This window comes from Carcharodon carcharias, chromosome 14 (assembly GCF_017639515.1).
Source record: "Carcharodon carcharias isolate sCarCar2 chromosome 14, sCarCar2.pri, whole genome shotgun sequence".
NCBI lineage: Eukaryota > Metazoa > Chordata > Chondrichthyes > Lamniformes > Lamnidae > Carcharodon > Carcharodon carcharias.
In genome coordinates, this window is record NC_054480.1 from 102030620 (window position 1) to 102174798 (window position 144179).

Sequence of the window (144179 nt, forward strand, 5' to 3'; positions counted from 1 at the left end):
TGCTCAGTCCATGGAAGAATATATCATGGATTTTGATAAATGGTATAGGAGACTACAGAGATTTGGACTTGAAATTCCAGAATTGGTATTGACATTTAAAGTCTGTGCTTGCATTTCTCATGTTGATAGTCTTTTAGTAATAACAGGGGTTCAGTTCCAGGGGAAAGAACTTCTCTTAGATCAAATGGCTGCTGCCCTAAAAACATTTCTGGGGAAACAGTCGTTCCCTGCCTCTTTTTTTTTGCAAATGTGAACAACTATGCTGTAAAACAAAGGATAGAGGATTCATTGGTGACCGAATTTCACTGTTGACCAAATATTAGATGAAGATGGCAATACAGAGATGGGGTTAATGACAAGAGGTCTGAAAATGGCTGTAACCCTAGCCAATTTGAGAATTGGGACAGAAAGTGTATCTGGGATGGTGACCGTAGATGTTTGAACACAAAAAATGCATGGGGAATAGTGAATTGGTGTTTTTGGTGTGATTCCCAGTACCCTTACACAATGAACTGCCTACAGCGAAGGAATCGTGCTTTTGAAGTGACCCATGAGACAGATTCATCTGAAAATGATGATGGTGACTGCCATGATGGAATTGTATTGATAAGAGTTTGAATCTGATGATAAGTATCTTGATGGCAGATTCCTTCAATTGTGCAGTTCTGGACAGTGGTTGCACTTCTACAGTGTGTGGCATGGACTGGCTTGACTGCTATCTGGAGTCTCTTGATGTGGCAGACCAGCAGAAGGCCAAGGAGAATGAAAGCTCTACCTGCTTCAGGTTCGGAGATGAAACTACATTAACATCCTCCAAACGGGTGGTCCTCCTTTGTAAGATCAATCTGTTTATCAGTAATGATGTGGCTTCTAGCAAGATACCACTATTGTTGAGTCGATCTGCGATGAAGAAGACTCTGACGCTGAATATGAAGGATGATGGCGCAGTTGTATTTGAGGGGGAAAAAATGTGGATCTCCATTTTACTTGGTCAGACCATTACTGCTTGCCACTAAGGAAGCCAAAGATTTCTTATCAAAAAGTTCATGAAATTTTCTTAACTGCTAAGAATGAGAATTTGGTGGATGAAAAATAATTTGGAAATTACATAGACAGTGTGCACATCTGGCACTACAGAAACTAAAGACTCTGCTTCGAGATGCGGGAGTGGCTGATAAAGGATATGATGATCTTATTGAACGAATCACTGCTGAGTGTGAAATTTGCCTTAAGTATTGCAAGACACCACTGCAACCTATTGTAAGCTTGCCACTAGCCAGGGGGATTAACGATGCAGTGGCAATGGACTTAAGTTTAGGATAAGGACAGAGGTTTTTATTTTACAACACTTCATAGGTATGGTAACCAGATTTATGTGATACATAGTAAAGACAGAAGGAGCATTGTCGATAAGGTCATGGAGAAATGGGTAGGAACAGGATTAGAAGCACCAACGAAGTTCCTCAGATAATGGTGGGGAATTCGCCAATGAGGAATTTTGAGATATATGTGTGAAAATTTAAACATCTGTTATGCACACTGCAGCTGAGAACCCATTTAGTAATGATCTTTGTGAACGAAACCATGCAGTAATAGATGACATGTTACATAAAACATTAGCTGATCAACCAGGTTGTAAACTGCAAACGGTGCTAGTGTGGGTGGTGCACGCAAAGAGCTCTCTGCAAATGGTTGGGAGGTACCGTCCATATCAGTTGGTGTACGGAAGAAATCCAAAGTTACCTTTGATGTTGTCAGATGCTCCTCCTGCTTTAGAAGGGATTGGCGCTATCTCCACTTTTTCTGCTCGGCTGAACGCTTTGCATGCGGGCAGAAAAACTTTCGTTAAAGCTGAGGTTTCTGAGAAAATTTGGCAGGCCCTACGGCACTGCATAAGACCATCAGGAATACAGTTTAGACAAGGAGACATGGTATATTTTAAAAGGAAGGCCAGAAAGAGTGGAAAGGACCTGGCAAGGTTATTGGGAATGATGGGAAAGTAGTAATTGTGCAACATGGTAATCAAACTGTTAGGGTACATTCTTCATGGTTAATTGGTACTGATTATACCTTTACAGGTTCTGAACAGGGCATAGAACATGAGGAGGCACCATGCACTGTACATACACATACAGTGGGTAGTTATGAGGAACAGATGACGGCAGATACAAAGTTGACTGACTATGAGCAAAGTAATACTGAGGTACAGGACAATGCTATCCGTCCAAAAGGACATTTACCCAAAGTAGGAACAAAGTTAACATACATGCCAGAGGGACCTTTGTGAAGGGACGCCACCATCACAGAGTAGGAAAAGCCACTGGTAAATACAAACATTGGCTAAATGTGTAGGATGAAGGACAGGAGACAAGACCTATTAATTGGCAAAACTAGGTAAAGATGTATAAATCCAGAAAGTGCAATATGAGTTCTGAAAGCGGTCGTGGCCCTAGAGAAAGATCAGACTTGCGAACAGAGTTCTGTTCGCATGGGAGGATGATCAGATAGTAGCAGTCCAGAAAGAGAGAGGGATGTGAGTAGAGAGCATAGCTTAACAAAAGATTAGAGAGCAAGCCAGCGATCTCAATAGAAGTAGAAGTTCTCATGACAGATTCTAGTAGCTGCGAATAAATTGGAAAGTAAGCTGATAAAGGAAGCCAAACAGTTGGAATGTTGGAAGGAATTTGGGGTATATTCTGAAATACCTGAGGAAAGCCAGCTTTATCTCACAGACGGATCTGTACAGAAAAGGTGCTCCTGGATGGTGCACATAAGGCCAAAGCGAGATTAGTAGCCTGAGGCTTTGAAGAGAGACTAGGAGATCTGGATGTCAGAGTGGACTCACCTACTGCAGGGAAAGTGAGTTTGAAGATTTTTAGCTATTTTGGCATCCTATTCCTGGGAGTGCAAATCAATCAATATAAAGGCTGCGTTTTTACAGTATGATATTTTTGAGGTCTGTCTTGTTGAAAATAGGTTGCATTCAGTTAAAGGTAGACCCTGCGATGTTCTACTGGTATCATAAGGAGAAACTAGTTGGGATCTTTATCATGCATGTTGATGATTTCCCGTGGGGAGGATCTGTAAAATTTGAACAATGGGTAATTGAGAAGATAAAGAAGGAATTCCAAGCCGGAAGTCCGGCTTCTGGGGCCTTTAAATACTTCGGTTTAGACATTAAGCAGAGCAAGTTAGGAGTGACATTGAATCAACAATCTTATCTAGAAAATGTTAATTATATCCCAATAACTTGTAATAGATCCTCACAAAGAGGATCCTGCTACCAAGGAAGAAATGGAACAGTTGGGAAGTTTGATTGGGCGGTTGAACTGGTTGTGCACTCAGGCTAGGCCTGACATTAGCTATAATGTGTTGGAGCTGAGCACCATGATGAAATATGCTACAGTTGAGCAAGTTCTGAGAGCAAATAAAATACTTAATTTTTTTTTTAAATTCTCAGATGTGTGCTCAAGTTTCCAGCCTTGGGTGATCCAGAAGATATGAGGTTAGTCATTTTTTGTGATGCTTCACATGCCAATCTTCCAGATGGTGGGAAAGAACAATAAATGTTGCCCGCTGGCTTGGGAGGCCAAGAAAATAAAAAGGGTATTGAAAAGCACTAGCTGCTGAAACGTTAACCTTAGTAGAGGCATTATCTATTGGGGTTTACTTGTCCAATATACTGACAGAAATATTTTATAAGGGTAATGTGGGAAAAGTTTGCCCATAGAGCATTATATTGATCACCGGTCTCTTTGGGACAACGTTCATTCCACAAAAAGTGTCACTGGAAAAAAGGATAAGAATAGACCAAGCCAGCATAAAGGAGATCTCAGAAAGAAAAGAGATCTCTAAGATAACATGGGTTGATGCAAATCGCCAAATATCAGACTGTTTTACAAAAAGTGCCTGCTCTTAAAAAATAATTAACTGTGTTGGAAGAGGGGTGTCTTACAATGATGCAATGAAAACAAATTGTGTATATGTAGTAAAAGAAATTCAGGAATTATAGACATGGAAATACGTGACATTATTTCCTTCAGTTTGCTTTTTTTTAAAAAGTGTTCAAGGTTTTTAAGCTTTAATTTAAAAAAGAAAATGGGGGAAACCTGTTTTAATATGGCAACCATCTTATTAAAGCCAACTGGTAGTTAAACACTAATCCTAGGTCAGTGTGTTGAAGTGTTTTGGGCTGGCCATCCACCTGTGGAGCTCAGGGGTGTTAGTCTAAGTGCCAAAGGGCAATGATGCTAGAACTGGCCAACAGGGTGAGCCCTGGCTGCTTGGACTGAGTGTCTTGCGCCTCAAGGGCCACAACTCAGATCTGCCCAGCAAGGTGCTCCTCAGGTGGGGTTAGCCAGGCTGAAATGGCGCTGTAGGTGGAGTGGACAAATCTATGCTCCTCTCTCTTTTCAGGACAAGACACCCCATAATATTGAGGCAGCAGACTGGCGAAGGACCCCCACACCTCATCCTCTCCAAATATGAGCAGGAGGTCTTGGAGTTTGAGAAGTGCCATGCACCTTGATCAACTGACCTTGGAGAGCCTGGACTGTCAGGCTAAGGTAAGGGTGCAGCGCACAAGTGAGTTTCAGTTGGTGCAAATAAACTTATGCAGTCTCATTGATGGGAGCAATCAGACTGGATTCCTTGTTGATCATTGAAGGATGATCGCACTGATGCAGAACTCCATTGTCTCACCAGGGTGCGTGGCATGCACAGTGACAGTGTGATGACATAAACTAATCACATGTCCTTCTTCCCCCTTGGACCTGCAACCAATGTCAAGACATCCAGGAGCTACTCCTGACCCTGGAGGACCACTAGGCTCCAGAAGTACTTGCATCACACCGTCTCTCTGTACCAGCGACCAGCACCTCAGTGGGCATTAGTTCAGCAACTAGTCTTTCAGTGCACATTGGTGAGGGCACTTCACACTCACTTGAGGTGTAGGTGGAGACAGGATGCCCAGGGCACTGGCAGTCACTATTAGTGACATGTGCTCTGGGGGGTATAATGCTCTTCCTAAATGGTCCAGGCATCAGAAGCTTAAATTGAAGACATATGGTTCTCTCTACCACCGCCCTTGTGGAGGTGTGGCTCCTATTGTAACGCTTCTCTTCCTCTGTTCTTGGGTGGCAGAGAGGTGTCATGAGCCACCTTTTCAAGGAGCAGCTCTTATCACCCAGCAACAGTTCTCCAGCCCAGCTAGATGGATAGAAGACCCACAGCACCTGGGAGTGTCCGACGATGTAGGCATTGTGGGAGCTGCCTGGGTACCTTGCACAGACTTGCAGAATTAGCATCCTGTGATCACACATTATCTGCATGTTCATGGAGTGGAAGCCCTTCCTGTTGACAAAGGCACTGGGCTCAACTGCTGGTGCATTGATGGCCACATGTGTGCAGCCTATTGCGCCCTGGATGTGGGGGAAGCCAGCAATCATGGCAAAGCCTCTGGGTGTCTCAACCTGGATGGCCTTGTCTGTATGGTAATGAGAATTCAGTACCTGCCTGAACAGAGCTTCTGTCACCAGCTTGATGCAACTGTGGACAGCTGATTGGGAGACTCCACACAGACACTCCACAGATCCCTGGAAAGAGCCAGAGGCATGGAAATTCAGGGCCTCTGACCTTCAAATCCACTGGCATGGAGTATCCACCCACACAGTTGGAGCTGATCCTCTGACAAATGGAGGTCACTCTCTCATGAGAGATGGAGCCCCCTTCAGCATTGCATGTCAGACATATTGAGGTAGCTGCATTGTCAACCGTAAACCCTGGCAGCAGGGTAGTGGTGGCATCTGTAGCCCCTTCTGCCTTGGACTACCTGCTGGCCCTCTGTCTCTTGTGTCTGTGCCTGTCCTCCCACAGGTGCCTCCCCTGGAAGCTGCGTTGGGACACCTGGCCTCCTCTCTTCTGCCCCTATCTTCCTCAGGAGGTGCCTCCAGTGGACACCAGGGTGACGGAAGGCTGCCTGATACCTGGAAGGGTCCACATGGTCAGAGTCCTCAGAGCCTTGGAGACAGAGTCCAGAAATGACACATGGAAATGCTAAGAATGAAGACCCAAACAAATGAAGCTGCCAAGTACTGAAGCAACAGCAACAAACTATTTCCAAAACTCTTCACTATTCACATTGGTAATGCTGCTGTGGGGGAGGTGATAGTGTAGTGGTATTATCACTGAACTTATGCTATAGAGGCTCAGCCTAATACTCTGGATCCTGGGTTCAAATCCCATTAAAGCAGATGGTGAGATATGAATTCAAAATAAAAAAAATCAGGAATTAAATGTCTAATTGTTGTATAAACCCACCTGATTCACTAATGTCCCTTTAGGGAAGGAAATCTGCTGTCCTGGCCTAGATATGATTCCAGATTGACTCCTAAATGCCCTGTGAGTAAGACAATAAATGCTGGTAATGCTGCTGACCCTCCTTTTATCCCACCTATGGATGAGGCTTTGCTAATTGTGGCTGCTCGCCTGACCATTTTGCCCATGCGACAAGCCAAAAATCTCACGGGCAATGTTAAATCGCTGGCAATTGAGTTGTCAAGGGCCTTAACTGGCCTCTTTAATGGTGGGTGTGGCTCTGACTCCCACACACACCTACTGCCTGCAATGTTACATGTCACTTTATACTCATTTGGGTCAGGCACACCCACCCAACGAGCAGAAAATTCTGCCCAAGTGTTAGCGCTATTCCTTTTCCTGATTCATGACTGTTAGGGCTGTCTTGTCCATATTCAGTATCAGCCCTGTGTCCTCTTTAGATTCAGGGCTATTTGCACTGTGACATGTCTGGACTCTGGAGAGTTAACGCCTTGCATTATCTGAACTCTGTAATGTTAATGGCATTTTTGAACTATGGGGTTTTTCTGTTGTGCTGCAGTTATCTACCAATAACTGGACCAAATTCTCCCCCTTCTCTGAACTAGCTCCTGTGGTTCATGTGACCATCTACAGTCTGACTAGATTATATTGCATATTCTAGGAGGGCTCCTGGATGAGCATGTTCAATTAAACCTTAGACTTCAACAGTGTCATTACACTCATTAACTATACAGGTATCAGAAAACAGAGCTTAATCCTTAATGTTTTGCACATTATTTTAAGGTACTTATCATTTCAAACTGAAGTTGATCATTCATCAGGAAGAAAAAACACAGCTCCTTTGTTATAAAAAGTCTGATTGCTGAAGCATTTATTATACTGCTCGACATCACCAGTACAATGCAGCCCATTGTCTCTACAGAAGTTGGATGATGTGGTTCCATTCTTTAAATACACAATGGGATTGCTCTATGTGAAGCTATAAAAATGTGTAGAAGCTGTTAATATTCCATGTTTTAAAATTGCAGCAGGAAGTTGAAGCAATGGCGGAGAATGAGTAAGCATCAGCAGAAATGTTTCCATCATTCTTTCAGGGAGAGTTCAATGAAGCTTTAATTTGACACTGGCTGCGTTGCAATAATGGATAGACTGCATAACTGGCAATTCCACAGATATTCCCACTGTCCTTGGCCATTTTGATATAACCTTGATCACCCCAGGATGTCCCCCAACTGGAATTTAAAAAATTGACATTAACATCACAGTTCCGTTCAAGAGACAGGGGTGGAGAACTGAGGCTTTTTATACTGGAAATGTGTAGATTCTGAGGGGATCTGATTGAAATCTTTAAAACAATTGAGGGACTAGATTCTGTCCAAGCACATGGGTTATTTGAGTCAGATCACTTGAGTAGAACCAGACTACAGCAGTACAAGTTGTGAAGCAGGAAGTTAGATGAGGTGACAGGAAGAATTTCATTGTGACCCCTGACATAAGTTGCCAGTCTGTACAGTGAGTGGATTCACCGCAAGCTTCAAAATGGAGTTAAGGGAGAGCCTATGAGTGGAGACATCTACAGCTATAGCAGGTAGGCGGATAGCAGAGACAAGAGAGATCAGTTACTGTGGTCTCCTGGAGATTGCCTGCTTGCCTTATCAGGGGGAATTTTTCAGTTTTTATTGCCTTCATTCTAAGATCACCTCCCACAGGAGATTGGGTGAGTTGATGGTGTGTGTAGTTTGCCCCATGCCTGTCTATTCTTCTACGCACACATCCTGCCCTCCAAGGATAAAACATCCTAACAACTTGCTTCCAAATGTTGCTGCCCCATCCAACCCTTATCCCACCCACCTCACCAAGCTATCCTACCACCCATTAAACCCTGATATTATCTGTTTTTTCTGCTTTCTATTTACACACACACACACACACCCCTTTTCCCCTTTGGGAATAGTGTGGAAGAGTGAGGAGGATTAGCAGGCTGATTATCATGATGCTGTTCAAACAAGTTGAACGCTCCTTCCCCAGCCAACAAAGTCCTAGGGAGGGACTTGAACCCGGAGCTTCTGACTCAGAGGCAGGGGCACCACCTACTGAGCCACAAAACCATCTAATCCAACCATTATACTACCTATTCCAACCCTGATACTCACCTCATCCAACTTAGCCCCCAGCCATCAATTCCCAATACTATCTACGTTTAACTGTTCTACCACCCAGTCCAACCCTGAAAATCCACCTCACTCAATCCTTCACCTCCTCTAACACTGATATCATCCCACCCAACTCTGTCATTAACCCTTCACATCCACAAACATTATTCAGTGTTGGTTACATGGATACATAGACTGCAGCACAGAAACAGGAAATTCAGTCCAACTGGTCTGTGATGGTGTTTCTGCTCCACATGAGCCTCCTCCCATCCCTCTTCATCTAACCCTATCAACAAATCCTTCAATTCCTTTCAGCTTCTCCTTCACTGCATCTGTTTTTTTGCTCAAACACTCCTCGTGGTAACACTTTCCCAATTCCACCTCTCTCTGGGTAGAGAGATTTCTCTTGAATTTTTGATTGGATGTATTAGTAACTATCTTATATTTATGACCCCTAGTTTCAAACACCCCCACAAGTGGAACCATTTTCTCTATACCGACCGTATCAAATCCTTTCACAATATTAAAGACCTCGATCAGGTCAGGTCACCTCTCAACCTTCTCTATTCTGAAGAAAAGAGGTCCAGTCTGTTCAGCTTTCTTTGATAAATCTCTCCTCTCATTCTAGTATCATCCTTATGAATCTTTAATGCTCCTTCTCCAGTGCCTTTGGATAATAATCAGCAGTGGGAATTTTGGTGGATGCTTCCCTCCCTACCCCAGGAACACTGAGGGCAAATCCAGTGCTCCTGTCGTTGCCTCAGCTGTGATCAGTTATTTGGTGTTTTTATAAAGTACGTACCTGTTTTTAACCAGCCAATAGTTCCTTCCACTCTCTCTCCCAAATCCAACCACCAGCACTGCATGGTTTGGTTGTCGTCTGCATCTTCTATCATAGTAGACTCCTGTAAGCAGATGCTTTTATCTTTAATATGATTTAATTGTGAAATGTATAATTATTCCCTTCCTACAGATATTTGCTTTTTGTCATATCTTCCTCTCCAATCCTCTTTACAAAACTTTGCTCCCTGATGTTACTTACTTGTCATTTTTTTAATTCATTTTTCCTAAAGTCCACATCTCTGCCATTCACTGCCCCTTTAGGCTCACCTTCTCTCTCTTGTCCCATTATCACTCCCTTTGGCCCTGCACTACTGCAATGACTTGACAGAGCAGACATGGTTTCAACAAGAAATAGAAACTTTATAACAGAGCTTTCCAAGTACTACATGCTAGATCAGGACTCATCAGGAAGCACCCCTCTCCCCCCAGATTACCCTGCTTAGAGCACATTGGTCAGAGCCTCCCAAAACATCACATTATCTCTGACAGACAGCAGGAAAGGTTATGCCTACATCCTCCCCCTTTTTTACACTTTCTATTTTTAGTTTTTTTACACTTTCTATTTACAGGTTAACATTGAATATCCAACAATATATACAACTTCACCCGTTTTAAAGATCAAGTCTCTGAGGAGCTCTCCTTATACAGCTAGAGCAGCATGGCTCTACCACTTGAGACACTTCATTAGAAAGTGGCAGTTCTGGGTTTGGCAGCTCTACAGAGACATTGGGCATGTCTATTCTAGGTCAATCTGTTATCTCGGGAACTGATGTTTCGATGTTAATCACAGACAGAATAGTTGGTTGTTGAAACGTGTCTCTAACAAGAATCTAATCTCCGTGCTTATGACCAATTCTATCTTCTAATTGTGCTTGAAAAGATAATTGACCAGTCTGAGATAATGGTTCCAGGAATCCAAGGTCCACTCCTGAAATTTTGCATGAATGCTGTTACCAACAGTGTGCAAGCTTTGCTGTGCATATTGTGATTCAATTTTTGATTACTCTGATTCTGCTCTGCCTTCCCCTATAAATTTGGAAACACCAGGCTTAATTGTGTACATTAGTGGTGTTTCATCACTAATTCAGACAGTGTTGAACACATAGTCAAGTGTGACATTGTACAATAACTGAAGAAAGCGGGAAAGTCGAGTTTCTAGAATACTTTTTGATAGCCTTTTCAAACCAGACTTAAAAGTTTTCACTGCTTTCTCGGCTAAACCATTTGCGGGATGGTAAGGGGCTGTTTCAATGTCTGATTCCATTTGTGTTCATGAATTTCTGAAACTGTGCTGGTAAAGGCTGTACCGTTTTCAGAAATCATTGACGATTTGAGGTAGGCCATGGATGCTAAAACAATGATTCAGCTTCTCGATAGTTGCGCTCTATGTTGGTGATTTGACTTTGTATACATCCATCTATTTAGAATGTGCATCTACGATCCACAAAAACATGGTACCTAAGAATGGCCCTATATAGTCTAACCCAAGCTTGACCAGGCCATTCCCACGGATGCAGGGGAGTTGAAATAGACAGTTCCAATGTTGCTGACAATGGACACAGTGCTTGACCATGCTTTCAATGTCACTGTCAATGCCTGGCCATGAGACATAGCTTCGCACAAGCATTTTCATCTTTGATATGCCTGGATGTGCACTGTGAAACTGAGTGGTTCTCTACCTTACAAAGGGACAACAGCTCTTTACCTCCCCCACAATAGGTGCCATACTATAGGAAGGATGTTATCACACTGGAGAGAGTGGAGAAGAGGTTTACAAGAATGGTTCCAGGGATGCGAAACTTGGGTTATGAAGATAGATTGGGACTGTTCTCCTCGGAGAGGAAGGTGCTCAAAATCAAGAGGGGGTCAACTGTCTGGTCTGTTGCACTATTTCCATTCAGCAGAAAGAGTAGTGTCTCTTGAGTTCCAGCACCTGCTCCTTAAGAGGTACAAGTTGGCTTTAAGTTAACCTCACAAAAACTTTGGTCCCTACTGAGGTTTGCAGTCACTCAGCTGCATATCTCTATCAGCTAAATTCATAGTCTTTACGAAGTTTGTGAGTTGCCTGGATCACTACGAATGGTGGGGGTAAATTGTCCATTGCAATTCCTGCCTTCGATTACCAGCTTGATCCAATTTTAACCCCATGGTGTTTGACAGCACTGGAGAGTATGTAGCACGGGGGATGGTAAAATATGAACGAGGTGAAGGGGTACGGTAGTTTCCATTATAAATATTAAAAAAAAATTATTAAAAAGTTGACTAAGTGTGTGGATGTATGATTGTTGGTATATAGAATTGATTAATAGACTGGTGCATACCACCCACAGCTTCTGTTTCTTACCATTACGATAAAGCTGGAAGGACCTTTGACCTGCATCAATAGCAACAGATATTGGTCCAATCATTTGCACTGCTTTTGCTAAATAACGTTCATTTCTTCGCACAAATCTGTACCGTTGGATTCTGGCAGCAATATTTCTTCTCTGAAATTTGCATCTTCCTCTCTAAATGTTAAAGAAAATGCTAAAAGTTAAAATTCGTTAATATCATGTGATGTTTTTCATGATATTTTTCAAAGTTCCTATGATATCTTTACAGGATCTTAAACAGCCCCTTGGATATTAAAAATGATGCAATGTTTCAGATTGTAGACACAACCATTGTTCCCACGTTTAAATGATAAAGGGACAATTACAAATGTGGGAATGATTGCAGAATCTCCTTGTCTATTGGTGGGAAGATCTTGGTCAGTCTGGCCCTCAGTTAACATCTCACCAATGTTGCAGTTAGTGTAGCTTCAGAAACACAGGGCTGGATTTTACCATTGATGAACGGGGGCAGGGCCCACTCCCCATTTAAATTTTCAGGAAGCCAGGGGCGCAGCAAAATCAGCTGTGCACCTGCCGACCTGTCAATGGCCAATTCAGGCCATTGACTGAGTCACTAAAGTAATTAGTGGGGAGCAACATTTAATCAAACCAGATTTTAGCTGGGAATTCCACCTCCACCCCAATTAATTGTGGTAGGAAGGCCTGTAGACAGCCATCCTGCCCCACTGTCAAGTGAGGCCCTTCAATGGGGATTTCATGTACATTTAAGGGTTGGGGTTTGACAGGGGCCTTGGCATGTTGGGGGGGCACATCAAGGATACCCATGCAGAATTACTTGTGGGCTCCTGGGAAGTTGCCTCATTCAAAGACACTCTGCCTGATTGTGGGATCAGGAAGTGGGGGGTCTGCTGAGAGCCACTCCCCTACCCTTGGTCCTGATCCACCTCCCTCCCTCCCAGATGAGCCACACCCTCCCACCAACACTCACCTGTGAACAATTAACCAACAGTACAAGATCATGGTGGGTGTCATGTCAGCAGCAGTCGCTACCTTGATGCTAATGCTGCCACACAGCAGACCTGCTGGCCTCTGATTGGCTGGCAGCTCTCAACATGGGGTGGAGCTAGGTCTGCTACTGATTAAATTGAGTGGCAGTTAACCCAACCAACCATACTGAAAAGTGGCCAATAGGGGCTCTCTCTGCCTCTGCAGCTTGTGGGTGAGACCCCCATTGCCTTCATTAAATACCCCACCTCCCCCCTCTTCCCAGAGTGTGCGTCACTCTGAATCCAATCAACAGATTGTGTGGATTCAGAGCAAAGTGACACACTGTCAACCGATTATTGATACATGCCGTATGTAGAGGGGCGCTGCTTTCATTCAGTTGCTTCTTTCACAGATGAAAGGCTGGGTCTGTGGAGAGCACAGTGCGAGGCAGCACAGTGATCCCAAAGTCTGACTGGCCTGTGGCCTCAGGTTACCTCAGGGAAAATCAAACAGTGTTGAGACAATCCCAATATCATCACAATTCTGCTGGGTGAAAACAGACACGTATGTGTCATCTCCAAGGAGCTCAAACATGAGTGTGTGGAGTAGGTGGGGCAAGGTTTGAAGGATGCACTGAAGAACAAGCTGACGCTGTGTGACATTGATCCAAACAGCTGGGAGGTGCTGCAGGAGGCTGATCAGGATGATATCCAATGTAGAGGGACAATTGTGACATGAAGTGCCATCAACAGTAAGAACAGTGACTGCTAGAGAACATCAGCACAAAATGAATTTACACAAATAGTCACCAAGGAACCGTTTTAAACCAAGTTGCTTCTTAATTCCAGCCCAATTTTCAAAACTTCAGCCTATCAAATTGCAGCTTAAATTGCATTCCTAAAGAGTAAACTCCTCTCTGTCCAAATGATTGTGTTTACACAAAGGTTGGTCTTTCAAATAGTTTACTCACCAACTTTGAGCCTTTCCACCAAACATTAACTGTGAATAGGCCATACCACAAACTAAACTTTTTTAAATTTCAAAATGCAGCTGATATACAAGTAACTGACCAGCCATGTGGAGCTTATGGGGGAACCAGATGGACAAAAATAATCTCTCCCAGTCTTATTTTTCTCAGTCTTGTATGTCATTATGTTGCCATGGTAACTGTTGCACTGGGTGATGTTGTACACTCCACAGAACATATCAAATGATATGTTGATTCAGCCAAGTGACACATCAACATTCTGAGGCTGGGCTTTTCCAGCCCAGTTGTGGGAGATTTGGTGGCCCAGCCAAAAGACCATTGACTTTTGGTGGGACCGGACAATCCCGGCAGTGGGCAGGGCTAGAAATTCCTGCCCTGGGTCACAGAATGACACGTATAAACTTAAACACTCTTAACTCCTCATTTAAATTGCATGATAGCAGGAGGTATTGAGTGGAGATTTGAGAGGGATCATTACAGGGAGAGAAACGAGATGGAGAGCTTGTCCCTTTCTGAAAGTTGTTATTCTCTCACTCTCCCTCATTCTGATTATATGGTGACATTGCTGGAAACCTGAGAGCAGATTCTCAGGGAAGAATTGATCCAAAGTAAGATGTCAGCTTCCATTCTATTTAGACTGGGCTCCACTATCTAATACCCTGAATGCTGTAAACACATTGTACTTGGTGAATTTGAAAACATATTTAAAAGAGATTTACCCGTGCAGTATATGGATAAGTTCTTTCAGATTCGATGCCTCTTCTTCTGATTACATATCGAAAAGCATTTGACATCCATCCACCACGACATCCAAAGTTGCCATTTCCCCAGTCACAATCAACCAAGTTCTGTTCACTCAGAGGAGTCAGTCTTTTACATATCTTAAACCACTGTCCTTCGATGGCACCAACTGCACTGAAAGCCCAGCAAGAACCACATTGCCCCTGGTAATTACAGAAATACAATCACATTAAAAACATTCTGACAAAAATAAAATTGTCTTTACATCTCTTGTCAGGTGGAATACAGGTTTACACTTTAGTGTAAAGTTAGTTAGTTTATCTTCCTTGAGGTTTCTAGGAAACTCATGGGATCAGTGAGTATCAGGTTTGGGAGGGCAGTGCCTGAACTCTTGCTTTTCAGAGATGAGGCACCACTCACTGCAGAATAATTTAATAAGTAAGACTAGGTGCTGGAGTCAGAGGCGCAGTAAATCTGCATGATTCTTGTGACCCAGGTTTAAATCCAGTTCAGACACAGATGTTAACATCCCTGTGCGCTGTAAGAGCTAATTGTGAAATTAAACAGTCTCAATCTACTTCTGAATAGCCTTCAGATCAAAGATGGAAAAAATGGACAAACATTGGTGGGAAATTAACAGTCTCACTCAAATGTAAAGGATATTGTTGTGGGAAATGGAAATGCCACAATAGTGTAGGAGTAGATGTTCACCTGAGAGTGGAGTTAAACTGCAATGTTGGTAAAGAATAAAGGGGGAAACCACAGAGCCACCTGTGTATAGTCAATGGTGCACTGCACCATTGGGCATCCCACTATCCTGGCAAAGTCATGTGCCCTTCCAACCTGCTCTTGCCTCTTGAGGGAGAAGAGCTGAAGTTTTCTTGCCTTATGTTTATGGATTCATCACCTTCAGATTGCTGTGATGACCTTGATGCTATCATACATTTGGGATGTATGAAGCTCGTTCCTTGAAGGATCCTGAGGTGTAAAAGATGAGAGTGACAGTGACCTTTATGACCCTGGGACGGCCATGCCTAGCCTATGGTGTGGGTCCAGGTCAGGCTGAAGGAGGTGACACAGCATTCTAACTAATCACAAGAGAAACCTGAGCCATGTCAGTCATCAGTCCTGGAATATCTGTGATGGACATGGTATTGAATGGAGTGTCCTCTTTCTCCCCCACTCCTTACAAGGCTTCCCTTCTATGCCTTCTTTATTCCATCTCCTGACTATGCTGTAGACCAAGGGGTACTGCAGCAACTCTCTCCATATCCGAATCTAGTGTTCCCCCCACCCCCCCCCCCCCCCCCGAACATAATCACCAACCACCAAATATCATCCCGACCAATATTCCACAGTGCTTCGCCAACAGTGTCTGAGAAAAATAGGTGAAAAACACATACATACATCTTGTTAAGTGGCCCTTTAAATAGGTCCAGTTTAGAACCCTTCTTGCCTTTCTGCATGTGTTTTTTCTTGAATTATGAACACAGATGTGAACAAGTCTAGGAAGGTCCAAGTGCTGAGAGCCTGGCATCAGCTGGTTAGTGAGTTTGTTGTCGGTATAGTGTTAATTCACAGCCTCCTGCTGCATGAAGGAGGCACACTTGTGTGTGCTCTTCTGCATTCATATTGTGCATGCCACTAGGCAAGTGACCAATGGCACAGCCCACACTTTGTAAACAGCCCAAGGCCTCCATATTACCATTACAAGCTACTCTACATGACTCAAATTTATAGCCACCCCTCCTCACCACCCCCCACCCCACCCCCCACCCCCCTGCCATCCTCAATATATGCTGCCTGCTTGTAAGTACGTTGTGAAGAGAACGTAAGGAGGCTACAAAGCAAGGTTAAGTGAGTGGGCAAAGCTCTGGCAAATGGAATATAGTGTGGGAAAATGTGCCAGGCAGAATAAAAAAGAAGCATACTATCTAAATGATCAGAAATTACACAGCTCTGAGATGCAGAGGGATCCAGGTGTCCTAGTGCTTGAAATGCAGAAGATTTGTGTGCAGGTACAGCAAGTAATTAGGGAAGCTAATAGAGTGTGTGACGAAAGTATAATGACTTCCATAATATTTTTCTGGGTTATTGGGAAGTACGCTTATGGGGGTAAGTACAGTTGGGTGCGTCTGTGTGATTTTAATTACATTTGTAGTCAAGTAGACTGCAAGTTTGAAATCATCAAAAGAAGCTAGGTGCTTGACATGCTAATGAGTAAACATGGATGCTGGCTTAGCATGTAAGGTATGAAGGTAATTAGCATTTTTAGATAAACGAAGAGATATTTGTGTTCAAAGTGGTCTATTTACCACTAGTCAGATAAGCAGGGCTAAAGATTGTTTATTTTTCCCAAAGGTTACTGACAATATTGGCAACATGAAAGTTTTTATATTATGAGGAAGATACAGTTTCAAAAGCCTATGGAACGATAGGAATTACATATTAAAAAGGAGAAACATACATAAAGGAGAACAAAAGACTAACAGGAGTGTGTGAAACAGCCTTAAGGAAGCCTCCAAACAGTTGTGCATAAGTCTGCTATGTAACAAAACTGAAGTTGGGAATAAGCCATTTGGAATTCCACTGTCAAGTGGATATTGTGTTAACTTGCTGGTTCTGTTTTAAATCTAAAATCTATTTTGGACTGCTGCCTTAAAGCAGGTATAACTGGGGGCTAAGGTTAATTAGGAATTTTAGGATTTTTTATTGTAATAAGTAATTGTACTCATGTATATGCTTAATCTTTTCTCTTGTTAATAAATATTTTAATTTAATTTTTAAAATCTCTAAAAGGCTTTGGTAGGCTCATTACTTCTGAATTTAGTGCACACATCTCATAATAAGTACAAATTGCAAAACCGTTGTGATAGCACAACTAAGTTTCCCTTTGATTCGGTCCGCCAGGTGCACATCATTTGCCATATCATAACAAATGTTATTGTTCATTGCAAGAGGAATTTAATACAAAAATAGGGAGGTTATGCTTCAGTTACAAAGGGCATTGGGGATACCACATCTGGAGTACTGAGTATCATATTGGTCTCATTATATAAGGAAGGATGCAGATGCATTGGAAGCAGTTCAGAAAACTGGACTAAATTATTAATTTACTAGATCAATACCTGGAATGGGCAGAATGTTCTATAAGGCTTGCATCTGCTGGAGTTTAGAAGAGTAAGAGGCAAGTTGATTGAAACATAAAATCCTGAGGAGTCTTGACAGGGCTGAATTTTGCCCTTGGTGGGGCGGGCAGCTGATCGCCACTGAAACGGGCCCGCCACCATTTTACGTGGGCAGGCCAATTAAGGCCTGCCAGGCGGGAAGTGCTATGCGCTTCCTGTGCGGGCAGGGGAGGATTCCCCAAATGCGAGAGTGCGCTCTATCGCGCAAGCGTGCAAAAGAGCGCACATCTCTCTGAGGCTAAATGCTGCCTCAGGGAGATCGCTGAAAGGTTGTTAAAGTTTAAAAATAGAAAAATAAAAAAATCATTAATATGTCCTCATGTGAAAATGTCACACGAGATGGGACATGTTAATAAAGTGCACAAAAACTTTATTAAACCTTTATTAAAGCTGAAATTAAACCTCATCCCGCCAGTTGATGAGGTGTTTTATAAAATCACTTGTGCGCCTGCCCGTTGGGCCCACGCGCTGAGCTGAAGTTTGCACGGGCTCCTCAAAATCATCATCAATTGCCGACTGAAGGGCTTTAACAAGACCTTTAATCAATGGCCGGCATGTGTTGCGCTGCATAGCGCGCCCGCCAACCTAAACATCGCGCTGACGTCGGGGTGCTCGTGCGACGTTAGCGCACGACATTTTATGTGCTGGCGTGTGGACTCCGCCACCCACACATCAGCCAGAAGATTCAGCCCAGGGTGGATGTGGAGAGGATGTTTCCTCTTGTGAGAATCTAGAACTAGGGGTCACAGTTTTAAAAATAAGGGGTCACCCATTTAAGACAGAGGTAAGGCAATTTTTTTTTTCTCTCTGTTGGAATTCTCTTCCTCAAAAGGCAGTGGAAGCAGAGTCTTTGAATATTTTTTAAGGCATGGTTTTAAATTCTTCAGCTCCCTGAGGCAGCTCTCTGCCTTCAGGGAGCTTTCATTGCCTGCTCCCCCACACCCAAGCTGACATCAGTGCTCACCCTCCCCTCCTCCCCCCCACAACCCCAGCAGTGCTGAGCCTCTCAGCATGCGTTTCACGTTGGCTGTTAATTGGCCAGTTAGTGTGAAATCATGGTTGGGGGCCAATCACGGGCAGCAGCCCGTTTCTAGGCCACTCCCAGGCCTGCCCACCCACCCAAAGACCCGAAAATCCTGTCATTAAATTTTAGAAGTTATTCCAACATCTTAAGAAATCTTTTATAATTAGGTGTAAAAGATCTTATAGTCTCTTTGTGCAAAAGAATGAACATTAACATAGACCCCTCACCATGACTTCATGACGGACCATAACCAAAATGGTAAACAACAGCAACGAGCAAGCAGGAGAGGAATTTTCAGGCAAATATGATCTAAAACTGAAGCTGCATCTTCCTTACCAGTTCCTACAAACTCCTCATAACTTCAACATTTTTCAGAACCTCTCACTTAATAATCATGAGAAGTTCTTCCAATTTTTACCTGGTTTTTCACTGGAGTAACATAGCCTTTACTACGCCAGTCGACAGTTGCACTTCTCAGATCATCATCACTTTCCGTGTCTTCATCAAATTCATTGTCACCTACATCTTCAATAAGTTCATCTCCTTCATCAAAATCTTCAGTCGAGTTATCAGCTTCAACTGGGAGGAATCCATTCATAAGTTCATTAAACTCTTTGGTGCTCTAGAAAGTCAAATTCATGGACATTTGTTAATGAAGTGACTGATTTTTAATGGAAAATGTGCAGGAGGCAGGTAGATAACCTCAAATGGCTACCATTCCCATCCATTCACTGAGCATAGCAAAAAGAGAGCGAGATCAAGGTATCAAGCAGTGCTGACACTCCATACTCATGCCTAATATTTTTCTAAAATGAAGAACTGCAGGAAAGTCCATTTCTTCACACTCCAGTCTAAAGTGGATGGAAAGCCTGAAGGTGATAAAGTATCTCTCTGGTCTATGGTACAACCAACAAAATGGCAGCCGTGATTATACATGTACCTCAGTTTGTGTGAAATGATTTGATAACTTTCTGGTAATTAAAATCTTACAGAGCACTTTCACCAGTGAGGAGAGTGGGTAAAAGTCCTTGGGTTGGCTGAGTCTATTGGTGCTTAACTGAACCATTCTGATCAGGAGGCTCTCAGATTCCATCACCAGCCTGGTCATAATTCCCTGCTCTCAGCAGAGCCTGCAATTGGTCTAGAATTGGCCTCAGGACTCTTGGATTTAGAGATGAAAGTCGGGCAGCTTTCCCATTTCTGATCACACTGGAAAGTAGCTGTTACACAAAGACCAGGTTTGGTTTTGATGCTGCCCATGGGTGAATACCCTGTCCGCATGAAGTTTTGAGGTTCACTCATCAAACCTGAGAAAACTGTGTCAATGGACTGGTTCCCATGATTTGATAACATTCTGGTAATTAAAATCTTACAGAGCCCTTTCTTTTTTGGGGGGTGGGGAAGGTGCCATTTTGAACTGGGATCCAACATTTCACATTTAGATTTTATTATTTCAAATTCACAATACAATTTGTTTCTCATCAGTTTTCCAGTGATTTGAATGAAAAGATATGACATTGGAGACTAAATTGCCCAGTGTTGATCCCAGTATTGGGTTTTAGTCTATTACTGCGGGGAGGTTAGGGACAGGGAGAGATTAATGCAGCTGGTGTGTTGAGCACTGTCAACGTTACCCATCATTTTGAAATTGTCACTTGATTTGGTGCAGGTGAGCCCATCCCATGTTTTGTATCCACAAAGTACAGTTGACTCATGGGCAGTGTTCCAGCCCCTGGTGCAAGAGAAAATAATATGAAATTAAAATGAGAATCTGTTACAGCAGAAACATACATTCGGTAAGGGAGGTTAGATTCTTTGTTAAAATGAGGTGCTGTGATATCACTAACCATTACAACACCTCATTCAGTATGAAAACTTCACATTCTGTTTGAGGGAGAGAAATGTTGGTCTGAAACCAATGCCTTAAAATTAAACAAAGGCAGTTACAAGGGTATGAAAACAGAGTTAGCTAACCTTGACAGGGAAAATAAGTCAAAAGGTAAGGCATTCGAGAAGCTTTGCAACACACTTAAGGAGATAATTCACAACTCTCAACAAAAAACATGTTCCATTGAGAAAGAAAATGTCTGTGAGAAGGATGCGTCAGCCATATCTAACTAAGGAAGTGAAAGATGTATCGAATTGAAAGAAAATGTGTAAAATGCTGTCAAGAATAGTGATAAGAAGTTTAAAAAAATTTTAAAAGGGAGAAATTAGAATGAGAGAAAATTAACTAGAAATACAAATCAGACAGTAAAAACCTCTGCGGTGTTCAAAAAGGAAGTGAGTAGCTAAAGTGAGCATTCGTTCCCCAGGAGATGAGACTGGGGATTTACTAATGGGAAACAAGGAAATAGCAGAAATTTTGAGTATTTTGTATCTGTCTTCACAGCAGACAACATTAAAAAAAGCCCAAAAATATAAAAAAATTAATGCAACACAAAGCTGACAACTCCCCTCAGCCTGCTGGCCTGCATCCTTGGCTCCTGAAAGAAGTGGCTGCAATGATAGTGGATTCATTGGTCCTAAAATTTTCTAGATTTTGGAAAAGCCCCAGCTGACAGAAAAATGCAAATGAAACACCTCTATTCAAAAAAGGAGGGAGGCAGAAAGCAGAAAACTATAACATCTGGCCTAAACATCTGTCATTGGGAAAATGCAAGAAACCATTATTAAACAAGTAGTAGCAGGACATTTAGCAAATAATATAATCAGGCAGAGTCAGCATGGTTTTGTGAAAGGAAGTCATGTTTGACAAATTTGAGACTTCTTTGAGGATGTTATAAGCAGGGCGTCTAAAGTGGAACCAGTAATTGTATTGTAATTTCCAAAAATCATTCAGTTAGGTACTATGTAAAAGAATACAACACAAGATAAGAGCTCATTAGCTTGGATAATTGGCCAAGTATTAGGAAACAGAGGGGATAAATCGGTCATTTACAGATTGGCAAACTGTAGCTAATGGAGTGCCATAGGGATCAGTGCTGAGACCTCAAATGTTTACCATCTGTATTGATGAGTTGGATGAAGGGATCAACTGCATTGTTGCCTAATTTTCTGATGAAGCAAAAATAGGTAGGAAAGCAAATTATGAGGAGGATACAAAGGCTGGAATTTAATGCCATCCCCCAGGCAAATTTGGTGGCAGGAGGAACTAAATCAGGCAGGAGGCCAATTAAGTCTGGAGGGAAGGCTATTGGACAGTCTTCCTGCCCTTTAAGTAATTGACACCCTTAAGTGGGCAATTAAGGCCAATGTAAAGGCCTTATCCCACTGCCTAGGAACTTGCCATGTGGGAAGCCAAAAAGCATCATGTCGCCAAATTTTGGGAAGGCCCATGACATTTAAATGTCCATTAAGCACTTAACTGGGCAGCGTTGGGCCTTCCCTGGGATCAATGACCCTGGGGGATGAAAATCCTCCCCTGAGAGCTGCCAACCAATCAGAGGCTTGCTGCTATACATTGCTCAGCAGCACCACGGGAAAGTAGTGACTGCTGCTGGTAATGCACCAACCTGAGGCCCAGGCTCACTGAGGGACCCAGGCCACAGATGAATTATGGCAGGATGGGTTCACGGGTATCGATGGGGAGGGTGGTCAACAGCAAGGACAGGTGGTGGCAATCAGCAGCCTCTCCACCTTCCCAATAGTTATGAGAACAGGCAGGAAAGTGGAGATAAGGCTACAATCAGATCAGCCATGACCTTACTAAATGATGGACCAGGCTCAAGGGGCCAAATGTTCCACTCCTGCTCCTATTTCCAATTTTATAGTAGCACAACAATAGCAAGTATCTGATGGTCCCCTATACACATCTTTTACACACCAGATCTCCAAACTGGTTCATTCCCACAGTAAATGTGTGTTTCCCCATTGAATGCTCCAGGTTATGTTGTTCGATGTATCTCATATTGTCCTCCCATATCATCCTCCTGTGGGTCTCTTCATCCTGAATAAAGACATTACAATAGTCAGGCTTTGGCATCTTTTATTAGTAAAAACAAAAGCTTTTAAAATCCTTGTGCAAAAGCTGAAATAACAGTTTGCAGTCAGGTTTCTATCCCCTCATTACCCTTCCCATTCACATACAAAGATAAATCGCTCTAAGAGATCGACACAAAGTACAGTTGGAGTAAACAGCTGAACAAGATGAATATCTTTATCCCTGGACAAAATGTTTTGGAGTGAGCAACAGAAAATTGGATAATAGAGGAACAAATATAGCTCATACATATCACAGATTAGATTTTGCCTCCTCTATTCCATTAATTTTGGAGATGTGTTCTAAGTGGTGTGCGCAATGCCAATGTCAATTTATATTAAAAGAATGGTTCTGAAGCTTCTCAAGGTGTATCTATGGTTTCTCCGGTAACTTCAACAGGAATCTAGTGAAATCCCAGTAAACTGAGTTATGCCAAGTCTCTGCTGTTTCACTGAGTTCAGTCAGTCCTCTACTGGAGTTAGATTGGGAGAACTCTCATAGAATTTCAGGAACAATATGTTTAAAATTTCACTTCACATATCCATTCTTTCCCAACAGGGAACTCACCTCTCCCACCTTAACTCCAAGTGAGAATTCTCAATAATTTAGCAAGTGTATGGAATCCCTTCCCCTTTCAGAATGAGCTGAATGTTTGGAATAGGTTCTGTACTAGAATAAGTTCCCCTTTTACCTCAGCGTAGTGCTTCTCATGTTGTGATTTCCAGTTCTTCCAGTCTTCATCCAGTCTTGAATCAAATATGTGGCCTGAGGCTACAACCAGAGTAGACACCAACACACAGGCCAGAAACAGAGAGAGCTTCATGATGGACAACCTAATGGAGCAAAACCAATGGCATTAGACATGGAGTGGACGATATTCACAGATTACTGTGAAAATAGCTGTTTGGTAAAGATATTCTACAAAGAGGAAAATATATACAAATAACATCCTCCTCAATCAATTGCTCTCACCTTTTTGCATTTTAACTCCATTGAACAGAAAAAAAATGTCACAGCCACACTCTGGATTGGAATCTTCCAGTCACTAAATTTATTTAATTAATGTTGCCCAAAATTAAAAGCCAATTGTCAGAAAAAGTAGCTAAAGAAAACATGTGAACTTAATTTAAATTGTACTGATATAATATATGATTCTTAATTTGCTCAGCCACAGCATTCCAGCCTCAGATTTAGTAAGTCAATGGATCAAGGAGAACTATGGTGATGATGTTACTGGGTTCACACTTCAAGTGACCATTGTTTCCTTTAAGGTGAGACTGGGAATTAATAAAGGGAAATAAGGAAATGGTGGAAACATTGAACAGGTATTTTGTGTCTGCCTTCACTGTATAAGATGCAAAAAAATCTCAAGAATGCTTGAAAATGAAGAGGTAAGAGGGAGGAAGGAACTATGGAAAAGGTAATGGAAAAATTATTAGAGCTAAAAGCTGACAAGGTCCCTGGACCTGATGGCCTGCATCCTAAGATCTTAAAAGCAGTGGCTGACGAGATAATAGATGCATTATTTGTGATCTTCCAAAATTCCCTATGTTATGGAAAGCTCCCAAAAGATTGGAAAAGCACAAATGCAACACCACTATTCAGGAAAGGAGGGAGGCAAAAAGTAGGAAAGTATAGGCCAGTTAATCTGTCATTGAGAAAATGTTGGAATTCATTATAAAGCAAGTAACAGCAGCACATTTAGAATATCATAACACAATCAGGCAGAGTCAACATGGTTTTATGAAAGGTAAATTATCTTTGATCAATTAACTTAAGAGTTCTATGAACGTATAACCAGCATAAAGGGGAATCAGTAGATGTGGTGTATTTAGATTTCCAAAAAGTATCCACTAAAGTGCCACATAAAATGCAACTGCACAAGATAAAAGCAATGTTGGTAATTTATTGACATGGATGGTGGATTGGTTAGCCAACAGGAAACAGAGTAGGGATAATTGTGTCATTCTGCATTGGCAAGCTGTAAGTAGTAAAATGCCACAGGGATCAGTACTGGTGCCTCAGTATTTACAATCCAATTACTTGGATGAAGGGACTAAATGTATGGTAACTAAATTTGCTGATGGCACAAAGGTAGGTAGAAAAGGGGACATAAAGTCAGGCGGACATAATGAACCCACAAAAGGATTTAGATAGGTTAAATAAGTGGGCAAGAAATTGGAAGGTGGAGTATGCTTTTAAATTATTTATGGGATGTGAGCATAACTGGCTAGGCCAGCATTTATTGCCTAACCCTAATTGCCCTTGAGATGGTGGTGGTGAACTGCCTTCTTGAACTGCTGCAGTCCACTTCGTATAGGTACACCCACAGTGCTGTTAGGGAGAGGGTTCCAGGATTTTGACCCAGTGGCAGTGAAGAAACAGTGATATATTTCCAAGTCTGAATGGTGAGTGGACTGGAGGAGAACTTCCAGGTGGTGGTGTTCCCATTTATCTGCTGCCCTTGTCCTTCATGATGGTAGCAATCATGGGCTTGGAAGGTGCTGCCTAAGGAGCCTTGGTGAGTTTCTACAGTGCATCTTATAGATGGTACACACTGCTGCCACTGTTCATCTGTGGTGGAGGGAGTGAATGTCTGTGGAAGGGGTGCCAATCAAGCGGGCTGCTTTGTCCTGGATGGTGTCAAGCTTCTTGAGTGTTGTCAGAGCTGCACTCATCCAGGCAAGTGGAGAGTATTCCACCACACTCCTGACTTCTGCTTTGTAGATGGTGGACAGGCTTTGGGGAGTAGGAGGTGAGTTACTCAGGGTGAGGACTTTGAGTCTCTGACCTGCTCTTGCAGCCACAGTATTTATATAGCTAGTCCAGTTCAGTTTCTGGTCAATGGTAACACCCAGGATGTTGATAGTGAGGGATTCAGTAATGGTAATGCCATTGAATGTCAAGGGGCAATGGTTAGATTCTCTCTTGTTGGAGATGGTCATTGCCTGGCACTTGTGTGGCGAGAATGTTACTTGCCACTTGTCAGCCCAAGCCTGGATATTGTCCACGTCTTGCTGCATTTGGACATGGACTACTTCAGTATCTGAAGAGTCACAAATGATGCTGAACATTGTGCAATAATCAGCAAACACTCTACTTCTGACCTTATGATGGAAGGAAGGTCACTGATGAAGCAGCTAAAGATGGTTAGGCCTAGGACACTACCCTGAGGAACTCCTGCAGTGATGTCCAGAGACTAACATGATTGACCTCCAAAAACCACAACCATTTTCCTTTATACTGGGCATGACTCCAACCAGTGGAGAGTTTCCATCCTGATTCACATTTTCCCATTCGCTCCAGTTTTTCTATGGCTCCTTGATGCCAAACCCAGTTAAATGCTGCCTTGATGTCAAGGGCAGACACTCTCACCTCACCTCAGGAGTCCATGTGTGAACCAAGGCTGTAATGAGGTCAGAAGCTGAGTGACCCTGGTGGAACCCAAATTGAATGCCAGTAAGCAGGTTATTGCTAAGTAAGTGCCGTTTAATAGCACTGTTGATGACCCCTTCTATTACTTTACTGATGATCACAAGTAGACTGATGGGACGGTAATTGGCTGGGTTGGATTTGTCATGCTTTTTGTGTATAGGACATACCTGGGCAATTTTCCACATTGCCGGGTAGTTGCCAGCATTGTAGCTGCACTGAAACAGCTTGGCTAGGGGCATGACAAGTTCTGCAGCACAAGTCTTCAGTACTATTACCAGGATATTGTCAGGGCCCCTAGCCTTTGCAGCACCTAGTGCCTTCAGCTGTTTCTTGATATCATGTGGAGTGAATTGAATTGGCTGAAGACTGGCATCTGTGATGCTGGGTACCTCCGGAAGAGGCTGAGATGGATCATCCTCTCGGCACTTCTGGCTGAAGATTGTTGCAAATGTTTCAGCCTTATCTTTTGTACTGATGTGCTGGGCCCCTCAATCATTGAGGATGGGGATATTTGTGGAGCCTCCTACTCCAGTGAGCTGTTTAATTGTCCACCACCATTCATGACTGAATGTGACAGGACTGAAGAGCTTCAATCTGACCCATTGGTTGTGGAATCGCTTAGTCCTGTCTATCACTTGCTTCTTTGCTGTTTGGCATGCAAGTAGTCCTGTGTCGTAGTTTCACTAGGTTGATAACTCATTTTAAGTCATACCTGGTGCTGCTCCTGGCATGCCCTCCTGCACTCTTCATTGAACTTGAGTATAATGTGTGCAAATGTGAACTTACCAACTTTGGCCGGGAGAATAGAAAAGCAGTTTATTATTTAAATTGAGAAAGACTGCTAAGCACTATGGACCAAATGGATCCAGGTACCCTGGTGCATGAATCACAAAAATTTAGCATGCGAGTACAGCAAGTGATTTAGGAAGGCAAATAGAATGTTAGTGTTTATTGCAAAAAGAATCAACATAAAAGTAGGGAAGTGATGAAACTGCTTCTGGAGTACTGTGTACAGTTTTGATCTCCTTGCTTAAAGGATATAATTGCATTAGAAATAGTTCAGAGAAGGGTTGCATGAGTGATTCCTGGGATGAAGGGTTTAGCTTATGAGGAAAGATTGAGCAGGTTGGGCCTATACTCACTGGAGTTTAGAAGAATGAGAGGTGATCCTATTGAAACTTAAGATTCTTGACAAGGTAAATGTTGGCAGGATGTTTCCCTTTCTGGAAGAGTCTAGAACTAGGAGTCATAGTCTCAAGATAAGGAGTCTCCCATTTAACATGGAGTTGAGGAGGAAATTTGTGTCTCAGTGGGTTGTTAATCTTTGGAATTCACTATGCGCAGAGGAGTGTAGGCTAGTTTATTGAATATATTCAAGGTTGAGGTAGACAGATTTTGGATCTACAAGGCAATCATGGGTTATCGGGGACAGACAGGAAGGTGTATTTAAGGCCACAATCAAATCAGTCATGATTATATTGAATAGTGAAGCAGGCTTGACAGGCCAGATGGTCTCCCCCGCTCCTATTTCTTGAGTTCTTTTCTACTCCAAGATTCCTATATTCCCCTACCCCACTTTAACTCCTTCCAAGTAAGAATGCTACCTCACATTTTTCTGTTGGACTTCATTTGCCAATTACTTGTCCATTCTGCAAAGTTTTTTAATGCCCTCTTGTAATTTGTTGCAATCCTCTTCAGTTCATTATTGACTATCTCCCCATTCACAAATGGAGCCATTCACAAATTTCAAAATTGTGCTTTTAATTCCAAAACCCAAGTTGTTTATGTAAATTGTGAACAGCAGGTGGTCCCATCATTTATCCTTGTGGAGCACCATTATTCACTCTGTCACAGTGAGTACCCTTTATCCCACTCTCTGCTTTCTCTCTTGAAGCCAGCTAGCAGTCCATTCCGCTATTTGTCCTCTGGCTCTGCAATTTCTGACCTTATTCATTAGTCTATTATGGGGGGCACCTTATCAAAAGTCTTTTGAAAATCCAGATAATCTACATCTACTACATTAACATTGTCTACTCTCTCTGTTACTCCTTCAAAAAAAAAATCAACAAGTGGTCTAGCAAGATTTTCCCTTTTGCAATTCATGCTGATAGTCCATTTTATGTTTTCCCTTTCTAGATGTTCAATTCTCTCCTTTCGGCTCAGTCATGAGCTGGAGGCTGAGCTGCAGACTCTGTGACACGTTAGGGAGGGGGAAAGTTACCTGGGTGCTTCATACTTGGAGACAGTCACACCACTTAGGGTAGAGTCTTCTGATTTGGTCAGTGGTCAGGGACAGGGAGGTATGACTGCAAGTGAGGCAGGTAAGGGGATTCAGAGGGAAGGAGTGCAGGAGTATGAGCATCTGCAACTGTCCAATAGGTTTGAGGTTCTCTCAGCTTGTTTGGATGAGAGCAGGGGCTGCAAGGTTGGATGAACAAACTGACCATGGCACCGTGGTACAAGAAGCCATCCAAGTGTGTTGAGCAAAAAGGAATGTAGTGATAGGGGACAGCATAATAAGGGGGATTGACACTGTTCTCTGTAGCAAAAAATGAGAATCCAGAAAGCTTTGTTGCCTATCCAATGCCAGGGTTTGGGACATCTGCTCAGGGCTGGTGAGAAACTTGCAGGGGGCGGTGGGGAGGATCCAGTGGTTATGGTCCATGTAGGTACCAACAACGTAGGCAGGATGATGAAGGAGGCTCTGCATAGTCAGTAAGACGAGCTAGATTCCAAATTAAGAAGCAGAACCTCAAAGGTAGTAATTTCTGGATTATTACCTGAGCCAAGTGCAAATTGGCATGGGAAAATAAGATTAGAGGAATGAATGCATGGCTCAAAGACTGGTGTGGGAGAAGTGGGTTCCAGTTTATGGGGCACTGGCACCAGTACTGGGAAAGTGGGTTCTGTACCGTTTGGATGGTCCACATCTGAACTGTGCTGGGGCTGGTGTCTTCACCAGCTGCCTAACTAGGGAAGTAAAGGGGGTTTTAAACTGAATAGTGGAGGCAAGCGATCAAATTTGGGAAGATGTGGTAAACCAAAGAGTGGAGATAAGGCAAGAGAGACAGGTATTAACATGGGAAATGATAAACAGACTGTGACATGAGGAGACAGAGTACAAATCTAAGAATAAATCAGCAGATAAGGCTAGATACCACAAAAATAAAAGGATAAAACTGAAGGCTCTGTATCTAAAGGCATGTAACATTAAAAATAAAAGAGATGAATTGATAGCACAAATAGAAATAAATAAGTACGATCTGATCGCCATTACAGAGACATGGCTACAAGATGACATAGATTGGGACCTGAATATTGAATGGTATGTGACTTTTGGGAAGGACAGCAAGTTAGGAAAAGGTTAATTAATGATGTATTAGCACATTAGAGAGGGATGACCTAAGTTCAGGGAACAAGGATGTGGAAGCAGTTTGGGTTGAGATGAGGAATGATAAAAGCAAGAAGTCACTTGTGGGAGTGGTGTACAAGCCCCCTAATTGTAACTACATTGGTAGGACAGATTATAGGAGAAGAGATAATGGGAGCTTGCCAGAAAGGTATAGCAATAATCATGGATTTTAATTTAAATATAGACTGGAAAAATCAGATGGGCAAAGGTAGGGTAGATGAGGAGTTCCATAGTGTTTTTGGGATAGTTTCTTAGAACAGCATGTTCTAGAGCCAACCAGAAAGCAGGCTATACTAGAGCTTGTATTGAGCAATGAGATAGGATTAATTGATAAACTCCTGATGAAGGCACCCCTAGGCAGCAGCGATCATAATATGATTGAATTTTACATTCATTTTGAGGGAAAAGAATTGCGTCCAAGGCTGGTATTTTAAACTTAAATAAGGGCAATGATGAGGGCATGAAAGCAGCGCTAGCTGAAGTGAACTGGTAAATGAGATTAAGGGATATGTCAATACAAGTTCAGTGGCAGACATTTGAAGGGATATTTCACAATACACGAATAGATACATTCCAATGAGAAAAAAAAATACCAAGGGGAGGGCCCACCATCTGTGGTTAACTAAAAAGTTAAAGAAAATATCAAGCTTAAAGAAAAAGCATATAATTACACAAAGACTGGTGGCAAGTCAGAAGATTGGAAAGAATATAAGAATAGCAAACTAGTTAGTAATATAAAGACGGACAGTAGGAGTTTCTATACATATTTAACTAAGAAAAGAGTTAACAAAGTGTTGGTCCTATAGACAGTGCAACTGGGAATTGATAATGGAAAGTAAGGGGGTGGCAGATGAATTAAAAAGGTATTTTGCTTTGGTCTTCACAAGTACATCCCGGAAATAGCTGTAAACCAGGAAATGGAAGGGATGGAGGAACTCGGGAAAATTACAGTCACCAAGAAATTGGTATTGAGCAAATTGCTGGGGCCATGGGCTGACAAATCCCCAGGTCTGGATGGACTTCACCCTAAGATCTTGAAAGAAGTGGCTAGTGAGATAACTGATGCGCTGGTTTTAATTTTCCAAAGATCCTTAGATTCGGGGAATGTTCCATTAATTGGAAAATAGCAAATATAACTCCTTTATTCAAAAGGGTAGAAGGACAAAAAGCAGGAAACTACAGGCCAATTAGCCTAACATTTTTCATAAGGAAATCAGGCAGAGTCAACATGGTTTTGTGAAAGGGGAATCATGTTTATCCACTTTATTGGAGCTCTTTGAGGAGTCACGTGCTGTGGATAAAAGGGAACCAGTGGATGTACTGTACTTAGATTTCCATTTGTTATAGTGTCACATCAAAAGTTATTGCAGAAAATAAAAGCTCATGGTGTAGGGAGTCACATATTGGCATGGATAGAAGATTGGCTAGCTAACAGGAAGTGGAGAGTTGGCATAAATGGGTCTTTTTCTGGTTGGCAGGATGTGACGAGTGCTTTGCCACAGGGATCAGTGCTGGGGCCTCAAATTTTTACAATTTACATAAATGGCTTGAATGAAGGGGCTTAAAGGATGTTTGCTAAATTTACTAATGACACAAAGATAGGTAGGAAAGTAAATTGTGAAGAGGATATAAGGAAGCTACAAAGTGACATAGATAGGTTAAGTGAATGGACAAAGATCTGGCAAATGGAATATAATGTGGGCAAAAGTGAAATTGTTCATTTTGGCAGGAAGAATAAAAAAGAAGCATATTATCTAAATGGTGAGAGATTGAGGAGCTCTGAGGTTCAGAGGGATCTGGGTGTCCTAGTGCATGAACCACAAAAGATTAGGATGCAGGTACAACAGATAATTAGGAAAGCTAATAGAATGTTATCATATATTTTGAGGGGAATTGAGTACAAAAGTACAGGGCATTGGTGAGTCCACATCTGGAGCACTGAACAGTATTGGTCTCCTTATTTAAAGAGAGATCTAAATATGTTAGAAGCAGTTCAGGGGAGGTTTACTAAACTAGTACCAAGAATGGGTGGATTGTCTTATGCAGAAAGGCTGGACAGGTTAGGTTTGTATCCACTGGAATGTAGAAGAGTAACAGGTGACTTGACTGAAATCTTTAAGATCCTGTGGGATCTCAACAGGGTGGATGTGAAGAGGTTGTTTCCTCTTGTGGGAGAATCTAGAACTAGGGGTCGCTGTTTAAAAATAAGGGGTCACTCATCTAAGATAGAGATGAGGAGAAATGTTTTCTCCTAGAGCCTTTGGGACTCTGTTTCTACTGCCTTTTGAAGAAAAAAAAGTCTTTGAATATTTTTAAGGCAGAACTAGACAGATTCTTTAACAAGGGGGTGAAAGGTTACCGAGGGTAGGCAGGAATGTGGGGTTGAGGTTACGTTCAGATCAGCCATGATCTTATTGAATGGTGGAGCAGGCTCGAGGGGCCGACTGGCCTACTCCTGCTCCTAATTTGTATGTTCGTAAGGATTCCATTATTTTTCCTGCCACCGATGCCAAGTTGACTGGTCTATAATTCCTTGGATATGTTTTATCCCCCTTCTTAAATATTGATGATAATGTGACTATTTGCCAGTCCCCTAGTTCTACACTATTTTCTAACAAATTATTCAATGTGTGCAGTAAAGCCTTTCCTATCTCTTCTGTCGACTCTTTTTAAAACGTGTGAATACATTTCACCCAGACCAGGGGCTTTCCCCTCTTTGTGTTTATTAGTTTATTTAATTCATCATTTTTTTATATTTTAACTGCAGTTATCTCAATACTCACCTCATTATCCAATGTCAAGCCCAACTGTTCGATACCCCTGAAGCAAAACAAGTATTTCACATTTAAGCCATCTCTCCATTGTTAGCTGTGGTATTATCCTGTCTATCCTTTAATGGAAAACAAAAACAGAATTACCTGGAAAAACTCAGCAGGTCCGGCAGCATCGGCGGAGAAGAAAAGAGTTGACGTTTCGAGTCCTCATGACCCTTCGACAGAACTTGAGTTCGAGTCCAGGAAAGAGCTGAAATATAAGCTGGTTTAAGGTGTGTGTGTGGGGGGCGGAGAGATAGAGAGACAGAGAGGTGGAGGGGGTTGGTGTGGTTGTAGCGACAAACAAGCAGTGATAGAAGCAGATCATCAAAAGATGTCAACAACAATACTACAATAGAACACATAGGTGTTAAAGTTAAAGTTGGTGATATTATCTAAACGAATGTGCTAATTAAGAATGGATGGTAGGGCACTCAAGGTATAGCTCTAGTGGGTTTTTTTTTATTTTATATAATGGAAAAAGGTGGGAAAAGGAAAATCTTTATAATTTATTGGGAAAAAAAAAAAAGAAGGGGGAAACAGAAAGGGGGTGGGGATGGGGGAGGGGACTCACGACCTAAAGTTGTTGAATTAAATATTCAGTCCGGAAGGCTGTAAAGTCCCTAGTCGGAAGATGAGGTGTTGTTCCTCCAGTTTGCGTTGGGCTTCACTGGAACAATGCAGCAAGCCAAGGACAGACATGTGGGCAAGAGAGCAGGGTGGAGTGTTAAAATGGCAAGCGACAGGGAGGTTTGGGTCATTCTTGCGGACAGACCGCAGGTGTTCTGCAAAGCGGTCGCCCAGTTTACGTTTGGTCTCTCCAATGTAGACTCTACATTCCAAACGTAAACTGGGCGACCGCTTTGCAGAACACCTGCGGTCTGTCCGCAAGAATGACCCAAACCTCCCTGTCGCTTGCCATTTTAACACTCCACCCTGCTCTCTTGCCCACATGTCTGTCCTTGGCTTGCTGCATTGTTCCAGTGAAGCCCAACGCAAACTGGAGGAACAACACCTCATCTTCCGACTAGGGACTTTACAGCCTTCCGGACTGAATATTGAATTCAACAACTTTAGGTCGTGAGTCCCCTCCCCCATCCCCACCCCCTTTCTGTTTCCCCCTTCTTTTTTTTTTCCCAATAAATTATAAAGATTTTCCTTTTCCCACCTATTTCCATTATATAAAATAAAAAAAAACCCACTAGAGCTATACCTTGAGTGCCCTACCATCCATTCTTAATTAGCACATTCGTTTAGATAATATCACCAACTTTAACTTTAACACCTATGTGTTCTATTGTAGTATTGTTGTTGACATCTTTTGATGATCTGCTTCTATCACTGCTTGTTTGTCGCTACAACCACACCAACCCCCTCCACCTCTCTGTCTCTCTATCTCTCCGCCCCCCACACACACACCTTAAACCAGCTTATATTTCAGCTCTTTCCTGGACTCGAACTCAAGTTCTGTCGAAGGGTCATGAGGACTCGAAACGTCAACTCTTTTCTTCTCCGCCGATGCTGCCGGACCTGCTGAGTTTTTCCAGGTAATTCTGTTTTTGTTTTGGATTTCCAGCATCCGCAGTTTTTTTGTTTTTATCTCTCCTTTAATGGCCCTATTCCCCTCCAAACATTTCTCTTTTGATGTGCCTGTAAAATATTTTGCTATTTTGTTTTATGTTCCTTAATAATTTAATTTCATTGTTCCTCTTTGCCTTCTTATTTTTTTTGACTTGTCTCCTAATCTCTTTGTTTTCACTCTCAGCATGCACTCCATTGCTGTCTTATGTACTTAATGCCTGTCTTTTTCTTTACCCTTAATTGTTCATGTATATCTTTATTCATCCATGGATTCTCATTAGTGTTTTGTTTGTTCTATTCTCAGCTCCTCAAAGTCAGCTTTTCTTGAATCATCATATTTATGTTTTTCTTTATTATGTTATGGTCACTTTTGCCCAGATCTTGCCCTAATTTTACTCCTTTTATCTGTTCTGGCATATTTCCCATTACTAGATCCAATAATGAATCTTCCCTTGTTGGACATTTCTACATACTGGTTTAAAAAGGAGTCCTGTATGTATTGTAGAAACTATATTCCTTTATCCCCTTTACCTACCTTTACTGTCCAATTGATATGAGGGTGATTGAAAACCCCATGATTATTATTTTATGTTTTTTACTTAATTCCCTATTTTTTTTTCTATTTGTACATAGGATGTGTGCATCGTTCCTATCAAGGAACATTGTAACAGGTTGGGGCTCTTTTCTCTGGAAAAGAGAAGACTGACAGATGACTAATAAGAGCATAAGAATGGAAAAGACTGGAGCAGTAGTAGACCATTCAGCCCTTCGAGCCCACTCCACCATTCGATGAGATCTGGATGACCTTCTAGCTCAACACTATTTTCCTGCACCGCAGCCTATATCCCTTGATGTTTTTAATATGTAGACATTTATCGATCTTGGTCTTGGACATACTCAATGACTGAACCTCCACAGCCCTCTGGGGCAGAGAATTACAAAGATTCACCACCCTCTGAGTGAATCTCCTCCTCATATCAGTCCTAAATGGCTTACCTCTTATTCTGAGACTGTGTCCCCTGGTTCTAGACCACACACAACCAAGACAAACATCCTCCCTGCATCTACCCTGTTGAGCCATGGACGAATATTCTATGTTTGAATGAGATCACCTCTCATTCTTCTAAAGGCCCAATCTATTTAATCTTTCCTCATGGGACTATCCCTCCACCCCAGAAGTTTATTTAGTGAACCTTTGTTGCACTCCCTCTATGGCAAGTATATTTTCCCTTAGGTAAGGAGACCAAAACTGTACACAATACTCCAGATGTGGTCTCATCAAGGCCCTGCAGCAAGACATCTTTACTCTTATATAAAAGCAAAATACTGTGGATGCTGGAAATCTAGAACAAAAACAAAAATACCTGGAAAAACTCAGCAGGTCTGACAGCATCTGTGGAGAGGGATACAGTTAATGTTTTGAGTCCGAATGGCTCTTCATCAAAATTTGATGAAGAATCATTCAGACTCGAAACATTAACTGTATCCCTCTCCGCAGATGCTGGCAGACCTGCTGAGATTTTCCAGGTATTTTTATTTTTGATCTTTACTCCTATACTCAAATCCTCTTGTAAAAAAGGCCAACATATCATTTGCCTTCTTAATTGCTTGTTGCACCTACGTGTTAGCTTTCAGTGGTTCACGAACAAGGATACTCAATTCCCTTTAAAATTCAACACTTCCCAACCTCTCACCTTATAAGAAATACTCTGTATTTCTGTTTTTCCTGCCACAGTGAAGAACCTCACATTTCTCCACATTACATTCTAGCTGCCAAATTTTTGACCACTCGCTTAGCCTCTCCAAATCCCCTTGAAGCATCTTTGCATCCTCCTCACTGCTCACACTTCCACCTAGTTTTGTGTCTCATCTGGAAACTTGTAAATATTACATTTAATCCCTGCATTGAAATCATTGATATAGATTGTGAATAGCTGGGGCCCAAGAACTGATCCTTATGGTACCACACTAGTCACAGCCTGGCAACCTGAAAATGACTCACTTATTCCTATTCTGCATGCTTTCATTAGTCATCCCTCAGTCTTTTCTTTTCTAGACAAAAAAGCTCCAACCTGTTTTCTGTCCATTAACTATTTCCTAATCTATGCCAGTGTATTATCCCCAATCCCACATGCTCTAATTTTGTTTAATAATCTTTTGTGTGGGACTTTATCAAAAGCCTTCTGAAAATCCAAATATACCACATCCATCAATTCCCCCTTATCTATTCTGCTAGTTACATCCTCAAAAAACTCCAACAGGTTTATTAAACATGATTTCCCTTTCATAAATCCATGTTGACTCTGCCCAATACTACCATTATTTTCTAAGTGTCTTGTTATGCCCGTTTTCTCTTTCCCTCCTTTCTTAAACAGTGGGGTTACATTTGTCACCTTCCAATCTGCAGGAACCATCCCAGAGTCTATAGAATTTTGAAAGGTAACCGCCAAAGCATCTACCATCCCTGCAGCCACCTATTTCAACACTCTGGGATGTAAATCATCATGTCCAGGGGATTTATCTACTTTAAGCCCTACTAATTTCTCCAGCGTTTTTTTAAACTAAGATTAACATCTTATAATTCCTCATTTAATCAAGTCTCTTGATGCATCATTATTTATGGGAGGTTTTTAGCATTTTCCTCTGTGAAAACAGACACAAAGTATTTGTTCAGTTTCTCTGTCATTTCCTTATTCCCCATTATAAATACTCCTGACTCCATTTGTAATAGACCCACATTTGTTTTTGCTAATCTTTCTCCTTTTAACATAGCCATTGAAGCGTTTACAGCCTGTTTTTATGTTTTTACAAGCTTACTCTTATATTCTATTTTCCCTTTCTTAATCATTTTCTTGGTCCTTCTTTGCAGAGTTCTAAAATGCTCCCAATTCTCAGGCTTACCATTTCTTTTGGCAACTTTATATGCCTCTTCCTTTGATTTAATGCAATCCTTGACTTCTTTTGCTAGCCATGGCTGGAACACTTTCCTTGCTGGGCTTTTGTGGATTAAAGGAATGTATTTTTGTGTGAACTATGCATTAGTTATTTAAATGTTAGCAATTTCCTGTCTACCATCATACCTTTCAAAAAGTTTCCCAATCTACCATAGCCAATTTGCTCCTCATACCTTTGTTTAGGTTCAAGGCCCTAGTATCTGTTGAACTACATCACTTTCAAACTTAAATGTAAAATTCTATCATATTTTTGTCACTCCTTCCTAAAGGTTCCTTTGCAACAAGATTATTAATTAGCATTTTTTGTTGCATAATACTAGAATTAAAGTAACCTGTTCTCTCATTGGTTCCTCAACGTGCTGCTTTGGAAAACCATCTTGCATACTTCCTCCACAACATTAGTACCAATTAGGTTTACCCAGTCTAAATGTAGATTGAAATCCCCATGATTACTGTATTACTCCTGCTCCACACATCTCTAATTTCCTGATTTATACTGTGATTTACATTACCACTGCTTTTTGGCGGCCTATAAACAACTCCCACCAATGTTTTCTGCCCCTTGCTGTTTTTATTTCCACCCAGACTAATTTTACATCTTGATCTTTAGAATTAAATTCATCTCTCACTACAGTACTAATGCCCTCTTTAACTAACAGAGCTCCCCATTACCTTTTCCCAGCTTCTTGTCTTTCCTGAATGTCACATACCCTTGGATATTCAGATCTCAGCTATGGTTTCCTTGTAATAGATTTCTTCAATATTAAATAAGGGTCTGATAGGTTAGACAGAGATATAAACACAAGATTGTCACTAATAATTTGAATAAGGAACTCAGGAGAAAGCTATTTACCCAGAGAGTGTTTAGAGTGTGGAACTCACTACCACAGGAAACAGTTGAGGTGAATAACATCAATGCAATTAAGGGTAAGCTAGATAAGCAGATGAGGGATAAAGGAACAGAATGATAAACTGACGGGGTGAGATAACAAGGGGAGGGAGGAGGTTCATATGGAGCATGCTATGTTCATACTGGCATGAATTTGTTGGGCTGAATGGCCTGTTCTGTGCTGTGAATACATTGTAATACTTCACAAGGTTGGCATTGTCAAGTACCCCTTGATTTAATTTCCCTTTCCTCCTATTTTTTACAAACTTGCCGTTCTGTTTGTTGGGCCTTAACCTTTCACCTTGGTTTCTTAATTGAAAAATAAAACCCTCCTAATGTTCACACTCACCAATTTATAGTGTGCACCATTGGCTAGAAGCTGGACTGGAGCAGCCATATCAACACTATGGCCATACATGCAGGGCAGAGGCTGGTTATTCTGAGACAAGTCCCTCACCGCCTGACCATTCAGAGCCTCTCCAAAATCTATAAGATTCAAGTCAGGAGTGTGATGGAATAATCACCACTCGCCTGCAAGGTGCAGACACAACAACACAACACCATCCAGGACAGAGCATTTCACTCACTTGGTCCTCCTGCTGCTAGACTCAGTTTCAACTGCATCATCTAACACACTACAGCTGTGGTATGTACAATCTACAGGATGTGCACTAGCAAATTACCAAGCTTATTCCTTCCTTTACAACCTCTATTACCAAGAAGGACTAGAGCAGCTGTGTCTTGGGTATAACCCCAGCTCCACATTCCCCTCCAAGTCTCACACCGTCCTGACTTGAACATATATTGCTGCTCTCTTGTCATTGTCACTGTCTTGGGAATTCCTGCCTAAGGCCATTGTGGGAGCCCCTTCACTACAAGGACTGCAGCAGTTTAAATAGAAGGTCCCTCACCACCTTCTCAAGGCAATTAGGGGTGGGTGATAAATGCCGGCATTACCAGATTCGGCCACATCCTGAGAACAAATATTAAAAAATAGCTAAGAAGAGGAGGAGTTCATTAACCTGGTGATTTGAAACAGGTTAAACCACTTTCCCAGAATACTGAAACTGATGAATTTATGCCTTGCTCCATCTGAACATGCACACACAATGTGAACTGAACCCATCCTATTCCACCTGATTAATCAATGAACACTGGAAGGAATGAGACAGAAACCTTACATGAACAAACTTACCTTGAAGTGATACTCTGAGCAGCTCCATCGAATGACAGGTGTACTCCCACATTATATACACACACAGCCTCCCAGGGCCCATCCCTTCAGACCTATGGCAACATCATAGATTGGGAAATGGAAGACAAACGAGTTAAGTGGGATTGTCTCATGTCTTTCAAAATGTTGCTGAAGCATCAAATTCCCCTTTTACAAGGTTACGCAAAAATATTGCTTTGAAATGTAATATTCACATTACCTCCTTTTTATCTACTTTTGGTTAATTTGCTGTTTGTCCTTACCACTGGATGTCCCTAAAGCTGCATTTAGACACTATTATGCTGCGTGGAGTTATTAAGAATTACTGATGCCAGATAACCTGTCCATTGACCTTGCTGTGCTCTGAATGTATTTTGCTGTGTGATGAGATCAGCATGATAAAATGTGAATAAACTGACTGTGTGCTCCAGCTCCGGCCAGCTCACTACACTGCAGGTATGCACGATGCCCAGCTTTACAGGGATACAGATCTAAAATGAATTTTGCATTATCAGCAGAAAGAGTGTCAGCACTGGGGAGGGAAAGGTTTGTGGACAGTTTTCACTCAAGTGCCAGCATCAAACAGATTTGTCATAGGCCAGGTGATGAGCAATCTTCCTCTACCCTGTTTCAACCTCAAAAAAACACCCCCACTAGGAACATAGAAACAAGATTAGGCCATTCCCTTCCAAGTCATTCACCATCCTGACTTGGAAATATATTGCCGTTCCTTCACTGTCACTGGATCAAAATCATGGAACTCCCTCCCTAACAGCACTGTGGGTGTAACTACACCACATGGACTGCAGTGGTTCAAGAAGGCAGCTCATCACCACCTTCTCAAAGGCAATTAGGGATGGGCAATAAATTCTGGCCCAGCCAGCAAAGACCACATCCCTTGAATGATTCTTAAAAGACAAATTCATCCCCTTAAACTTGGTCACCATTAATGAAACCCTATCTGATCTGTGACTTAACAACCTATCCTCACCTTTTCCCCATATCACTTAATATCATTGGATAACAAATATCTATCATTCTCAAGTTTAAAACTAACAATTCATTAAATTCATTTAACAGCTCATTACCATTTGTGATTTTCCTGTCTTCACTCCTTTAAAAGTCTGACTAGGTTATGCCCGAGCCTTAGATTCCCCAAACTTTGGAAATAATTTCTACCCTATTGTTCCCCTCAATATTTTGAAAACTTGAATCAAATCCTGCTTTTAAATTTCAGGCAATTTAACCCTAATTTATGCAATCACATTTCATAATTTACCCTTTAGAGCCCAGCTACTGTCTGATAAACCTACACAGTGCTCCCTCCAAGACTAATATGTCCTTCCTGCAGTGTAGTACCGAGAACTGCTCATGTATTCAAGGTGTGTTCTAACCAGGGTTTTATATAAATGAAGAATGACTTCTTACATCTTGCATTCTTGTCCTGTAGATATAATGGGTGCCATCTCTGTAGACATTTTGATTATTCTCTACATCCATTCATGACATTTTAATGATTTATGTACCTGTACACCCCTAAGTCTCGTTGGGCCTTCACTATTTCTAGGTTTTCACTATTTAGAAAGTGCCCAATTCTATCCTTTTTATGTTCAAAATGGCTGACTTCATATTTGTCTACAATGCAATCCATTTGCCACAGTTTTGCCTATTCACTTAATTTATCAATACCTCTTAGTAACTTTATGCTTCCCTTTATACTACTAACAATGCCATCTTTGTGTCATCAGTATATATGGTTATTATAGCTTTCAGTCCCATTGTCTAAGTCTTAATAAATATGGTGAATAGCTGCGGGGCCAACACAGATCCTTGTGGGATCCCACTCGTCACATCCTGACAATGAGTGTACCTTCCCTTTACCCTTACTGTCTGTCTCTTGCCACTCAGACAATTTTCTAACCAGGTCAGTAATTTTCTTTCAATTGCATGGGCTGAATTTTTCAGTCGGCGAGCTGGGGGCAGGGCCCGCTCGCCAATGTTATCCCGCCCCATTTAAATATTCAGGAAGGTGGGGGCACAGCGAGATCAGCTGTCTGCCTGCTGACCTGTCAGTGGCCAATTGAGGCCACAGACAGGATAATTAAAACAATTAAAGGCCCTGCCCATCCAACCTTAAGGCTGGTGGGCAGGCCAGGAGCCCTGGTGGGCTTCTGAAAAACCATGAAACCTCATCCACCAGCGGGATGAGGTTTCATGTCGGGTTTCAAAAAGTTTATTAAAGTTTCAATGAAATTTATTAACATGTCCCATCTTGTGTGACATTGTCACATAAGAGGGCATGTTAAGGATATTTTTATTTTTCTATTTTTAAAGTTTTTATGCAGATGTCAGCGATCTGATGTGCGCTTCTTCGTGCACATGCGCAAAAGAGCACACTCTCTCTTTTGGGGATTTCCCCTCCCCCCGCCCGCACAGGGAGCGCATAGCATTTCCCAGCGGATGTCACGCTGGGCGGGCTTTAATTGGCCCACCCACTTAAAATGGCGGCAGGGCCCACTTCTCCGGCGGGGATGGCTCCCCACCTGCCGGAGATTGGGTTGGGCCCGCCCGACCAACAGGCAGAAAATTCAGCCCCATGCATTTCACCTATAGCTTCTAGTCTTTTATAAGGGACTTTATCCAATGCCAATCCCGATTCTATTCCAACTTTACAGTTCGCTAAGTGTTTGTGTCTGAGCTGCTGTTTGACGGTGTAAGGTCAAGTGGCGATGCCTCCACAGTACTGATGTTGGGTTACTGCTGCTCGTTGGCCTGGGTCTACTGAGGCTGTCCGGATGGGAGCTGCTGGCTATCTGACAGAATACAAGAAGCAGGGGAGGGTTGGGCTGAGCGAAAGTTTGGCGGGGAGGAAAGCAGGAGTTCCATTATCATATTCATGCTGCCACACCTCGGGATGAGAGTGAGGAGAGAGATGAAAAGGGACATAAGGCAGTTACTTACCATCATCCTGGGCAGCCTCTGCCGTGCTAGATAACACGGGCTGTGTCACCTCTGGATACATGGTGTGAAGCACCGTCTCCTCAAGGGGCTCAGGGAATGCAATCATTCAGGCCCTCTCCTTTCTTCTGGAACATGCTGGTTTTATCCTTCTCCTGTAAGAAAGAGGCCAGACTGCATGATTGCCTGGCAGGGTGCTTGGGTGTGTCTACCATAGCTGAATAGTTGGGCCCCTGTGGAGGCAGTGTGGCAGCATTGGTAGGTCTGTGCTGGTGAAGTACACTACATGAATGAGCCCTGAGTGCTAGGGTGTATTGCTGGGTGAGTGAGAGGGGTGAGGATTATTGGGTAGAGTGAGAGGTGGGTATGACCTGTAGGGCAGAATTTTATGAGCCCCTGCTGGTGGGTTTGTAAATGGGGGGGGCCTTTAAAATTCCCTAGGTGGCTGCCACTGTCTACTCGCACGCACTCAGCCCTTCTCCTATTTTACAGGGGGAGGGTGAGGCCTGAGGTGGCAAAACCCACCTCGCTCCTATTAATTACTTTTAATTGGCCACTTAAAGGCCATTTCCCACTTGGTTGCAGTTTTAGGCCAGTGGGAGGAGGTCAGGAACGGAGTGGGATGCCCAAGCTGTGCCCCCCGACTGGGTGCTCCCTCCCCAGCCCCCAGCATTTCCAACTGATCTCCAGTCCTCTTGTCCCCACCTTGCCTTGGGCCTCCCTTCCACCATGACAGCTGGCTCCTCCCTCTCCCACGGCAAGTTTCTCTTCTACCCAGAGCCGATGTCCCAAACCCTGGCACCAGGCAGTCAACACAGCCTTCTGGACTCTCATTCTCGGCTGCAGAGAACTGTGCCTATTCCCCTGAATATAATGTCCCCTACTATCACTACATTCCTATTAACTTCCCTCACTTGAATGGCTTCCTGTATCATGGCAGCATGGTCAGTTCCATCATCTTCCCTGTAGCCCCTGCTTTTGCCCACACAGGCTGCAAGAACCTCAAGCCTGTTAGACAATTGCAAAGGCTAAGGCTCACCCATTTCTACCTTCTCGATCCCCTTAACTGCCTCACTCATGGTAACACCTCCTTCCCTGACCATGAACCAAATCAGACAACCATATCCTAAGGCTGGGGGAGTGGGAACCGCCGTTCAGGTAAATTCCACCCACCCACCACTAACCCCCCCAGCTGATGTGTTGCACTGTCTGCAGCTCAGTCTCCATCACAATGACTCAGAGCCAAAGTTCCTCCAACCCCAGACACTTGCTGCAGGTGTGTTTGCTTTAGTTTACACTGGTGTATGCAAACCCCCACATTCTGCAGTTACATCACCTGCCCTGCCATTTTATAGCATTTAATTAATTATTTTACTGATTAAATTTTAATTACTGTCTCTAATCCTGCACCTACTTATATTCTTATTATTTTAACTAATGTTTTACTTATCCCGATTGAAATTCCCTAGTTAAGATAAACAGAAAATACTCACTAGCCAATCTAATGTTCTTTACTACTAATAGTAAACCTTCTTACTAATAGTAAATCCTTTAAATTACCACAAATACCCAAGGCTTGAAAGATAAATGAGAAAAATACTCACCAACCAATCAACTAACTGTTTTCCTATGACATTACGCTTTGATTTTTCTCAGAACGTGGTTGGTCAGGTCTGGAGACAGACTGGATAGCTTTTTCAGGTGCTACTGCCTGTCTCTGGGTACGCCCCTCTCTCCCACCCTAGACTCCTGGATCACCCTCCCTTTATAATATTGTGAATGTATCTGCACAAGGTGGACTGCAGCAGTTCAAGAAGTTGGCCACCATCACCTTCTCAAGGGCAATTAAGGATGGGGAAAAATATGCTGGCTTTGTTAGAGATGCCCAAATTCCATTAACTAAAAACAATGCGGTTTATGATTTTAATATTAGATTATATAATTTTAATGACCTTCACAGAGTTATCAAGCTAACAATTCTCTCCCTTAATCACTGCTTACACCTCCACCACCTTCAGCCTTAGCACTCCCAAGACTGCCCTTCCTCACTATCCTTCATTCTCCTACAATCACTGCAAACCACCATGCACCTCCTTCTCACACACACATTCACTACAATTCCAACTATCAAACCTATGGTTCATGTTGAAAACATGACATTGTTTCTGCTTTAAGATTAGATTGGATAGGTGGATGAAGATAGACATGGAAACCAGAGGGGTTAACGTGGTTAGGGTGATGTGCTCCCACAGGGGGTAAACATTGACACGGACAAATTGGAATGAATGGTATGTTGCTGATTTGCAACCTTTGTGTATTTTTGTATTTATAAATGTTTATCAGTTTATTTGCTGACTTTTCCGATATTTCTCTGCAATGAACGTGGGAACAGCATTATTTTACCCTTGAAAATGAAAGGCCTTCTTGTGAATGCTTTTGGAGTTGTCACATTGTCTGAGATGGAGCAGGCGGTTGCTAGTCTGGAACAAGTACCCTCTGGAGCTCTGCAAATTAGAAGCCCTCTAAGTCACCCTGAAACTCCAATGGGGGTGGTACTGGAAGGCATTGGTGGATGTGACTCCAGCATAACTGTTGAGTGTGTGACCCACTGGATTGCTAATGGACCAGTCATACACCGCCCTTCCCAAGAGTTATTTCAACAGTCACTCATGAAAATCTAACCCCCAAAGTTCACAGAGATACTCTGCTTCTTCCAGAATCAGTTCACAGAGACACTATACACAGTCCAATCGCTATTCCCACATTTTCACAGTTTATGTTGGGACCCATCTCCATTACTCCCTCAGTTCAACATGAAACACTTCTTCCATCTGGACAGATTCAAACTGGCACTCTTCCCTTTTCCTACACATCTATTGGATTCTGGAAATGGAAAACAAACCAAGCAGGGTCTCTTAACTGAGTGGGGGGCAAAAAGTCAGCTTCCCGACAGGATGAAAGTATGGTATTAAATTGGCAGCAGAGAACGAATCGAGCACCCCAACAGCAAGCATCAAGAATCTCTTTTTAATACACGAGTATGTCATGAAAACCCAACTTCACCAGAATTAATTGTACATTTTCAATGAAGTATGATCAAATGAGAAACACATGCCTGCAGATTCACAACTGCCTCAAACTGGCATGCAGCAGGTGAGGCAGTCTTATTGGTGGATTTGAAGTGAAGAGGAGCTGCTCTTTCCTCCTTGGGAAGCTACTGGCGAGGAGGCTTTGATGATTGCAATTGGGTGGTGACAGTCAAAAGAGAAAGGGCATGGTCAACTGAGGGAGGGAAGGAGGGAGCTGGTAGCCCTATGACGTCTCATGGGAACAGAGGGAGGAAGCTGGACTATGCAGGAAAGGTCAATGGCTAAAGATGGTAGGTCAAGCATGATGTGAGAAGATCAAGGGTTATACAGGGAAGGTCAATCTTGAAGTCCTGAGAGTCAAAGGTGACAGACAGAAAGCCAAGGACGATAGAGGGAGCTTCAGGATTGATAGATAGTGGATCAAAGTTAATGGGGGTGGGGTGGAAACCTGAGGATCAATGCAATTTGGTCAAGGGTTATGGGTTACCAAAGACAGGGCAAAGGTGATGGAGTGAGGGTTGAGGGTGATGGGATGAGGGTCAAAGGTGATTGAGGGAGGGTGCAGGGTGATGGCCTTCTGTTCCAAGGTCACTGTGCAAGTGCCCAAGACATAGCTGTGTCAACAAGAAGAGTTCTCTCCAGTGAACCTCGAGAATGGGGTTGACCATGGTGGAAAGGGTCGAGCCCAGGGTGTGGCTGATGCTAAGTATAGGGCTGCCCATTGGTCAAAACTACTCAACACAAGAAGGGAAGCCTCCTGCTGTCATCCCTGGGAAATAGGACCTCCCAATGTTCCTGGTCAGCCTGGAGGAGAACATGCAAGGTGGCATTGCTGAACTATGGTGCCACTTGTTGTCTGTGCTCGGACATTTGCCACTTTTGTATGGGTTTGCAGCAGCTCCAGGGATCCAGGTAGCAGGTGGAGAGCGGGTGGCAGATCATAAAGCCTCCTCGCAGACCGTGAGAATAATGCTTCTGGCTTGCAGGATATGAATGGCAGTCTGGTTGCCCTTTAAATGTGGCGCCAGGACCTTTGACCAGTGAGGTAACGGTGGGGGTGTTGACTTCCTGTCCACCCCTGCTGCATGATTCCCCGCACTCCTTGTGCATGAATACCTAATTGGCTGGCCTCCATGTGATTGATCATGGACATTTACCCTGCCTGTGAGCACTTCCAGCCCCGCTGCTGACAACCTCATCACTAGTGGAAGATAAGCCCATTCTTTTTCCATTCCTATTTTTTCCGACAATTTCTACTTCCTCCTACCAGTAAATTTTGGCAGGACAAAGCCCTATATCTGACTTCCCTTCTTCCTGCTCTCCAAACTGTTACCTCCAGCTTCTTCCCACTTCAAAGTGTTGACCTCAGCTTCTCCACTTCCCCTCTCCGAAATAACCTGTTTGTTTTATCCCCACTTTTGTCCCCAAGCTCCGCTCCTTATCCTCTGCTGTTCTTGTTTCAGTAATCGTCTCCTGATCTCGTGAAGTGTCAATCACATTTAGGAACCGCAGGAACAAGACTTGCGCCTTGGGGGGAGTGCCTGGTGTGTACTGCATTTTGCTGGGAACCTTAGTACTCAGGGGTAGTATTTTATGCCCTCTTCCATGGTGAGTTTAGTGGCAGGGAGGACATTAAATTGGGCAGGGTGTTGGCGAGTGGCCACCTTCCTGCCTCTAACCCAATTAGCTCCATAGCAGGAGGCCCATGAACAGCCTTCCTGTCCTGCTGTCAATTAATGCCCATTTAAGGACCTCATCCAGCCCGCACTGCTATTAAACAAGCAGCAGGCGGTCAGCGGCAGGAGGGTCTGTTGCCATATGTGAAGCAGGGATGAGCAAACCTGTGCAGGTTGCTTGCAGTCCGTTGGGGCTGGGAGGTTTGTTCACAGGTATTCAGTACCCAATTGAGGGAACTGGCATTGGGAAAGTGGGGTGGGGGTTTGGGGGAAGTGAGGGGGGGTGGCCTGCTGAGAGCCACATTGCCTGCCCTTGCTGCCTACACACCCCCCAACCCCCCACGCAACCCCACACCACAAAACCCCTCCCGCTACACCAGTGGCCTAGTTGCTCCATGATCCTGAGTATTTTCCACAGCAGCCACCTCCCTCCCTGACAGCACACTATTGAGCCACAGGTCCTGAACTCATGGAAGTGCTGCCGATGGCCAGTTCATTGCCTGATTGGCTTGTACATTGTTTTCCCCAGTAAGGAGGAAATACAGGTGTCTCACCAGATCTTCAGCTTCCACAAAACCTCCCCACTGAAGTCTATGTCAAGCATGGATTTCTGGAATCTTTAATTCTATTTTATATTAGTAATGGAATAAACATTTGCTTAACTTTACATTTGGGAAGCCCCAGTGATTAAAAGATTAGGAAATCCTGACCATGGTAGAATTTTACTTTTCAGTAATTTAACAAAAACCACAAAACCAGCAGAAATGACTCTGGGCAAGTAAATCTCTTAACCTCTCTTAGTAACAACTGATTTGCAACATAAGATGGGGTTATGAAAAAACGGACCTTGCAGCTAATAATGCAATTTTAACACTAACAGATTTTTGTACATCAGAAGCTGGAGGCCCATGTTATAATATATCACTCGCCACCATGTGCTGGACTCATCAAAAGTCTGAGAAATCCTAATGCTACCCTATCTTCATGATCTCATTTGAGTGCCAGAACAGTGCTCTGGACACCCAGAGACCCAGTAAAATTAATGCTGAATGGGCCACATGGATCACCAGGTTGGGCCCTTCCTCTTAAAGCACTCAGTCCAAATTCACTCACACACTCAGTAGCTGCTCTGTTTCTCTTCAATGGCTTCACAGCACTGATTGAGGGTCTCTTAACTGGGTTGAAGATAAAGAATTACATTGAAACTGAAGTGGGAGATTCACTGTTCATTGTTGAGGCAGTAGCTGAATCCAGCTTGCAATGATTGTTTTTGCCAGAGAAAACCTGAAGTCAACTAAACTACACAATAATAGAGGTTATGGTGATGGGTTTAGAAACTGCTGAGGAGGGAATCTGAGTGTTAGAAGAAGGAAATTTATTTTCCACAGGTTTTTTGAGTTTTTTTGAATAATGTGTTCTTGGGATGCGGGTGTCACTGGCAAGGCCGACATTTATTGCCCATCCCTAGTTGAGAAGGTTCTGATGGGTCTATTTCTTGTACTGTCGGTGGTGGTGGCCTATGGAGTGGTTTGCTAGGCTACTTCAGAGGGAGATCCATCCGGCAATGTGGAAAATTGTCCAGGCATGTCCTGTAGACAAAATGCAGGACAAATCCAACTGGGCCAATTACCATCCCATCAGTCTACTCTCCGTCATCAGTCAAGTGATGAGGTCACCAACAGTGCTCAGCAATAGCCTGCTCACTGACACCCAGATTGGGTTCTGCCAGGGGCACTCAGCTCCTGACCTCATTGTAGCCCTTGGTTCAAACATGGACAAAAGAGCTGAACTCCCAAGATGAGGTGAGGTGAGAGTGACTGCCCTTGACATAAAGGTAGCATTTGACCAAGTGCAGCATAGGGGAGCCCAAGCAAAATTGAAGTCAATGGGAATCAGGGGGAAAAATCCCCTCTGGTTGGAGTCATACCTAGCACAAAGGAAGGTGGTTGTCATTGTTGGAGATCAATCATCTCAGTTCCAGGACATCACTGCGGAAGTTCCTCAGGGTAGTGTCCTTGGCCCAACCATCTTCAGCTGCTTTATCAATGACCTTCCTTCTATCATAATGTCAGAAATGGGGATGTTCGCTGATGATTGCACAATGTTCAGCACCATTCATGACTCCTCAGATACTGAAAGAGTCCATGTCCAAATGCAGCAAGACCTTGACGCTATGCAGGCTTGGGCTGACAAGTGGCAAGTAACATTCACGCCACACATGTGCCAGGCAATGACCAGCTCCAACAAGAGAGAACATAACCATCGCCCCCTTGACATTCAATGGCATTACCATTGCAGAATTCCCCACTATCAACATCTTGGGAGTTACCATTGACCAGAAACTGAACTGGACTAGCCATATAAATACTGTGGCTGCAAGAGCAGGTCAGGGGCTCAGAGACCTGTGGTGAGTAACTCCACAAAGCCTGTCCACCATCTACAAGGCAGAGGTTAGGGATGTGATGGAACACTCCCCACTTGCCTGGATGAGTGCAGCTCCCACAACACTCAAGAAGCTTGACACCATCCAGGACAAAGCAGCCTGCTTGATTGGCACCACACCCACAAACATTCACTCCCTCCACCACTGACGCTTGGTGGCAGCAATGTGTACCATCTACAAGATGAACAGCAGGAACTTACTTTAGACAACACATTCCAAACCCATAACCACTACCATCTAGAAGGACAAGAGCAACAGACACATCGGAACCCCACCACCTGGAAGTTCCCCTCCATGCCATTCAACACCCTGACTTGGAAATATATCACTGTTCCTTCACTGTCACTGGGTCAAAATCGTAAGACCATAAGACATAGGAGCAGAAATTAGGCCATTCGGCCCAGCAAGTCTGCTCCGCCATTTAATCATGACTGATAAGTTTCCCAATGCCATTCTCCTGCCTTCTCCCCGTAACCTTTGATCCCCTTACCAATCAAGAACCTATCTATCTCGGTCTTAAATACACGCAATGACCTGGCCTCCAAAGCCTTCTGTGGCAATGAATTCCATAGATTCACCACTCTCTGGCTAAAGAAGGTTTCCTCATATCTGTTCTAAAAGGTTTTCCCCTTACTCTGAGGCTGTGCCCTCGGGTCCTAGTCTCTTCTACTAATGGAAACATCTTCCCCATGTCCACTCTATCCAGGCCTTTCAGTATTCTGTAAGTTTCCATCAGATCCCGCCTCTTCCTTCTAAACTCCATCGAGTATAGACGCAGAGTCCTCAAATGTTCCTCATGTGTTAAGCCTTTCATTCCTGGGATTATTCTCGTGAACCTCCTCTGGACCCTCTCCAAGGCCAGCACAACATTCCTGGGGCCCAAAATTGCTCACAATATTCTAAATGTGGTCTGGCCAGAGCCTTATAAAGCCTCAGCAGCACATCCCTGTTTTTATATTCTAGTCCTCTCGAAATAAATGCCAACATTACATTTGCCTTCCTAACTACTGACTCAACCTGCAAGTTAATCCTAAGAGAATCCTGGACTAGGACTCCCAAGACCCTTTGCACTCCAGATTTCTGAATTCTCTCCACATTTAGAAAATAGTCTATGCCTCTATTCTTCCTACCAAAGTGCATGACCTCGCACTTCCCCACGTTGTATTCCATCTGCTACTTCTTTGCCCATTCTCCTAACCTGTCCAAATCCTTCTGCAGCCTCCCCAACTCCTCAATACTACCTGTCCCTCCACCTATCTTTGTATCATCTGCAGGATGCCCTCAGTTCCTTCATCTAGATCATTAATGTATAAAGTGAAACGTTGTGGTCCCAACACTGACCCCTGCGGAACTCCACTAGTCACCGGCCGCCATCCTGAGAAGGACCCCCTTATCGCCACTCTGTGCCTCCTGCCAGACAGTCAATCTTCTATCCATGCTAGTACCTTGCCTCTAACACCATGGGCTCTTATCTTACTGAGCAGCCTCCTGTGTGGCACCTTGTCAAAGGCCTTCTGGAAATCCAAGTAGATAACATCCATTGGCTCTCCTTTGTCTAACCTACTCGTTACCTCCTCAAAGAATTCTAACAGATTTGTCAGGCATGACCTCCCCTTGATGAAACCATGCTGACTTTGCCCGATTTTACCATGCACTTCCAAGTATTCTGAAATCTCATCCTTAATAATGGACTCTAAAATCTTACCAATGATCGAGGTCAGGCTAATCCTGGAATCCCTCCCTAACAGCACTGTGGTGTACCTACACTACATGGACTGCAACAGTTCAAGAAAGCAGCTCACCACCACCTTCTCAAGGGCAATTAGGGATGCGCAATAAATGCTGACCTAGCCAGCGATATCCACATCCCATAAATGAATAAAAAAGATTTAAGAATCAATTATGTTGGTGTGGGACTGGAGTCACATGTAGGCCAGATCAAGAAGGACAGCCTTTTGGGGTGCTTCTCCCCAAAGACATAAATAAATTAGTTGAACTTTAATTGGTGATTTCATTCCCATTTGTATTGATATCAGCATTTCCTTTCCAGATTGAACACTATGGGGGAAATTTTCAGCTCCGGTAACTAAAGCTGGAATTTTCCAGACCCGTTGGTATCAGGAGTCAGGGTAAAGGGTGGGGGGGTGAGGGTGGGGTGGCGGTGGGGTGGCGGGGGGGGGGGGGGGGGGGGGGGGGGGGGGGGGGGGGAGAGGCGGGTGGTGGGTTACAATATGGTGAGAAGGCCAAAAATTGGTTTTATGCCATCATGAAACCAGTTTTTGATTGGCGCTCCACCCATCAATGGCGGGCTGCATATCCCACTGCTGCACTTCGGGAACCTAATTTCAATACTTTAGCATCTCATTATGTACCCTGCTCAAAGGAATCATCTGCCCATGCCCACATCGACGTGACTTCAGAATGGCTTGCATCACAACTGCCTTTAAAAGGCGTGCACCTGGCGAGCTGAGCATCGAGGGGAACTCTGAGGTGACTGCACACAACCTTGCGCAGTGCTCGTAGGACATCAAGGAAGAGGTGCCATGCAACGGGCACAGGCAAGTCACTTTTTCATGACTGGCTTTCAGTGCGGTGCCAGGGCATGGGCCCCAGTGCGGGTCAGGGTGAGCGGGGTTGGGGGTGGGGGGGTCGGTGGGGCCAGTGGGTGGCAAGGCAGTACAGACTGAAGGAAATACTCAAGCACGTGCCAGGGGGTGGTAGTGGGGGAGGGGGGGTGGGGGGCGGGGGGAGGGTGGGGAGGGTGGGGTGGGTAGGGAAGTGACCATGCACTTAGAAAAGTTTGTCAAAAGTGAATATTTTTCCACATCTGAGACCGTTCAGCTGCTGCTCCATTGACATGCTTGGAGCCGGGCCTCTGAAGCTTCCCTGCCCACACATGCACTGCAAGAACATGAAAGTGCCACCAAATGCTCCAGGATCTTTCAGCCCTCGGGCACAGACTGCGAATTAATGTGCGTTTTACAGGAAAGCAGCACAATTGGCTGACTGGGCAAGTTGTAGAATCCCCTTGTGAAAGGTGGCCATGGCACAGTCACTGGCGGAGGTGCTCACAGCCCCTTGCAATGTCTTTATTAATGTCTGGACCAGTATCCATTATAGTTCAAGCTAACAATACAGCCTTGCAGTGTGGGTTAGGAGAGTGCCTGAGCTGAGAGCACAGCATGCAGTCCAGTGGGTAAAGCCGCTGCCAATCGGTTAAGTGGAGTGGGGGAAGTGGGCCGGGTTTCGGACAGCCAATGAGCACACTATACACCGGCCATCCAAGTGGGGGCCAGCACTCACCTACATGCAAAACGGGGCCTTCAGACTTAACCAAGAGAGGTTCTTAGGACACATATGCTAACTCACATGCCTCTCTCTTTGAACCTGCAGGAGGAGAATATCAGGATCATGGAGCCTGGTAATTTAACGGTCTGCCTCATGGCTTACAGGGAGCAGAGAGGAAGAAGAAGAGAGCAGCGGGGGCACCTGGTTCGGCAAAGGGAGGAACACTTCCCTCAAGATGAAGGGGCGGCAGGGCCCGCTGTACACGTGGCTGAAGATCCACAGAGAGCTGTCGCTCGTAGGCACCTCGCTAGACCCAGGGCCTATGGACGGCACCTGTCATTCCTGAAAATGACTGAAAACCAGTGTCATTGAAGACTGTGCATGTCTAGGGAACTGGTCGGTCATATCTGCCACCTGCTGCAGAATTTGGTGCCAAGGGGACATGGAGGGCATCCACTGCCAGTGGCCGTGAAAGTGAATGCAGAGTTCAATCTTTATGTCAGTGGCTCCTTCCAGGGCTCCACAGGTGACCTGGGTGGGATCTCGCAAGCCTCCACACACAAATGTATCCAGGAGGTCACGGATGCCATCTTCACAAAGGCACAGATTTTATGCATTTCGCCCAGGATCAGTGAAGCCAGGAAACCAGAGTGTTGGGATTTGCCCAGACCTCTAATTTTCCACAGGTACAGGGTGCACTCATATGGTGCTTAGATCTCCGTGACAACAAGCAATCAATTAAGTCAACTGCAAGGGCTTCCACTCGCTGAATGTTCAGCTCTTGTGTGATCACCAAAAATGCATCATACAGGTCTGCGCAGGATTCCCAGGGAGCATCCGTGACTCCTGCATCCTTAGCAGGTCTCAGATCCCTGACATCTTCCAGGGTCGAGAGAGGCTGTAGGGTTGTTTCCTCGGGGACAAGAGCTACCCACAGAGGATGTGGCTGATGATGCCTGTGCAGCGGCCTCAGATTAAGAAAGAGAGAGTCTCAGAGGCTGCAGCAGAGCGAAGGCATAATGAGGCTCATGCCACGACCCGGATTTTGGTGGAGCAAATTATAGACATTTTGAAAATAAGGTTCCAGTGCCTTGACAAGCCCGGTGGAGCACTGCAATATAGTCTACCAAGGGTGTCATGCATCATTGTTGCTTTCTGTGCTTGACACAACATGGTGCTGCCGATGGGGGGGGTGGGTGTGAGGGGGTGGGGATGGATGGACCTGGCTGAGGAGGAGATGGAGGAGATGCACGTCTCCTCTGATGAGGAGGAGGTCAAAGGGGCTAACGGTGATGATGCCCTTGAAGGGGCGGATGCCGGCGATGAGGTCATTGTACTTGCCAGGCTTGGGAGGCCCTCATAGCCGTAAGATTCGTGGAGGATGATGACGAGATGCAGTGAGGACAGTTCTGACATCCTCACCTTACATCTGTGAACGTTTGACTCCTGGGTGGCTGATGGCAGGGCACATACCCTCAGTACACAGGCTCATGTCATGGAGACTCAGCGGAGGCCCTAATAGATCCCAGGAGGTTGATGACAACGTACAGTGAGAACATTCACATTGCCTCTGTGAATGTCTGATTCCTGTCTGGCTGAGGGCAGCTCACTTGCACTCTGTAATCAGGTCATATCATGGAGGCTCAGCCATGAAACCTTAATTGCATCTGATCTTTTGTCAGCCTTCAGCACCTGACCCCTTCAGGAACACAGCGTCACCAGTCACAGATACTGACGAGATGGGGGGGGCCAGCCCCACCTTAAAGGTGCTGAGAGCACACAGAGAAAATGATGGAACTCTGTGATGCCTGCCCAGGACATTCTGGCAGCAATGACCAGCCCCACCAAGGTGCAGGCATCAGTAATGTGTTCAATGAGTGTGAAGCTGGACCATCACTTTGCTCTGAAGGTTACACAAAGCACAGGGTAGAGGCCCTGACTGAGACACCTGCCCTTATCTTGTGCAGGAACCAAGGTTTCACATCTGAGTGACACGAACACTGCTCATCGTAACAAGGAGCCATAGGCAGGGAGACATTGTTGGGAATTTATTCACAATAGTCTACATAATGTACAAGTGATTAGTGAACAGTATGTACAGGTGATTAACACCCATGCCCAGGCTGTGCAATTATATCTTCTTAACAGTCCTAGCCCTTTCGCTGCATCTTGGTGCTCCCCCAACATCCACAGCAGAGGTGGAGGCAACCTGCTGACTTAAATGCCCTGTTGTCTGTGATGATCTTGGCAGGCATCCTTTGGAGGGCTGAGACCTGGAAGGCTCTGCCCTGCATTTAGGGTCCTGCTGTGTGGCAGTGGCACCCTCCTCAGTCTGTGAAGCTGGAGCTGCTGGGGTCATAGGAAGAGGGGATTCAGATGGGCCAGAGTCACCTGGTTCGATGGCCCCTGGGTGAGCACCTCCCTACTGGTGCCCAAGGGCCCCTGCCTGACTCCTTGAGGGGTAGGAAAAGCTGGCGTGAGATTGAGCTGCCCTGCAACCCCCTCACATTGACACTGCTGGAGGCCAACTATGGCGTCAGCAATGGTGTTCAGCCCACGCAACAGTGTAGGACCGATGTCCTGGACCAAGGTCTCCATGGCAGTTGCCATCCTACCAGTGTTGACCTCGGTGTGTTGGCATGCTGGCGCTATCACCTCAGACTGAAGGCAGATGGACTCCTCCATTGTGCTTTGCAATCTGAGGAGTGCAGCAGACATCCCTTCCTGATGTTCCTGAGCTTGCCTTTGCAGCTCCAGCAACTGTGACATGACTGAGTCCAGAGGCTCCTCATCTGACTTGGATTCAGAAGATTTCTGGCCTCTAGCAATCCTCCAAGTGCTAGAAGCCTGGGAAATCCCTGCGATCACCTGCTGTGGATCAGACAGTGAGATGCGATTGTGACCCCGAGGCTACTCTAAAACTATTTACCCTGAGGTATGTGTCTCTGCACTGGTGGGTGAGCACTGTGATGGGTATTTAATTAGGGTGTCATCAGATTTTTCTTCCAAGGTGCCTTCGGGGCTTGAGTTGAGGACCTGTCTTGTGGATCTCCTCGGCTGTTTCCCAGATGTGCCTGTGAAAGGAAGGAGAGATAATTAGTACATGGCAGGGGACTGTGGAACAGGGGAACTCACTCACAGCATGGTTGTCTGATGAATGCTGCACTGCTGGATCCTCACTTGGTTGAGCACCACAAACCTCACCGTCAGCACAGGACCTGTCCCGATCATCTCCGGCCAGCTGGATGGCTCTGTTTTGAAGTCTGTGAGGACCGTGATGTCAGGCATTTCTCCACCAGTCTGTGACTTCTCCCTCTTGTTGTGTGCCAGCTTGTCCTGCATGTGTAAGCAGGATACCTGCCAGGCCAGATGAGAAGGATGCCTGACGTGTGGGTGGTGAGTGGTGCCGTGGATGGGATGAGGACACGATCTGCAGGGCAGACGAAGGTGTGTGTGAGAGACTGAATGGTGATGTCCCTTGAACTCGCAGTAAGTTCCCTGTAGATGCATAACGGGTTTATGAGTGAGTTGAGAGTGACGAGAAGAGTGACTTACCCTGGTGGAGCGGAAGAGATCATTCATACTCTTTTGGCATGGGGTGTCTGTCCTTTTTTGCAGGATGTTGGCGCTGACCACCACTGACCACCACTTCCCATGCTGGATTGGTGACCTTGCTTGCTGGTCTTCACCCAGAGCTCAGGTAGAGGACTTCACTGCAGCCTCCACTGCGTCCAACAGGCGTTCAATGGAGGCGTTGCTAAATTTGGGAGCAGCATGTTTCCTTCCTTTAGCAGTCATGACTTTATCCAGCATCTTCCGATCCCTCAGAGAGTGCTAGCTCTGCGCAGGGGCGCCCTTTAAATATGGTGCCTAGATTATTGAAGGCCTGAGGTGATGGCCTGATGTGCCGTGAAAGGAAGGAGAGATAATTAGTGTATGGCAGGGGATTGCGGAACAGGGGAACTCACTCACAGCATGGGTGTCTGATGGATGTTGCACTGCTGGATCCTCACTTGGTTGAGCACCACCAACCTGACCATCAGCACAGGACGAATCACACGGGTGAATCAGAGGCTGCCCTGCCTACAATCTGGCGTGTTTTCTGGGAATGCAGTGGGAATGGGATAATAGGGAGAGAAAACTCTCAATTACTGCCAGCGTGTAAAACGTCTTTTTTCCCACCTGCTACTGCACTGAGGGCGGAATCATCCCAGATTTGCACTAAGTGTGGTCGTGGATGTGAAGGGTGGTCTGGAACCCGTTGACCAACATGGCGGATTTTCCCATAAGATCGTCTGCTTTTCACTACTTTGTGTATGCATATGCGAGCAGCACATGTATCACGAGGCAGGGAGATCTTAAAGCCACACGTGTGCAGTCGATAGCACCCTGCCCCTGAGGGAAGCTGGAGATTGCTGCAAATCCCACTGCTCCAGCAGCCTGGCTGGCTTCATCCAGGGAGAACCAGATGTAACTGTGTGCCTTACTGAACAGGGTGTCGGTGCCCTCTCGGGTGCATTTATGAGCGGATTATCGTGACATTTTGCAGAGATCCCCAGTGGAGCCCTGGAGCGAGCCACCTGCAAAAACATTGAGTACAGTTGAATTACCTTTAGAGACACTGGCAATAAATGGCCTCCTAGCCCGTGCAGCGCCAGATCCTCCCAAAGAATGTGGCAGCTGAGAGCACCACATCCCTTAACAAGCAGTGGTGTCTACAGCACTGTCTTTCTCTCATCTGCCTGTATGTGATGAATCTTCGGTATATCCTAGGTCAAGCCAAATGCCTCAATGAAATGGGTCTGTCAATCTCAGCTTCTGGGCCTTGATAGGGCCCCGCTGGCCCATGTGCCTCAGGGTGAGGTTCTTCCTTTTGCCCTGCTGACGGCAATGGATCTTTCTTCTCACCCTCGGTTGCCTGATTGCCATGAAAATGGCAGCGTTGCTTGCTCCACCCATTCTGCGCTCCTCCTCGTATCTGTGGGAAAATTGAACAGAGACATGAGTGCAGCTTACCCTGCAATGATCACCTTCCATCGCCAAGCTAGGGAGTCATCGTGAAGCCCCTGGGCTGCCCTCATTCCAAGCATTCCATCCCCAGACCCTCTTGCAGCTGTTGCACAGCCTTAGGTATCATGAGTGGAGCGCCCCCACCCCCCAAACAAACACCTCAGGCATGACAGCACTTTCACAAAGTGGGTAGGGTCTGGATAAGTACAGCCAGGTGCTATAAGCTTCAGTTAGGATACTGTCAGGCTGACTCCTTTGGAGTAAGCTAGAGCCCTGCCTTGCACTAAAGTAATGATTGTAATTGTTTAGGTGTAAAGCCCGAACCTCTCATCTGTGATGTGTAGAAGTCTTTGGAGCTTTCTCCATATTTCCTTCAGCCATTACCCTTTACAGTTGGAACCTTTTGAGCTTTGCGCATTCCTATGAGATGGACCAATGGTCATTCACACCCAATCAACATCCAGCCCCACGCCACAATGGATTCTCATAAGAATGCACACCATAAGTTAAAGTGCCCAAATCCTTCAATTGGCATTTTGAGCCTTCCTAACATGTCTCAGTTGAGCCTTGCTCTCCATGACCTGAAGCAGAAATTATCAGGGTGCCCCTTCAATCTGCCCAAAAGTGCAGTAGTCGATTCCTCTCATTCACCCTCAGACCCCTGCCCTGGTGATTTTTTCCAAGTTATTTTTCAACTGCGTCATTACAACTGCTGGCAAAATGGTGCTGCTGCAAATCTATTATGGAACCAGTTTCCACCTCCCCCGCTCCCCACCCCACCAACAACCACCCCACCTCAGCACCTCTGACCATCCAGTTCCCTCCCATCATGCTAGAGGAGCATTATGTGCAGGTTTCCCAATCTCAGATCATACTCCTTTCTTGTCATCTAACCCTGGATCCCTTTGTGATTGTTGTTGATATCCCTGTCCTCCCCCAAACCGTTTTCTGTGAACGTCTCCAGGCCACATGTCGAGCTGACCCCTCCCGACCTTGAGGCCCAACGCACAGTCATGTACCGAGTTCCCCCACCCAACCCCCGAGACCATCGTGTGCTCCCCACTGTATTACCTGTTCCCCCATCTACAGGTTGCAGGTGCCTCCCCTGACTCTGACTGTGCCATCTGCCTTCAAGTACCAAACAACCATCCCCTAGGAGCGAAGTGTGTGAGGGACTGACAGAACCCTGCACACCATGCTGTGAATAACTGACATAGGGTAGACAGGCCCTCCCCCTCCCTGGACTGGAAACCGGACATGTGTGCCAAGGATAACCTTGTAACATGGTGCGCAATGGCTCAGGACTGTCTCTGCTTTGTGGCCCTAAATGATTGTGAATAATTGCTCCCCAACCCAGCCATGTGTCTCTGTCTACCCCTTCCCCAGTCATTTAGATATGAACATAAGAATTAGGAGCAGGAGTAGGCCATTCAATAAGATCATTGCTGATCTGATTGTTACCTCAACCCCTCATTCCTGCCTATCCCTGATTCTCCCCCTTGTTAATCAAGAATCTATCAAGCTCTGCCTTAAAAATATTCAGACTCTGCTTCCAGTGCTTTTTGAGGGAGAGAGTTCCAAAGACTCACTACCCTCTGAGAAAAAAAAATTCTCATTTCTATCTTAAATGTGCAACTCCTTATTTTTAAACAGTGACCCTCCCAGTCATGTGTCTCTGCCCTCCCCTTCCCCGTGGACTCCATTCAAGCCCCCGCCATGCCCCAGTCAAGCCTTTGCCTTCCAGACCCCGCCCCACTTCCCGCTGGTGTTGCCTGAGCAGCCTTGACATGGCGTTGGAGCAGCTACGAGTTCAGCACAGTGAAAGATAGGCGAACACTGTGTGCACAAACTTCAAGGTTGAGAGTGAAGTGCAGTTCATCAGGTGCAAGTCTGATACATCCTATCGTGATTCACAATGGTCTCATTAATGCCGGCGCGGTCAGTTGATTTGGAGTGGGGGGGTTTGGGGGTTGGTGGGGGGTGGTCCATGATTCTGGCAAACTGGGTTTTTAATGAGCATTCATGATATTTAAACACATGTAAATGACATGCTGCAGTGGGCCACCCGACCCCACTTGAGAATCGGAAGCGGAAAATTGCAAACCATTTTTATGCCAGCAGGAAACAGTCTTTGGGCCACACTCCTAATTTACCCGTTCCACCCACCACAATCTCCACTCTGGTGGGACCAGAAAACCCCACCCTATGGGTGGGAAAGTGTGTTCGGTCATGACTGTCCTAATGAGCAACAAGTGCCCTTAAGGCTCTAGTTGGTGTCTGCACCACGAGCAGACACTTCCGACACAGAGCGTACCAGAAGTCATTTTCCCTAATAATGCACCGGTGAAGTGTCTTGAGAGACTTTACTACATTAACGGCACTATATGAATACAAGTTGTTGTTGGTGAAGTTGTTAGTGTGCACACAGCAAATGTAGACAAGAAATGCACAGAGCACGCAGAATGTGGTGTCAATACATGTACAATGCTGATTTGACACTTTTTTCACTTGACACTGATTCTTTTTTAAGAAGGGAGTGAGGCAAAAGACGGGAAATTACAGGCCGATTAGCCTGACCTCGGTCGTTGGTAAGATTTTAGAGTCCATTATTAAGGGTGAGATTTCAGAATACTTGGAAGTGCATGGTAAAATCGGGCAAAGTCAGCATGGTTTCATCAAGGGGAGGTCATGCCTGACAAATCTGTTAGAATTCTTTGAGGAGGTAATGAGTAGGTTAGACAAAGGAGAGCCAATGGATGTTATCTACTTGGACTTCCAGAAGGCCTTTGACAAGATGCCGCACAGGAGGCTGCTCAGTAAGATAAGAGCCCATGGTGTTAGAGGCAAGGTACTAGCATGGATAGAAGATTGGCTGCCTGGCAGGAGGCAGAGAGTGGCGATAAGGGGGTCCTTCTCAGGATGTCAGCCGGTGACTAATGGAGTTCCGCAGGGGTCAGTGTTGGGACCACAACTTTTCACTTTTTACATTAATGACCTAGATGAAGGAACTGAGGGCATCCTGGCTAAGTTTGCAGATGATACAAAGATAGGTGGAGGGACAGGTAGTATTGAGGAGGTGGGGAGGCTGCAGAAGGATTTGGACAGGTTAGGAGAATGGGCAAAGAAGTGGCAGATGGAATACAATGTGGGGAAATGTGAGGTCATGCACTTTGGTAGAAAGAATAGAGGCATAGACTATTTTCTAAATGGGGAAAGAATTCAGAAGTCTGGAGTGCAAAGGGTCTTGGGAGTCCTAGTCCACGATTCTCTTAAGGTTACCTTGCAGATTGAGTCAATAGTTAGGAAGGCAAATGCAATGTTGGCATTTATTTCGTGAGGACTAGAATATAAAAACAGGGATGTGAGGCTTTATAAGGCTCTGGTCAGACCATATTTAGAATATTGTGACCAATTTTGGGCCCCGTATCTATGGAAAGGATGTGCTGGCCTTGGAGAGGGTACAGAGGAGGTTCATGAGAACGATCCCAGGAATGAAAGGCTTAACACATGAGGAACATTTGAGGACTCTGCGTCTATACTCGATGGAGTTTAGAAGGGTGAGGGGGGATCTGATTGAAACTTACAGAATACTGAAAGGCCTGGATAGAGTGGACGTGGGGAAGATGTTTCCATTAGTAAGAGAGACTAGGACCCGAGGGCACAGCCTCAGAGTAAAGGGGAAACCTTTTAGAACAGAGATGAGGAGAAACTTCTTTAGCCAGAGAGTGGTGAATCTATGGAATTCATTGCCACAGAAGGCTGTGGAAGCCAGGTCATTGAGTGTATTTAAGACCGAGATAGATAGGTTCTTGATTGGTAAGGGGATCAAAGGTTACGGGGAGAAGGCAGGAGAATGGAGTTGAGAAACTTATCAGCCATGATTGAATGGCTGAGCAGAAACGATGGGCCGAATGGCCTAATTTCTGCTCCTATGTCTTATGGTCTTATGGACACCAGTGCTGCCATTTTGGAGCACAATGTTCCAGCCAGTGCCCTCTCTAAAGTTGTGCCTCAGCAGCATATCCCTGTTTTTATATTCTAGTCCTCTCAAAATAAATGCCAACATGCATTTGCCTTCCTAATTACCGACTCAACCTGCAAGTTAACCTTAAAAGAATCCTGGACTAGGACTCCCAAGTCCCTTTTCACTCCAGACTTCTGAATTCTCTCCCCATTTAGAAAATAGTCTATGCCTCTATTCTTCCTATCAAAGTGCATGACCTCACACTTCCCCACATTGTATTCCATCTTCCACTTCTTTGCCCATTCTTCTAACCTGTCCAAATCCTTCTGCAGCCTCCCTGACTCCTCAATACTACCTATCCCTCCACCTATCTTTGTATCATTGAAAGACCACCATAGCCCCCAGGTTCCACTACCCAACGGATCCCCCAGCCCCATCAGCTCAATTAAAGAAATCAGTTGTTGGTTTGGTTCTTTAAGCTGTTCCTATATTTTACATGATTTGATAGCTTTCAGTTGTCGATTCAAGTTTCAAAAGTCTACAGAAGTAGCGTGGCCACATCTGAAGTACTGTTGCAGACTTCAAAGTTCCTACACATTCTAGTTGCTCCCAGACATGGGTACAAAAGCAGGTTTTCCATTGGGAATCGAGTGTGACTGAGAGAAAGAGCAGAGGTAACACAGACAGGGAGAAAATGCTGGAAGAGGGAAGAGGATGAGGAAGAGAAGGCATCTCAGCAGGAGACCATATCCACCTGGAGTCTTCAGAGACCAATTCCCTTACCTAAGAGAGGAACATTGGGTGTAACATCTGAGCTTTACGAAAGAAGTATTCACTGAAACACTGCAAGTGCAACATTTGAACAGGATGCGGGTGTCATTGCCAATGGCTGCGATGGTGACCATGGTGATGAACCTTTATGCGATTGACTCCTTCCAAGCTGGTGCTGGAGATATTATCAGAATTTTTAAAATTCTTTCATGGAATGTGGGCATCGCTGGCTAGGCCAGCATTTATTGCCCATTCCTAATTGCCCTTGAGAAGATGCTGGTTAGCTGCCTTCTAGAGCCGCTGCAATCCATGTTGCAGTTATGAAGGGAGTTCTAGGATTTTGACACAATGACAGTGAAGGAATGGCAATATATTTCCAAGTCAGGATATGAGTGGATTGCAGGGAATCTTCCAGGTGGTGGTGTTTCCATGTGTCTACTGCCCTTGTCCTTCTAAATATTAGTGTTGTGGGTTTGGAAGGTGCTGCCTAAGGAGCCATGGTGAATTCCTGCAGTGCATCTTGTAGATTGTACACACTGCTGCTACTGTGGGTCAGCGGTGGAGGGAGTGAAAGCTTGTGGAAGGGGTGACAATCAAATGGGCTGCTTTGTCCTGGATGGTGTCAGGTTTCTTGAGTGTTGTTGCAGCTGCACTCTTCCAGGCAGGTGGGGCATATTCCATCACATTCCTTACTTGTGCCTTGTAGATGGTGGAAAAGCTCTGGGGAGTCAGGAGGTGAGTTTCGCGCCAAAGGATTCTGAGCCCCTGACCTGCTCTTGTAGCCACATTATTTATATGGCTAGTCCAGTTCATTTTCTGGTCAATAGTACACTTCCAGGATATTAATAGGGGGGGATTGAGCGATTGAATATCAAGGGCCGATGGTTAGATTCTCTCTTGTTGGAGATGGTCATTGCCTGACACTTATGTGGCCTGAATGTTACTTGCCATTTGTCAACTCAAGCCCGGATATTGTCCAGGTCTTGCTGCATTTGAACATGGACTGTTGCAGTATCTGAGGAGTTGCGAATGGTGCTGAACATCATGCAATCTTCAGCGAATGTCCCCACTTCTGACCTTATGATGGATGGAAAGTCAGAGATGAAGCAGCTGAAGATGGCTGGGCCTAGGACACTACCCTGAGGAACTCCTGCTGTGATGTCCTGGAACTGAGATGACTGACCTCCAACAACCACAACCATCTTCCTTTGTGCTAGGTATGACTCCAACCGACAGAGTTTCGCCTCTGATTCCCATTGACTCCAGTTTTGCTGGGGTTCCCTGGTGCCACACTCAGTCACATGCTGCCTTGATGTCAAGGGCGGTCACTCTCACCTCACCTCTGGAGTACAGCTCTTTTGTCCATATTTGAACCAAGGCTGATATGAGGTCAGGAGCTGAGTGGCCCTGGCGGAACCCAAACCGGGCATCAGTGAGCAAGTTATTGCTAAGCAAGTGCTGCGAGATAGCACTGTTGATGAACTGTCCTGGGTAACTGACCTTGTGGGGGGCTGTCCCGAGCAGAAAAGGCGGCCAGTGATGGAGGCACACCCACCCCCATTCTTTACCAGACGTCTTTAGACCATTTCAGCCACCACAGCAAACAAAAGGGAAATGACTGGGTAAAAATCTGTCAGCTGTTGTTAACACAGATCATTGTCTCTTTTTGTAACCTATATACATTGGAACAGAATGTACACCATGAGAGCCCAGCTGCCACAAGAGCAGACCCACCGACAAGCTGATGCAATGAGCCCACTGCCTGGATCGCATTGCAGACTGCAGCACTCGGCCGAGCAGCTCTGACCATCGGCAATACATGCTGCACAACCTTGTCATCCTGAGGGTGTAGCCCTTGTCAACATCACTCAGGCTAGAATCTGTGTAGAGGAGCATGAGGAGCAGGAGGAGGAGGAGGATGCAGCATGGGATAAGGCAGAAGAGGAGGAGGTGGAAGAGATAGGGAGGCAGCACCCTAGACAGTCAAGGTTGAATGCGTGTGTGAGATGATTTTTTAAACCAGCATGTTGAGGGACCAAATAGGGAACAAGCTATCCTAAATTTAGTATTGTGCAATGAGAAGGGGTTAATTAATAATATTATTGTGCGGCTTAGGGAACAGTGACAATGGGCAGATTTTTCTGCCTGTTGAGTGGGAGTGGACGCGGATGGGCACGGACCTGATCGCCGCCCGTGATCAGGTCCATGCCACCATTTTACGCGAGAGGGCCAATTAAGGCTCCCTAGGACAGCGGGAGTGGGCGGGAGGCGGTGGGACTGCAGTGACCTCCGGGTCCAATGGTGACCTGGCAGCCTGTTTAAAAAAGATCCTGCAATCTTTCATAGGCTGTCAAACATCGCTATTGGAAGGGCTCCCCAGAGCACTGCTGGTGAGCAGGCCAGGCAGGAGGGTAGGGCAGGGGGGTTCTGTGCCCCTAGTTTTTCTGACGATTGCCTTGCTGCCTTTCTCGAGGAGGCGGCAACTACTTTAATTCTGTCTTCACAGAGGAAGGCACAAATAACTTCCCAAGAAATACTAGAGAGCCAATGACCTAGTAAGGAGGAGGAATTGAAGGGAATTAGTATTACTAAAACAATAGTGCTGGAGAAATTAATGAGACTGAAACTAGATGAATCCCTAGGGCCTGAAAATCTACATCCTGGTGTACTAAAGAAGGTGGCAATAGAAATAGTGGCTGAGTCGGTTGTCATCTTCCAAAATTCTGTAGATTCTGGAACAGTACCAGCAGATTGGAGTGGGGCAAATGTAACTCCACTATTTAAAAAATGACGGAGGGGTAAAACAGCAAATCACAGACCAGTTCGCCTAACATCAGTAATAGGGAAAATGCTAGAGCCTATTATTAAGGATGTGATAACAGGACACTTAGGAAATATCAATGGGATTAAACAAAGTCAATATGGATTTATGAAAGGGAAATCATGTTTGACAAACCTCCTGGAGTTTTTTTGAGGATGTAACTAGCAGAATCGATAAGGGAGAACCAGTGAATGTGGTGCATTTGGATTTTCGGAAAGCTTTTGATAAAGTCCCACATAAGGGGTTAGTGTGTAAGATTAAAGCACATGGGATTGGGGGTAATATATGGCAAGGATTGAGAATTGGTTAGCAGACAGGAAACAGAGTAGGAATAAATGGGTCTTTTTCGGAGTGGCAGGTGGTAGCTAGTGGAGTACGGCAGGGGTCAGTTCTTGGACCCCAGCTATTCATAATATATATCAATGATTTGGATGAGGGAACCAAGTGTAATATTCCCAAGTTTGCTGATGACATGAAACTTGGTGGGAATGTGGGAGCCATCAAGAGGCTTCACGGTGATTTAGACAGGTTGAGTGGGTGGGCAGATACATTGCAAATGCAGTATAATGTGGATAAGTGTGAAGTTATCCATTTTGGTAGGAAAAACAGAATGGCAGAGTATTATTTAAATGGTGGTAGATTGGGAAATGTTGATGTACAAAGGGATCTGGGTGTCCTTGTACACCAATCACTGAAAGCAAGCATGGAGGTGCAGCAAGCAGTTAAGAAGGCAAATGGTATGTTGGCCTTCATTGCGAGAGGACCTGAGTACGGAAGCAGTGATGTCTTACTGCAGCTGTACAGGGCCTTGGTAAGACCACACTAGGAGTATTGTGTGCAGTTTTTGTCTCCTTACCTAAGGAAGGATATACGTGCCATAGAGGGAGTGCAGTGAAGGTTCACCAGACTGATTCCTGGGATGGCAGGATTGTCGTTGAGGAGAGATTACGCTGACTGGGCTTATAGTCACAGGAGCTTAGAAGAATGAGAGGGGAGCTCATTGAAATGTATTAAATTCTGACAGGGATGGACAGACTGGAGGCAGGGATGATATTTCCTCTGGCTGGGAGTGTCTAGAACAAAGGGTCAGAGTTTCAGAATACAGAGAAGACCATTTAGGACTGAGATGAAGAGAAATATCTTCATTCAGAGGGTGGTGAATCTATGGAATTCTCTACCACAGAAGGCAGTGGAGGCCAAGTCACTGAACATATTTGAGAAGGAAATAGATTTCTGGACTCTAAAGGGAGAGAGCAGGAGTATGGCATTGAGATGGAGGGTCAGCCATGATCATATTGAATGGTGGAGTAGGCTTGAGGGGCAGAATGATCTACTGCTGCTCCTATTTTCTATGTTTTTGTACTAATTTAAATGCAATGCCAGTTGTCATGATGACAGGATGCTGTGACTGAATGAGATCTACCTACAATGTCACCAGAATACCATCGACATATTGAACTGTTTAAAGAAGACCTGTTTTTAAAAAAAATACAAGAAAAGACATGATCAAAAATGGCTGCCACAAGTCACCTGATGTCTGAAACTGTAAGCTGATCACTTCTCTGGAAAGTTTCTGTATGAATTGCACTGTAGACCTATTCCATAGGGCGGAATTTTATGCTAGCATGATTTTACAATCCCACCGAAATCAATGGACATTTGAATGGTTCACTATAATTTACAGGCCTGCCCCCTTCATGATGGTGCTGTAAAATTCCATTCATGGAATTTCATATCTGGCAGGTGACAAGGTCCACTTCAAACAGGCACTCCCTTGAAAGGAAGGCAATAAAAATGCAAAGTGCGAGACTGTCAACCTATCAAGAAAATGGGAACTAATAATCAGCCAGATACTCATCAGACATTCAAAATCCCTTGTGGAGGATGAAATAACCCCCATCTCCTGTTGATTTCTATATTGAAATGTCTCAAAAGTTTCAGAGATGAAAAGATCAAAAAATGGGATTACTTGGTATGCAACACTGACAGCAGGACATGCTAATCAAATTCCTTTCTGGGAATATACAGACAGGAGAAGCTGAATTAGAAAGGGGGAAAGAAATAGAAACATCACAGTCGAAGGGTCATGAGGACTCGAAACGTCAACTCTTTTCTTCTCTGCCGATGCTGCCAGACCTGCTGAGTTTTTCCAGGTAATTCTGTTTTTGTTACAGTCATCTAAAACATGGCTGGAAGAGAGCAGTAAAGAGCTTGTTCTCCACCCCCCCCTCTCTCTCTCTCTCTCTCTCTCTGAAGCTAAAAGAGTCTTCAACAAAGTGTATACCTGAACCCAGTCAACTCCAGAAGCCTACAGGAAACCAATTGACTTCAAATGGCCACAACATTCAACAATCTATGCCTCAAAGACAAGCAAAGGACATAATTGTATGTCCTTATAACTTTTTATTGGACTCTACCTTTCCTAATTCCGATACCTTTATGCGTGCATGCTATTATTTTCTTCTTGGGTTTATTAACTAATTAAATTATTCTTTCTTTGACTCAAGAAAACTTGGCTGGATTGGCTCCTTATTAATAAATAAATACATTTGGATTAGAGAAGGCATTTAAGGGGGGCAAGACATTTTAAAACCTTTGTTGCAACCGATTAAGAGGGCTGAATAGAAGGGGAGCCAGCTCACTCCTGCTCACCCAGTCGTAACAAAACAATCTCAATCTCAATTCCATAATTATCAAAATATTCCTGACTTTCCGTCTGCCAACGGCCCTCACATTGTCCTCTTGGCCACAATTCAAGAATTAATGCCAATACAAATTAAACATTCCAAACCAAATTTATAAATGAAATCATGCCATAGGGGTCAACGAATCAGCTTGAATGAGAGAAGTCTGAGCTTGTTCAGTTGAAGCAAGTTGAGCTGGAGATGAGTTTCCTCACTTGGTTAAATTTGCCAAATTAACTTTTTACTTACAAGCTGGAATTACATTTTAAGCAGAGGATTTTCCCAGGCACTGGGCAATGAATGGAGGGAGCGGACATTCATCCATCTGTGGCTGATAATGAGCAGAGACACCACAAAGTTAATTCAGCTGTGGGAGTGAATCGAGGGATGAGATGTTAATGTAACCTTTGCACGTCTCATTGAGAGAAAGATGGAGTCAGCAAGGAAGAGAAAAATGTGAGGAAAACAAAAGGAAGATAATTGACTGTGAAGTTTGTATATCTTGTTTGAATGTTGTGGAGTGGGCTTTGTGCTCATATAGTAGCACACAGATCCCAACAAAGTTTCTAGGATCAGACCTAATTGTGTTTTCCCTCAAAGCTCTTGGTATATAACTTCCTAGTTAGCAGGAATTTCCAGATTTGGGGTAATATTTCTGATTTAGCTGCAACTGTTTAAATGACTGTAAATGCCATTTAAAGGATGGGCCAGTTTTTTCCAGGCAAACGTTGTGAAGAAGATATAATTACTTGTTTGCTCTCTACACACTTACAACATCAACACGGCAATGCCTTAGTGGTTTCTGATTCTGCACTAGAACTGCTGCTGCAAGAAGTGGGGAAATGAAATGTTACAATTCAGGCAACTTCCCAATATTCTTAACATTCGTTGATTTGGTTCGTTATAACCTCTAACCACAATTTCCAAACATTCTCCATTCCTATTGCCAGATCTCTATTTATAATGTCCTGAACTTCCTGTAACGGTTACAATTTCTGCCAGTTTCCTATTAGGGGTAAAGTTCCTTGGAGTTTCTCCCAGTGGAATCGCTAATGCTATGGTGGAGGGGCAGGAGAGGGCCTGAGGAAATTACTCCCACTTGTGTTAAGGGATGAGAGGCTTTAGTTATGAGGACCCTTCATTAGAACAGAGTTCAGAGAATTGGAGACAACCTATTGATATGAGCAAGGAATTAGTGAGAGAGTAAGAGACAGATAGTTTGAAAGGAAGTTTAAAAAGTATATAATATTAGAATTAATTGCTGTTTGTGGAGGAGATTACAAATCTTAGCCACTCTTTTTGTGGAGAAATGTTTCCCAATGTTACTCCTAAAGCATCTGGTTCTAAATTTCAATTATGCTCTGCAATACAAATCAATGTTCTGGGGTCCTCAGAAGAGTGCTCCAGGTGTGGGGTCTACACTGGAATGCATTAATTTTACCTCTTTGTATTCTAGTCCTCTAAGGCAGCCATTCCAGTAGACTTTTGGATTATTTTCATTGCCTGTTTATCACATTTTAATGATCCATCTACCTGAAGCCCCAAGCCTCTTTGGTTTATTTGCTTTTCATTACTTAAAGGAACTTTGTTCAATCCTTTATAGGTCCAAACTGGATGATCTCACTCTTGCCTACATAATATCCAGTTGCTATAATTTTCATAAAAACAAAAAAACTGCGGATGCTGGAAATCCAAAACAAAAACAGAATTACCTGGAAAAACTCAGCTATAATTTTCATATCATCTTAAAATATCAATTGCTCCTTGTAATTTTCTACTTCCAATGTTACTGCTTACAATGAATGCCATCTATCTTTGTGTCTTCAGCAGGCTTTCTGGCTTTCTTTCCCATTATCTAAGTGTTAATAAATACAATGAATCATTGAGATCCCCTTGATAGGTTCTGCCGGACACCCTAGCCTCACCCTGCCAATTAGAATAGTATCCCACTATCCCTATTCTCTGTCTCCTGCTACTCAGCCAAAGCCCTAATAAGGTCAATAATTTTTCTTCAGTTCCATGAACTTCAACTTTAGCTAGCAGTCTCTCATGAGAGACATCACAAAATGTCTTCTGGAAGTCATAGAAATAACATTCATAGACATTATGTTGTTCGCTATTTTGGTCACATCTGCAAAAAGCCCAGTGAGTTTCATCACATGTGAGCTACCCTTTACAAATCTATGCTGACTCTCTCTGATCAGCTGAATATTTTCAAGGTGTTCAATAATCCTATCCTTAATTTTAGACTTTAGTAATTCCTGACGACAGATTTTAGGCTAACTGATCAATCAATCTGCTTACTTTAATTTGGATGAGGCCCTATCTCTGCTTCAGTATTAGAATCCTTCAGATATCCAGTATCCTGACCTCTTCCTCAACTGTAAATATTGGTGCAAAGTAATTATTCAACAATATCCATCATTTCATATTTTCCTTGACAAAATATCACTGTTATCAGTTTTTAAGGGGCCCACATTGTCCCTGACTGGAATATATTCAGAATTGCATTGTACGTTTTCCATATACCAGCAGAGAGAGTCTAGAAGGAGAATAATGGAATCAATTAACAGCACAATTGCCTGCCATTTTTCATGGCAAATGGGCAAATAGGCCAGGAGGCCTTTACATTTTTCATGAAACCTCATCCAAGGGTGGGATGAAATCTCCATTAGGAAATAAAATAGATATAAATACCTGGCGACAACATTTTTATGAGGTATGCTTTCAGGTGCCTGGTTGTGATGCATGGACATTTTTTTGCAGCTTTCAGAGCTGCATTTTATCATTTGCAGGTCTGCAGCCCCCTGAAGCAGCTGTCTGCCTTCAGGGAGCTCTCTCGCAGTGCTCATCCACTCCTGTGGTGACATCATCGCCCACCCTCTTCCCGCTCCCTCCTCGGCAGCGTTCATTGGCCAGCCAGCAGGAAACCGTAGCATGGGGTCTGTTTCCCGACCGCTCCCAAGCCCGCCGATCGTGTTGCGTCTGACGAGGGAAAAGTTCAGGCCAATGTTTTAACAGCACAGGCAGTGCAGCCTCTGTAAGCTTCTTACCAAATTCCTTCCAGAGAACTTCACACTGAATGCCCTCTTTTTTCTGATATAACTGTAAGAATATTTTATGTTGAGTTTGACATCCTTTGCATGTTTCTTTTCACACTCCTTTCCTTGTAGTTTTCACTATTTGCTTTGTTATCCTTTTTTGTTATTTTTATCTCATCAATTTGATGGGATCATAGCGCTTTGTTGTGCTGTGGAATGTTTATGTTATTTTTATGTTGCCTCTTTCCTCTTTAGTTATCAGCTGTTCCTTCTTGACAAGAAGAACTCTTGCCTCTTAATAATATCAACTCATTCTTTATGACATCAAGTCCTATTTTGAACACTTTCCACTGACCTTCCATCATTTTACTCATTAACAGATTTGTCCAGATTACTGTAGACAGTAATATTGAATTTAGCCTAACCTACACCTAAGGGCTGAATCTTACCTATATCAGGCGGGTTGGGCGGGAGCAGGCGTGGAGCTGCCCTCAATCGACTGTGCGCCACCATTTTATGCAGGTGAGCCAATTAAGGCCCGCCCACTGTAATATGCATTCCGTAGGGCTAAATGCTACCTGAGCAGTCAGGGGGAGGCAGGAAAGCCAGGACCTGAGCTGCCTCAGGGAGATTAAGCGCATAAATAAAAGATTTTAAATTATAAAGTTAATAATTGTTCAAATGTGTCCCCTTATGTGACAGTGTCACATGAGCTGGGACATGTTTGTGAAGTCACGAAAATTTATTTATTTCATACACGCTTCAGGAAACCTCATCCTGCCCATGGATAAAGTTTCCTGAAAAACGTGAAGGCTGCTTGGGCTCTTCACCTGCCCGTCAACCTTAAGGTTGGACAGGCAGCGTTGTAAATTACTTTAATTGCTTTTTCTTAATGGCTTTAATAGTCTGTTGACAGTTCAGTGGACGCGCAGATGCCTCTGGTGTGCACCCACAGAACAGAGTATCAAAATGATGCGTGATGATGTCAGGACACACATCCGACATCATCGCACATCATTTTACATGTCGGCGTGTTGGGCCTGTCCCCACACGCCAATGGTAATATTCTGCCCCTAGAATCTTAATAGCCATTTCATGATTCTTCTTTTCAAACACTACTTTGAACTAGATTCAGCAATGCATTTGACACCACACACAATTCCTGAAAAACAGTAAGTGAAAATGTATCAAAACTGGCTGATGTACAACATTTCTCTGCCTGTTGGTTCATATATCATTATCCACTTAAAACTGTGATGCTTCTCTCTTTTTAGACCACCGTAGAAAAGTTACCAAATGCCTTTTCTGAATTTCTTAGACACATTTCTTAGAAATGAGAACCAGCATCTAAGTGCAATTAAACAGACAGAGAAACGCCCATTGATTGTTAGACCAGTGAAGAAGGTTCAGTTCATCTGGTCCAGACGCTGGGCGAAATCTTCCTGTCCCATCAGCAGTGGGAGTCATGGCAGGTGCGGGAATTTAGTTTGGCGTGAGGCCAATAAACAGTTTCCCAATATTGGGATGAACTGTCAGAAATTTGTTCTCAGGATTTTCAAGGTGGGTTAAAGGTGGGCCAACTTCCCGCTGAACAATGTCTGCAAGCCCTTTCTCATGCGTTAGCATCTCATGCATGCTCATTAAAAGGCCGCCTCACTGTGATTAAGCTGCTCTTCCAAATTAAGTTTTATGATTGTATATAAGTGGGGTGCACCTAGCGAGTTTCATCTCTCTCATGACTTTGAGGTCAGTACACACAGCTTTCACCTTCTTGGGGACTGCTCATTACTTCGCTCATATTGGGCGCCGAAAGCAAAAGCTGCACCAAGGCTGGACACGGGAGGAAGGAGCAGTTGGGAAGGGGAGAAGAGTGGTGTGGAGGTAGGACAGGGGGAAGAACTCATGGAGAAGGGTAAGGAGGCTGTCCTGGAAAGGCTGCTAGACTGTCTGCATGTTATAAGGAATTCAGGAATGAAGAAAGACTACCTGGGGCATGTTTAGAAGGGTCAGCATGTCATGCACATCTTAGTCCCATTGTAGGGCAATAGATGGCCTCTCTGGGCAGTGAGTGGTGCAGAGAGATGTGTCCAGAGGGCATGGTCCATGTGTTCTTGAAGTTGGTACTGGAGGTTTGAAGGAGGGTACTGGGACTCAGACGGTACAGCCACAATGAGAGGAGGGAGTTGGATCTGGTAGAGTGGAAGCGCAAGACTCATGGTGAGGCAATAGATAATCCCATGATGGAGTGGGGCTGGGGGGCGGTGGGTGTCGTGGAAAGTCAGAGTAGACCTGGCCTCCAGAATGGGAGGAGTCAGGGTCAGGAGAGGCATGAGCATGTTGACAGTGAAGGGAACAGGGGGGGAGACAGGAATGTCTACAGAATTGATAATTAGGTTCAGGGTAACAGGGGAGGCTGAATGGTTACGTGGAAAGGAATTAGGGGATGGTGATTGTGGAGGAGGATGGGGATGGGGGGTGAAATGTGTTGTAAGTGCTGCCAAACATCAAACACAATATATCAACACTTGTAAGGTTGTGGCGTAATTTGTAAAACCTCTCAAACGTTCAATATGGGAGAGGTCTCAGGACGCAAGGAAGGAGTGCATGACTCATCTTTTGGGCCGAGTGAAGGGGCACCCTATTAATTATCAGTTCACTCCAAGCAGAACCAGGCTCAGCTGAGTTCTGCTTTCAAGATTCCAATGTCCAATAAACCAGCATCGCTCCAAGACTAAAGAGTTGCATTCCATCAAGGTGTGGAGCTGCTGTTCATTCTGTGCAATTTGCCATCGACTGCAGTCAGCGGCAGGGATGAAGGCACGGCTGTTGGACAGCAGCCAATGCCCGACTCCAAACCTCCATCCTCCCTGGTGAATGATCATGACTGAAAAGGGATCATGTGGTAAGTCTTTCTATGAAGCCAAGGCAATGGTCTCTCTATAGAATCTGGAGGGTAGTGGGGACAGGTAGAATAGTATCAGAGGGAGGACTTTCCTATATGGCTCTCATCACCACAGTCTATGCACAATACCCTTTGTACAGCCATGTATGAACAGGAGGAACACCCATCTCTAGTCCTCCTGGATGTCCTTTGCCTGTAACGGGCGGGGTGGGGAAGCCATGTTGAGATGGAGACCAGGAAAAGGACTGATATTCTGTCTTTGAGAATGAGAAAAGCCTGTAAAGGACATGCTCACTAAATTTATCGCTTCATTGCGTTCACAGATCCACTGAGGCATTAATGAAGCAGGCTGCAGGCATCCCTGCCTTGGTAATGGCTCTGATCTAGATGAGGCAAAGGGAGGCCCATTACAGCTTGGTACAGGACCAGGAGGAGTAACAGCCTGAGTAGCAACAGGCAGTGAGGTCTCAAGAAACTCAAGATGCTGGTAAACAAGGTCCACTTCAACGACAACCATTGACTCGACCACAGGTGTATTGCAGGCAGTGCTTGTCTTTAGAAATAAGGCAATGCCAGAGGTGCCTTCATTTGTCCTGGGATGTGGTAGCTCACACCTGCCAGCTTCTCCAGGACCAGCCTGTAGCCTCAAGGACTTTGAGGGAATCTCATTCCTGTGGCATTGAAGGTCACCGCTGCCGTAAACTTGTTTCCCGGTGGATCTTCCAGAGCTCCACTGGAGACCTGTGCTGCATTTCCCAGTCAGTGATACACAAGTGCATACAGGAGGTTACAGATGCTTTGTTCAAGAGAGCAGACCAATTTGTATGTTTCCACCTGGATCACGAGGGCAGGCTGCAAGAGTGTTGGGATCTACAGCAATCTCAAGCTCCCCACAGGTGCAAGGTGCAATTGATTGCACACATGTGGCCTTGAGAGCTCCCTGGAAACAGCCAGTCACATTCATTAATAGAAAAGGATTCCATCTTTGAATGTGCAGCTCATTTGCGATCACAGAAGGGGAATCCTGCATGTTTGTGCTCAGTTCCCAGGGACCTCTCATAACGCATATATTCTGAGCCACTTCCAGGTGGCACAGGATTTTGAAGGACCTTGGAGATTTCAGGGATAGCTCCTTAGGGACAAGGCATACCTCAAGAAAACATGGCTAATGATGCCATTTCACCATTTGCCGAGTGCTGCTGAGGAGAGCTACAATGATGCATATGCCTGCTCCAAGTCCATGATTGAGCAGACAATAGGCCTCCTAAAGTTAAGGTTCAGATGTTTGGACCAGTCAGTCAGGGCTCTCCAATACTCACCCAAGAGAATGTCCCAGATCAGCATTGTCTGCTGTGACCTGCATAACCTAATGCTACAAATCGGGGATGCCTTGGCTCAGGAAGACATGTCAGGTGAGATGTCTCCTATGATGAGGAGGATGGTGAAGGTGGTGGAGCTGACAAGGGCCAGGATGTCACTGATCCATAGCAGGGATACGACATGGCAGACAATTGACCAGCTATCAGATTCCAGGCAGAGTAAGCTGCTATCAGATTCCAGGCAGAGTAAGCTGCTATCAGATTCCAGGCAGAGTAAGCTGCTACCAGGTTCCAGGCAGAGGAAGCTGCCAACACATTTGTTGAGCTTGCTAGTTTCCCATCCTTTGCTGGCTGGTAAGCCCCAGCACCTTTTTGTTTACAGACATCATTTTTCTCTAATATGCCTTGACTGCTGAAACTGAATTAAATTGAACTGGTTGCCATCTGCCTTGCTGATGGTTTGATCCTTTGTATGTGCCAAACTATGCTAAAATGCAGAGCCCTGTTGCTAAATACGTGCATTAGACCTGCACAGCACTCCGCTCCCCTGTGACCTCAGGCACCTGAAAGTAGAATGGTGATTTCGCCCACGCCCTCACAAAGTCCATGTGTACAGCAGTTTGGAAGCAGTATCAAATCTACCCTCAGCAGGGATGCAATCATGTCATTGAATAAACTCACAGCAAGATGAATTCCATGAGACTTCCAAACAGTGAAAGTGAACATATATTTACAAGTATCCAAAATGTTTACAGTGAGTGAACAGCCATGCCACCTGCGTGCCTTCAATACTTCTAAATTTTTCTTATCCTATAGCTATGCCTAGGTACAGGCCCGGCATCCACAGCTGAGGTGGAAGTTGCCTGCTGACTGCTATGTCCTGTTGACTGTGATGACTTTGGTGGGTGTCCTCTAACGGCTCGAGGCCTAGAGGGCCCCGGCCTGCTAAGGGTTTCCTGCTCAGGCACAGGTGCGTTCTCCTTGATCTGACCAGCTGGAGGCGATGGGTCACTGGCAGAGGGGGGTGGATTGGTAGGGCACACTTGGAGTGCACCTGGCTGTCACTCCTCCTTCTCCTTCCTGTGAGAGCCTGATTGCACCTCCCTGGCTCCTCGAGGCTAAAACGAACCTGGCGGGAGGTTGAGCTGCCCCGTCACCCTCTTGCCTAGCCACTGCTGCACTGCACCAGTGCCTGGAGCAGTGGAGCATAGGTCCAAGTATATACCGAGTAGCCACTTTTCCTTCTGCTGGAGCCAGGTCTCCAAGGCGGGCCACCCTTTCCATGGAGGTAGCCAAACGCTCGTGTCCTGGATCCATGAAGCAGATCGTGGACGGACTCTGCCAACCTTCGGTCCGGCCTGTGCATGGTCTCTGGTATCTCTGCCTGATGTTCTCCTGCCTGTCTCTGCATCTCCAACAGGTCTCTTAGGGCCGAGCCTGCATGGGGCTGTGCAGGGACCTGGTCTTCACCAGTCCTCAGAGTTTCAGAAAACTCGGCTGCCACTTCCTCTGGCAGCTGTGGACTGGTGTCAGTGATGTGCTGACCAGATTGTGACACTGAACCTATTCTACCACTTGGGCCCACTGAGGTGAGTGTATCTGAATTGGTGTTGGGGACAGGATCAATGCTGTGACAGTGCATCCTGCAGGGATTTTGAGGCATTCTCCTCAGAGGTGGGTTTGGGGACTGGGGCTGTGATCAGCCCAGCCTGCACTCCTCTCTCATTTCTTGCTGGCACCTGGAATAGAGACAAGAAAGATTTAGTAATTGACAAAGCAGGCTCATAACTTAAAGACATCTCACACTCAGTGTAAGTAGCTGACAACTGCAGACTGGAGGCATCCCTACTAACTTCCTGGGGGGGTCCTATCTCACCTTCAGCACAGGCCTGGTCCTGCTCCTCCCCCGATAGCTCCGTGGCCTGCTCCTCATAAGGAGTAAGGACTTGTATTGGCCATGGCCCCTCTGTTCATGGCCCGCTCCTGCTTGTTGGGGGTTTTCTTCTGCAGAAATACAGAAGGATTGATTGTGATCCCAAATGGTTGCATGAGCAGTTCAGGAGCATGTATGCCTAACACAGCTGCTGAGCCCTCCCCAGTAAGGGATTAAGAAGCTGTTTGAGCTGCAACTGATATGAGATTGAGGGCATAATTGAGCACATGTCCCATCTCCTGCTTGTGTCTGACACCCTTGTGCTCCTGCACTCATAGACTCCCTGATGCTGCAATGAGAGTGTCACCTTATACTTACCCTGGCAGAGCACAGCAGATTATTCACCCTCTTCCAATGCTGCTGGCTAGTTCTTTTGTGGATCCCACAGATGCTATCCACCCCCGCACCCTCCTCCCAGGCCACCATGGTCAGATGGAGGGTCTTCTGCTGCCATTTCTGGAAACAGGGCCTCCCACCCTTCCTGGACAGCCTGGAGGAGAGTCTCCAGGAAGGCATTGCTGAGCTGTGGGGCCATAGGTTGCTGTCTTCTCCTGGACATTTTTGGAACGCAGATTCTGGAGCTCCTGGCCTGCAATGAGTGAATGGCTGTCCAGGTACCCTTTAAATATGGCAGCACGACTTTTGATCCGATGGGGTAATGCAGGGGGTGATGACTTCCTGCCAGGAGATTTGCCATGCTCCACACGGATGAATAAGTAGTGAGCTGAACAGCGCAAGGCCACGCGTATTCAGCCGCCCCGCCCCGCCACCCCAACAGGAATCACTCCCACTCCCGCAATCACCACCGAGCTTAAAATTCAGAGTGGAGGATTGGCCCACTGTGTGGATTAGCTTTAATTAACCTGATTTTAAAACAAATTTTAAACAAAGTGATGGTGCAGATAGAGTAGAAAGGGAGAAGTTGTTCCCACTCATAAAAGGATCGGGAACAAGAGGGCACAGATTTAAAGTGATTTGCAAAGGAAGCAAATGAGATGTGGGAAAAAAAACCTCACACAGCGAGCAGTTTGAGTCTGGAAGGCATTGACTGGAGGTGTGACGGTGGTAAGTTCAATCGAGGCCTTCAAGGGGGTTTTAGGCGATTATTCAAATAGCAGCAATGTGTAAGGTTATGGTTAAAAGGCAGGAGAATGACACCAAGTCATAATGCTCATTCGGAGAGCTGGTGCAGACATGATGGGCCGAATGGCCTCCTTCTGCAACGTAACAATTCTGTGGTTCTGTGATTTTGTATCCCACCTAGAATGGTGGGGAATTACACCTGATTCCACACTTGACACCTATTAATTATGCACAGGCAATCATCCCTCTAAATCGATTGGCGGGTCAGTAGCTGATCCATCTACCCTGCTCTTATGTGGCAGTGTTGAAGGCCCCGGTGCCATATTTAAACACCACCAGAGCACACACTCTCACTCTCTCTAGCCCACCTGCCTCCTGGACATGCACAGAGATGTCTTCCACCCAGAAGAAGAAGGCAGCACCCTGCTTCACCCACCAGGCCCTTGAGGCCTTGATCAGAGGAGTGGGGAGCGCACAGGGATATCCTGTATCCCAAGGACAGTTCCAGGAAACACGCCAGCTTCACCTCTCCAGTCTGGAAGGCTATTGCAAGGGAGGTCAATGTGGCTGGCAACTGCTCTTGAAACGAAATCCAGTGCAGGAAGAGGATGAATGATCTCATCCGCTCCACCAAGGTAAGTCATCCTTCAACTCTCTCCAATATCAAACTTTCACCATGGCATCATGTACTTAAAGGGCTACTCTCTTCAGGGACCTCACACAACCACTTCAGGTCAAATCTCACACATCTTCCTTCCACTATGGCGTCATCGCCTTCAAACTGAGACTCATTATCTGCTTAAGGTTCCTGGACCTCCTGTTCTTCATCCTCCAAAGAGGTCTCATCCTCCTTCATGTCACTCTCTGGCAAGGGATCACATCTTTGCAGTGTGAGATTGTGAAGGGCGCAGCACACTGCGTTGATGCGGGAAACCCTGTCAGGAGTGTACTGGAGTGATCTACCTGCGTGGTCCAAACGTCCGAAGAACATCTTCAGAATCCCAATAGTATGTTCAATTAGGGAGCATGTGGAGCTGTGAACCATGTTGTACCTCCCCTTGGAATGACTCTGAAGGTGATGCACTGTCCTCAGCCAGCATTTCAGTGGGTAGCCCTGAAGCAGCCATCCCTGCAAATGTTCAGGTCCTTCGAAAATCTCAGGCACCTGGAAGTGACTCAGGATGTATGAGTCATCGCAGCTCCCAGGATATCTGGTACAAACGTGCAGTATGTGCTTTCAGTGATCACACACCAGTTGTACATTGATGGAATGATAGCCTTTGTGGTTTATAAACATTAGGGGCTGCTGCCAAGGAGCTCGTATAGCCACATGGGTGCAGTCTATTGCATCCTGCACTCTTGGGAAGCCTGGGATGGTGGTGAAGCTGGTGAATCTTGCAGCCTGGCTCTCTTCATTCGAAGCAAACCTGACATAATGATGTGCCTTGTTGTAAAGGGCATCTTTGTCCTCGTTTATGCATCCATGTGTTGCGAGCATTGTCCTCTCGAAGAGTACTGAGTTTTTTCCATAGTTTTTCATTTTCCTGCTCAATGGCAGATGTAGCTGGCAACTGGGGTGTCCTGCCTCCAAAACTGCTGGTTGGACTTATGTTGCTGAAAACACTTTTTTGAGGTGGTATTCTTTCAGCAGTTGCCAAATGATGATTGCTCATCGCAGGAACTACTGGATCAGGCTGCATAGGTCCCTGGAATGACCCCACAGGCAAAGAAATCGAGCGCAGCGATCCCCTTCAAAGCCATTGACAGGGGATAGCCTCCCACTCCATGGGGCCTCAGGTCTTCATGAAGTATGTGGCTGATGTGATCTACCATAGCTCAGGACAAACGTAGATGTGTGCAGCATTGTCTCTCACTCATCTGTAAATAGGAGAGTCTTCTTCAGCATAACCTAGGTCTGGCGAATAAACCTCCCTTGTCGTCTGGGTCTCTCCCCCGACCCTCTTGTTCTTGCTCTGGCTCCCATTGAACCTGGGCCTCCTCCTAGAGCTGAACTCAGCGTTGCCTCTCCCTCTTTGCCTCCTCCATTGCATGAAGACCCTCAAAAAGGCAACATTGAGCCCTGAATCCATTTTTGCTTTTACCTTCTCCCTGAAATGAAACATTGAAGACATTAATGATTAACGGGTCAAGATATTGAAGCTCACAATCTGTTACCAATAGCAACTGTAATGGTCTATAGTGGCTTCTGCCCTACTGGCATTCTTGCTGATGCAGCCTTGTTTCTGAGGCGCTAGCACACACATCGAGGTGACCAAGATGCCATCCCAGAAACGTAACATCTGATTCCCTTATTGCTGTGAGGAGGTTTGAATGACAAATGCTACCTAACCTATCTCAGTGCTCCAATCTCTGATTTGGCATTATAATTAACAATAATTTGCTCTTGGTTAATGACTGGATGCCCTTTGGTCCATTATGAATGCTGATTCTGGAGAATACATGAGTGGCCTCCATTAATGGAATGCCATATATGCTGCTCCTGTGCCTCCTTACCGACTGCCTGAACTCCCAAATTTCACATTCTGATGTGTTAATGTTGAGATACAGTGAATGTGATGTTAAGAGTTTGCCTTATAAGTATCCGTGTTACAGCGCTGACAAAGGTTTGGGCTTCTAATGGCTTTCTTCTCAAGGAGAGCTTCCTCATTTCTCTCTAATCAAACTCCCATTTACTCTTGCAGCACCAACACGTTGGAAGGTGCCCCCAGCAAGGGCCCTTTGTTGCAACAGTGTGCTCTTCCCACACAACCTCAGACCCCTCCTGTTCAGAATCGCTCCTACTTTCAATTTATAACTGCGCCAAAACACCAACAGAGCAAGATGGTGGTTCTGCACTACTATTTCAAAACAAACTTCATCACTCCCTCTCTCACTGTCCATGCCCCCCATATCTATCTGGAACCGCACAATGTGAAGGTAGAGCTCCCTCCTGTAATTCTCCAGCCTCCCCCAATAATACTGGACCCCATATTTGTTGTGGTGGACATCCCTACCCTCCCACCTGAACCCATCATTACTGAAGCGCCCATGCCCCATGCAGACCTCCACCCTCCCCATCTGGAGGCTGTGTGTACGGTCACCTTCCGGTACCCCCGCCACACCCCCCCAGGAAAGCTTCACATACCCTACCCCTCCCCACCCCCTTTATTATGTATTCCCCAAATAAAGGCTGCAGGTGCCTCCCATAGCCATCACCATTCCACCTGTAGCCCAGTCCAGAGACAGACAAGCCCTTGGACAGCGAATGGGAGAAGCCCTACACACCAAACTGTGCATTATTCAAATTGAGCACACAGCCCTTGCCCCTCCCTGGAGCAGGATTTCACTGTGTTCCCAATGAAGACTCCTGCAGTATACCCGCTCCACTCCATGACTGTCTCCATTCTCTGAGTGCTGACTATGAAGGGTCCACGGATCCTCAGGACTGCCTCCGCTCTCGGACTGCTTTCCACAGAGCCCCAGGAGTGTCTCTGCTCTCTGACTCCTGACTGCAAGCCCCAGACCAAGGACTTTGACTTTCACAGAGTTTCCCATTGTCCTGACTGAAGATTACGCTATCCCCCTTCCCAACTCCCCCCACCCCACCCTAATGAGTCTCTGTGTGACCCATCCATCTTGTGCCACACCAGCAATCCGCCCCACTTTCATATTCCAGAGACTGCGTGCATCTCCTCCCATTCAGACCTGTGGTATCCCTTTCACCCCCTTGTCTGTCAGCATTTCAGTTACTCTCATTGGACTCAAGCTTCCCACCCCTCCACCTACATTCTGTCTCCCATTGTTCCCCCTCGTTCTCCAACTCCTTGCAAAGCCTTTCTGCCCCTCTGCCTTCCACCGTGCCCCTTCCCCAACCTCTTGCAAAGCCTTCCTTCCCCATTGCCTATACATGTTCCCCCTTACCCACCCCGGTCACTCTGCTGGTCTTTGAATGCTTAGCCCTGTTTAAGTACCACTGCACAGTGGTGTCCTTCTGGACAACAGTGGCACCCACCAGGAGCAGATCATCCCTATACCACCCTCCCCACGCCATACCTCCACCCCACCCTGGTGGCAATACTGGTCCCTGTCTGAAAGTTGAGCCCTACCTGAGTACCACTGCACAGTGGTGTACTTATGACTACGGATGTAACCACAAGGAGCAGACCAACCCTACAGCCCCAGCAGTGTGGCGTTCCACTGGTATCACAATGAGACAGGCACAGCATTATGGGAGGTGTACTAGATGTATGCCTTGTGGCGTGCAGAGAGTGTAGACAAAGGAGAAGAGAGCGACGGAGGTTCCTGGCTGCTCAGGGGGAGGAGCAGCACCCTCAGGAAGAAAGGGCGGCTGGGGAAAAAATATAACGAGGCTCAAGCTGCAACTCGGACCTTGGTGCAGCAAACCATCAGGATGCTAAAGATGGGGTTCCAGTGCTTCGACCAGCCTGGTGGAGCCCTGCAATATAGCCCCCAGAGGGTGTCACACATCATCATTACCTGCTGTGCCCTTTACTACCTGGCAATGCAATGGGGAGAGGAGCTGGCTGAGGAGGAGATGGAGGAGCTGGAACGTCTACTGAGATGAGGAGGACATCGACTGGGATGAGGGTGAGGAGGATCTCGAAGGTGACTGTGATAATCTGAGGTGCAATACACATTTATGAAATTGTGAGTAGATTGACCATGTTACCCAATTGCTGTGTAGCATGGACTACAATGTTAATCAGTAACTTAGAATAGGGTATGGTTTGAGAAGCACACATTGTGTTAGTGCTCTGTTACTTGTGTTAATAAACAGCATGTGCTTCATCTTATATTGCTCTCTGCGTCTGCAGGATCTTGCTTGCCAACAGTTAGGCATGCGAGTGTGTTTACAAGCAAAGTGACGTGACAGAAGGAACATAACTGGCAACGAGGCAAAACACGGCCAGTCGACGGCACCAAGGAAAGCTGCGAAAATTCCGCTGAAGTGAATCAGCCGTGCCTTACAGGCCAATTGCAAGTACAGCCCTCATCATAGTCATCGGAATTACCTCCCTCCAGTATGCCACAGTTTGGCTGTATCGAACCGATTGATCAGACCGATGACTAGTCATATTATATTGAACGCCTCACGTTCTTCTTTTTGGCTAACAACATATCAGGTGAGGAGAAGGAGCGGGCGATCCTCTTATCGACATGTGGCAGTAAAACACATGGCCTAATTCATAGTCTAAAGGCACCCAACAGCCCAGATTCCAAGAGTTTTGATGAGTTGGTAAACCTTGTGAAAAGCCACTTTCAGCCAAACTCTTGGTAACGACGCAGTGTTTTAAATTTAATTTGAGTTATGGTGCCCCAGAGAGACATTCGCTTGCTATGCAGCAGCTTCAAAATAACTGACAGAGCACTGTGAGTTAGGGACATCAATTCATGACATGTTCAGAGACTGATTAGTTTGTGCGATTAATGAAGACGTCATTCAAAAAAGGTTGTTGTCAGAAATGAATTTAGACCTCAGCAAGACACTGGAGTTGGCGCTCGCAATGGAGACGCTGTCAGGGATTCAGAAACAATCAAGGGAGCAAAAATGGCTCCGTCCTTCACGCCAGGAGGGAGGCACCGGTTAGAAAAGGTGGGAAGCGCAGGCCTCGGCAGAAAGGTAGGAAACAGCCACTATTGATAGACCAAGAAAAAGCAATGGTTTAACAGATAAAACCCACACTAATAATGGCAGAAATGGAACCAGGCAGCCTGCAAACATACGACAATTTAAAAGAATTGAGTGTTTCTACTGCCATCACAGTTGGCACATTATTTAATATTGTAAAGACAGATTGAGACAAAATTTTAAACAAAGAAGTAGAAATCATGAGATCCAAATAATAGAGGAACCTATAGAAACAGAGTCAGATATTTACTCACTACATAACTTAAAAATGGGCAAAACGGAGACAATCTATGTGACAGTGGAAGTCAGTGGAAAACCCATCCGAATGGAGGTGGATATAGGGATATCCGCAACAGTTATAGGGGAACATATGTTCAAATATCTGAATGGAGGAGGCCACTCACTAAATCTGGAAAACTCAGATGCTAAATTAAAGATGGATACTGATGAAGACATACGATTAAGAGGTATATGCAAGGTTCCAGTACAGCATGGAAGCCAGTCTGCTAATCTACCCCTGATAGTGGTAGCAGGGGAGGGCCCAAGTCTGTTTGGTCGGAACTGGCTTAAGGAAATAGAGTTGGAGTGGACTGAGATTTTTCTATTCAGAATGAAAGATCTGTAAGAATTATTACAGAATTAGGCCTCTAAGTTCAGGGAAGAGCTCGGGAAGATTCAGGGGCTGCAAGTTAAAATCCACGTGGATCCTGGAGCAAACCCCAGATACTTGAAGGCGAGGCTAGTCCCATATGCATTACAAGAAAATGTTGATGTCAAATTAAGCAGGCTGGAAAGGTTGGGAGTCTTATAACCTGTACAATTTTCTGAATGGGCAGTGCCCATAGTCCCAGTACTAAAGCCTGACCAGAATGTGCGAATATGCGGGGACTACAAATTGACCGCTAACAAAATGGCCAAATTTGACTGGCATCCTATACTGAAAATTGATGAATTGTACATCAATCTGGCAGGGGGAACTGCACATACGAAGCTCGACATGAGTCACGCTTACCAGCAAGTCGAGCTAGAAAAACCCTCTGGGGATTTTTGTGACCATCAACACAAATAGGGGGTTACACCAATATACCAGGTGACCCTTTGGAGTCTCAACAGATTCTGCTATTTTCCAATGGATTATGGAAAATTTACTTCAAGGCTTGCCCCATTTGGTTTATCACGATGATGTCCTAGTAACAGGACTAACTGATGAAGAACACCTGGCTAACCTGGAAGAGGCTTTGAAGCGTTTCTCACAAACTGGAGCACGTTTGAAGAGAGAACAATGTATCTTCCAAGCAAAAGTAGTGGTTTACCTAGGTAATAGGGTCAACTCGCAGGGCCTTCAGCCAGTAGAAGACAAGTAGGAGAGCTATTTGGGAGGCACCAGCACTGTAAAACGCCATAGAACTCAAGTCCTTCTTGAGAATGGTTAACTACTATGGCCATTAGCTCCCAAATTTGTTGACAGTACTGGCTCCATTATACAGTTTACTCAAGAAAAACCACAGGTGGACTTGGCAAGCTCCACAACAGATGGCTTTTATGACAGTAAAACAGTTGCTACATTCGTTGGCCTTGTTGGTACATTTCAACCCAAAGAAATAATTAATTTTAACCTGTGAAGCATCCCCTTACACAGTAGAGGCAGTACTCTCCCACAGGATGGCGGATGGCTCCAAGTGGCTTTTTGTTAACGTCTCATGAGCACTCAGTGTGGCAGAATTAAGATACTCACAAATAGAGAAAGAAGGCTTACCATTGTATTTGGCATTAAGGAGTTCCACCAATACATCCATGATCACCACTTCACCATTGTATCCAACCATAAGCCACTACTAGGCTTGTTTGGTGAAGATAAGGCAATACCCCCAATTGCTTTGGCATGCATCCAAAGGTGGGCACTGATTCTAGCTGATCACGAATATACTTTTATCCACTGGCCGGGAAGCCAGATTGCAAATGCCGATGCACTGAGCCAATTACCTCTAAAAGACAGCAATGTGAACGTCCCACTTCCTCAAGAACTTGTCTTGTTATTAAACTTTCTGCATTTGTCACCAGTACATGCTAAACAAATAAAAGAGTGGACAGACCATGATCAAGTTTTGTCTCACATGAGGGAACAAATCTTGCGGGATGGTCTAACAAGCCAAAGTCAGACAAAATGAAGCCCTATTTTAATAGGAGATACGAACTCACCTGTCAGGATGGCAGCTTGCTGTGGGGAGCGAGAGTCATTGTGCGCCCCAGTGGAAGAAAGCCATTATTGGCTGAATTGCATAGCGCTCACCCCACCATCTCTAGAATGAAAATGTTGGTGCGAAGCTACTTATGGTAGCCAGGAATGGACACAAAAATCGAAAACATGGTCAAGAGCTGCATGTAGTGCCAACAGGTATAGAAATCGTCCCTTCGGCTCCATGGCATCCCTGAGAATGGCCAGGAAGGCCACAGGACCGCTTCCACGTTGACTATGTGGGGCCTTTGTTGGGCACAATGTTCCTCTTGATTATAGATGCTCATTCAAAGTGTATGGATGTATATAAGGTGAGATCACCCACATCTGTCACCACCACAGACAGATCACATCAGAGTTTTGTGATACACGGGTTACCAGAGATAATAGTGTCTGATAATGGAACAGCATTCACTAGTGGGGAATTCCTAAGATTCACACGTCTCAATGTCATAACACATGTTAAGACCTCGCCATACCACCCTGCATCCAATGTTTTAGCCGAAAGGGCAGTCCAGACCTTCAAGTCCGGAATGAAAAAACTGAATGGAGACCATTGCAACTAGATTATCATGCTTCCCACTCAGCTATAGGACTGCACCGCACACAAACTGGTATTGCCACCACAGAGTTATTGATGAAGAGACGTCCCAGGACATGTTTGAGTCTCATAAGGCCGAATTTAGTGGGGATGGGTAGAGACAAGTCAAGAGGCTCAGAAAAATGGACATGATTACCACAGTCGTGAAAGAAACTTCACTGTTGAAGACACAGTTTTTGCAAAGAACTTTGGAAGTGGGCCCAAATGGCTATCAGGTGAAGTTAGTGCAGTGACAGGACCCCTGTCCTATCACACATCAGTTGAAGGTCAGATAATTAGGAGACAGGTAGATCACCTCACAAAAAGGGAAACAGATCTACAAGAAAGAATGCACCAAACATTCCCATTGAAGTCTACACCACATGTGGAAGGAACTCCCCTTGGTTTGGAAGTGCCTGTAGGATCCGTTGAGCCTGGGAGAGTTGAAGAGACAAACTTACAGGTTCCTACTGGAGAGCCTAGTGGACAGACAACTCCTGAGAGGAAGGCCTCAGATAAAACACCCAAAGTCGTAGAGCTACGACATTCGACACTTTTGAAGAAGCCTCCAGAGAGATTGAATTTGTAAATAGCTTATTTATGTAAATAGTTGATGTATTGTAAAGATTGTAAATTGTACTTTCGAGTAAAGGGGGAGAGATGTGGTAAGTTGAGGTGCAATACACCTTTAAAAGAATGTGAGTAGATTGACCACGTGACTGTATTATCCAATGGCTGTGTTGCGTGGGCTACAATATTAATCAGTAGTTTAAAATAGGGTCGGGTTTGAGAAGCACACATTGTGTTAGTGCTCTTTTACTTGTGTTAATAAACAGCATTTGCTTCACCTTATATTGCTCTCTGTGTCTGCAGTATCTTGTTTGCCAACTATCACCGGTAGATAGGTGTGCGACCATATTCACGAGCAAAGTGACTCAACAGAAAGAACATAACAGTGATGGCAATGGTGATGATGCCATTGCACTGGCCAGATGAGGCAGTTGTACTTGAGAGATCCTCATAGCTGCACCTGATCCTTTGTCACTTTCCGCATCTGACCCCTTCAGGAGCACAACATCGCTGGTCACAGATGCTGACGAGATGGGGGCCAGCCCCAACTTAGAGATGCTGAGAGCACAGAGTGTGAATGATGGAAATCTTTGACGCCTGCCCACGACATTATGGCTGCAAAGACAAGAACCAATGAGGTGCAGGCATCAGTAATGTTTCCGGGGAGTGTGAGGCCGGACCATCACTTTGGTCTGAAGGCTGCACAGGGCTAAGGGAAGGGGCCCTGGACTGTGACACCTGCCTTCACCGTGTGCATAAAGGTTTCACATCTGAGTGACATGAACACTGCTCATCAGAACAAGGAGCCACAGGCAGGGAGACATTCTTGGGACTTTATTGACAATAATGAACAGTGTGTACAAGTGATTAACACCCGTGCCCAGGCTGTGCAGCTTCAAAAGAGTTACATCTTCTTGTGGTTCTTGGACTCATTCCGTCATTTCTGGGTCGGCTGGAGAAGGAAGCAGGGAGGTTTCCCCTTCTTGAAGCTATAGAGGGACCTGGGCAGGACTCATGTCCGAGTCTTCTGTCAAGAGTATGCGAAGGGGTCGACAAATAGGCAAAAATCCAGGGTCGAGGAGTTGGAGAAGAAGGTGCTCGACCTGGAGGCATGTCTCTGTCAGCCCAACGTGGACCCGGTCCTGCGGCTGGTGTACGATGAGAAGAAGGGCGTGCTGCGGGACCTGCAACTCGTTAGATTTCATGGTGCATACGTGAGGTCACGGATCCGATTCCTCCAGGACCTGGACCGTGGCTCCCGCTTCTTCTACTCGCTGGAAAAAAGGCACGGGGTCACTCAGTAGCTCCATACGCTGCTGGCCAACGACGAATCCCTTGTCTTGGATCCGGAGGGCATCAGGGTCATTGCCTGAGACTATTACCCTGCCCTGTTCTCTCCGGATCCGTCCAGCGAGGACGCTTGCAGAGTTTTGTGGGAGGACCTGCCGCAGGTCGGCCCTGAGGGTGCCGGAAAGCTTGACTCCCTTATAAGTCTGGGGGAGCTGACCGGCGCACTCGACGGTCTCTCTAGGGGCAAATCTCCGGGACTAGACGGGCTGACCGTGGAGTTCTTCAGGGCGTTCTGGGACATCCTGAGGAGCGACTTCGCGGGGGTCCTGGGGGAGAGTATCGCTACTGGGGAGATGCCCCTTTCGTGGCGCAGGGCTGTGATTGCCCTGCTGCCGAAGAAGGGGGATCTCTGCCTCCTTAAAAACTGGCGCCCGGTCTCCCTCCTCAGCATGGAATATAAAATATTTGCCAGAGCCATGTCTTCTCGGCTCGGCACCGTGCTGGACCACATGATCCACCCTGACCAGTCCTACACCGTCCCGGACCACACAATTTATGATAACATCCATCTGGTCCAGGACATTATCCACCATTCCCAGAGGGCTGGTCTGTCGAGCGCCTTTCTGTCCCTTGATCAGGAGCAGGCGTTCGACAGGGTGGATCACGAATACTTACTTGGAACTCTGCGAGCATTCGGGTTCGGGACGCATTTTGTCGCCCGGATCTGACTTCTGTACACTGCCGCGGAGTGTCTAGTTAAGGTTAACGGGTCCCTGACGGCGCCCCTTCACTTTGGGAGAGGGGTATGTCAGGGCTGCCCCCTGTCTGGCCAGTTGTATTCTATTTGCGTGGAGCCTTTCCTGCGCCTCTTGCGGAGGAGGTTGTCAGGATTGGTTCTGCGCGGGCCGGGCATCGGGGTGGTCCTTTCGGCTTACGCCGATGATGTCCTCCTTATGTTTAGTGACCCGGCTGACCTGCGGAGGGTGCGTGAGTGCCAGGGGGTCTACTCTGCCGCTTCTTCTGCCAGGATCAACTGGGATAAATGTTCTGGACTCCTGGTCGGCCCGTGGCAGATGGATCCCCTACCTGAGGAGCTCAGGCCTTTCACCTGGAGCAGGACCAGCCTCCTCTACCTGGGGGTCTATCTCTGACCTGCAGAGGAATCCTGGCCGGTGAACTGGCAGGAACTGGAGACGAAAGTCACCGCTCGCCTGCGGTGCTGGACAGGACTGCTCCGAGTGCTATCTTACCGAGGTTGAGTTCTGGTCATAAACCAGCTGATCGCCGCCATGTTGTGGTATCGGCTGGTCACTATGACCCCTCCCCCGGACTTTGTCACAAAAATCCAGAGAATGCTCGTCGAATTCTTCTAGGACAAAAGATTGCATTGGGTCGCTGCTGAGGTTCTGAGTCTCCCACTTAGGGAGGGCGGTCAGGCGCTAGTGTGCCTATGCACACAGGTGGTGACTTTCCGCCTTCAGACCCTGCAGCGATACCTTTACGTTGAGCCCCCTCCGAGATGGTGTGCCCTGATGACGTATTTCTTCTGCCAGGTGCACGGCCTGAATTATGACGTGCAGCTCCTGTTTATAGAACAGAGGGGCCTCGGTGGCTCCTTGCAGACATTGCCCGTCTTTTACCAGGACCTGATCAAAGTCTGGAACATGGTTGCCTCGCGACACAGCTCTCCCCTGTCAGGAGTAGCGGCTATCGTCAGAGAGCTGCTGCTCAGGAATCCGCCCCTCCGTCCTTTTCAGTGGTTAGCGGAGAGGAGGGCTGTGGCCGCAGGGGTGACCAGGATCAGGGACGTGCTGGGTGGCAGAGGAGTGGGCTGGATGCTCCCGCAGGAGTTGGCGCGTCGCGCATCTGTGAGTGTCTGGCTCGCGGCCGATGCCATTCAAGACCTGAGGATAGTTGTGCTCGGACCTGATGTAATTTTAGATCTCGAGGTGGCCCAGGTGCGCGGTGGTCTTCCTGCTGAACGTTCCCCTGTTCGGACTGAATTCCACATTGGCCCCAAGCCCCGAGCCCTCCCTCGGGTTCCAGTGCCCTGCAATATGAGCCGCCTCGGGGACATGCCCGGGAGCCTTGTTGCCTCCCGTTGGGAGGCCCTCTACGGAGATGTCCTCCCGCTTTCCATCGGGGACCTAGGGTGGAGGGTGTTGCATACAACAGTCCCCTACAATCGAAGAATGTGTTCACAGACTCCCAGGATACCTTCCCTTTTTGTGGTCTTGTGGAGTCAGTGGACCATGCTTATATAGGGTGTGGTAGGCTGCACTCCCTTTTCAGTTACTTGAAAAGCCTTTTATTACTGTTTTGTTTGCACTTCAGTCCCACGCTCCTGATCTACAGTGTGGAGGGGGGTCGAGAAGGAGGAGGACCTCCTTGTGAACCTGCTCCTGAGCCTAGCCAAGTTGGCCATTAACAGGTCCAGGCAGCGGGTGATCAAGGGGGTGGTCCCGTCCAACTGTTTGGCCCCCATTCACGGCTATGTTCGTGGCCGGGTGTCCCTGGAGGGGGAGCACGTGGTTTCTATCGACACCCTCGAGGCCTCCTGTGCTCGTTGGGCACCGCAGGAACTGGGGTGTTTTATCAACCCCTTTAATCACATTTTGATCTGATGCTTGTAAGTTTCCTTTAAACTTTGTCCTTGGTTTACAGCTGACCTGACTTAGAGGCTGATTTGTTTTATCCCTTATTTTGTTAATTTAGTTTAATTATTTAACTCCAAAAGAGTTACATCTTCTTGACTTTCCTAACCCTGCCGCTATGCCTTGGTGCTCCCCCAAAATCCACAGAAGAAGTGGAAGCAGCCTGCTGACTGCTATACCTGTCTGTGATGGCCTTGGCGGGTGTCCTCTGGAAGGCTAAGACCAGAAAGGTCATGGCCTGCTTTCAGGGTCTTGTTGTGTGGCAGTGGCACTCTCCTCAGCCTGTGGAACTGGAGCTGCTGGGGGTTTGCAGGAAGAGGGGATTCGGATGGGCTGGACACTCCTGGACCCACCTGGGTGGATTGCCCAGGGGTGTGCACCTGCTGATCCTCCTCCCTGTGGGTGCCCGAGGGTCCCTGGCTGATTCCTTGAGGAGAAGAGGAAGCTTGAGTGAGATCGATCTGCCCTGCACCTTTCTCACGTATATACTATTGAAGGCGAACTATGGCGTCAGTGATGGAGTTGAGCCCGCACTGTAGTGCAGGACCAATGTACTGGACCAAGATCCCCATGGCGGCCGCCATCCTACCAGTGTTGCCCTCAGTGCTTTGACATGCCGATGCTATCATCTCAACCACCATCACGGCTCCTTCATCATGCCTTGCAATTGGTCATCCCTTCCTGATGCTCCCGAGATTTCCTTTGCAGTTCCAGCAACTGTGACTTGATTGGAGGCTCGTCATTTGACTCAGACTCAGCAAATTTCTGGCCACTAGCAGTGCTCCAAGTGCTAGAGGCCTGGGAAGTCCCTGCCTCCACCTGCTGTGGTCAGAAAGTGCGATGTGCTCACCAAATTATGATCCCAAGGCTACACAAAAGCTAGGTCACAATGAGGTGTGTGTCTCTGCATTGGTGGAGGGCGTGGGTGAGCGCTGTGACATGACTTCAGGGAGGGTGTCCTCTGATTCGTCTTCAGAGGTTTCTTTAGGGCTTGATTGGAGGCCCTGGGTCATGGGCTACATTGGCTGTTTCCCAGTTGTGCCTGCAAAATCAAGGAGAGATAATTGGTGCATTGCAGGGGACTGCAGAACAGGACACATCACTCACGGCATGGTTGTCTGATGGATGTTGCACTGCTGGATCCTCATGTGGTAGAGCAGCGCTGACCTCACCATAAGCACAGGACCAGTCTAGATCCTGGACAGCCAACTAGATGGCTCTATTTTCAAAGTCTGCGAGGACCTTGATTTCAGGTATTCCTTCACCGGTCTGTGACCTCTCCCTGTTGTATGCCAGCTTGTCCTGTATGAATAGAGATGGAGAGAGTCTAAGCAGGATGCCTGCAATGGCCAGATAATAAATACAGGTGGTGGGTGGTGCCATGGACAGGATGAGGATACATCCCACAGGATAGATGAAGGTGTGTGCGAGAGAGTGAATGGTGATGTCCCTGAACTGGCAATGAGTGAGATCCCTGTGGATGTGTGATGAGTTTGTGAGTGCAGAATGGAGGAGATCATTCATCTTCTTTCAACACTGGGTGGCATCCTCTTTTCTACAGCATTGGCACTGACCGCTGCTGCCACCACTTCCCATGCTGGATTGATAATGTTGTTGCCCCTACTGCAGCCAGAGTGGGGGTAGAGGAGATCACAACGGGCTTCCACTGCATCCAAAAAGCAGTAAAGGGATGCATCATTAAACTGGGGTGGGGGGCTGCCTATCGGGGCCATGTCTTCCGTGCAGCAGTCCGGGGCTGGAAACACTGAGAGGTTTTCACATGGCTACACTTTACATATGGTGCTCAGCGTGATGAAGCGACGAGGTGATGGCGTGGCAGGCAAATGAGAGCCCATCTGCCATAAAACTGGTGTGTTTCCCAAGAATTGCATAATAAATGTGGCCAGATTGAGACGATACAGCGTGAGAAGCTGCCATTGCAACCGACGGATAAAACATCCTCCTACCCACCTGCTACTGCACTTAGTGCAAATCTGGGACGATTCCACCCTTAGGGACAAAGATGGTATAGGGTCTTCAAATTTTATGACAGCTTTAAGGGTTTCATTCTGCATAGAGAGTTCTGTAATGTTAATAACATTAATTCTGCAATGGAATAACCCTTATCACCTCACTCATTAATAGCATTCGAACAACAGGTCATAGGCTTAAGTGAAAGTTCCATTAGATTGGAAAATAACTAAAGTAACTCCTTTATTCAAGAATGGAGGAAGACAGACAGCAGGAAACTATAGGCCAGTTAGCTTAACATCTTTTACAGGGAAAATGTTAGAAGTTAATAAAGATGTTATTACAGGGCACTTCGATAAATTCAAGCTAATTAGGCAGAGTCAACATGGCTTTGTGAAAGGGAAATCATGTTTAACCAATTTATTGGAGTTCTTTGAAGAAGTAACAGGTGCTGTTGATAAAGGGGAACCAGTGGATGTACTGCCCTTAGATTTTCAGAAGGCATTTGATAAGGTGCCACATCAAATGCTGCTGTGGAAAATAAAAGCCCACGGTGTAATAGGTAACATATTGGCATGGGGAGAAGATTGGCTAGCTAACAGGAAACAGAGTTGGGATAAATGGTTCATGTTCTGGTTGGCAGGATGTGATGAATGGTGTGCCACAGGGATCAGTGCTGAGGCCTCAACTCTTTACAACTTATCTAAATGATCTGGCTGAAGGAACCGATGGTATGGTAGCTAAATTTGCTGATGACACAAAGGTAGATAAGAAAGTAAGTTTGAAGAGGATATAAAGAGGTTACAGAAGAATATAGATAGGTTAGGTGAGTGGGTAAAGATCTGGCAAATGGAGCACAATGTAGGAAAATGTGACAATGTCAATTTTGGCAGGATAAATAAAAGGGAGGTATATTATCTAAACAGTGAGAGATTGCAGAGCTCTGAGATGCAGAGGGATCTGGATGTCCTAGTGCATGAATTGCTAAAGGCTAGTATGCAGGTGCAGCAAGAAATTAGCAAAACTAATAGAATGTTAGCATTTGTTGTGAGGGGAATTGATTACAAAAGTAGGGAGGTTATGCTTCAGTTGTACAGGGCATTAGTGAGACTACACCTGGAGTACCGTGTACAGTATTGGTCCCCTTCTTTAAGGAAAGACGTAAATCTATTAGAAGCAGTTCAGAAAAGGTTTACTAGATTAATATCAGGAATGGGTGGGTTATCTTATGAGGAAAGGCTGGACAGGCTAGGTTTATATCCACTGGAGTTTAGAAGAGTAAGACACAACTTGATTGAAACATATAAGATCTTGAGGGGACTTGACAGAGTGAATGTGAAAAGGATATTTCCTCTTGTGGGAGAATCTAGAACTCGGGGTCAATGTTTCAAAATAAGGGGTCATCCATTTAGGACAGAAATCAGGATTTTTTTTTTCTCCTAGAGAATTGTGGAGCTTTGGAATTCTCTTCCTGAAAAGATGGGCAGGGCAGAGTCCTTGAATATCTTTAAGGCAGCGGCAGATAGATTCTTGATAAGCAAGGGGGTGCAAGGGAGTGGGGGTAGGCAGGAATATGAGGTTAAAATCATGATCTTATTGAATGGTGGAGCAGGCTTGAGGGGCCAAGTAGCCTAATTCTGCTCCTAATTTGTCTGTTTGTATGATTTTCCAGCTCTCCCATTACCAATATTCATCTTGTGGATAGGTCTCACTAAGTACTATTTCTCTGTAGCCCTCAATTGTCCTAATCTAAATTCTATATCCCATTGTCAGTTAACTATGTTTAACCCCTGATTGATTTCTTTATGGAGTATGTGTCAATATCTTAATGCCTCACTCACTTGGCCATATTAGTCATTTCATGCTGTGCTGTTTTCAAGTAACTGAGCATGTTTGAGATCAGCTCTTCAATGCAAATGCACCATGTATTTCCACGTTAGTTATTTCACACATAACTAATCACAATTGCACATGCTGGAATCCCAATATCATACCAGATGCGCAATCCAATGCAAGTCATTCATTGACCTTCAGGTGATCTTATCAAAAGATCAGGTTGTGTCTGGAGATCTCTGTTTGTGGCCCTGTTATGGCCCTGCTGCCTCGATTAGTGGCCAGACTAACATTGCGGTTTTCTTAAAAGGTTAAAAGGCAAAGTCACAAATACCTCCAAGAGAAAGCTATCAATTTAAAATCCTTAACTGTGTTGTCCTGTCTTTCAGTAGAATGTGCATAGATACCAGATTGTAAGCTTCGTTCAATTACACTCATGTGATTTATTCCAGTTCAACTCAACTTCCTCCTTTTATATTTTACACATCCCATTCCATTCAATTACCATTCTATCTCATTCATGAGCCTTGGGAAAGCTTAACTGTCCAATACAATTCTATCATGATACCTTAAAAATAGAAATTAAACATTCCCAGTGGTTTCCAGGCATTTGTACATTTTGCTTGTCTGTTTATTTTAGATGACCTGAGGGTGGTGAAAAAGAAGTGTCATATTCAAATGTTAACTGTTCCTCTCTCCATAGATGCAGCCAGAACTGCTGAGTATTTCCAGTGCTTTCTGTTTCTACTAGCCCAGCTTCTAATATATTTTCCTTTGTTTTCCTTTGTCACGGCAAGATGTAATTGCAGAGCTGGAATGGGAGGAGGAGGAGGAAGTTAACAGCAATCATTTAACTCTTCCACTCACACATTCATTCACCATTTCTCTCTCACTCCCCAGCCCAGAGAAATCCACCCGGGTTGGGAGGGGTGTAGGGGGTGGAGGTAGTTTGGGGTGAATGGGATAGTTAGGATGAGGGTTTATCACTGGGTGAGTCACAGAACTGGGGGGCACCTGACAATGAAGAGCGGAGACAGTGCAGAATCCATCCATGAGCTCCAGTGCTTCAGGTTTCAGGTCTCCTGCTCTAAAAAGGTTAATGGGTGAACAATGCACCTACAAAGAGGCTCTACTCCCATTTTGGTCCTCTCCGTTAATTCCTGGGAAACTAAAGACAAACATTCTTCCTTAATCTGTTTACAGATTTCAGTATACTAACCTCCTTCTGACTCTGTAACATCTCCCAAAAAATTTTTAAAAAATTTTCATCCATAATGACAGGTTTCATTATTTCCTTTATCTTCAATTGTTCTTCCATGTAAAAAGGAAACTCCTTCCCTCCCTATCACCCGCACAACCTCTCTATTCCTGCAAATCAGTCACCTTTGAGTTGTGCTTCCCCATACTACAACCTGACTTACGCATGATCCTTTATTATGTACAAGATTTAAATCTCCATGATCACCACGGAGTTAATATCTCCTCAACAATTCTAATATTCATGTTGTTTGTTATCTGGACTCTACAGTATTGGAACCCGACTGAACACGCGTGTTTTCCTGCTGTTTTGTGTGGTGCAGTTACCTGTCAATGACTGGATGAAGTGGCACATTCCCCTTTTCTTAAGGGCCTCAATTTGGGCAAGGGCAGGATGACACCCTAGGCTTCACCCAGCCCCCAGTAAGAATGCAGACAGATCAAGGACGAGTGGAAGGGTGTCAGAAAGATAACCCAGGAATTTTTACAGGCCCCCGTCGCCTTACTGCAAACCCACTGCTGGGATGCCTATAAAATTCTGCCTTAAATTCAATCAGCCACGAATGATCTCATTGAATGGCAGAGCACACACAAGGGGGTAAATAGTCCAGTCCAGTTCCTATGTTCCCATATTCCCATGATCATATGTTGCCTTATTGTTGAATTACATCCGCAACTGTTTAAAGAGCTGCAGCTGCCATTTCAAAGATTGCATTTTTTTTCCAAGCAATTATTGAGAAGAAGATTTAGTTTTTTCTTTATTATCTACAGATTTACAATGGAGCATCAAATTGGCAGTGCCTTAGAGGTTTCTGATTCTGCACCAGAACTGCTGCTGCAAGAAGTAGGGAAATGAAGTGTTACAATTCAGGCAACTTCCCAATATTCTGAACATTTGTTGATTTAGTTCGTTATAACCTCTAACCACAATTTCCAAACATTCTTCATTCCTATTGTCAGTTCCCTATTTGTATTGTTCTGATCTTTCTGTAACTGTTACTGTTACTGACAGTAAGCTTTAAGCTTCAAGCAACAAACAAAATGAAAATAACGGTTTTATAATCAGAGAATTCCCATGGGAATGGCAGCACAGTGGTAATGTTATTGTACTACTAATCGAGAGGCCCGGATTAATGCCTTGGAGACGTGAGTTCAGACCCCACACGGCAGCAGGGAGAATTTAAATTCAGTTTCCAAATTTGGATTTAGAAAGATAATCTCACTAAGAATGATCATGAAACTATTGGTTTGTCATAAAAATACATCTGTTTCACTATGTCCTTCAGGGAAGGAAATCTGCCCTCCCTACCTACATGTGACTACAAACTCTCACCAATGTGATTGACTCTTAAATGCACATCCTCCCCAGCCACCCTCCAAAGTCCTCTTCACTAACATTTGGGAGCTTATCTCAAAATTGAAACAGCTGTCCCACAGATAGCTTGACATAGTCATACTCACAGCACAGTTCTGATGTCTTCAAGCTTTCTCCCTTTGTATAAATGTCCTCTTGTGCCTAGTGAAAATAAATGAACACACACCATGTTTATCCAATCCCTTACGAGTGCTTGGTGTCTTTATATCATTATAAGAACAAAACACACAGTGGGCAGAATTTTACAACAGCGGGAATTTATGTTCCCGCTGTCATCAATGGGATTTATAACGGCCCGCCGCAATTTACAGCCCCGTCCCTGCCGAAATGCAACCGTAAAATTCTGCCGAGTAGCAGCAATGTGTACCGTATTCAAGGTACATGACAGTAATTCACCAAGGTTCCTTTGACAGCAACTTCAAAACTGGCAACCTTTATCACCTAGTAGAACAAGGACAGAAAGCGGGTGCAAACACCATCATGTGCAACTTTCCCTTGAACAACACACCGTCCTGACTTGGAACTATGGGTGGGATTTTCTAGTGCCGTCAGATGTGGGAAACGTGGCAGGTGGGGAGGGGGGTGGGGCACAAAATCTGGAGTGATAGCAAAAGTCCGTTTGCTGCCAGCAAGAAAATAGGGATTGCAATTTTCCCTCCTGAATTACATGGCGGGTCGAGTTTCCCGCTGCTCCACGTCGGGAACCATATTTTCCATCGCTTTGCATCTCATGAATGCTCATTAAAAACCCAGCTCGCTGGAATCACATTCACATTCCCAATCTAATTGCCCCACCAGTGGATAATTAGGCCGGTTTGAATCACAACCAGTTATCAGTAGCATGCACCTGGCGAACCTCATTTTACTCATAACTTTGAGGTTTACATGTGCAGCTTTCAATGCGCTGCTCTCGTGGCTGCTCTGACATCATGCCAAGGCTGCTCAGGCAAGACCAGCAGCAAGGGAAGGAGGTGGAAGGCACACACTTGATTGAGGGGGCAAGGGTCACTAGAACCCGGGGGTGGGGGGGGGGGGTGTGGTGGGGGGCGGTGGGTAGGGGTGGACAGAGCCACATGACTTGGAGAGGATGGGTGGCAAGTTAAAGCAAGAAGAGGGATAAGTGCAAGGCACACCAAATTACAAGGCTGTCCCTCACACATTTGGGTCCTGGAGTTTGGTGGTTTGGTATTGGATGGCAGATGGCACACTGACAGTCAGGGAAGGCATCTGCAGCTTGTAAATGGGGAACTGGTAAATAAGAGGTGGGCATTCGATGGTCTCATTGGGTGGTGTGGGTGTTTCGGTAGGTCACTGTGAATAGAGCCACATGATGGTCAGGGGTGAGGTCAACATGGGGCATCGGGACAACCAGGGAAAACAGCTCAGTGGGGAGGCCAGGAATATTGACTAGAACAAGGTTGGTCTCCAGCGTTAAAGAGGAAGGCAAGTCAATGATCAGAGGGAAGGAAACTTGCGCATGATCTTCTTCCAGGGAAATAGGAGGGACTTGGATGGTAAGGGAGTGGGGCGTCGGGGCTGCTGGAGTTGGAAGCTGTTCTCATAGTAGAATCAGAGCAGCACCATCTCAACAGCCGATGGAATGATGCGGTTGAAACAAAACCTAGGTTGGGTGGGGGTGGGGTTCTGAGGGCTTGTGGGAGGAGGTGACTACTGAACCTTTGGGCCGATTGAAGGAGCAGCCTAATAATCACAGCTTGAGGACATGGAGAGCAAGGCTCAGCTGAGACATGTTAGACTGCCAGACCAGTGAGATTTGTGGTGAACTTCAGCTTTCCACAGGTGCAGGGTGCTATTACCAGCACACAGGAGGCCTTAAGAGCTCTCTGGTAGCAGCTGCTAAATTTTATCAATAGATAAACTTCCACTGTCTCAACATGCAGCTGATTTGTGATCACCGAAGGCAGATTATGCAGGTTTGTGTGGGGTACCCTGGGAATTCACATGACTCTTACATCTTGAGTACTTGCAGGTGCCATAGATCTTCCAGGGCCCTCAGCGCATTCAGGGTTGGCTCCTCAATGATAAAGGCTACCTGCAAAAGATGTGTCTAATGACACTTTCTTGGTGGTCACAGAATGCTTTAGGTGGAGAGGTACCATGCAGCTCATTCTCCAACACGCTCCTTGATTGAGCAGACTATCGGCACATTGAAGATGCGTTTCAGGTGTCTGGAGCAGTCAGGTGGTGCTCTCCCCAAAGGGTTCTTTTTTCTTCATTCTTTCATGAGATGCCAGCATCGCTGGCAAGGCCAGCATTTGTTGCCCAGCACAAATTTCCCTTGAACTGAACGGCTCAGAGGGCAGTTAAGTGTCAACCACATTACAGTGATTCTGGATTCACATGTAGGCCAGACGAAGTAAGGATGGCAGATTTCCTTCCCTAAAGGACATTAGTGAACCAGGTGAGTTTTTGTAGCAATCAATGATAGTTTCATGGTCACCATTATTGAGATTAGCTTTTTATTCCAGATTTATTAACTGAATTTAAATTCCATCAGCTGCCATGATGTGATTTGAACCCATGTCCTCAGAACATTAACCTGAGCCTCCTGCTTGTTAGCCCAGTAACAGTATCATTACTCCATCATCTCTCCATCATTGTGGTTTGCTGTGCTCTACACAACCTGGTGCCCCTAAGGGGGGATGAGTTGTCAGATGGAGAGGGGGAGGAGCTGCACATCTCCACCAATGAGCAGGACACCAAAAGGGATGACATCGAATAGGGCAAGGATGTTGGTGCCTCACAGGAAGAAGCCATTGCACAGGCCAAAAGGTTCAGGCCCTTATAGCAACAAGGTTCCAAGGTGATGAAGAAGACTAGTTCATACAAGCCTATTTCACATGTCCCCTTGAAACTGGCTAGACATTAGCACCTACATTGCTATCCTCAACACTTCATAGAAGGACATTAATCTCAGGAAGATAGATACAATCTTGCTTGACGATGGCTTCATTCTTGAAAGGCTAGGCAGTCTATGGAGCATGTGGCTGTTCTGTATTGGGATGAGAGCTCCACCAGTGCTCACTGTGAAGAAATTAGACATGGTGCAGTCTTTCCAAGCATCGTGCCAACCTTTTATTGCCTTTGGCAGCCTTCAAGAGGCAGGAACAGCACCACAAACTTCAGAGTACTCATGGCAGTATGCCTATAGCACTGCAAGGTGGCTCAAGGAGAACAATCACCAATCACTGGTTAATGCTTGACCATCTGAGAACTGATCTAAATTTGGACTACAATTTCTCTCCACAGGTCATCTGTCATGCATGCTTAATGTTCTGGCCTCATCCTGATACTTGGTCCCCAGGATGAGATCGCTCTCCAGGACGCTCTCAGTCATGGATGTGAGCCCGTGAGTCAGATTACCTTTGTGTGCACTGGGAGTGCTTCAGCAGTACCATCGTCTGTTCATTGATAAGCACTCGTGACCCTGCCTTCATCAGGAGCTTCACAAGTTCACATCCAGTGTTGCCATGGCATCTGGCAGTGAAATGGCCCAGTCAATCCCAACACTGCATTTAAGGATTACTTAGGTACTTCATTTATACTAAAGAGCACACAGCAGATGTACTGGAGCTTCACTCTCAATCCATTACAGACCTCCACATTTTCATTCTAGCAGATTAAGATATGCACAATGAAGTCCAGGATGTTGATGACACTGTCACAATCACATAACCATGTTGATTGCCCTTTTGATAACTAGCACAGGGTTTATGTCAAGTCACGCTAGCCAGACATTCAGGTGCAAACCAGCACCCTCACATGTAATAGGCCGACATCTTGAGTTTAGACACACGCCTATAACATTACATAGGTGTTGTCGTCCAGCAGACATTTCAGGAGTCACCGAGTGCTAATTAGGTCCATAGCTCTGCATCATAGAGATGAAGATTGGGAACAACTATAGAGATGATTCTTAGCTGTACACAAAGTCACGGGTTAGCACTGTGGGCCAGCAGGAAAGGCTGAGGTCCCCAACGATTAATTAAACTGTAACCCACGCCCAAACTTGACAGTCATTGAAGGCCATTGAAATGTTTATTTGGTTGGAATAGCTCCAAGATGGGTCACCATTAGGAACATCCACAAGGAACAGAATTCAGTGCAGCAGCATTAGGATCATAAAAAATTTTCCAAAATCTATACTCATGAGGCCACATGATGTAAGCCTTACATACGCATGGTCCAACCACCATGTTCATAGAGCAAAACAAAAACAGAATTACCTGGAAAAACTCAGCAGGTCTGGCAGAATCGGCGGAGAAGAAAAGAGTTGTCGTTTCGAGTCCTCGTGACCCTTCGACAGAACTTGAGTGAATCCAAGAAAGGGGTGAAATATAAGCTGATTTAAGGTGTATGGGGGGGGGGGGGCGGATGTTTGGGTGGGGGGAGAGAGAGAGAAGTGGAGGGGGTTGGTGTGGTTGTAGGGACAAACAAGCAGTAATAGAAGCAGATCATTAAAAGATGTCACAAACAACAGCTATGAGCCCCAGCTATGCCTGTCTCTTTATGGGGTATGTGGAACATTCCTTGTTCCAGTCCTACTCCGGCCCCCTTCCACAGCTCTTTCTCCGGTACCTCGATGATTACTTCAGTGCTGCTTCATGCTCTCGTCGGGACTTGGAAAAATTGATTAATTTTGCTTCCAATCTCCACCCCTCCATCATTTTCACGTGGTCCATCTCTGACACTTCCCTTCCCTTCCTTGACATCTCTGTCTCAATCTCTGGTGATAGACTGTCCACCAATATCCATTACAAACCCACCGACTCCCACAGCTATCTCGACTACAGCTCCTCACACCCCGCTTCCTGTAAGGACTCCATCCCATTCTCTCAGTTCCTTCGCCTCCGTCGCATCTGTTCCGATGATGCTACCTTCAAAAACAGTTCCTCTGACACGTCCTCCTTCTTCCTTAACCGAGGTTTTCCACCCATCTCCCGCGCATCCACCCTCACACCTTCTCCTCCCTCCCAGAAACATGAAAGGGTCCCCTTGTCCTCACTTATCACCCCACCAGCCTCCACATTCAAAGGATCATCCTCTGCCATTTCCGCCAACTCCAGCATGATGCCACCACCAAACACATCTTCCCTTCACCCCCCCCTATCGGCATTCCGTAGGGATCGCTCCCTCTGGGACACCCTGGTCCACTCCTCCATCACCCCCTACTCCTCAACCCCCTCCTATGGCACCTCCCCATGCCCACGCAAAAGATGCAACACCTGCCCCTTCACTTCCTCTCTCCTCACCGTCCAAGGACCCAAACACTCCTTTCAAGTGAAGCAGCATTTCACTTGCATTTCCCCCAACTTAGTCTACTGCATTTGTTGCTCCCAATGTGGTCTCCTCTACATTGGAGAGACCAAACATAAACTGGGCGACCGCTTTGCAGAACACCTGCGGTCTGTCCGCAAGAATGACCCAAACCTCCCTGTCGCTTGCCATTTTAACACTCCACCCTGCTCTCTTGCCCACATGTCTTTACTTGGCTTGCTGCATTGTTCCAGTGAAGCCCAACGCAAACTGGAGGAACAACACCTCATCTTCTGACTAGGCACTTTACAGCCTTCCGGACTGAATATTGAATTCAACAACTTTAGGTCTTGAGCTCCCTCCTCCATCCCCGCCCCCTTTCTGTTTCCCCCTTCCTTTTGTTTTTTCCAATAAATTATATAGATTTTTCTTTTCCAACCTATTTCCATTATTTTTAAATATTTTTAAATCTTTTATGCTCCCCCCACCCCCACTAGAGCTATACCTTGTGTGCCCTACCATCCATTCTTAATTAGCACATTCGTTTAGATAATATCACCAACTTTAACACCTATGTGTTCTTTTGTTCTGTTGTTTGTGACATCTTTTGATGATCTGCTTCTATTACTGCTTGTTTGTCCCTACAATCACACCACCCCCTCCACTTCACTCTCTCCCCCCACCCAAACCCCCCCCAACCAACACACCTTAAACCAGCTTATATTTCACCCCTTTCTTGGACTCACTCAAGTTCTGTCGAAGGGTCATGAGGACTCGAAACGTCAATTCTTTTCTTCTCCGCCGATGCTGCCAGACCTGCTGAGTTTTTCCAGGTAATTCTGTTTTTGTTTTGGATTTCCAGCATCTGCAGTTTTTTTGTTTTTATCTCTATGTTCATAGAGCAACTGGCTTTGTTCATGTCACTTCTGTGGACATAAAGGTGACTGACTGAGCTGACATTAAGCGAGATACCATAGACCTGAGGGATATGCTGGGAGATACGTGAGGAGGTGGGGCATCTTGGATGACTTGTATGACCTTGGAACATTGCGTCACATGGAAGAGCTATTCACTAGCTGAGACTTTGAGACAGAAAAGCAAAGTATATGTACATGTGCACAAAATATATACAGTAATTGAACACCTGTGATACTTTTCTGCTCTCAGTACTTCATAATTTTTCTAACCCTACCATTAGGTCTAGGTGCATCACAGACACCCACAGCAGAGGTGGAGGGAGCCTGCTGACTGCTATGCCCTGTTGTCTGAGGTGACCCTGGTGGGAATCCTCTGGAGGCCCAAGGCCTGGAGGACACGAGTCTGCTGAGGGTCTCCTGCTCTGGGTCAGCTGCACCCTCCTTGGCTGAGTAGCTGGAGTTGCTGCGGTCATAAACATAGGGATTTGGAGTGACTGGAAACCCCTGGGTGGATTCCTCCCAGGGTGTCTGGCTGACACTCCTCCTCCCTGTGGGTGTCCAAGGGCCCCTCCCTGGTTCTTGAGGAGAAAGGGCACCTGGAGGGAGGTCAAGGGACACGCTTGCCTAGCCACTGATGGATCTCATTCACAGCTACAGCAATGGGGTGCAGCTCCGAGTGAATATTCACACAAACTGCTAGACCAGGGTCTCCATGGCAGATGCTACCCTTCCAATGGTGACCTTGATGCCTTCCCATGTCGGGGCCACAGCATCAGGCAGAACATGGACAGACTCCTCCATCAGCCGTGCTAATCTGGTGATAGCCTCTGTCAACCCTGCCTGCTGTGCCCCCGCTTGTCTTTAAGCTCCAAAATTTCTCTGAGGTCCGATTCCAGAGGCTTGTCAACAGACTTTGACTCAGCAGGAACCTGGTCTCCAGCAGTCCTCCAAGTGTCAGAGATGTCGGCTGTCACTACCTCCACTTGCTGTGGACACCTTACTGTGCTGTGCTCACCAGATAGTGACCTCAAGCCTGCTCTAGAACTCTGGACCGGCCAAAGGGTGTGCCTCTATGCTGGTGGAGGGCGCAGATGAACGCATTGATGGGCTTTCCTTGGATGCTTCCCCAGGATCCTCATCTGAGGTGCTCTGGGGGCTCGGGCTGATGGACTGGCTGGTGGTGTCCCATTGCCTCTTCTTACTGGTGGCTGTTATAGAGAGAAGAGATAATTAAAAATCCTGGAGCTCCCTCCTTAACAGCACTGTGGGTGTACCTACATCACTTAGACTGCAGCGATTCAAGAAGGCAGCTCAACAGCACCTTCTCAAGGGAAATTAAGTATGAACAATAAATGCTGGCCCATTCAGCGATGCCCAAATCCCATAAATGAAAAAGGAAATCACCTGCATTGAAGAGCACTCACAGTGTCTGTGGGTGGCTGATATCCACTGTATGGACTTTCACTGGCTTGTTGGGAGGTGCTGAAGTTGCTGATGGTGTTGGAACAGTCCAGGTCCTTGCCAGCCAGCTCTGCCATCTGCTTCTTGAAGGGGTGAGTGGCTTCAACTTCGGCAACACCCGTTCTGGTCTGGGACCTCTCCCTTTTGTTGTGGGTGATCTTGTCCTGCATGAAGACAGATGGATAGACTGTGAGCAGTGTGGATGCAAGAGCATGCAGGCCTGCTGTGTGTGCTGAGAGGTCCACAGTAAGGGCTGAAGGCACGACTTGTGCAGGATGTCACAGGATATGATGATGTTAAAGTGCATGTGAGAAAATCAGTAGTGATGTCCCTTGTCCAAGTATTGTGTGAGATCCCTGTCGACTGTAACCTAAATGGCCTTATGAAAGTGTGAGTTTGGAGTGAGGAGAAGGTTCAATTACCCTGGCAGAGTGGATGAGATCATTCATCCTCTTCCTGCACTGGGCAGTCCTCTTCTGAGATCCACAGGTGCTGATAGAACAATAGAAAAGTTACAGCACAGAAGGAGGCCATTCAGCCCATCTTGTCCATGCCAGCCCGAGGACAATGAGGTGCCCTATTTAACCCCACCTTCCTGCACCCGGCCCATAGCCCTGCAGCTTACAGCACTTAAGGTGCAAATCCAGCTACTTTTTAAAAGAGTTCAGAGTTTCTGCCTCTATCACCAACTTGGGCAGCGAATTCCAGACACCCACTACCCTCTGTGTAAAAAAGTTCTTCCTCATGTCCCCCCTACACCTTCTGCCATTTATCTTGAATCTATGTCCCCTGGTTCTAGAATTCTCTATCAAGGGAAACAATTTTATCCTGTCTACTCTATCTATTCCCCTCATAATTTTGTACACCTCAATCAAGTCACCCCTCAGCCTTCTTTGTTTTAAGGAAAATAACCCCAACATATCCAATCTCTCCTCGTAGCTACACTTATCTAACCCTGACAACATTCTTGTAAACCTCCTCTGCACTCTCTCCAGAGTTTTATACAATTCCAACATTATATCCTTACTTTTATATTCTATACCTCTGCCAATGAAGAAGAGCATTCCATATGCCTTCTTTACAACATTGTCTACTTGAACTGCTGCCTTCAGGGACCTGAGTACTTGTATGCCAAGATCTCTCACTTCATCTACCCCTCTTAGTATATTCCCATTTATTGTGTAATCCCTGTAACTGTTTGACCTCCCTAAATGTGTGACCTCACACTTCTCTATGTTAAAACCCATCTGCCACTTTACCGCCCACTCCACCAACCCATCTATATTGTTTTGGAGATTATGGAGATTACCTCTACACTATCCACTACTCAGCCAATCTTTGTGTCATCTGCAAATTTCCCAATCGTGGCCCCCACGTTCACGACCAAATCGTTAATATATAACACAAACAGCAAGCGTTCCAACACCGAGCCCTGTGGAACACCACTTGAGACAACTTTCCATTCGCAAGGGCATCCATCGACGATTACCCTTTGTTTCCTGTTACAAAGCCAACCTTTTATCCAGTTTGCCACATTACCCTGAATCCCATGGGCTTTTACTTTCCTGACCAATCTGCCATGTGGGACCTTGTCAAATGCCTTGCTAAAATCCATGTGCACAACATCCACTGCACTACCTTCATCAACCCTTCTTGTCATTTCCTCAAAGAATTCAATCAAATTTGTGAGGCAAGATCTTCCTTTAACAAATCCATGCTGACCATCCCTGACTAGTCCATGCCTTTCCACATGACAGTTAATCCTATCTCTCAGGATTGATTATACTAATTTGCTCACCACCGACGTAAGACTAACTGGCCTATAATTGTTTGGCATTTCCTTTGATCCCTTTTTAAACAATGGAACTACGTTTGCATTTCTCCAGTTCTCCGGTACCTCCCCTGTATCTAGTGAAGATTGGAAAATCATCCTCAGAGCATTTGCTATCTCCTCCCTGACTTCTGTCAGCAGCCTCGGAAACAATCCATCTGGCCCTGGTGACTTATCAACTTTCAAGGATTTCAACCCTTCGAGTACTTCCTCTCTCTTTATGACTATCCCATCCAATATCTCACAGTGTTCCTCCTGGACTACTTTATCTACATCCTCCCTTTCCTTTGTAAACACGGAGATCTTCCTGGTGAGCTCCTTTCAAGCTGGCATTGTGAGGTTGGTGAACTTCCAGCTGGCATCTCTGGAATAGGGGACCTCCCACCAGTCTCGGAATGCCTGGAGGAGTTTCGCCAAGCACTTGTGCCTGAATTTGGAGGCAGAGGGCATGTTTCTCCTGGGGACCATCACTCACCACAACAAATCCTGGACTGCAGAGACTGAATGTGTAGGTGCCATTTTAATATGGTGGCCGAACTTTGACCCGCTGAGGTAACGGTAGAGTGGACAAATCCCAGCCCGCCCCACCATGGGATTCAATGAACTGCTTGTTATTGTTATTCCTTAAAATCTTCAACTTCCTGAGGCAGTTCTGTGCAAAGTTCCCCACTCGCCCTCCCCTCCCGCCCCCATACCACACCACCAGCGTGAAATCACAGTCTGGCCCTGATCGCGGGCAGCTATCGGCTTCCCAACTGCCCCCGCCTGCCCCTGCTGAGCCCACCCAATGAGGGCAAAACCCTGACCTGGGTTTATCAGAGCAATCCACACCGTGGCCAGGATTTTCCGAAACCTGTCCGGGCGGGACCCACTGCGGGCGAGGCGGCGCCCCAGCCAGAAGTCCATTGACTTGTGGCAGGACCGAAAGATCCCACCCAGTGTCTGGGCCAGATGAACTGAACCCTTCCCCTTCTTCACTTGTCTAACAATCAATGAACGTTTCTCTGTCTGTTTAACGGCACATAGCTGCTGGCTCTCATTCCTAACTGAAAGAAAAAACATTGAATGGATGTTGTGTCTAAGAAATTCAGAGAAAGCAATTGGTAATTTTAATCTATCATTGTGGGTTCATCTCCAGGTTTCTTTAAGCAGGATTACTCCATCAGGTGAACTAACAAGCAATAAACATCACAGTTTTAAATGGATAGTGGTGCCTGAACCAAAAGTTGGAGAAATGTTGTATTCAGAAGAGTTTTGATAGGTTGGCCTGAATTTTGTGTATGTCCTGCATGCGTGATTGGCAGGCCCGCAAGTGGATGCACGTGATCACAAGCTGAGCCCAATTTCACACTGGCTGGCCAATCAGGCCCTCAGGGTGATGTTCAAGGGAGACTTGAACCATTTTGAATTGGCAGGAGTTATGGCCTCAGCACCCACAGGACATGCCAGGCCGGAGGTCAATGCCAGTGGGCACTCTGCTCCCTGCTTTTCTGATAACTGCCTGCATGCTTTCCTGGAGGCAGTGACTGCCCAGCGGGTAGACAGAGGTGGCTGCCCAGGTGAGCAGGCATGACATTGTACACCACACATGGACCCAGTGCTGGAAAAGTTTCAATGATCTCCTGTGCTTCATAAGGATGAGTACCAACTTGGCATGGAACTGTGTATAGGTGCCTTGGAGGGCAGCCATTCTTCATGGCGCTCAGGGGTAGGCCGTATCCCCGTGCAGGCCAAGGCAGGGTGTGTACAAGAGTGAGGTGTGTTAACCTGACGGCACCTCAGCCTGGGCCTCCTGGAGTGGGGTGGAGGTGTGGGGTGGTGGGGGTGGGGGTGGGGGTGGTGGGGGAAGTCAGGGGTGCTTGTGAGTATGAGGCTGGGATGGTGTGGCAGGGAGATGGTGGACTAATAGAAACATAGAAACACAGAAAACACACAGGAGTAGGTCACTCGGCCCTTCGAGCCTGTTCTGATATTCAACGTGATCATGGCTGATCTCCTACCTCAATGCCATACTCCCACTCTCTCCTCATGCCCTTGATACCTTTAGAATCTAGAAATCTATCTATTTCCTTCTTAAATATATTCAGTGACTTGGCCTCCACAGCCTTCTGTAGTCGAGAATTCCACAGGTTCACCATCCTCATCTCAGTCCTAAATGGCCTATCCCATATCCTGAGATTGTGACCCTTTGTTCTAGACCCCCAGCCAGAGGAACATCAACCCTGTATCCAGTCTGACCATCCCTGTCAGAATTTTATACGTTTCAATGAGATCCCCTCTCATTTTTCCAAACTCCAGTGAATACAGGCTTAGTCGACCCAATCTCTCCTCATACAACAATCCTGCCATCCCAAGAATCAGCCTGATGAACCATCACTGAACTCCCTCTATAGTAAGTGTATACTTTCTTATGCAAGGAGACCAAAATTGCACACAACACTCCAGGTGTGGTCTCACCAAGGCCCTGTACAGCTGCAGTAAGACATCCTGTGTCCTGTACTCAAGTCCTCTCGCAATGAAGGCCAACATACCATTTGCTGCCTTAACTGCTTGCTGCACCGGCACACTTATTTCAGTGATTGGTACAAGGACACCCAGGTCCCTTTGTTCATTATTTCCCAATCTATCACCATTTAAGTAATACTCTGCCATTCTGTTTTTCCAACAAAGTGGATAACTTCACACTTATCCCCGTTATACTGCATCAGCCATGTATTTGCTCACTCACTCAACCTATCTAAATCATCTTGAAGCCTCTTAATATCCTCCTCACCACTTACATTCCCACCTAGTTTTGTGTCATCAGCAAACTTGGAAATATTATATTTGGTTCCCTCATCAGAATCATTGATATATATGAAAATGATAAATGAAAGCACTTTTGTTCGTGTAGGAGAAGAGAAGGCATAAAGTGCAGGAGCGTGCACAAATGGGTGGTGGGATGGTCAACCTCCTGATCTTTTCAAAGTCTGAGATGGATGCCCTCGACATGGAATGTGAGCATGGAATAAGGTTCACAGATCGTGGAGAGGCATGAGTCTCGGAGGAAGTTAAGAGCCCAGTGGACGTTTGAGAGATGGGGGAGTGTGTAAGAGATGAAGGGTCATGGCATCTCCAATGAGAAGTTCAAGCCAAGGGTTTCCATTGGTCGTCCAATGACAGTGCCTCAGTGAGGCAGATGTCCATTGTGACAAGCAACCATCGAGCATGCACGGCCATTTTGTAATGATGTTATCAACTGACATATTCTCTTCCCCTCTCAGATGCACCACCCTCACAACACCAGAGAGACCCCGAGGATCCTCTCTTGACACCTGAGGTGGAGCCGCAGACTGAAGCACCCGCGTCATATCCTCTGTCCAAACCAAGCACCAGTGCAGACACAGGCATGTTGGTGAGCTATAACGCATCAACTCAGATGGTAGTGCACAGTGGTGAGGGCACATCACAGTCTCATGAGGAGCTGGCGGAGGCAGAGAGTGCCAGGGCGCTGGCAGTAGGAGGACCATGGAGACCAGGACCACGCTAAGTCTGAGGCAGATGATGAGCCTCTGACGTCGCCCATCAGGTAGCAGATGCTGGATGTCCAAGGGGATGTGTGGGAGGATCTGCTGGAGATCCCTAAGGATCTATGTGCCATGGTCTCTGTCTTGGAGTAGTCCATGTGAAACATGAGCATTACATTGACCTGGAGCTCCAAGCACACAGACTCATCCATAGAAAGAGTGGAGACACTCATGGTGAGGCAGGTCTGGGAATAGAATCAGGGGTTTCTGGGTTGCACTCGGACCTGTATCCCACACACCTGCCCCGGGTAGGTCACTGCCAGTGTGAGAGATGGATGAAGCACTTAGTCTCTCTGCTAGATGTCCATCCATCAATGGTGAGCAGGGAGGTTCAAACCAACCTCATACTGGCAGATGAGCTGCATGTCACAAATGTGGGCTCCAGACAAAGGCAACATCTCCCCCACCCTCTGCCAGTGCCCGTAACAGCTAATGAGGCCGTGATGATTGAGGATTGCCCAGCCATGACACTGGAAGCTCCCTCCTAGATGGTGTCTGCACAGGCTCTGCCAGCTAGAGGACACCTGCCAAGATCATCAAGGCCAAGAGGACATCACCATCAGAGGCTGTCTCTATTGCGGCTGCCAGTGAGGGGTTGGGGGGGGCACCAAGATGCAGGGCTCACAAGTAGAAGCTTAAGGCACTGTAAACACAAGATGGGTTGTCATGGGTGATGTAACTTTAGTTTATACATCTACGATGTACAACTTGTGTTAACGAGACCACCAAACAAAGATCTCATTATGTCTCATGGCCTGATTGTGCTTCATGTTTTTCACTGGTGATGGGAACGGGAGTGGCTTGTGACAGATGGGAAGGGCTGCAAACGTTATTTCAGCGATTATTGCTTGACATAAGGATGACAGGATGGCCCCATCAGGAATGTTCAGTAAGGTGGTGTTACCCATGCCCTCACTTTCAAGCCAAGCCTTGGATGCCTGGCTGAATGAACGGAGGAGAATCAAGGCCTCCCTGATCTCCCTCCCTCCAATAATGTTCTTCACTTCCACATCCAGGTCCCCACCCTGGGTCTCCTTCTGCTCCTCCTCAGACCTATCACTTGAGACATGCTCTGTGGCCTGTGCAGCTTCCTCACTGTCTTCATCCTCCAGTGGGTCCCTCCTTAACAGAGCCAGATTATGCAGTGTGCAGCACACAATGACAATAAGTGAGGCATGCTCTAGACGATATTGTAGTGCTCCCCCTGATCAATCTAGGCAGCAGAACCTCATCTTAAGCAGCCCATTGGCCCACTCAATTACCATGCTTGGTGAGGCATAACTTCTATTGTACCTCTCCTTCGCTTCTGTCCTTGGGTGTTGGAGTGGCTTCATGAGCCACCTTTTCAGTGGATGCCTTTATTACCCAGGAGCCCAGGAGACAACCATCTAACTGACCTGGAGCAATGAAGAGCCTACACATCTGGGAGTGTCGCAGGATGTACACATCATGGCAGCTGCAGGGTACCTGGTGTGGACCTACAAAACCTGTGTCTTGTGGTCACAAACAATCTGGATGTGCAGGGAGTGGAAGCCCTTTCTGTTGATGAAGGCACCCGGCTCACCAGCTGGCATCTTTATGGCCACATGCATGCAGTCTATGGCTCCCTGGATGTGGGGAAACCCAACAATTCCAGCAAAGCCTCTGTTTCACGCAGCTTGGCTGGCTTCGTCGGTCTGGAAATGAATGTAGTTCATCGCCTGACTGAACAGATAAGAAGTGAGCATGTTGACACCTGAACTCCTACCTACTCAAATTGCCATGGCCCTGGTCGCCCCTGTTAACCAGGCCTGGATCGAGTTTCAATTAAAAAATGTGTTGACCGTCTGGCCGAGCAGCCAAAGCATCAAACATTAAATCATACGGGCCTTGTAAAATTCCAGAAAATTGCCTATGTAATTGGCTTAAACTGTGGGCACGCTTCAACTCCCATGCATGCCTGCCTACCCATGATATCACGCGACGGCGCGGTGACATCAGGACGATCGTGCGACATCTTCCCATGCGGTTTCATGCATATTCGAGACCACCATGTTTCTGCTCGAAAGGCATAGAATTCTGGCTATTTTCACATTTTGCAGGAAATGCGTTGGACAAAAATGACTGAGTACAACAATATTTTTGAAAGGACAAATCATGAAACAGCTATTAAGGTTCTACATTTAAGTAAGGCTGAATTCATTGTGATGAAATGGGGACTGTCCACAGTAATCTTGGCAGATCTGTTAGTGGATTAAATTGATAAGGTCAGAGGGGAGTGATTTAAAAAGAACTTAACATGAGAAAGAACAAATTGATATTGTTAAGAGCTTTCTTGCCAAAAAAAAACAGCAGATATCTTAAAAGGAAAGAGGCAACATAAAAATAAAAGAAAAAACTTTCCAAAGCACAACAAAGCACAGTGATCCTGTCAAATTGGTGAGATGAAAATAACAGAAAAGGATAACAAAACAAATAGTAAAAACTACAAACAAAGGAGTGTGAAAAGAAACATGCAAAGGACGTCAAACTCAACATAAAAATTCTTACAGTTATATCAGAATAAAAAGAGTTTTCAGTGTGAAGTTCTCAGGAAGAATTCGGTAAGAAGCTTACAGAAACTGCACTGCCTGTGCTGTTAAAACATTAATTCCATTATTCTCCTTCTAGACTCCCTCTGCTGGTATATGGATATGGTAGGCTTAAAGTGGACAAAGTATACATTGCAATTCTGAATATACTCCAGTCAGGAACATTTGGTGGTGTTCCTCGTGAGGGACATATTGAAGCGCATGCAATTGAAGACAAAGTATCGACCTGGTTGGAATTTCGCTGAGTGGCAGGAGAGTAGGGATAATGGGAAACTATTCTAATTGGCAGGATGAGGTTAGTGGTGTCCAGATTCTCTATGTGGGGAACTCAACGATTCATGATATTTATTAACAACTTTGATGATGCCACATTTCCAAGTCTGCCAATTACACAAAGATAGATGGCATTGTAAGCAGTGTAGATGGAAGTAGAAAATCATAAAGTGCTATTGATATATTAAGATGCTGGGCAAAATTGTGGCAAATTGATTTATTGCAGGCAAGTGTGAAGCCAACTAGTTTGGAGCTATAAAGGATCAGAGGGAAACAGTATAGCACCAAAGAGATTGGGGATCCAGGTACATAGATCATTAAAATGTTAGAAACTGGCACAGTGAATAATCCAAAGCTCACTGGAATGGTGGCCTTTATATATAGGACACTGGAGTACAAAGGTGTGGAAGGAATGCATCCCTGGGTAGAACACACCTGGAGCACTGTTCTGGGGCCCACCGATTGAGGGAACATATTTCCACTGACTGGAGAGTTTGCATTGCAGAGCACCGTCGAAATTTAGAGCCAGATGCTTCAGGAGTGAAATTAGAAAACACTTCTACACAAAAAAAGGAGGCCAAAGTTTGTAAATTTCTTCCGCAAATGACAATTGATGCAAAATAAATTGTTAATTTTAAAACTGAGATTGATCAGATTTTTGTTGTGCAAATGTATTAATTGATATGGGGACAAGGGCAAGTATTTGAAGTTAGGTCACAGATCAGCCATGATCTCACTGAATTTGGAACAGACTCAAATGGCAGAACAGGCTCAAGGGACAAGTCATTTAGCAAGCAATGAGGGGACTGAAAGGCCATTCAGGATGCACTAATCAGGATGGACCAAATGGCCTTCCCCATCTGTAATTATAATGAGAGATGAATTTCTATTTTTAAGATATTTGTCACTTCCCTTTTTGAAATCTTTTGTCAATTCTGCTACTGCCATTATTTTTGGTAAGATGTTCCCCATGTTCTGTAAAAAAAACTCTCCCATCATTCTTTTGGTAATCATCATTAATTTGCACCTTGTAGCAACTAACCAGTGGAAATTATTTTTCCCCATGTGTTTAACCTGTTAATGTTTTGTGGAAAATTTCTACTCCCATCTACTTTACATACTGTACCACCTAATTTAGTGCTGACAGCAAACTTGGATATATGACTTGCTATTCCTTCATCCAAGCCATTTATAAATAGAATGAAAAACTGAAGCCCTAATACAGATCCCTGGGAGAAACCACTATTCACACTCTGTCAATTGGAGTACAGACTGACTATTCCCACTGTCTGTCTCCTGCTCTCTCACTAATTCCTTACTCACATTAATAGGTTTTCTCCAATTCTCTCAACCCTGTTTGTTCCAATGAAGGATCCAACTCTTTCCTCATAACTAAAGCCTCTCATCCCTGAAAACAAGCGGGATTAATTTCCTCAGGCCCTCTCCCACTCCACCTCCATAACTTTAGTGATTCCACTGGGGGAAACTCCAAGGAATTTTACCCCAATAGGGAACTGGCAGAAGTTGTAACAGTTACAGAAAAGTCAGAACAATAGAAATAGAGAACTGACAATAGGAATGGAGAAAGTTTGGAAATTGTGGTTAGATATTATAACGAACTGAGTCATTGAATGTTAAGAATATTGGGAAGTTGCCTGAATTGTAACACAGCATTTCCCCAATTCTTGCAGCAGCAGTTCTAGTACATAATCAGAAACCCCTAAGGCACTGCCATGCTGACGTTGTAAGTGTATAGAGAGCAAACAAGTAATTATATCTTCTTCACAATGTTTGCCTGGAAAAAATGACCTGTACTTTAAAAAGCAGCTATAGTCCTTTAAACTGTTGCAACTAAATCAGAAATACTATCCCCTAATTTGGAAGATCCCAATAACTAGTAAATTCTATACCAGGAGTTTAGAAGGAAAACACAATTAGGTTTGACTCCGTAAACTTTGTTGGAATTCGGTGTGTTACTATGGTGGACACACAAAGCCCACTCTAAAATGTTTGAACAAGGTCTACAAACATCAAAACAACCCAGCACCTTTTAATGTCCTTCACACAATACTTTTCTCTTCATTACTTGCTCTCATTTTCTCTCTGTGTTTCTCAATTGGTCACTAAGGCCAGAATTTCCCTGCCCCATTGGCATCAGGCGTCATGGTGTGTGGGAGAGGGGGACAAAATGGCCAGAAGGCCAAAAATCAGTTTCACTCCGTTGTGAATCCAATCTGCTTCACCCATCAATGACGGGCCGTGTTTCTCACTACCGCACATCGGGAACCTAATTCAGTTCTTCAGCATCTCATATTAACAGCCCTGCTCACAGAATCATCCCTCCATGTCAAATTTACCACCCACATCGGCGTGGCTTCAGAGCAGTGTGCTTCACGTCTGCCTTTAAAAGGTGTGCATTTGGTGACATGATCTTCGGGGGGGACTGGGAGGTGAGTGCACACAACCGTGCGCAGCGCTCCAAGGCATCACCTGTAGGTCATCAAGAAAGAGGCACCATACATTCGTGGGGGGCACGGGCAAGTCGCTTTTTCCCAGCTGGCTTTCAATCTGCTGCCAGGCAAGGGCTTCAATGCAGGTTAGACTGGGGGTTGTGGGGGTGCGGTGAGGCGGTGGGGCCAAAGCAGCACAGACTGAAGGGAGTGCATACGCACATGCTGGCGATGGGCTGGGGTGGGGCAGGGGGAGGGGAGGTGAGGGACGCAGCTGCGCACTTGGAAAAGTTTGTCAAAAGTGAGACCGTTCAGCTGCAGCTCCATTGACATATTTGAAGTCGGGCCTCTGAAGCCTTTCTGCCCACTCAAGCAATGTAAGAGCATGAAAGTGCCACCAAACGCTCCAGAACTTTTCACCCCTTGGTGCAGACTTCAAATTAATGTGCATTTTAGGGGACACCAGAGAAGTTGGCCAACTGGGCAAATTGTAGAATCCTCTTGTGATAGGTGGCCATGGCAGTCACTCGTGAAGGCGCTCACAGCCCCTCGCAATGTCTTTATTAAGGTAATACCAGTATCCATTATGGTTCAAGCTAACTTGTAGAGCAGGTTAGGAGAATGCCTGTGCCTGAGCTGAGAGCACAGCATGCAGTCCAGTGGCCAAAGCTGCCGCCAATCAGTCAACTGTAGTAGGGCGGAGGTGGGTGGGGTTTAGGACAGCCAATGAGGGCAATACCCACTGGCCATCCATTTGGTGGCCAGCGCTCATCTGTATGTGTGAAGGGGCCTTCAGACGTAACCAAGAGAGGTCCTTAGGACACCTATGCTAACCCACACGTCTATCTTTGATCCTGCAGTAGGAGAACATCAAGATCATGGAGCCTGGTGATTTAGAGTATGCCTCATGGCTTACAGGGAGCAGAGAAGAAGAAGAGAGCAGCGGGGGCACCTGGCTTGGCAAAGGGAGGAGCATCTCCGTAAGATGAAGGGGTGGCAGGCTCTTCTGCACATGCAACTGAAGGTCCGCAGAGAGCCGTTGCTTGTAAGCGCCTTATTAGACCCAGAGTCTATAGAGGGTGTTGTGACCATAGTCAGTGTTAATTGCTGCACAAACCAAATCTTACTTGGATTACGCACCATACCCTTTTCTTTAAATTCTGGAAACGAGAAGGGGAGGTACTGATCTCAGCAGCAAAAAGACTAGTGCTACTTTTGGGATTTTTAAAATTGAAAGTAAAATTTTTATTAACAACAATAAAAGAAGATTTAAGCAGACAAGGTTATAAATAAACAGCTAAACTTAGCCTTACAAAACATTCCCCCGAGAAAACTCTGTACTTGGTCCGACCCACAAGTTAGCATCTTCCAGGCAACATTCCCTTATAGATGTTTAACTATAAAATAATTCCAGTAATATTACCCAAGGCAAACTGCTGTAGCTTCAATAAAAGCATGCCACATGATCTGTAACTCTCTCCCACTCTGTTATGGCATCCAAACTTCAGAATAAAATTGCTTGTTGCAGCCCAAGACTTTTCTGGCTTGACTGGATGGCTGATTCAAACCTGCATCTTCTGCTATCTCAGATCTAACAGCTTCCAACTCAGCTCCAGCTGCTACCATCAGCTCAAACAGCTATAGCACAACAGCTATTGTAAGCTCTCCGCAGTAACTCAAAATTACTTCTTTTCCCCTTTCATCTCAGGTTCCATTATTCTCACATCTCTTTTAAACTCAACTCCTTCCAAATATAAAGCTGTTCATTTCTATATCTTGTCTTTGCTTTCAGGTCAAGACAATATAATACTGTTTACCTATGGAACTCCTGCAAGATGCAAACATGTTCCTTGTTACCTCTGATTCCTTTGATATTCAAATAAACTCTCAACTTATCTAAAAATGCAAACATTAGACCTAACCTATTTACTTGTACCTTAAACCCAACACCTATATCTTTTTCAAAAACAGGATTACCTGGAAAAACTCAGCGGGTCTGGCAGCATCGGCGGAGAAGAAAAGAGTTGACGTTTTGAGTCCTCATGACCCTTCGACAGAACTTGAGTTTGAGTCCAAGAAAGAGTTGAAATATAAGCTGGTTTAAGGTGTGGGGGGGGGGGCGGAGAGAGAGAGAGAGAGAGAGAAGTGGGGAGGCGGTGTGGTTGTAGGGACAAACAAGCACTGATAGAAGCAGATCATCAAAAGATGTCAACAACAATAGAACAAAAGAACACATAGGTGATAAAGTTGGTGATATTATCTAAACGAATGTGCTAATTAAGAATGGATGGTAGGGCACTCAAGGTATAGCTCTGGTGGGGGTGGGGAGAGCATAAAAGATTTAAAAATATTTAAAAATAATGGAAATAGGTGGGAAAAGAAAAATCTATATAATTTATTGGAAAAAAAAGAAAGGGGGAAACAGAAAGGGGGTGGGGATGGGGGAGGGAGCTCACGAACTAAAGTTGTTGAATTCAATATTCAGTCCGGAAGGCTGTAAAGTGCCTAGTCGGAAGATGAGATGTTGTTCCTCCAGTTTGCGTTGGGCTTCACTGGAACAATGCAGCAAGCCAAGTAAAGACATGTGGGCAAGAGAGCAGGGTGGAGTGTTAAAATGGCAAGCGACAGGGAAGTTTGGGTCATTCTTGCGGACAGACCGCAGATGTTCTGCAAAGCGGTCGCCCAGTTTACGTTTGGTCTCTCCAATGTAGAGGAGACCACATTGAGAGCAACAAATGCAGTAGACTAAGTTGGGGAAATGCAAGTGAAATGCTGCTTCACTTGAAAGGAGTGTTCGGGCCCTTGGACGGAGAGGAGAGAGGAAGTGAAGGGGCAGGTGTTGCATCTTTTGCGTGGGCATGGGGTGGTGCCATAGGAAGGGGTTGAGGAGTAGGGGGTGATGGAGGAGTGGATCAGGGTGTCCCGGAGGGAGCGATCCCTACGGAATGCCGATGGGGGGGTGAAGGGAAGATGTGTTTGGTGGTGGCATCATGCTGGAGTTGGCAGAAATGGCGGAGGATGATCCTTTGAATGCGGAGGCTGGTGGGGTGATAAGTGAGGACAAGGGGGACCCTTTCATGTTTCTGGGAGGGAGGAGAAGGCGTGAGGGTGGATGCGCGGGAGATGGGCCGGACACGGTTGAGGGCCCTGTCAACGACCGTGGGTGGAAAACCTCGGTTACGGAAGAAGGAGGACATGTCAGAGGAACTGTTTTTGAAGGTAGCATCATTGGAACAGATGCGACGGAGGCGAAGGAACTGAGAGAATGGGATGGAGTCCTTACAGGAAGCGGAGTGTGAGGAGCTGTAGTCGAGGTAGCTGTGGGAGTCGGTAGGCTTGTAATGGATATTGGTGGACAGTCTATCACCAGAGATTGAGACAGAGAGGTCAAGGAAGGGAAGGGAAGTGTCAGAGATGGACCACGTGAAAATGATGGAGGGGTGGAGATTGGAAGCAAAATTAATAAATTTTTCCAAGTCCCGATGAGAGCATGAAGCGGCACCGAAGTAATCATCGATGTACCGGAGAAAGAGTTGTGGAAGGGGGCCGGAGTAGGACTGCAACAAGGAATGTTCCACATACCCCATAAAGAGACAGGCATAGCTGGGGCCCATGCGGGTACCCATAGCCACACCTTTTATTTGGAGGAAGTGAGAGGAGTTGAAGGAGAAATTGTTCAGCGTGAGAACAAGTTCAGCCAGACGGAGGAGAGTAGTGGTGGATGGGGATTGTTCGGGCCTCTGTTCGAGGAAGAAGCTAAGGGCCCTCAGACCATCCTGGTGGGGGATGGAGGTGTAGAGGGATTGGACGTCCATGGTGAAGAGGAAGCGGTTGGGGCCAGGGAACTGGAAATTGTTGATGTGACGTAAGGTGTCAGAGGAATCACGGATGTAGGTGGGAAGGGACTGGACAAGGGGAGAGAGAAGGGAGTCAAGATAACGAGAAATGAGTTCTGTGGGGCAGGAGCAAGCTGAGACGATCGGTCTACCGGGGCAGTTCTGTTTGTGGATTTTGAGTAGGAGATAGAAGCGGGCCGTCCGAGGTTGGGCGACTATCAGGTTGGAAGCTGTGGGAGGAAGATCCCCAGAGGAGATGAGGTCAGTGACAGTCCTGGAAACAATGGCTTGATGTTCAGTGGTGGGGTCATGGTCCAGGGAGAGGTAGGAGGAAGTGTCTGCGAGTTGACGCTCAGCCTCCGCGAGGTAGAGGTCAGTGCGCCAGACAACAACAGCACCACCCTTGTCAGCGGGTTTGATGACAATGTCAGGGTTGGACTTGAGAGAATGGAATGCAGTAAGTTCAGAGAGAGACAGGTTAGAATGGGTGAGAGGAGCAGAGAAATTGAGACGACTAATGTCGCGCCGACAGTTCTCAATGAAAAGATCAAGAGAAGGTAAGAATCCAGAGGGAGGGGTCCAGGTGGAGGGAGAATATTGGAGATGGGTAAAAGGATCCGTTAAACTGGGAGAGGACTCCTGCCCAAAGAAGTGAGCCCGGAGACGAAGACGGCGGAAGAAGAGTTCAGCATCATGCCGAGCCTGAAATTCATTGAGGTGAGGGCGTAAGGGTATGAAACTAAGTCCTTTGCTGAACACTGAACGTTCAGCATCGGAGAGGGGAAGGTCAGGGGGTATAGTGAATACACGGCTGGGGTTAGGATTGGAAGATGGGGTGGGGACGGAGGGACGGGCAGGGGTGGAGGGTCCTAGATGGGTGTTGGTGTCGATGAGTTGTTGGAGCTTGCGTTCCTTAGCACTTGAGAGAAAGAGAAAAAGTTTCTTGTTGAGGCGTCGGATGAGCCGAAGGATAAGATGAAACTGGGGGCACGCGCAGCTTTGAAAAAGGGTACGGCGGTGCTGCTGGAGGGAGAGGTCGAGTGTGTTCATATGGCGGCGCATGGCACTGAGTGTGGATTTCAGAATGTGACGGGAACAGCAGTCCGAGAAACGTTTTATGTCCCGGAGATACCTGTATTCCTGGGTGCGTTCGAAACATGAGGGGTGGAATTTCAGTTGAAATCCACATGGGGTAAGTCGGAGATGGAGACAGTCACTGAGAAAGGAGATATGGCTGTGAAAGCGGGTTTTAGTAAACACCTTGTCAAACACCAGGAGGGAAATGGAAAGCAATGAAGGTGAGCAAGGCAAAAGAGAGGAACGGAAATCTTGTCGCAGAAAAGAACAGAACTTCTTCAAGGAGGTAGGCATTTCTTGAAGAGCAGTGGCAGTCAATTAAACACAGAGATAAAAACAAAAAAACTGCGGATGCTGGAAATCCAAAACAAAAACAGAATTACCTGGAAAAACTCAGTAGGCCTGGCAGCATCGGCGGAGAAGAAAAGAGTTGATGTTTTGAGTCCTCATGACCCTTCGACAGAACTTGAGTTCAAGTCCAAGAAAGAGTTGAAATATAAGCTGGTTTAAGGTGTGTGCGGGGGGCGGAGAGAGAGAGAGAGAAGTTGGGGGGGGCGGTGTGGTTTAGGGACAAACAAGCAGTGATAGAAGCAGATCATCAAAAGATGTCAACAACAATAGAACATATATCTTTTTCATGTTTTAAATCCCCCTAGACAACCTACCTCCTATTAATCTCTACCCAGCTTAATTAAATCATACACACACACACACACACACACACACACACACACACACACACACACACACACACACACACACACACAACCTTTTGACAGAATAACCATATTCCCACAAAAAATATTAATAAAAACATTCATTCTCACACCTCCCTCCTTGGCAAAAAATGAACCATCATAATTCCAAAAAGACGGTTTCATTTTTCAACCCATTTCTTATTCCTTACTACTTTAAACTATAGAAACAAAACTATTACATGATAAACTACATGCATTAACCATGAAAATACATACAAGTCTTTTGTAAATATAGAGTTCATTCCAGTCCATTCTCCATTTGCCAATATCCAAGTTCTTTTGAATTTTGAACTCTTGACAACACATCTGCAATCAAATTTTCTCATCCAGCCACATGTATAAGTTATAAATTGAAAGGTTGCAATGACTAACTCCACCAAAACAGATTTGCTTTTTTGTTCTAAAACTTTTCCAGAAACTTCAAAGGATTGTGATCGGTATGTACAACTGTCTCTGAAGAATTGTTTGCAATATATACTTACAAAATGCCACAAAGCCAACACCAAGCTCAGTCTCTTTCTCTATAGATGAAGATTTCTTCTGGTTTACATTCAACTTCCGTGAGAAGTATCCTACCAGCTTCTCAATTCTCAGTTCATCTTCTTGGAGCAACATAGCACCAACACCCACATCACTAGTGCCAATAGCCAACTTAAACTGTTTTGTATAATCAGGTGCCAATAGAACAGGTCTAGTTGTTAGTACAGCTTTCAAGCTGTCAGGTGCATTCTGACACTTCTATGACCATTGGAATTTCCTGTTCTTTTTTAATAATCCAGTCATTGGAGCAACTATACTGTTGAAGTTTGGCACAAGTTTCCAATAAAATCTACTCATGCCTAGAAATCTCAAAACTTCCCATTTTGTTTTAGGCACTGGGAATTCCACAAGAGCTTCTACTCATGGGGCCACTTGACCATGTCTAACAGTGTGGCCTAAATATGTAACTTGCGCTTTCGCAAATTCATTTTTAGCCAAATTTACAACCAAATTAGCTTCATGCAGTTGATATAACAGTTCCTTTAAGTGTTGTAAATTTTCCTCCCAAATTTGAGTGCATATTATTAAGTCATCAATATAAACAGCACAATTACTTATTCCCTCAATCACTTTGTTTGTTAGTCTCTGAAATGTTGCTGGTGTGTTTTTCATACCAAAGGACAATGCTTTGCATTGATATTGAGCATCCAGTGTCACAAAAGCTGACATCTCTTTTGCCCTTTCCAATAAGGGTACTTGCCAATATCCTGGCAGCAAGTCCATTTTTGTCATAAATGTTGACTGTCCCACTTTCTTGACACAATGCTCTAATCGTGGAATAGAATATGAATCTACTTTTGTTACTGCAATCACTTTTCAGTAATCAGTACACAGTCTTTGTGATCCATCAGGTTTCGGCACCATTACATTGGATGAGCTCCAAAGACTGTGACAGGGCTCTATGATTTCACCTTGAAGCATAATTTCAATTTCTTTCTGTACTTGAGCTAATTTTACTGGACTTAATCTATATGGGTGATGCCTTATTGAATCTGAATTCCCCACATCAACATCATATACAGTTAAATCTGTTTTTCCCAGTTAATTTTAACAAATTGCTTTTTGTGACTGCAAGAACACTTTTAAATCACTCCAGCACTTTTCTGGAAGGTAACTCCACATCACATTTAGATTGTCAAGCATTTCTTTATTGTCCAATTTAATCAGAGGAAGGTCAGTTTCAGAATCCTTAATTTCTACCCCCATTTCTTTACTTACAACTATCAGTACCTCCTCCAGTTTATTCTCTCTGTCAAAATATTTTTGAGCATATTTACATGGTACACTCACTGACTCTTCCTTCTATCTGGTGTATTTACTATATAGTTTACCTCATTCAGTCTCTTTTCAATCTGGTAAGGTCCACTAAACCTTGCCTTCAATGGTTCGCCTGACACTCGCAACAATACTAATCCTTTTTCCCCAGCCACAAAACTATGGGCCTTTGCCCTTTTATCTGCATTTTCCTTCATTGCTTGTTGAGATATCTTTATGTGCTTCCTGGCTGACTCACATGCCTTACTCATACTCTCTCTGAATTCTGTCACATAATCTAGGAGGTTTGTTTCAGAACTTTGACTCACTAATTTCTCCTGAATCAGTCTGAGTGGTCCCCTCACTTCATGGCCATAAATTAACTTGAAAGAACTGAACACTGTCAACTCATTAGGGAATCCTCTAATAGCAAACCAACAAGAATGGAATACCTTGATCTCAATCATGTGGATAGTCTAGACCATATCCTCTAATCATTCTCCTTAAAGTCTGATGCCACCTTTCTAAGGCACCTTATGATTCAGGGTGATAGGCTGATGTCCTAAATTGCTTTATGCCTAGGCTATTCATTACTTATTTAAACATCTGTGACTTGAAATTTGAACCATGATCTGACTGTATTTCTTTTGATAATCCATATCTTGTAAAGAATTTGATTAAATCCCCTATTGTCACCTTTGCTGTAATTTTCCTTAAAGGCATTGCTTCTGGAAATCTGGTAGACACACCCATGATTATCAGTAAAAACTGATTTCCACTTTTAGTCTTAGGCAGGGGTCCTACACAATCAATTAGGAACCTGTTAAAAGGTTCCTCAAATGCTGCAATTGGAATTAAAGGTGCAAGCTTAATTGCTGCCTGAGGGTTTCCTATCACCTGACATGTGTGACATGTTTAACAGAATTTGGCTACATCTTTATGTAAGCCAGGACTAAGGAAATGTTTTTATGTCTTAGCCTGAGTTTGTCCAATTCCCAAATGTCCAGCCATTGGAACTTCATGAGCCACTCTCAAAATGTCATTCCGGTATCCAGGTGGTATCACTGCTTGGTGCATTACTGCCCACTTTTCATCTACTGGAACCATGAGGCAGTCTCCATTTCCTCATTAACATATTGTTCTTAATGTAATAACACTCAGGAATGTATTCTGCTTCAGTTTCAGAATAAGTTGTCTGGTATAATTACATCAACTTGAATCCTTAAGCTGTAACTCCACTAACTTCAATGAACTAAATAGCTCAGCCTCATTCTCTTTTATATTCTCCTCCGGAGTAATCTTTTCAAAGATTAATCCAGCCAGCTGAATTTCAATACCCTCCCCATCTTTCAGATTCTTCCTCTTCCCGTTTAAACTTGTTCATTTGTGATCTCGTCATCACACAATCTGGAAACAAACCAGGATGCTCTTTCTGAAAAACCCCTATTGATTATGTTTTAACAGGCACACACACAGACACACAAAACCTTTTCACAGAATAACATAATATTCCTCAAAAATATTTTAAAAATCCATTAACAATGGCGTTTGTCGTTCCTGCAGATGTTGCCAAAGACTGTGCATGTCTAAGAAACTAGTTGGTCACATCTGCCACCTGCTGCAGGATTTGGCACCACAGGGACATGGAGGGCATCCTCTGCCAGTGGCTGTGAAAATGACCGCAGTGCTCAATTTTTCACCAGTGGCTTCTTCCAGGACTCCACAGGTGACCTGTGCAGGATCTTGCAAGCCTCCATGCACAAGTGTATCCAGGGTGTCACAGGTGCCATCTCTGCGAAGGCACAGAACTTTGTGTATTTTGATCGAGTTCAAGAAAGCCTGGATGCAAGAGCGGTGGGATTTGTGCAGATCTCAGGTTTTCCACAGGTGTAGGTTGCCATCAACTGCACTCACATGGTGATTAGATATCCATGGCAACAAGCAGCCAAATATGTCAACCGCAAGGGCTTCTGCTCATTGAATGTTCAGCTGCTTTGCGACCATAACAAACGTATCTTACAGGTCTGCACATGATTCTCAGGGAGTGTCCATGACTCCAACATCCTTAGCAGGTCTCAGATCCCTGACATCTTCAGTGGTACAGGGAGGCTGCAGGGTTGGCCCCTCAGGGATAAGGGCTACCCGCAGAGGACATGGCTGATGACGCCTGTTCGGTGATCTCAGACAGCAGCAGAGCTATGGTATAACAAGTCCTCATACCGCGACCCGGACTTTGATGGAGCAAATGATAGGCATTTTGAAAATGAGGTTCCATGCCTCGGCAGGTCTGGTGGAGCACTGCAATACAGGCCCCTGGGGGTGTTGTACATCATCATCTCTCACTGCGTTCTTCACAACCTGGTGTTGTAACGAAGGAGGACCTGGCTGCAGAGGAGATGAAGGAGCTGCATGTTTCCTCCGATTAGGAGGACATTGAAGAGGATAAGGATAATGAGGTCTTCTAGGCAAGGATGTAGGCAATGAGGCCATCACACTGGCCAGATGAGGCAGGCGCGCTCTGGAGGTCCTCAAAGCCACAAGATTCGTGAAGGATGATGATGAGATGCAATGAGAGCAGTCCTGACATCCTCACCCTGCATCTGTGAACCTTTGACTCCTGATTGTAGTGCACATACCCTCAGTACTCAGGCTTATGCATGGAAACACAACAGAGGCCCTGATAGTCACCAGATTCCATGAACATGATGATGAAATCCAGTGAGGACACTTCACAGATCTGCAAATAGCCTCTGTGAATGCCTGACTCCTATCTGGCTGAGGGCAGCCCTCTTGCATGCAGTGATCATGGTCATATCATGCACCTGATCCTTTGTCCACCTTTAGCACCTGATCTCTTCAGGAGTACAGTGTCATCACTCACAAATACTGAAGAGATGGGGGGGCTAGTCCCACGTCAAAGGTGCTGAGACCACACTGAGTGAATGACAGAACTCTGTGATGCCTGTCTACAACATTCTGGCAGTAATGACAAGCAGGCATCACTAATATGTCAAGGGAGTGTGAGGTAGACCATCACTTTGGTCTGAAGGCTGAACAGAGCACAGGGAAGAGGCCCTGGACTGAGGCATCTGTCTTTATCTTGTGCAGGAACCAAGGTTTCACATCTTGAGTGACATGAATACTGCTGATCGTAACAAGGAGCCATAGGCAGGGAGACATTGTTGAGAGTTTATTGACAATAGTGAATATTATGTACATGTGATTAACATCTGTGCCCAAGCTATACAACTACATTTTCTTAATCTTCCTAACCCCGCTGCTACGTCTTGGTGCTCCCTGGATATCCACAGCATAGGAACATAGAAACTAGGAGCAGGAGTAGGCCATTCAGCCCTTCTAGCCTGCTCCACCATTCATTATGATCATGGTTGATCATCCAACTCAATAGTCTGCTCCTGGTTTCTCCCCATATCCTTTGATCCCTTTCATCCCAAGAGCCATATCTAACTCCTTCTTGAAAACATACAATGTTTTGGCCTCCACTACTTTCTGTGATAGCGAATTCTACAGGCTCACCACTGTCTGGGTGAAGAAATTTCTCCTTATCTCAGTCCTAAATGGTCTACCCCATATCCTCAGATTGTGACCCCTGGTCCTGGACTCCCCCACCATCGGGAACATCCTTCCTGCATCTGCCCTGTCTAGTCCTGTTAGAATTTTATAGGTTTCTATGAGATCCCCCCCATTCTTCTGAACTCCAGCGAATATAACCCTAACCGGCTCAACCTCTCTTCATATGTCAGTTCCGCCATTCCAGGAATCAGACTGGTAAACCTTCGCTGCACTCCCTCTATAACAAGAACATCCTTCCTCAGACAAGGAGACCAAAACTGCACACAATATTCCAGGTGTGGTCTCACCAAGGCCCTGAATAATTGCAGCAAGACATTCCTGCTCCTATACTCGAATCCTCTCACTATGAAGGCCAACATACCATTTGCCTTCTTCACCGCCTGCTGCACCTGCATGCTTACCTTCAGTGACTGGTCTATGAGGACACCCAGGTCTCGTTGCACATTCCTCGCTCTCAATTTATAGCCATTCAGATAATAATCTGCCTTCCTGTTTATGCTACCAAAGTGGATAACCTCACGTTTATCCACATTATACTGTATCTGCCATGCATTTGCCCACTCACTCAGCTTGTCCAAATCACTCTGAAGCATCCCTGCATCCTCTTCACAGCTCACCCTCCCACCCAGCTTTGTGTCATCTGCAAATTTGGAAATATTACATTTATTTCCCTCATCTAAATCATTAATATATACTGTGAATAGCTAGGGTCCCAGCACCGATCCCTGTGGTACCCCACTAGTCACTGCCTGCCATTCGGAAAAAGACCCGTTTATTCCTGCTCTTTGTTTCCTGTCTGCCAACCAGTTTTCTATCCATCTCAATACATTACCCCCAATCCCATGCGTTTTAATTTTACACACTAATCTCTTATATGGGACTTTCTCGAAAGCCTTCTGAAATTCCAAATAAGCCACATCCACTGGCTCCCCCTCATCAGCTCTACCAGTCACATCCTTGAAAAATTCCAATAAATTGGTCAAGCATGATTTCCCTTTTGTAAATCCATGCTGACTCTGTCTGATTCTGCCATTGTTTTCCAAGTGCTCAGCAGAGGTGAAGACTGCCTGATGACTGTGACGCCCTGTCCGTGATGACTTTGGTGGGCATCTTCTGGTGGACTGAGACTTGGAGGGCCTTGGTCTGCTTTCGGAGTCCTGTTGTGTGGCAGTGGTCCCTTCCTCAACCTGTAGAGCTGGAGATGCTGAGGTCACAGGAAGAGGAGATTCAGGTGGGCTGGACACACCCAGATTCACCTGGGTTGATGGTCCGGGGTATGCACCTGCTGATCCTCCTCCATATGGGTGCCCAATGGCCCCTGGTTGACTCCTTAAGGAAGCTGGATCGGGATCAAACTGCCCCACATTGACATTGCTGGAGGCTAACTATGCCATCAGTGATGGAGTTAAGCCCGTGCACCAGAGCAGGATCGATGTCCTGGACCAAGGCCTCCATGGCAGCTGCCATCCTACCAGTGTTGACCTCAGTGCATTGGCATGCCAGTGCTATCACCTCAGACTGAAAGCAGACGAACTCCTCCAATGTGCAGCGGACATCCCTTTCTGATGTTCCCAAGCTTGCCTTTGCAACTTCAGCAGCTGTGACATGACCGAGTCCAGAGTCTCTTCATCTGACTTGGACCGAGCAGACTCCTGGCCCCCAGCAGTCTTCCGAATGCTGAAAGCCTGGGAAGTCCCTGCCTCCACCTGCTGTGGATCAGACAGTGAGATGTGCTTACCAGTTTGTGGCCCTGAGGATACTCTAAAGTTAGGTCCCACCGAGGTGTGTGTCTCTGCACTGGTGGAGGGTGTGGGCGGAAGGTGTGCGTGATGCTGTGACAAGACTTTAATTAGGGTGTCATCAGATATTCTTCTGAGGTGTCTTCGGGGCTTGAGTTGAGGACGTGCCTTGTGGATCCCCTCGGCTGCCTCCCAGATGTACCTGTGAAAGCAAAGAGAGATAATTAGTACAGGGCAGGGGACTGCAGAACAGGGGAACTCACTCACAGCATGGTTGTCTGATGGATGTTGCACAGCTGGATCCTCACTTGGTTGAGCATCGATGACCTTTCTGTCAGCGCAGGAACAGTCCAGATCATCAAGGGCCAGCTGGATGGCTCTATTCTTAAACTCTGTGAGGACCTTGATGCTTGACATTCCTCCATTGGTCTGCAACTTCCCCCTCCTGTGTGACAGCTTGTCTTGCATGAGGACCGATGAAGACAGTATAAGTAGGATACCTGCCAGACCAGATGAGAAGGATGCCTGGCATGTGTGGGAGGTGAGTGCTGCCATGGACGGGGTGAGGACATTATCCGCAGGGTAGATGAAGGTGTGTGTGAGACAGTGAATGGTGATGTTCCTTGAACTGGCAGTGAGTGAGATCCCTGTGGATGTGTGCTGGGGTTGAGTGTGTGAGTTCAGAGTAATGAGCCGAGTGACTTACCCTGGCGGAATGGAGGAGATCATTCGTCCTCTTGCAGCATTAGGTGGCTATCCTCTTTTGCAGCGTATTGGCGCCTCCCACGCTGGATTGGTAGTCTTTGCCCAGAGCGGGGTAGAGAATTTCACGGTGGCCTCCACTGTGTCCAATAGGTGCCCAAGGGAGGCATCACTAAATTTGGGGGCAGCATGTTTCCTCCCTTTGGCAACCATGACTTTCCACCATCTTTTTAATCCCTTAGAGAGTGCTTGCTCTGTACAGGGTTGGCCTTTAAATATGGCGCTGAGATTACTGAAGGCCTGAGGTGACAACGGGGCAGGCGAATCAGAGGTTGCCCCGCCAGTGCTCCGGCGTGTTTCCCAGGAATGCATTATTAATGAGGCGGGGCAGGCCAGGAATGGAACGGTATGGCACGAAAACCGCCATTCCGGCTTGTGTGTAAAACAACTTTCTTCATGCCCACTACCGCATTTAGTGCAAATCTGGGACAATTCCGTCCCAGGGGTGGAATATTCTGCTCCTGCCAGCAGCAGGGATTGTGACAGGCTTAATTTGGTGGCAGCACTTAATGTGGCGTGAATGAAATAATCAGTTTCCCAATGGCAGAAAATGAGTTTGGAATTTTGTTCACCTGGCTTTCAAGGTGGGTAATTGGTGGCTCGGGTTTCCTGCTGAGCAATGTTGGGAACCCAATATGCATTTATTAGCATCTCATGAATGCTCATTAAAAGGTCAACTCACTGGAATAATCAGCAGCTAACGAGAACATTCTATTTTCCAACTGTGTATAAGTGCAGTGCACCTGGCAAGCTTCACTTCATCCATGACTTGGAGGTCAGTAGACGCTGTTTTCTTCTTCCTTTTACACTGTTAATGATGAATATTAAGTGCCGGTAGCACAAGCTGTGTCAAGGCTGGGCACAGGCACACGACCAGAGGGGAGGGGTGAGACGGAGGCAGGACTGGGGGTGCAATGGAGGACGAGAGGGGAAGGGTGAGATGGAGGCAGGGCCGTGGTGGAGGGGTAGGGCCAGAAGGGAAGGGCGAAAGACTGTCTGGGGAAGTTTAAGAGACCTTTCAGGGAATAATGCCACACTGCCAGAGCCATTTTCGAGGACTTTACATTGCCCTGCATGTCTTAGTCCTGGTCTTGGGCAGGGGAGCCTCCCTGGGCAGTGACAGTTGTGCACAGTATTATGTATAGGGTGTGGTCAGTCAACTAAGGCATTTAGTCCTGGGGATTCGAGGCATAGTATTGAGAAGCAGAGGGCACAGTCACATTCAGGGAAGGCATTTAGAACCAGTACGCTGGTAATTCTAAGGTAGGGAGGGCGGTGCCAAGTATTGTTTCATTTCATGGAGGGAGGTTCTCTGAATGTATGGGTACAGGCGGCCTAGCAAAGGTGAGGGGTTAGATCAACAAAGGGCATGGGGTCATTAACATCGAAGGGAGCGGGGTGGGGGGGTGGCAGCAGGAATATTCACATAAGCAATTATGGGGTCAAGGGTGATAAGGGGAGGCTGGATGGTCACAGAAGTGAGTGGAATTAGGAGGTGGTGACTGTGGAGGAGGATGGGAGGAGCTTGGTGGTTGACAGGGTGAGATTGGAAGGTGTTTGACACATTCACAAATGTTAGCAACACCATCTTCGTCTTTACTGAGTAATGACACAGTTAGAATAGTAAGCATGAAAGAAGCGATATGGGAGGGGTTCCAATGTCAAAATAAAACATTTTGCACTTCCAGGGTCCATATCCCTCTATTCCTATCCTATTCATGTATTTGTCAAGCTGCCTCTTAAACACCACTATCGTACCTGCTTCCAACACCTCCTCTGGCAGCGAATTCCAGACACTCACTACCCTCTGCATAAAAAACTTGCCCCGTACTTCTCCTCTAAAGTTTTATCCTCTCACCTTAAATCTATGTCCCCTAGTAATTGACTCTTCCACCCTGGGAAAAAACTTTTGTCCCTATCTGTTCAGAACTCCTATTAATTATTTGCCCAAACCACAGAGAACCAGGGTCAGCTGAGTACTGCTCTGGAGGGTTAAGGGCCAATGGAAGGAGCGTTTCTCCATGCTAATGGGGCACATTCATGGAAAATTCCATTAAGTTTTGGGGCTACAGTTGAATGGGTGTGATTGGCCATCTGTTCCTGACAGAGGCATGTAAAATGGGATGGAGGCTAACATAATCAAGGGTCACGGCTGCTGGGCCATAGCTATGGGAGGCGGTGGCATAGTGGTGTTCTCACGGGAATAGTAATCCCAAGACCCAGGGTAATGCTTTGGGGACCAGAGTTTGATCCCACCACAACAGATGATGAAATTTAAATTCAATAAAAATCTGGAACTAAAAGTCTAATGATGACTGTGAAACCATTGCTGTTTGTTGCAAAAACTGGTTCACTAATGCCCAATAGGGAAAAGTACGGCACAGGAATAGGCCCTCCAAGCCTGCGCCGTTCATATTGCCTGTCAAACGAAAACATTTTGCACTTCCGGGGTCCGTATCCCTCTATTCCCATCCTAATCATGTATTTGTCAAGCTGCCTCTTAAACACCACTATCGCACCTGCTTCCACCACCTCCTCTGGCAGTGAATTCCAGACATTCACTACCCTCTGCATAAAAAAACTTGCCCCGCACTTCTCCTCTAAAGTTTAATCCTCTCACCATAAATCTATGTACCCTAGTAATTGACTCTTCCACCCTGACAAAAAGATTTTATCCCTATCTGGTCTGACCTACATGTGACTCCAGACCATGAGCAGTGTGGCTGACTCTTAAATGCCCTCTGAACAAGGGCAATTAGGGCAGTAAATGCTGGCCTGGTCAGCAATGCCTACATCCCATGAATGAATGTAAAAAAAATACATACTCCAAACCTCAATATTCCCAGTTTAATGGCCATGGGTTACAAGGCACAGTGAAGTAAAATGATGACTATCTATTTTAGTGTCTATACATGGAGGCAAGCTGACAATTGCTTGATGGAAGGTTTTTGCACATGGCTGTAATCACTCTGATCAAGGCCGTCTTTGTAAATATGCAGTCATGTCTGACGGGGAGGATCAGTCACCTGTGATCCTCCAGGATGTGTTTCTCCTGTAAGAGGTGACCTGGGGATGCCAAGGCTAGAAGGAGGCCAGGCCAAGGGCTTTGCATTGGCTCCCTGGCTTAGAGATGAAGGGAAACCATTTAAGGGAAAGTTTAAATTAGTTCTCAAAACTATTTGTTGACAAATACAAAGAGGAGGGGAGATTGCAGGCTGCAGCAACATTGCCTTGTTTATAGCTCTGATTTGAATGCAAATGATGCCTGTCACTGATTGGCACAGGTCTAGGAGGAACAGCGGCCTAAGCAGCAAGAAGGAACTGGGCACCAACAAGCTCAAGATGCTCCAGAAGAGGATCAAATTCAGCGAAGACCAATGTCCGGACCACAGGTATATCGAAGATGCTACTCATATATGGAGATGAGCAAAAGACAATGCCTCAGGCACCTTCGATTGTCTATGGATGTGATAGCTCATATTTGCCATTTTCTCCACAAAGAACTGATGCCACAAGGACTTGGAAGGCATCTCATGTCAATGGCTTTAAAGGTGACTGCCACACTGAACTTTTTTGCCAACTTTTTCTTCCAGGGATCCACAAGGGATCTTTGCGAGATTTCCAAAATAGCAACACATAAATGCGTAAGGGAAATGACAGGTGCCCTTCCCAATAAAGCTCACTAGCATGTTCAGTTCCACATGGATGCGAGAAGCCAGGCTGCCAGAACTATTGGATTTGCAACAATATGTGGTTTTCCACAAGTGTAAGGTGCACACGTGGCCTTGAGAGGTCCCTGGCAGCAGTCAGTGAGATTCATCAATTAGCAAGGATTTCAGTCTCTGAACGGCCAGCTAATTTGTGATCACAGAAGGCAAATCCCGCATATCTGTGCTAGGTACCCAAGGTGGTCTCATGGCTTACATCTTGACACACTCGTAGGTGCCACAGATATTTAAGGGACCTTGTTGCTTAGAGGGCTGGCTCTTTGGGGAGAAGGGATACCCCCAGAAGATATGGCTCATGATGCTCATTCACCATCCACTTAGTCATGCTGAAGAGAGATACAATGCTGCACATTCTGCCACCAGGTCCTTAATAGGGCAGACAGTTGGCCTCCTTAAGATGCATTTCCAGTGTTTGGATCTGTCAAGCAGGGCTGTCCAATGCCCATCGCAGAGAACGTCCGAGATCATCATTGTCTGCGCAACTTTATGCTGCAAAGGTGGGATGTGTTGCCTGAAGGAGAAATAGAGGAGTGAGATGTTGCCTCAGATGAGGGGGATGTTAAAGGTGATGGACCTGAAGAGGGCCAAAATGTAGACGAGCCACATGAAGAGGCCATCGCAGGGGAGCAATGGGGAAGATGTACCCGCAACAATCTGATACCTGCAAGATTCCAGGAGGAATAAAGTGCAGAAAAATTCTCACACTTGTTAGTCTCTTTTGCCTTTGCTGCCTGGAAGTCCCCAGCACCTTCAGTCTCTGAGAAATTCTCTTGAAAGTTCAATGCTTTTTAATAATTATGGAAATATCAATGCTCACTGACTGCCCTGAATATCCTCCTTAATAGGGCTTAAACCACGGTTAACTGAGTAGCCTTGGCAACAAATGACTGCAGTGGAACCTGAACAGCACTCCCTTCTCTCATATCCTTAAGCAACTCCACAGATTATGGTCCTTTCACCCACACCCTCACCAAGTCAGTGCGCATGGCAGCTGATAAGCAGCTGGAACCATGGAACCATAGAAAAGTTACGGTGCAGAAAGAGGCCATTCAGCCCATCGTGTCTGCACCGGCCAAAAAGAAGGAAAAAAGGAAACTAGCCGCTCATTTTAATCCCACTTTCCAGCACCTGGCCTGTAGCCTTGCAGATTACAGCGCTTTAGATGTAGATCCAGGGACCTTTTAAATGAGTTGAGTGTTTCAGCCTCAACCACCAACTTAGTCAGTGAATTCCTGACACCCAATACCCTCTGGGTGAAAAGTTTTTTCTTCATATCCCCTCTAATCCCGCTACCAATCACCTTAAATCTATGCCCTCTGGTAATTGCCCCCTCAGCTAGGGGAAACAGGTCTTTATTATCTACACTATCCAGGCCCCTCATAGTTTTGTACACCTCAATTCAGTCACCCTTCAGCATCTTCTGTTCTAAGGAAAACATCCTTAGCCTATCCAATCTCTCCTCATAGATGCAATTTTTAAGACCTGACAACATTCTTGCAAATCTCCTCTGCACATTCTCCAGAGCAATTGTGTCCTTCCTGTAATTCCAAATTACCCAGGGATGCACTCATGTCAGCCTGACACCTGCTCAGTAAGGCATTCCGAGCACACACATCATTTTTTCAGGCTTTACCAGATGGATGGCTCAACAGGGAGCAGCATCATGACAGCACCGTGTGCCCCATTGACAGCTCTCCTCAATGCAGAATGATTAGGTCTCATCTTGGTACTGTCCCCCAATCACCATTCATGCATCAGGAAGCAGTAACCATTCACACCTAGATCACGCAGTAAAGCTTCAAGGTTTGTTTGCATGCCTCACTAAGTGTCTCATCGGGACAATGGCTGGTTGTGGTGCAATCACTTGGGAGCCTGGGGCTGGAGCTGTGATATGTGGAGGCTGATGTCCTCCTCCTTTTCTTGCTGGTACCTGGAATACAGAAAAGAGAGAACTAGTTAGTGATTAAGCAGGCTCTTACATTAAAGTTCACTCACAGTCAATGCCCACAGTTTGTGGATGTAGACTGGATGCATCCTCACTGGGTTGTGGGCTAGTCCGATCTCAGCTTCAGCACAGGAATGACCCCTCTCTTCTCCAGCCAGATCTACTGCCTGTTCCTCGTAACTTGAGAGGGAACAGAGATGAGGAGAAACTTCTTTAGCCAGAGAGTGGTGAACCTATGGAATTCATTGCCACAGAAGGCTGTGGAGGCCAGGTCATTGAGTGTATTTAAGACTGAGATAGATAGTTTCTTGATTGGTAAGGGGATCAAAGGTTATGGGGAGATGGCTGGAGAATGGGGCTGAGAAACATATCAGCTATGATTGAATAGCGGAGCAGAGTTGATGGGCTGAATGGCCTAATTTCTGCTCCTATGTCTTATGGTCTTATGAAACAGATTTCCGGAGTGCCACCTCCAATCTTTGCATACTCCCTCTTGTTATGGGCTATCTTGTCCTGCAGAAAGACAGAAGCGTTGATTGGGAGGCCCGTGGGTGAATGAGCAGCTCTGAAGTAAGCATGCCTATTGTAGCTCCTGATCCCTCTCCAGTAAGTGATTAAGCAGCCATATGTACAGGAACTCATTGGATAGAGAGCTTAAAGTGGCTGGCACACATTCAGTACTGATGTCTCATCAGCTGCTCGTGTATGACACCCCTATGAATTCTAACCCTTAGGCTGCCTGATGCCTTTATGAGAATATGATTTCCAGTGAATAGATATTTTACTTACCCTGGTGGGTCACAGCAGAGAATTCATTCTCTTCCTGCACTGCAGACCAGTCTATTTTGGGTCCCAGGGGCATTACACTTCCCAGTGACCTCCTCCTAGGTAGCTTGGAGGAGAGTCTCCAGAGAGGATTTGCTGAAATTTGGGGTTGAAGGTTGTTTGTGTTTCGGGGCTCTCCTGGGCGAGTGATCTGGTACACCTGGCCTGCAGTGAGTGAATGGATGCTGTTTAAATATGGCACCAGGACCTCAACACCATGAGGTAAAGGTGGGGCGAGCAACTTCCTGCCTGCTCCCCCATGAGATTCGCTGAGCTCCTTGTGGATGCATAATTAATGAGCTGAAAAGTGGACGATGGGGCGTGTTTAACCATCCTGCCACCTAGCGGGAATCACTATGGGCAGAATCTACTGCCTGTTGGGCAGGCCGGTTGGGAGCAAGCGTGGGAGGGTGGGGAGCTGATTGCCACCTGCAATTGGCTCCCCGCCGCCATTTTACATGGGCAGCCCAATTAAGGCGCATGTGTGTGAAAGAGCACGGAAATCCCTCTGGAGAGATTAAGTTCATACTGAGAATTTTTAATAAAGAAAGTAAAAAATCATTTACACATGTCCCCTCGTGTGACAGTGTCGCATGAGCTGGGACATGTTTATAAAATGAGCAAAATTTATTTATTAATTTAATAACACCTTCATAAAACCTCATCCCGCCCATGGATGAGGTTTCATGAAAAATGTGAAGGCCTCTTGGGCTCTTTGCCGGCCTGCAAACCTTAAGGTTGGATGGGCATCATTGAGAATTAGTTTAATTGGTGTATTAATGGCCTTAACAGGCCTTTGACAGTTCGGCGGGCACGCAGCCACCTCCAGCGTGCACCCACCAAATGGAAGATCTGAATGACACACAGTGACGTTGGGACGCATGTCCAACATTACCGTGCGTCGTTTTACATGTCGCCGTGCAGGGCCTGCCCTCGCACACAACGTGAAAATTCTCCTCTCTATCTTTCCTGCCCGCGACCAGACTTAGTCTTCAGGACAAAGGACTCGCCCTAGGGCTTCATTAATATCTGGTCTGTCGATTCACTCCCACAGGTGAATCAACCTTGTGGTGTCTCTGCTCATTATCAACCACAGATGGATGAATGTTCGCTCCCTCCATTCATTCCGCAGTACGTGGGAAAATCTTCTCCTTAAAATGTAATTCCATCTTGTGAATAAAAAGTTAATTTGGAAAATTCAACAAAGTGAGTAAAATTCTCTCCAGCTCTGCTCAGTTAGTGTCGAGATGTCACAGTACTGGTTAACTTTCTAAATCAATGCTTTCACTACTCGTAATTAGTCAATGTGTAATAATGAAAGGAACAAGACAATGAGCTTCATTTGGTCAAGTTTCAGCAGAGGAATGTTGTATTGCTGAGAAACAGTAAATAATACAGCAGATGCCAGCATAAATATTCATTACATTTTGGCACTGTTTTTGAGTCTATTTTCATCCCTTATTTCTATCTGGTAATGGGAAACATCTGCACAATAACGGAGGCAGGAAATGCTGATTGGGCAAGGGATTTATTTCATAATCCAAAACTGGTTCAGTCATACATTTAAATTAAAGAGGGAGATGCAGTAAATGGCTTCATTTCAGCATCCATACCAGGGCCTGGAGAATTTCCATGGTTTTGATGTGAAACAGTGAGTGGACATGGAATGGTGAGGAGTTTACTCAATTGAAACCAATTAGAAAGAAAGAACCTGCATTTACATAGCAACTCTCACATCCCTGAGATATCCCAAAGTATTTTACAGCCAATGGTTATTTTTGAAGTGTACTCACTGCTGTTTTTCAAGTGAATGCAGCAGTGAGCTCATCTATTTTCAGTGCTGTTAGTTGAGAGATAAGTGTTGGTCAGGACACCTGGATGACATCCATTGCTCTGCACTAGATCATGTCATGGGATGTTTCTCATCCACCTGAGAGAACAGGTAGAAACCTAACTTCAACGACTCATTCCAAAGACAGCTCCCTGACAGTGCAGCATCTCCTCAATACACTGAAATGTCAGCCTACACCATGTGCTTCAGTCCTGGAGTAAGGTTTGAACCCACAGCTTTCCTGAAGAGATATAAAATATTAGCACTGAGCCAAAGCTGACACAACAAATTACAGAGATTTCCATGGTTACTGTGATGTTTAATATGGGCACACTGCTGTAGTGGTTATGTTACTGGATTAGTGATGCATGAGACCTAGACTACTCATCCAGAGGTGTGAGTTCAAATCCCACCATGGCAGTTGGTGAATTTGAATTCAGTGAATTAAATAAATCTGGAATGAAGAACTTGTGTCAGTGACAGTTATCATCTTGTCATAGAAGCCCATCTGGTTCAGTAAACCCCTGTCATGCTTTTTGTTTCAATGATGCACACAGGCCGTCAACATTGTAGCTGAGCTAACTTTATTGATAACATGTTTTCCCAACATGAATCTGCAGAAACTGGATTCTATCAAAACAGGTTCCAACATTTGCTATCCCAAGTCAGGTGACCCTCTATCGAGTACAGGGTACCATACAATATCTAATACTGGAGTCCACTACCACAATCGACTATTATCATGACATTTCCCTTTTTTAAAAAAAAACTCTTATACAACTCAAGTGCACAAAGTCTCTTATCTATCCTTTCTCACTCTGTTTTGATCAGTCCATTTTGTCTTTTACTCATCTCTGTATCTCTGTGGTTTTTTCACAATTCTCTCACTGGATGTTCTGAATGGTGACAGAGTTGATTTTGAAGAACAAGGGCCCTTCTCCAGCTCTGTGTCATTATCACCCCTTAGATAGTTTTCAGGACTCTCAGGCTCTGTCTGGTTATCTGTTGCTTCACGGGTGCATTCTGGTTTTTGATCTTCAGCTACACTTTCTAGTGCAGAGCAGGATTGTGTTTCATTTGTCTTCAGTAGAAATTTCCGGTTTTTCCTGTACTGTTGTCTGTTGGGAGTCTGCAATATGTAAGGCCTTGGTTTCCCTGTGATTCCTGTGACAACAGCAGGATTCCAGATCCCTTTATGCTGAATCCTCACTGTCTCTCCCATGTTCAGGTCAGGTAGAGGTCGGGCACCTCGATTAAAGTACTGTTTCTGCTTCTGCTGTCTCAGTTTGAGTAGGTCCTGCATGTTGTAGCTCACTGGCTGTGGAAACAACAGTTGGGGCACAGTTGGAAGCTTAGTACTTAGACTTCTCCCCATCAGGAGCTGTGCTGGAGATTATCCAATGTTCTCTAATGGAGTATTCCTGAAATCCAGCAGGGCCAGGTAGGGGTCTCTTCCGTCTGCCTTTGCCTTCTTCAACAGGTGTTTTAAGGTCTGGAAGGAATGTTCCACCATTCCATTGGATTGTGGATATTTGGGTCTTGACGTAGTGTGGCAAAACTCTCAGTCCTGTGCAAATTTGCGAAAGTCGGTGCCTGAGAATTGTGGACGTTATGAGATGAGCACTTCAGGTAGGCCATGGCGAGCAAAAATTCATTTAAAATGATTTATTACAGTGATGCTCTTACTATCGTTTCTCAGCAGCACAGACTCAAAAAACTTTGAGTAATAATCTACTGCTAGTCGGTACTCACTGTTGTCAAATGTGATCAAGTCCACTCCAATTTTCTGCCAGGGCCTCTCTGGAACACTGTGTGGTTGAAATTATTCTACTTGTTGCGAATTATTATACTTTTGGCACACTGCACATGCATTCATCATTTCCCCGATTTGTACTCCCATTCCAGGCCAATACATTACATCACAAGCTCTTCTCCTGCATGTTTCTGTGCTGAGGTGACTTTCATGTATGTGCTGCAGCATTTTTTCCCTCAGTGAATTATGATCTTTTCGCCCTTGAAAAGTATTCCTTTTGCTACATGAAGTTCCTCATGAAAGTTCCAGCACTCCTGTACAGCAGAAGGGGCTCTGCTCCGATGTGTGGGCCAGCCAGTTTGCACAGTCTGCTGCAGGTTTCTCAGGGTGGCGTTGTTTTGGTCACTTCCCTGATCTTATCCAGTTTGGTTACAGCCAAGGTAAGTTCTTTGTCAGCATGTGAACCTGTGCTTCTGTTTCTTTATCCTCTTCCTTCGTGATGGGTAGGTATGTACGTGACAGTGTGTTTGTGATGTACATTTCCTTGCCTGGTTTGTACTTAACTCTCACCTGGTACTTCTGCAGATGCATTAGTGATCTTTGGATTCTTGGTGATGCACAATTCAGGGGCTTTTTAAGTGTAGCTTCCAAAGGCTTATGATCAAACTCTACCTTTACATCTTTGCCATAGACAAACTGGTGGAAACGTTCTAGGCCAAACACAATTGCTAGCATTTCTTTCCCTATTTGGGCATACCGCTGCTGTGTTCAGTCATTGCCTTTGAAGCATATGCCACTGGTACCTCATTTTGCAAGAGGACAGCTCCCAGGCCAGTCTTTGAAGCATCCGCTGAGGCCTTGACTGGCTGACAGACATCATAATACTTTAACACTGGTGCCTGGGTCAGCGTTCTCTTCAGGCTGGTCAAAGCTTCCTGGTGAGTTTGTTCCCAGTGCCATTCCACATCATTTTGTAGATGTTCTCTGAGAGGTGCTGTCAGGTTTGACATATTCAGAGTGAATTTCCCAAGATAGGTGACCATTCCCAAAAACCTCTCCAAGTCTTTCTTACTTTCTGGGGGTGGCATATTCACGACTTCTTCGATTTTACTCAGCTTCGGCTTCAGTCCCTCATTTGTCAGCACATGTCCCAAGTACTTGATTTCATAAAGACCTATTTCACACTTTTCCTTCTTCAACTTGAGGTTCCTTTCTCTAGCTCTGGCCAGCACCTGCCTCAGTCTGTGGTATTATTCTTCTCCTGAGGCTCCCCAGACCAGCAGATCGCCAATATAGGTTTCCATGACCTCTAACCCTTCAACAGCTGCTTCATTGTTCTACAGAATATCTCCAGAGCGGGATTAATACCAAAAGGTAAGCATAATAACCTGTGTGGCCCGTATGATGTGTTGAAGGTACAGAGTTTGGAGCTGCGTTCATCCAACTTGACCTGCCAGAAACCTGAACTCGTATCCAAAACTGAATAGTACTTAGTATCATGATCGCTTCTACTGTGGGCAGCTGGTAATGCTCTCTTTGTACTGCCTGGTTTTGGTCTCTGGGATCCAGACAGACTCGCAGATCCCATCTGATTTTTCTACAATTACAATTGGATTATCCCATTTTGTTGGTTATTCAATTTTCTTGATGGTGTGAAGTTTCTCCATTCTGTCCAACTCTGCTTTCAGTCACTCTCTCAGCATTACTGGTATTTTCCTGGGCGGGTATATTTTGGGTGTCACAGTTTCATCAATCTTGATGGTGTGTTCTCCTATTAGGCAGCCAACCCCCTGGAACATATCTTTATACTCGCTCAGGATGTCATCAGTGGTGACGATCATTATTCTGTTGATTAGCTTCAGATTTTCACAAGCTTTGATTCCAAGAATGGGTTTTGCTTCAGTTTTCACCACTATGAATGGATGTGCTTGAGACTGTTTTTTGTCGTTCATTTTAAGTGTACACTTACCTTCAACAACAATTTATTCACCTATTTAAGTAGACAGTTTCACTTTTGTTTTAGTTAGCTGTTTTGCTTTGCTTTTCTTACAATACAGGCTTATGGGAGTGACATTCACTTGTGCACTTGTGTCAAGCTCGAAATTCACCATCACGTTGGCAATTTTTAAATCAACCTTCCATTCATCTTCTTTGGAATTTGTTGCTACTGTAAAAATGAAAAGTTCTGTTTCAGTGTGTGTCAGTCGTGTGCACTTCCTTTGATTTACACATCTTAGCAAAGTGATTTAGTTTACCACAGTTCTTATACTGCTTTCCATAGGCTGAACAACTCCATGGTAAATGCTCTGTTCTGCATTGGCTTCATTTAAATGTTTTAATAGCAATTTTGTTCTTTTTACGTTCAGACTGTCTATTTGTTCTTTTCCTTGGCTGTTTCTGTTTAACTGCATCTAACTGACTGTGTGTGGCTTCTGTCATCTCTATGATCTGGAATTTCATGGTCTCTGCCGCTCTGCAGATATTAAATGCTTTCTCCAGCGTGAGATCAACTTTTCTCAAAAGCCGCTCTCTCAGAGAGTCACTTACGATTTCGCAAATGATTCTATCTTGGAGGAATGATTCTGCAAGCTCTCCAAATTCACATAGTTTACCTCATTTTCTCAGCTCAGTTATGTACTGTCTAATGTTGTCGCACCCTTGCATGCACATAAAATATCGGTATCTTTCATACGTGATGGTTTTTTTTAGGGCTACAGTAGGTTTTCAGTTTTTCCATTATTTCTTTCAACTCATTTTGTTTCTCATCACTTACAAACGTGAATGTGTTCAAGACTTCTAGGGCTGCTTCCCCTGCTACGTGAAGAAAGATGGTAGACTGTACCTGAGGGGCTTTTCTATCACCGTCCGTTGCTGAGAGGCACAGCTCAAATCACTGCCAGAACCTCCTTCAGTTTTTGGCGAGATTTCCCTCCAAACTTGAGCTCTGTTGGTGGTTTCAGAACCTCCATTGTTGCATTTAGTTTACTTCTGACACCATGTCTTGTTTTTTGTTTCAATGATGCATACAGGCCGTTGACATTGCAGCTGAGCTAACTTTATTGAGAACACATTTTCCAAACATAAACACATATCTGCAGTAACTGAATTCTATCAAGACAGGTTCCAACATGTGGTATCTGACCTTCAACTCCCAGGTCAGGTGACCCCCATCTGGTACAGAGAACCATATAGTATCTAATACTGGAGTCCACTGCCACAATCAATTATTATCATGGCAATACCCTGTGGGAAGGAAATTGGCTGTGAGAGCTTGTAAATGACTCCAGATCCACAACAATGTGGTTGACTCTTAGCTGCCCTCTCAAATGTGTGATAATTATGAGGATTATGAGATTTTTAAACATTTTATCTTTACATTTAGGGTAAAATTAAAGGGATCATGTAATCTGTGCTGAAGTCTGCCTGACACTAACCCAGGTGATGCAATGTTAAAGATCAAAAGGTCAAGGGCTCAGATTGTTTTACTGGGAAGAAGGTGCAAGGCATTCAGATGTGTAGGCATTGGCGAAGGCAGCTGTGACACTGGTGGACAGACTGTGAGTCCCTAAGACCCAGGGAAATGTTAAGAATATCATGTTGTAAAAGGATATACTTTGAACTGCCCGTTTGATTGCAGTATAGGATAGAGTTGGTGTCTACAGAATAGCTAACCAGCATTTCTACCTGGATACAAGGCCCATGTGATTTGCATTGCCATGAAAAGGGTGTAGAGGAAGCCATTGTAAGGATCAGGCTCTCTTAAAGATCAGTGAATCTCACAGACAAGTTAGTCTTCCAGGATCCAGGAGAAAGGGAGCAGCTTGAGGATAAAAGCCTCCATGGCTCATCTTGCAGGAATGCAGATGGGAGCTCATGCTCAAGATTGAAAGATTCAACAGCGCCTTCTAAACTCATGGCCAGAATTTTCCCGTCAGTGATTTGGGGGCAGGGCCCACTCATTGACGGGAAAATGACGCAAGATGATGTAGGGAGGAACCACCAATGTCATCCCGGTCCATTGAAATTTTTAGGAAGGCGGGCGGACAGCGATTGAGGCCACTGACAGCCTAATTAAGATAATTAAAGACCTGCCCATCCAACCTTAAGGCTGGCGGGCAGGCCAGGAGCCCCAGCGGGCTTCTGATAAAACATGAAACCTCATCCAATGACGGGATGAGGTTTCATATCCGTTTTTAAAAACTTTAATACATTTTATGTGATATTTATAAACATGTCCCATCACGTGTAACATTGTCACATGAGGGGGACATGTTAATAATTTTTTAATTTTTCTATTTTCAAAGTTTTTTAGACTGTCACTAATCTCCCTGAGACAGGACTTTGCCTCCGGGAGCAGTTCACTCTTTCACGCAAAAAAGCGCACTGTGACAGATGGGGAATCCCTCCCCCCCACCCCCGCACTGGAAGAACATAGCGCTTCTTGTTGGGCAGGCCGCTGGGCAGGCCTTAATTAGCCTACCCACTCAAAATGGCGGCAGGCCCCATTTCGGTGGCAGGGTCGGCTGCCCGCCCGCCGCTGAGCCAGTGGGGCACGCCCGCCCATCAAGGGCAAAATTCTGCTCCATGATCTCTACCATTTAGAAGGACAAGGGCAGCAGATAAGTGGGAATGCCACCACCTGGAAGTTGCCCTCCAAGTCGCTCACCATCCTGACTTGGAAATATATCGCTGTTCCTTTCCTGCCACTGGGTCAAAATTCTGGAACTCCCTCCCTAACAGCACTGTGGGTGTACCTACGCCCCATGGACTGCAGCGGTTCAAGAAGGCAGCTCACCACCACCTTCTCAAGGGTGATAAGGGATGGAAATGTCCTCACTTATCACCCCACCAGCCTCCACATTCAAAGGATCATCCTCCACCATTTCCACCAACTCCAGCATGATGCCACCACACATCTTCCC

General features: G+C 45.5%; 1 protein-coding gene across 2 annotated transcripts; it reads right to left on the reverse strand.

The window, feature by feature from the left end:
* Positions 1-7195: 7195 nt before the first annotated feature.
* On the reverse strand, positions 7196-38947 carry LOC121287310 (procathepsin L-like). Of its 2 annotated transcripts, none has more exons than XM_041205080.1 (8): positions 38855-38947; positions 23267-23408; positions 22420-22542; positions 19012-19215; positions 14360-14584; positions 11677-11839; positions 9292-9394; positions 7196-7568 (listed from the first exon to the last, which is right to left on the reverse strand). In XM_041205080.1, the coding sequence occupies exons 2-8, from the start codon at positions 23396-23398 to the stop codon at positions 7427-7429; spliced, it is 1092 nt and encodes a 363-aa protein (XP_041061014.1). In that variant the 5' UTR covers positions 23399-23408; positions 38855-38947; the 3' UTR covers positions 7196-7426. The 2 variants fall into 2 exon arrangements, with proteins under 2 accessions (XP_041061014.1, XP_041061013.1); XM_041205079.1 differs by lacking the exon at positions 38855-38947 and adding an exon at positions 32206-32248.
* Between the last annotated feature and the right edge of the window lie 105232 nt (positions 38948-144179).

Coding starts and splice junctions, on each gene's coding strand:
- LOC121287310 (XM_041205079.1), bottom strand. Junction 14,585..19,011: donor TTACTCCAGTGAAAAACCAG/GTAAAAATTGGA, acceptor TGTAATTACCAG/GGGCAATGTGGTTCTTGCTG. Junction 9,395..11,676: donor CTTCCAGCTTTATCGTAATG/GTAAGAAACAGA, acceptor ATCTGCTTACAG/GAGTCTACTATGATAGAAGA.